General features: G+C 41.2%; 5 protein-coding genes and 3 pseudogenes across 5 annotated transcripts; 6 read left to right on the plus strand and 2 right to left on the minus strand.

Moving 5' to 3' along the window:
• Positions 1-26,209: 26,209 nt before the first annotated feature.
• LOC123754925 (cuticle protein AMP1A-like) lies at positions 26,210-28,504 on the plus strand. Its single transcript, XM_045737267.2, has 3 exons — positions 26,210-26,245; positions 27,826-28,049; positions 28,178-28,504. Exons 1-3 carry the CDS (start codon positions 26,237-26,239, stop codon positions 28,374-28,376), a joined length of 432 nt encoding a protein of 143 aa, XP_045593223.2. The 5' UTR covers positions 26,210-26,236; the 3' UTR covers positions 28,377-28,504.
• Positions 28,505-33,482: 4,978 nt separating this feature from the next.
• LOC123754926 (uncharacterized) lies at positions 33,483-42,474 on the plus strand (annotated as a pseudogene).
• Positions 42,475-46,382: 3,908 nt separating this feature from the next.
• LOC123754917 (cuticle protein AMP1A) lies at positions 46,383-47,740 on the plus strand. The gene is given in 5 exon segments (XM_045737260.2): positions 46,383-46,412; positions 46,535-46,666; positions 46,668-46,771; positions 47,431-47,449; positions 47,451-47,740. Coding segments are annotated over 5 exon segments (477 nt in total). The 5' UTR covers positions 46,383-46,403; the 3' UTR covers positions 47,664-47,740.
• Positions 47,741-53,960: 6,220 nt separating this feature from the next.
• LOC123754919 (cuticle protein AMP1A-like) lies at positions 53,961-55,507 on the plus strand (annotated as a pseudogene).
• Positions 55,508-58,275: 2,768 nt separating this feature from the next.
• On the minus strand, positions 58,276-59,782 carry LOC123754918 (cuticle protein AMP1A-like; annotated as a pseudogene).
• A 15,531-nt stretch (positions 59,783-75,313) lies between these two features.
• LOC123754920 (cuticle protein AMP1A) lies at positions 75,314-77,532 on the plus strand. The gene is made up of 3 exons (XM_045737263.2): positions 75,314-75,350; positions 76,585-76,823; positions 77,211-77,532. Exons 1-3 carry the CDS (start codon positions 75,342-75,344, stop codon positions 77,425-77,427), a joined length of 465 nt encoding a protein of 154 aa, XP_045593219.1. The 5' UTR covers positions 75,314-75,341; the 3' UTR covers positions 77,428-77,532.
• A 9,122-nt stretch (positions 77,533-86,654) lies between these two features.
• LOC123754916 (cuticle protein AMP1A-like) lies at positions 86,655-88,848 on the plus strand. Its single transcript, XM_045737259.2, has 3 exons — positions 86,655-86,716; positions 87,974-88,233; positions 88,336-88,848. Exons 1-3 carry the CDS (start codon positions 86,708-86,710, stop codon positions 88,571-88,573), a joined length of 507 nt encoding a protein of 168 aa, XP_045593215.1. The 5' UTR covers positions 86,655-86,707; the 3' UTR covers positions 88,574-88,848.
• Positions 88,849-92,527: 3,679 nt separating this feature from the next.
• On the minus strand, positions 92,528-94,008 carry LOC138369377 (cuticle protein AMP1A-like). Its single transcript, XM_069332619.1, has 3 exons — positions 93,974-94,008; positions 93,022-93,284; positions 92,528-92,874 (listed from the first exon to the last, which is right to left on the minus strand). The coding sequence occupies exons 1-3, from the start codon at positions 93,980-93,982 to the stop codon at positions 92,637-92,639; spliced, it is 510 nt and encodes a 169-aa protein (XP_069188720.1). The 5' UTR covers positions 93,983-94,008; the 3' UTR covers positions 92,528-92,636.
• Positions 94,009-102,500: the final 8,492 nt, after the last annotated feature.

Raw genomic sequence — 102,500 nt, forward strand, 5'->3', positions numbered from 1 at the left:
TATACATAGGGTAGATAGGGTAGATAAAGACAGGCTATTTAACACAAGGGGCACACGCACTAGGGGACACAGGTGGAAACTGAGTGCCCAAATGAGCCACAGAGATATTAGAAAGAACTTTTTTAGTGTCAGAGTGGTTGACAAATGGAATGCATTAGGAAGTGATGTGGTGGAGGCTGACTCCATACACAGTTTCAAGTGTAGATATGATAGAGCCCAATAGGCTCAGGAATCTGTACACCTGTTGATTGACGGTTGAGAGGCGGGACCAAAGAGCCAGAGCTCAACCACCCGCAAACACAACTAGGTGAGCACAACTAGGTGAGTACACACACACTACCCGGTCCAGTTTTTTTCCTGGAACCCCCTCACCCCACAAGCACCCGTACCGCCCATACCCTCCACGATATCACTCCCTACATCCACCGCACACCCACATCTACCACTCCCACACCCACTATCACCTCATCCATACTCCCATGACCACCCCTTCTCCAAACCACTACTACACTACCACATCCAGCCACCACCACCGTACCCCCACCAACGCTGCTACACACATTACCATCACAATGCCCCCACTCACACGAGGATAAATATAGCCCCATACATCTAGGACGACTGTAGCCTCATACATCCAGGACGACTAAAGCCCCATACATTCAGGATGACTATAGCTCTATACATACAGTATGGCTGCATCGCCATACATCCAGAACGACTGTAGCCTCCATACATCCAGAACGACTGTAGCCCCCATACATGCATGATAACTGTACCCCCTATGCATCCAGGATGACTGTAGCCCCCATACATGCATGATAACTGTACCCCCTATACATCCAGAACGACTGTAGCCCCCATACATGCATGATAACTGTACCCCCTATGCATCCAGGATGACTGTAGCCCCCATACATGCATGATAACTGTACCCCCTATGTATCCAGGATGACTGTAGCCCCATACATTCAGCATGTCGGAGGGCTTATACATTCGTGTAAAACAAATTCATCCGCTTGTCGCAAGCTTCCTCATTGATGGTGGCAGACAGACAGGGGCAACGCGCTCGCAGCCCACAAAGTTCCTACCTTTGTTCAAGTGCATTTTCCTACCTTTTTTGTTGTTGTTGGCAGCGTCTTGAGTTCTGTACTTTCACTTTTCTTTGGTTCGCGTCTGAGGAACATCATTTTTTACTCTCTGTCTCATTCTAGTGTATTCAAGACTTACTTCTGATACCACCAGCAGTGTCTTTAGTATTGCCCAAGACCATCTGTGTCCTCAGTACTGTCCAAGACTATATGTGTCTTCAGTACTGTTCAAGACCGTCTGTGTCCTCAATATTGTCCAAGACCATCTGTGATTTTAGTATTGTCCCAAACCGTCTGTGTCTTCAATATTGTCTAAGACCATCTGTGAATTCAATATTGTCCAATATTGTTCAATATTCTCTGCTTGCTGTACACTGCTTGTTGTACACTGCTTGCTGTACACTGCTTGCTGTACACTGTACTACTACAACACCACGGATGTTTTACACTGCTACAGTTGATATACAATCCTTCCGGAAATAAAATTTTCTTTAAATTGCAATTATTTTTTAATTTGCATATTATAATCATTGACTGAGTTAACTTTGACTGCAAAAGTAGCAGTAACAGAAGAAACCATACAACAAAAGTAGCAGCAACAGAAGAATCATACAACAAAAGTAGCAGCAACAGAAGAAACCATACAACAAAAGTAGCAGCAACAGAAGAATCATACAACAAAAGTAGCAGCAACAGAAGAAACCATACAACAAAAGTAGCAGCAACAGAAGAAACCATACAACAAACGTAGCAGCAACAGAAGAATCATACAACAAAAGTAGCAGCAACAGAAGAATCATACAACAAAAGTAGCAGCAACAGAAGAAACCATACAACAAAAGTAGCAGCAACAGAAGAAACCATACAACAAACGTAGCAGCAACAGAAGAATCATACAACAAAAGTAGCAGCAACAGAAGAAACCATACAACAAAAGTAGCAGCAACAGAAGAATCATACAACAAAAGTAGCAGCAACAGAAGAAACCATACAACAAAAGTAGCAGCAACAGAAGAATCATACAACAAAAGTAGCAGCAACAGAAGAAACCATACAACAAAAGTAGCAGCAACAGAAGAATCATACAACAAAAGTAGCAGCAACAGAAGAAACCATACAACAAAAGTAGCAGCAACAGAAGAAACCATACAACAAACGTAGCAGCAACAGAAGAATCATACAACAAAAGTAGCAGCAACAGAAGAATCATACAACAAAAGTAGCAGCAACAGAAGAAACCATACAACAAAAGTAGCAGCAACAGAAGAATCATACAACAAAAGTAGCAGCAACAGAAGAAACCATACAACAAAAGTAGCAGCAACAGAAGAAACTATACAACAAAAGTAGCAGCAACAGAAGAATCATACAACAAAAGTAGCAGCAACAGAAGAATCATACAACAAAAGTAGCAGCAACAGAAGAAACCATACAACAAAAGTAGCAGCAACAGAAGAAACCATACAACAAAAGTAGCAGCAACAGAAGAATCATACAATAAAAGTAGCAGCACAACAAAAGAAATTAGAAAAAAAGCACCACAACGGAAAAAACAAGAAAATCAGTAGCAAAATTAAATGAAAACTGCAACAAAAGTAGCAGCGACAGATGAAAACCTACAGCACAAGTAGCAGCACCGAAAGAAAAACTGGAACATAAGTAACGGCAAAGGAAGAAAAACTACAGCGTAAGACGCAGCAACACGACAAAAACCAGCAGTAAAAGTAGCAGCAAGGGAAGAAAATCAAGAACAACTTCGTCCCAAAACATCATTTAATTTTATTTAACGTATTTTAACGTATTATTGCGCTACTATTTCCAGGACGTCCAACATGAGTAATATTGAGCCATCGAGTCGTACACTGCTGCCCTGGACCCGTAGGACCTGCCTCAGACTCACAAGCAGTCATCCTGGGAATTTAAGGTTCGGTGTTAGTACAAACCGGAAATATTTCACAATCGTCTGTAATATACAGCCTCTAACCCGCTTACTTGAATTTTCTACTCTCTACTCTTTCTCTCTCTGTCTCTCTATTTTTTATTCTCTATCAGCCACCCTCCATTCGTCCTCTCAGTTGTATATTCACATGCAGGTCCTGTCTCTTCTAGGTGCCAGCTTAGCATGTGATGATCACACTTCCCCAGTGTGTGTTCCACACACCTCCTTCCTGCCTTCCTTCGTAAACCTCAGCAGGTTTGGAGGCCACCAGTCAGAAGCTCCCTTATCCTTCATCCGCCCAACCAAGCCCGCCTCTCCTTCCGCCTAACCACATCCGACTCTCCTTCCGCGGCCTTGTACTCACCTTGATGTGTTTTCAACGTCAAGCATTAGCTCCCTCGCCTCCACCGTTCCAGCCTCCGATCAGTTAATGCAATGACTTTAATTTTAGTTGTTATTGTTGCACTTCTTATGAGGTTGTTTATTGAGCTCGCTTTGACCATCAGTTCATGCAGTCCATTTCAGTTCCTCCCAACTCTTACTCTGAAGAGGTTTTATCTGAATACTCTCCGGGTAATGTGGGTATGCAGCTTCTGCTCGTGTCCCCTCGTCGGGACGTTCCGCATTTTAAACACTGCTTGTTTATCATCTCAAAATCTTGTACGTTGTTATCGTATCCTCACTGTTTATTTGTGTAGGGGTCTGAACGCTAAGAAAAATATGTAGCCATTTACGTCAACGCTCCGCTTCAAATACACATAATGTAACCAAACCTGACCCAACCCCTAAAATAATATATCTTCACCTGTTAAAATATGTTAAATTACCTAACCTAGCTTACCAAAAATAAGAGGGAAAATCTTCACATGTGATTTTACTGTTTAATCATCAAATAACGTTAAATGCTCATGCATTTAACTAACGTTATAATGCTCATGCATTTAACTGACGTTATAATGCTCATGCATTTAACTGACGTTATAATACTCAAGCATTTAACTGACATATACATTGTCGTGTTCGAGGAGGAAAGAAACTAATTTTCTCCCTCTATTCAGCACTTTCGCTGTTCCTCCGTCCAACAACCTTGGATATGAATGGTAAGGACACGCCTGGGTCTCCCTCCCTCCCCACGAACCCACGCTGGGCAGGGTGTGGTCGATACGCTGGGACTCCCATAGGAATAATATTGAGTCTTCCAGAGGAATAATATTTATGCGACTGCATAATCAAGGGTACATCACTCGGCTTTGCATCACGCGGGCGGAGGTTCTAGTCAACCCAGCAAGGGCATTTGGAGCTTTCAAGTATTTAAAATGAGGCCTGTGTACTATTCAGGTTTATCATTTATATATATATATATATATATATATATATATATATATATATATATATATATATATATATATATATATGTCGTACCTAGTAGCCAGAATTGCACTTCTCAGCCTACTATGCAAGGCTCGATTTGCCTAATAAGCCAAGTTTTCATGAATTAATTGTTTTTTCGACTACCTAACCTACCTAACCTAACCTAACCGTACCTTTTTCGGCTACCTAACCTAACCTAACCTATAAAGATAGGTTAGGTTAGGTTAGGTAGGGTTGGTTAGGTTCGGTCATATATCTACGTTAATTTTAACTACAATAAAAAAAAATTGACCTCATACATAATGAAATGGGTAGCTTTATCATTTCATAAGAAAAAATTAGAGAAAATATATTAATTCAGGAAAACTTGGCTTATTAGGCAAATCGGGCCTTGCATAGTAGGCTGAGAAGTGCAGTTCTGGCTACTAGGTACGACATATATATATATATATATATATATATATATATATATATATATATATATATATATATATATATATATATATATATATATATATATATATATATATATATATGACATATGATCTTCATATGCTGACCTTTTGAATCTTCAAATTCTGAAGATGTATTAATTAATACGAAAGTACTTAAGAAAATTCCTGACTCATTTTCCTTCGTGGTCAGACAATGTCACATTATTCTCATCACGAGTTCATTTCTTCGTGATTTACACACACACACACACACACACGTTTACACACACACACACACACACACATACACACACACACACACACACACACACACACACACGTATATACGTATATGATATGATCTTATATAGCGTCATATATGGGGAGGTTATCGTACTAGATTGAATATAATATTTTTATCCAAACTGGATAAAATGTTCACTGGATATCATTTTTTCTCTTGGCATTCAATGTATACTAATTGGCCTGACATTTCTAGGACGGAACATATTAAATACTCATAAAGGCATTGCTTTCTGCAAGACAAATTCACATTTCTTGCATGGTTAGATATTTAGAAAGGAATATCACCACGCACGATGTAATCACCTGATGAATCCCTGAGTAGATGTTAGTCAGTACCTGTAGTCGAGATACTTGCGTCCATCATGGTCCAGTGGGTAATACGTGTGCTTGAGGAGTATTCTGGGACGCAGGGTTCGAATCCACTGTATGGCCTCAATATTTATTAGACAATAATGATCTTGAGACATGAGGGCCTGGGTGCAGCTTTCTAATAGTCAATGTCTTCGGTTATAATGAAGACAATGTGACGTGAATGAAGGAATCACTCGAGACACGCCCAAGCGTCCTCTCGTCGTGTTGGCTTTGACCTTATTTTGTGCTTGGTGACCTTTTCATGACTGGATGACTTTATTACTTTCATGGTGACTCTATACCTTCCATGGGGGACTTGATTCCCTTCATGTTAACTTTATTTCTTTCACGACGAATTTATTTACTGGTATGATGAATGCTCTTTCCTCTGAAGTAATGTTTCATAGGATTTGTCATCAATTGCTTGATGACAAATCAGTACAATAAAATCAGTACAATTTTTAATGAGTATAATACAACTCTTATCAACCCACTTCACAACTCATCTACCTGGCAGTATAATGGGGTTCAAAACTTATCAACCTACTCCACAATGGGTTCAGTGTCTGAGCTCAAGTGTGCCTTTGTAACCTTTTCCACCACTTCCCATTGGATGGGTAGATGGTGCATAATAAATGAAAAATAAATCATTCACCATTCCATAACTCTGTCCTTGGCTACATAATGAGTTACAACATTTGTATAGTGCTACTGTAGAGACTTTGTATAGTGCCAGTGTTGTAGAGACTTTGTATAGTGCCAATGTTGTAGAAACTTTGTATAGTGCCAATGTTGTAGAAACTTTGTATAGTGCCAATGTTGTAGAGCCTTTTGTATAGTGCCACTGTAGAGACTTTGTATAGTACCACTGTAAAGGCATGGTATAGGGCCACTATAGAGACATGGTATAGTGCCACTGTAGAGATTTTGTATAGTGCCAATGTAAAGGCACGGTATAGAGCCACTATAGAGACAATGTATAGTGTCACTGTAGAAAAATGGAAGATTGATATCAGTGAGTGGATAAATCCGAGGGACGGACAGCTAGTGTGTGACTTTGCTGCTAACAAGATGAGGAAATTGTTCAGAGCAGAACAAGGGTATTAATCCCGTGTCATAGGACACCTTGTAGTAACCCAGGACCCGTCACCAACGGTTCGAGTCCACCGCACTGCTTCAAAGATTTTTGTCATCGTCAAGCTCTTATGATATATTTGTATATAAATGTCTGTTTACACTTATTGGGTGTTGAAGGTGACTTAATGATATTAAATGTATTTGTTATTTTAGAGTGTACTTGAATTTAATTTTTTTTTTGATCGTTATGATCAAATGCTTCCAGAATTCTTTTATTATTGACGTTATTTATTTAAATAATATTGAAATTGATATGGTCATTATTGTTGTTAGCATTATTAATATTATTACTAATTCTATTACTGGTCTATTATTATTATTTGTATTTGTACTGTTGTTTGCTATGGAAACATTACAGTAACATGTGAGCATCTGTGAAACAACCTTTCTTCCCACTCCTTCCCTTCCTTCCTTCCTTCCTCCTGCCTTAATTCCCTTCCTTCCTTCCTTCCTTTCTTCCTTCCTTCCTTCCTCCCTCTTTGTGGCTCCCTCCTTCCTCCTTCTTCCTTTACTCCCTTCCTTGATTCCTCTCTCTTCTTCCTTCTGCCTTCCCGTAATTCTTCCCTCTTCCTCCTTCCTACTCTCCTGCCTTCTTCGCCTCCCACTGCACGGGAGTGCATCATGTCGTGCTGCACGAGGCAGGAACTCAACACCATAAAGCTGTCTGATGGATCACTCCACATTAACGTTCGTAACTCCGGTTGACCACAAGAGGACGAGTGAGGTGTGGTAATTACCTGCTGAGATGACTGGAGCTGTACAGAATGCTTTATGACCTCAACTCCTCTACCTAGAATTCCTATCCCCCATCCCTCTCTTGACACTCCAATCCAGTCCTCCTTCATGGCACTCCTCTTCCATCCCCCCCCTCTTCCTTGCACTCCTATCCGTTCTGCTTCGCTGCACTCGTTTCTCGTCCCATGTAAGGATGCCGCGGAGTCACGTGGCGCGTAGCTGGATTCATTGAGGGAATTGAACACCAAGGTGATTCCCTTTTCCTGCCCCCCTCCGCCCCTCTTTCCTTACAACCCCCCCCCCCTCCACCCTCGCCTATGCCCTCCCTTCCGCCTATCACCTTTCCCCATCCGACCCTCTTCCCTGCCCCCTCCCTCCCGAAGCCTACCCTGGACCTGCTCACCCGTTTACCTTGTCCTTGCCTCACAGGTGCCGCTCCTGGGCCGGTGTCCTCATTCTTCGCCACCAGAGCACCGATAATGCCCTTAAAAATTAACCGTCGTTATGGAAAGTGTGAGTGGGTGATGGGGTCACCTTGAGCGTTGCGCTAACTTAAAGTCACTTGTTCTCACTGACCTCCATATAACGAACCAACATATGCCCCTCTCATTTTTTTTTTACCTAAAATCACAGTTAAAAAAAAAGTAATTTTGCTTGCTTTTCGAAGGCTGTATTTTTTGGGTATAAACCAAGAAATGCAGTACTGCAACTGCATATTAAAACTGATATTCGTGAAGAGCACTGAGCCGAGAATGCCATGCTGAAGAGTGTTGGGCGAGAACGCAGCCCTGCTTTACGCAGTTCGTCACTAGGATGGCTTTTGACGCATCTCCATCGTCCAGTACGCCATCATGTCATCATGGCACTGCAGGACAATTGTGTCGGACTTGCTGGGACATATGACTATCAAGCCCAATTAATAGGGATCGGGATATGGATTTGAAATTAGACTTAAACTTAAAAGAAATACATGGTACAGGGCACAACCAGACCTACTCATAGAAGGAAAGCAACACATAAATTATTTGGGAATTATGATGTCTGACGACCTGACATTTAGTGAACATAACCGAGCAAATATAGCGGCGGCCAGGAAAATTTTATAATGGATTATGAGAACGTTGATACCAAAGACCCCACAGCAATGCTAATACTATTTAAATCACTGGTGTTGTCCCGCCTTGAATATTGCTCGGTACTCACTTCCACTTTCAGAGCGGGAGATCTCTCTGAATTAGAGGGAATACAGAGAACATACACGGCCCGCACAGAAACGATAAAACATCTGAAATGGGAGGACTGTCTCAAAGCTTTCAAAATGTACTTTGGAAAGGAGACGACAGAGGTATCAAATAATATATACATGGAAGATACTTGAAGGCCAGGGCTCAAATTTGTACAACAGAATAACAACATACTGGAATGAAAGATACGGAAGGAAATGCAGAATAGAACCAATGAAGAGTAGAGGTGCCATAAGCACAATCAGAGAACACTGTCTGAACATCAGAGGTCCACAGCTGTTCAACACACTCCCAGCAAGCATTATAAATATTGCTGGAACATAGGTCTATGTATTCAAGAGACACTTAGATAAGTTTTTGCAAGAAGTGCCAGACCAACCAGGTTGTAGGGGATATGTGGGCCTGCGGGCTGCTCCAAGCAACAGTCTGTTGGATCCATTAAGTTATCATAAGTCGAGCCTGGCCTCGGGCCGGGCTCGGGGAGTAGAAAAACTCCGAGAACCCTCTCAAAGAATGTTCCAGGGACGTTGGAAAGGAATGGTGTCCAATCACTTGGACGGTCGGCGATTGAACGTCGACCTGCATGAATTGAGACCGTCGCTCTACTGTCGAGCCCAAGTGATTGGACAGCCCAACTTCTTCATTACCTTCCACAAGCCATCTCTGCTGGCCGTATCAAAGGCCTTGGTCAGACTGACGAAGGTCACAAAGAGGTCGCTATGTTGCTCTTGACATTTTTTCCATGGAAAGAAGAGGAAGATGAGGAAGGGAAAAGACAGAGAAAAAGAGGAGAAGGAAGGGGGTGGAACCAGGTGTGAAAGGGGTGGGGGGGGGAGGCCATGGCACAGTTTGGCACACCATCTATACAAAAACGTCAGGAAGGCGGACAGCCCGCCTGCTACCATGACGGACCCTGCATTTCTCAGTTCTAACTGTTCCCTTCACCTGTTCCTCTCCCTCGTTATATATATATATATATATATATATATATATATATATATATATATATATATATATATATATATATATATATATATACATATATATATATATATATACATATACATATATATATATATATATATATATATATATATATATATATATATATATATATATATATATATATATATATATATAAAATCAGATATGTAACTGTATAACCTTGCATAATAAAGTGTACACCATAAAAAGGGGGGGATGGTAGGAGAAGCGAACACTCTTACGTATTCAGAGTTAAATGGCAAGTTTTTCCCTGAATGCTCTGTGTTCCTAGTAGCCAGAACGTACTTCTCAGCCTATTATGCAAGGCCCGATTTGCCTAATAAGCCAAGTTTTCATGAATTAATGTTTTTTCGACTACCTAACCTACCTAACCTAACCTAACCTAGCTTTTTTGGCTACCTAACCCAACCTAACCTATAAAGATAGGTTAGGTTAGGTAGGGTTGGTTAGGTTCGGTCATATATCTACGTTAATTTTTACTCCAATAAAAAAAATTGACCTCATACATAATGAAATGGGTAGCTTTATCATTTCATGAGAAAAAAATTTGAGAAAATATATTAATTCAGGAAATCTTGGCTTATTAGGTAAATCGGGCCTTGCATAGTAGGCTGAGAAGTGCGTTCTGGCTACTAGGTACGACATATATATATATATATATATATATATATATATATATATATATATATATATATATATATATATATATATATATATATATATATATATATATATATATATATACAGAGCGAAAGTGTACGATGAAAATACAAGGACATAATATACTATTTTGGTGGGGAAATGAGCCTGGCTGTCCATGAAATACAAGACAGACAACGACTAAGCACCTTTTCAACTGCAAAGCACCTCCTCCTCCTCCTCCTGTCTATTGTTCTGCCTGGAGACGAGGGACATGTGCTCACCCCATCAAGCACACAACGTGACCACAACTGTGGTGCAACGTTGTGCTTACGTTGCTGCAACGGCGGGGTAACGTTATGTTTACGTTAGTGAAACGTTGCGGGTACCTTGTGTGCTTCCTGAGGAAAGCCTTGCTTTAATGATAGGCGGACTGAAGTGCTTCCAATACGGAGGTGAATCCATTATGGATCTCGTGTTTGGGTTTCTAATTGTCGGAGACAGGGAGCTTGTTAGGCTTATCGAGGTCCCGCTAGCCAATGGCTGACCTTCCAGGACACGCCCCACAATAGGTGACTAACTTCCTATTGTGAGGCGCAACCACACCTAGTTATGGTTGCTCTGGGGGTGTTGAGCTTCAGTTCTTTGGTCCTGCCTTTCAACCGTCATTCAATAACCTATTGGTCATGATAAAGTTAGGTAAATTCAGTATTGGGTATTAGGAAACATGTCCAAATGTATCGTTCTGCCCGCGAATCGAACAGCTAGACCTAGGATGCGATTGGATTTGGCTCTTCTCTCCATGGGAACCTTGCGTAAAACCCTCTCCCCTTCACGTGCTTGCAACGTCGTCTTGCAGCCGGTCACAGGATGCAACATTGCCCCAGTGAGCAATGTGTGTGTGTGTGTGTGTGTGTGTGTGTGTGTGTGTGTGTGTGTGTGTGTGTGTGTGTGTGTGTGTGTGTGTGTGTGTGTGTGTGTGTCCGACCATCTTCATAGAAAACGAGAGTAACCTATGCTTTTATCCTCGACTAAACTAAAAAAAAATAATCCTGAAGGATATTTCCAAGCCCGTCTTGGCTACCCATGGGAGCCTCTTTACCAAAAAGTATAAAAAAGTACTACCATGGTGGCGGTCATCCGGTCCGGGCCAGCTGTTGTTAAGAAAGTGCGTCAGGATACCGGCCGAGGCTAACTGGGCTTGTAGAGCAACCCATTTGTTGACCAGGCCCCCCTCTCACTACCCTGTTTGACTTGCCCCACCTCATCTACTGCACCACCCCCTCGCCCCACCTCGTCTACTGCACCACCATCCCCTCGCCCCACCTCATCTACTGCACCACCCCCTCGCCCCACCTCGTCTACTGCACCACCACCCCCTCGCCCCACCTCGTCTACTGCACCACCACCCCCTCGCCCCACCTCGTCTACTACACCACCTCCCCCTCGCCCCACCTCGTCTACTGCACCACTTCCCCTTCGCCCCACCTCGTCTACTGCACCACCTCCCCCTCGCCCCACCTCGTCTACTACACCACCATTTAGACACATCAGATGTCACCTGATGGAACATCTAGGTGGGAGGGACGCATCAATGTCCAGAGGAGGAGACATACCCCCACATCTAGTGGGAGGGGATGTACCCGAGCTTGTGCCCCGTCACGTGTCACCTGTTGTGTAGGGTGTACGCCCTGACTTCCTTATGATAACTGGAAGACCCTAAGCTTCCTCAGGGGTAAACTTAGGGTAAGACCCTAAACTTCCCCAGGGGTAAACTTAGGGTAAGACCCTAAACTTCCCCAGGGGTAAACTTAGGGTAAGACCCTAAGCTTCCCTCGGAGCTGCTAAGATTTTAACATCTCATTTAAGCTAATTATCGATTTTATTTTAACACTGACGATGGAGGCAATTTACAGAAATCTCTGATAAGACTAAAAAAGTGGTTTGGTTGATTATCAAGTAACAATACGAATATTCCCATCTATAAACTGGAACACTTAAAAATGCATTCTAATGCTATTAATTAGTAGGGGAACCATGAACCAGGATTGTTTTTAAGAAGTGAGTATTTAAGGATACAACCAGCAGGGAGGCGCGGGCGGGCCAGTACCATATCATGTGCTTGGACTTACACAATTGAACCGGACAGTCCGAGATGAGGCCGCACCCATGTCTAGGTGAAGAGACACACCCATATCCAGAGGTACGGATACGCCCATATCCAGGTGAGGGGACACTCTCCTAACCAGGAGAGGGGACACACCCATAACCAGGTGAGGGGACACACCCATAACCATGTGAGAGGACACACCCATAACCAGGTGAGGGGACACTCTCCTAACCAGGAGAGGGGACACACCCATAACCAGGTGAGGGGACACACCCATAACCATGTGAGAGGACACACCCATAGTCAGGTGAGGGGACACACCCATAACCAGGTGAGGGGACACACCCATAACCATGTGAGAGGACACACCCATAGTCAGGTGAGGGGACACACCCATAACCAGGTGAGGGGACACACCCATAACCAGGTGAGGGGACACACCCATAACCAGGAGAGGGGACACACCCATAACCAGGTGAGGTGACACACCCATAACCATGTGAGGGGACACACACATAGTCAGGTGAGGGGACACACCCTCTCACAGACATGGAAGAGAAACCCGCCCCACGAGCAGTCCGGAGCCTCATTGAGTATGCTGCTCGGTAAATACAGATGACCTCATGTGAAGGGGAGGAAGATGAAAGTGGAGGGTGAAGGTGACGCTGGGGGAGTGGAACATGAAGGTGACAAATGACAGGAGAACATGAAGGTGACAGAAGATAGGAGAACATGAAGGTGACAGGAGAACATGAAGGTGACAGAAGATAGGAGAACATGAAGGTGACAGGAGAACATGAAGGTGACAGAAGATAGGAGAACACGAAGGTGACAGGAGAACATGAAGGTGACAGAAGATAGGAGAACATGAAGGTGACAGAAGACAGGAGAACATGAAGGTGACAGAAGACAGGAGAACATGGAGGTGACAGAAGACAGGAGAACATGAAGGTGACAGAAGACAGGAGAACATGGAGGTGACTGAGGGGTGGAGAACATGAAGGTGACAGAAGACAGGAGAACATGGAGGTGACAGAAGACAGGAGAACATGGAGGTGACAGAGGGGTGGAGAACATGGAGGTGACAGAGGGGTGGAGAACATGGAGGTGACAGAGGGGTGGAGAACATGGAGGTGACTGAGGGGTGGAGAACATGGAGGTGACAAAGGGGAGGAGAACATGGAGGTGACAGAGGGGAGGAGAACATGGAGGTGACAGAGGGGAGGAGAACATGGAGGTGACAGAGGGGAGGAGAACATGGAGGTGACAGAGGGGAGGAGAACATGGAGGTGACAGAGGGGAGGAGAACATGGAGGTGACAGAGGGGAGGAGAACATGGAGGTGACAGAGGGGAGGAGAACATGGAGGTGACAGAGGGGAGGAGAACATGGAGGTGACAGAGGGGAGGAGAACATGGAGGTGACAGAGGGGAGGAGAACATGGAGGTGACAGAGGGGAGGAGAACATGGAGGTGACAGAGGGGAGGAGAACAGCAACAAGAGACGGAACAACGATGACAAAAATAAGAACAAAAAGAAGAAGAAAAAGAGGAACAACCACAATAACAAACACTACAACAACAATAATAATGACAACCCGGTACAAAATGAACAACAACAACAACAGCAACAACGACATCAACAAGTACAAGAAGAACAAGAACAAGAAAACAAGAACAACAACATGAACAAGAACAACAACCACAACAACCACAACAACAACGACGATAACAACAACAACCTGTCCTCAGGCTGTGGTCGTCCAGGCGGCGGGCAATCTGTCCTCAGGCTGTGGTCGTCCAGGCGGCGGGCAACCTGTCCTCAGGCTGTGGTCGTCCAGGCGGCGGGCAATCTGTCCTCAGGCTGTGGTCGTCTAGGCGGCGGGCAACCTGTCCTCAGGCTGTGGTCGTCCAGGCGGCGGGCAATCTGTCCTCAGGCTGTGGTCGTCCAGGCGGCGGGCAACCTGTCCTCAGGCTGTGGTCGTCCAGGCGGCGGGCAATCTGTCCTCAGGCTGTGGTCGTCCAGGCGGCGGGCAATCTGTCCTCAGGCTGTGGTCGTCTAGGCGGCGGGCAACCTGTCCTCAGGCTGTGGTCGTCCATGCGGCGGGCAACCTGTCCTCAGGCTATGGTCGTCCAGGCGGCGGGCAATCTGTCCTCAGGCTGTGGTCGTCCAGGCGGCGGGCAATCTGTCCTCAGGCTGTGGTCGTCTAGGCGGCGGGCAACCTGTCCTCAGGCTGTGGTCGTCCATGCGGCGGGCAACCTGTCCTCAGGCTATGGTCGTCCAGGCGGCGGGCAACCTGTCCTCAGGCTGTGGTCGTCCAGGCGGCGAGCAACCTGTCCTCAGGCTGTGGTCGTCCAGGCGGCGAGCAACCTGTCCTCAGGCTGTGGTCGTCCAGGCGGCGGGCAACCTGTCCTCAGGCTATGGTCGTAAATTAAGCGGCGGGCAACCCGTTTTTGTTACATTTGCTTCATTGTTCACGATCACCTCTCTAACATTCGCTCGGTTCATACGCTAACGTCCCACCAGAACTTTTCTCATATGTTCAGAATAATATCCTAAAGCAAGTCCCCAGTGGCGTCTGAACTAGTGATGAGGCAAGAAGTGTAATAAAGACCACTATATATTATCCCTCCCTTGACTCCGGTCCTCTCTCCCTCCCTCCGTGATCGCATGCAAAACGTGTCTTCACAAGTACAGTCCTTACTCAGCATCTTCCACGTGTACGATACCTAAGCCCCACACCTGCCGTCTACGGTAGATTTCTCGCACCGTAGCTGTGCCCCTAATGAATATATCCCCCACACCTGCCGTCACAACCATGTACCTTGCTCCACGTCACCTCCCAAACTCATAACTCACATCCCATTTTCCCTCACATGTACTAACCCAGCTTCCCTGCCTTTCCCTTCCTCTCGGCTTCCCTACCTTGCCCCTCCTCCCGGTCTCCCTGTTCTCCTCCCCTCCCTGCCACTCCTGGCCGGGAAAGTAGCAGTGAATGGCGTGTAATGAGAGTGATTCACCTGCTGACGCAGTGTTGCAGGCGGCTCACCTCAGTGATCCTGATCAGCCATTTAGGTCAACCAATATACGCACTTCGCTGCCCTCACTGCTACATATAGCCAATTTTACGGTGATGAATAAATGCATCACGTGCTAGTTGGAGATAATGCTGGGTGCATCTTCTGTTTACTAAAGATGTTGGGCTCCTGTCCTGGTAGCTAAAAGTGCTGGATATATTTCCTAGTATTAGGGATGTTTGATGTATCTCGATTACTTACGATGTGTGGGGCATCTCTTTTTAAATGCTGAGGAAGTTGATGTAAATACTGCGTGTATCTTTTCACAACCTAGATCGATATATATATCTTATAGTAGATGAAAATGCTGGGTGCATCTCTAATAGTTAGAGATGCAAGTAGTAGCTTTAGAAGAAAATAGGAATTTTGATCCTCAGCTTATGAACCCTTGTTTGGACTCGACCAGGTGGAAGCTACCGAAGGTCAGTGTGATGGAATAAGTGAGAATGATCAGCATATTTTGAAGCCCAAGCTTTCAAACACTCGAGTGTTCAGTAAGCCTCTTTTAATTACAGTAACCACTTTTATTACGTCTTTCATAACCACACTAAAATTATTAAGAATATCTTTGGAAGCTAAAGATTTATGGTACATAAAACTGCAAATCATGTCATTACTTTCTGCATTTATTTTTGTGTTTACAGCTATTTCTCCTGTTCATATTTGGAGCATCATCATTGCAATTCACTTGCAATCAGACCAGTCTAATTTATATTTTACAACTACAAACAATGATTCAGCACTCTGAATATATCTGACTCCTGTTGTGTTTGTTTCGTTAAACGCCTAGAAAGAGACGCCTCTCTTTCTAGGCGTTTAACGATGCATAAGCAACAGGGCTCCATTAGGGAACATATAATCTCTTCCCACAACCAAACCATCGCCAGAGAAATCCTAGTAAACAACACAGAAATCATCGATAGATACAGCGATAGCAGGCGGCTTGACGTTTGCGAGGCACTACACATCAAGAAGTCAACACCAGCAATCAACAGCCAATTAATGCACAACTATATTCTACCCACCTCAAGACTCCGCTCCAATATAGAAGCATCAAGAAATATGGACCAATAGGCTTTCTACAATCACTTCTATTCAATACCCATTGTTTCGTGTTCTGTCTTGTGTTGATGAAATTAATACCTTATTAAATACCACCTCACCCCATCCACCTCACTCAAATGTAGATATAAACAAAATCGGAGATGTGTAAGTTCTATTCAGTTGTGTATGTTTAAACTAAAGTCTTTGAAAATGTAATAAGTTTTACGAAACGCGCTCAAGTGTCGCGTCAGACTAGAAATAAAAATGAATTTTAGAGAATTGATTTTTGAATTACCACCAACAGTGAAAAGAAATGTACGAAAGATTGAGAAAATTCGTGTTAGAATTATTAATCTTACTTTTTCGGTCATATTTAATAATATATATATATATATATATATATATATATATATATATATATATATATATATATATATATATAATATATATATATATATATATATATATATATATATATATATATATATATATATATATTATAAAATAATATTAATATTAATAATAATAATAACTGTAAATTATATAACAAAATTAGAGAGGAAAAGTCCAGCAGTAAGGTTGCTAGGATTAACCCCATTATGGTTGGTCTATGGAGGCTGAGTGTGTTGAACATGATAATTTGCAGAATTTCAGCCTTATGTACTCTACATTCATTCCACTACAACATTATATAAAAACTTAATGTTAAACATTAAACAAGAACAGCTTAGCTGTATTTGTATTGGAGTGGTGTTATCCTCCACCATGCTGTAGCAGGACTAGAGTATTTCGGGACCTCAGTGTTGTAAGCTATTATCACAAACTATGAGCAATTAAATTACACATTACTGACTTGTAAATACAATTTAAGTAAGATTGTAGGAGCAGCAAGACATCGTTAGTGGCAAATAAAGCTTAATAAGTCTAATTAAGCCTTAAAGTCTAATTTATGTTTAACTGTATACAGCTTAGATTAGGTATATTGATTAATTTCGCTTATGCAAATATCCTGATATAATCACTCCACCTACTAAATTATCTAGTCACTTCAATAAACAGACTCGCCAAGGTTGGTGTTAACACCTCACGTCCTAACCACCTCTGTTACCACCTGAGTAGTAATTTTTTTATTTTTTAGCAATCACAGTTTTATTAATCGGATTCCACCTTTACAACCCGATATATAGTAACAACAGTTTGTGGAGTTAACAGAGACGGATACTGGTCTTGATGGTGTGGTTGACGGTGACGGTGGTGTGGTTGACGGTGACGGTGGTGTGGTTGACGGTGACGGTGGTGTGGTTGACGGTGACGGTGGTGTGGCTGACGGTGACGGTGGTGTGGCTGACGGTGACGGTGGTGTGGTTGACGGTGACGGTGGTGTGGTTGACGGTGGTGTGGCTGACGGTGACGGTGGTGTGGTTGAAGATGACGGTGGTGTGGTTGACGGTGACGGTGGTGTGGTTGACGGTGACGGTGGTGTGGCTGACGGTGACGGTGGTGTGGTTGACGGTGGTGTGGCTGACGGTGACGGTGGTGTGGTTGACGGTGGTGTGGCTGACGGTGACGGTAGTATGGCTGACGGTGACGGTGGTGTGGTTGACGGTGGTGTGGCTGACGGTGACGGTGGTGTGGTTGAAGATGACGGTGGTGTGGTTGACGGTGACGGTGGTGTGGTTGACGGTGACGGTGGTGTGGTTGACGGTGACGGTGGTGTGGCTGACGGTGACGGTGGTGTGGTTGACGGTGGTGTGGTTGACGGTGACGGTGGTGTGGCTCACGGTGACGGTGGTGTGGTTGACGGTGACGGTGGTGTGGTTGACGGTGGTGTGGCTGACGGTGACGGTGGTGTGGTTGACGGTGGTGTGGTTGACGGTGACGGTGGTGTGGTTGACGGTGACGGTGGTGTGGTTGACGGTGGTGTGGCTGACGGTGACGGTGGTGTGGTTGACGGTGACGGTGGTGTGGTTGACGGTGGTGTGGCTGACGGTGACGGTGGTGTGGTTGACGGTGGTGTGGCTGACGGTGACGGTGGTGTGGCTGACGGTGACGGTGGTGTGGTTGACGGTGACGGTGGTGTGGTTGACGGTGGTGTGGCTGACGGTGACGGTGGTGTGGTTGACGGTGACGGTGGTGTGGTTGACGGTGACGGTGGTGTGGTTGACGGTGACGGTGGTGTGGTTGACGGTGACGGTGGTGTGGTTGACGGTGACGGTGGTGTGGTTCTGATTCCTCTCTACACACATTGGTTTCACACTATTATTTCTCTAGTCCAATATTAAAGAACAGTCTTATGCCACTAATTCAATAACGTAGCATAAGTTGTTATCACTGTTATTGACCAGCAGATAGCTTCAGCCCCTAATGTTTAGTGAAGCACAACACGCGCGCCTCACCAGGCACTGTTTCCACGCACTCTAGCGGGTCAACTCGTCCTTAAACTAAGCTGGTTAAAGTAGCGGCCGTTCTCCCCTGACGCATTCATCAATTTTAACATACTGTATATTAAACATTGGTTTGTTCTCATATATAAATTAATATTATTGTACATAATAATTCTACGTATAGTTAGGCACAGGTTAGGTTAGGTGCTTAGGTTCTGTTGGCGATTATTTGTATTTGTAGTATGTGGGTGAAGCATTTATAGAGTTGTTTCGAACAGAGGACGTGAGCGAAACACTAGTTCCGGAAGTGTTCGGATGTCATCAGTTGTGAGTAGTGTGTAAACCGCTTTTCATTCATAAACAGGAGGTTTGGCGGGTGCATGGAATGGACTTTAGCCTTTGTTTATGAGGACGGGTTGAATGATTCCAAGCACCCGCCAAACTCCCCTATTAATGAAAGAAAAATGATTTACACACGAATCACAACTGATGACGTCCGAACACTTCCGGAACAAGTGCTTCACTGACGACTTTTCTTCGAACCACAATGCTGTAAATATTTCATCCACGTACTACAAATCCCCTGATTATTTTCCATATATATAACACTGATGCTGTTCCTGTAGTGTGGCATACGTACTGTGTCGTACTTGTAATGTGATATACCTACAGCAGTGTACATGTGGTGACATGTACTGTGCCGTACATGTAGTGTGACAATTGTACTGTGCCGAACATGTGGTGTGACATACGTATCACTTTATTATTATTGCTCAATAAGTCACCAAAACCACAACTCTAAAAATAAAGTAAGTGACGAGGTTTCGGTCCATCTTGGACCATTATTTTCAGACGTATGGGTTGGGCGTCTTAATTTCCAGTCCCGACATTGTGACACTGTCTACGTACTCAGTAAGAATTGTCACATTATAATAATCACTCATTTGTAAATGCCAGATTGCCAACAAATTATACAATGAAAGATGGGTAATTTTCAACAAATTATTCAAGTATAGTATTTTTAGTTTCGCATATTTGGAATTATTAAGTGAGCTGCTGCACTATAAATTCTATATAAATGCATATCAACTTTATGAAGAATAAAATATCAAGATATGGTAATAATCACATGGCAATATATATGGTTAGTAAGACATGTGATCTTATCTTGATGATCAAAATTAACTAAATGTTAGTAAATGCTACTAATGAATCGACAGCGGCTTAGCTGTATAGCAGGAATAGGTGTACGCGTAACAGCCAGTCAAGTCCACTTGCTTATAGTAACATGCCGCCCTGGAACACGCGTGGAGGGGAAGGCTATCTCTCCTCTTGTCACTATGGCACCAGCTGAAATCACAATTAATATGTAAGCGTTGCCTACACCAAGGTGAATATACAACTATTTCTGAAAGAAAGTGGAGACAAGAGCGAGAATACGACTAACTTTTATTATTTGTTGGTCTCGAGTCCAGTCGACGAGCCACCTACCCATTTGTTATTTAGTGCACTAAAAAAATCAAACATCGGTAGGGACTTAGCTAACTTACGCTCGCCGGACGAGTGTCTAGTAGTTGATAGAGTCACTCGCGAACCCAGGCATCTGCTGTAGTAAGGATGAAGTAAATATGATTTGGTTAATGAGTGAGCTCCTAGACACAGATTCTTATCAGCAATATGGCTGCTGTCGCTCTCTCCCTCCTTCCTTCTCGGGTACACGCATGCGCAATAGCTCCCAGTAGGGGTCCCGAGCATAAATTATATAATTTATTTAATGTTAAATAGGGAAGGAAGTGGTTATGACGAATATTTATGTCATAAATAAATGTGCTATGCAGCAATATATTTTCTCGTAGTGCAAGTCAATTAGTTCAGACCGCGCAAAATAAACGAGAATGATTTAAATGGAAAATAATTTGTATTATGATATTATTTATGGGAACAGCTATCTAGCTGGATAAATGATTTCCAGTAAACAGCAATATTCTAAATGAAGTAAACTTATAAATAACGATTATCCTTAATAAAGAAAAGTAAATAACTGGATTCTATTGGATCCACAGATATGTGGAAATTTATTCCTGTGGCGGGCTTGCTAAAACGACGCGCCATAGATACTAGGAAACTTCTGGCGAAATTGCGTCGCAATAGGATATGAATTGATATTAGTACACTACTGATTAGTAGTGTTAGTAAAATATAATTGTGAGTACAAAGATGATTTATCAGAGTGCTAAATTGAGAAATAAGTGTTGGCTATTTCCAACACCCTAGTATGGTCACTGATGTAGCCTGTGTGATGGGGGGCTCCCTTCCCCCCCCCCCCCATAGACGGTAGTGCGACGGTCTCGCTTCATGCAGGTCGGCGTTCAATTCCCGACCGTCCAAGTGGTTGGGCACCATTCCTTCCCCCCCCCCCCCCGTCTCAGCCTAAAATCCTTATCCTGACCCCATGCCAGTGCTATATAGTTGTAATGACTTGTCGCTTTCCCCCTGATAGTTTCCTTCCCTTCACCCCCCCCCCCCCCTCTCGTTTTACGGGCTCATTCGGTGGACCTGGAGTTTACCAGAAAGGCTGTCTACCCTGCAGTAGAGCTGGTGATGTGTGAGATGTTGCGTGCTGATGTGGCTGCGATATATAGAGTGGAGTTAGTGTCTTCTCATTGGGCTGTAGGGAATTTTGCTGACGCGGACGATTACAGGGTGTTTTTACGCCGTTACGAGGGGCGGTCATTTCAACTGACGGACGCTGCTGGTACGGTGGTTATATCCGACCGGAGAAGTGCCCTCATCTTCGTCACCGTTCATGATGCTCCACTTGAGTTCCCGGAGGAACTGCTGAGGAGATACTTCGGGCAATATGGTGCTGTCGAGAGTGTGAGGTTAAATTTGATTTCCTCCGGGAAACTCCGGGGGCGTCCGGACTAGTATTCGCACCCTGGGGATGCGACTGCTGTCGGACATCCCTTCCTCGGTGAGACTAATGGGCTGTTACATCCGCATCTACTATGCATGGCAGCCGCGCACATGTGTCCGCTGTGGGCTGTCGGGCCACCTGGTCGCTGGATGCTCGGCGGATGTCGTTGAGCATGTGAATCCTGTTTCGTGAGGATTTCCTGTCGCTAACTGACAATGAGGGTCTGTTGCATGGGGCTGAGCAAGAGCCAGGGGATGTCGAATCTCGACAGGTGTCGGTTAGCGATCCTGCTCCTGACATGGTTCGCACACAGGTTGCTGTGCAGTTGCCAAATGTGTGTTCGGCGGCTGTTGGTGTGGGGGTGGTCCTGTCGGGGGCCCTTGTCTCCGCCTCAGCCTTCTGTGGATATCTCGTCTGGTGCTTCTGTGGCCCTTGTTTCTGCGCCCCGTCCACCCTCTCCGCCCATGTTGTTGGAGGGTGTGCCTTCCGGGCCTCTTGCTGGGGTTGAGATGGTCCCCCCATGTCGTCACTGCTGCGGAGGTCCTGCGTTATGCCCAGATCCGGCCTACCAGTATCTCGCGTCTAGGCTTCAAGAATGGTGGACAGCTCGGATGATGCACGCCCGGAACCGAAGCGCTCGTGGGTCTCCTCCCTTATTTTGGCTTTGGCGGACAAAGCCTGGGTGGATGTGGGGTAGCTTCAGAGTTGTGAGTCGTCTCCTGGGGAGGGGACGTGGTGGCCTGTGGTGTTGGTGGTGTGGCTTTATCTATGGTGGTGGCGGAGGTACACGTGGCAGATGATGATGATGGTGTGGGGGGCTCCGAGTTGGATCCTGCCCCCTCCTCCCTGCGTTTCCTGCTGTGTGCTCCCCACTGTGGGGGATTGTACCTTTCCCTGATGTGGATGCTGCGGATCGGGACCTTGTGATGGTCTTGAGGAAGGATGTTTCCCTGGGGGCCTCGGCTTCTGTGCCCGGTGGCCAGAAACCCGATGTGCCTGTGTCCCCTGTGGTTCCCCCCACCGAGGTGTCCCAGGGAGAATATGTCTCGGCGGCGGGGGAGGTGCTGCTTGAGGGTCAGTGTTTTGAGCTCTCTACGGGGGGTACGAGTGCGGCCGGTCCCTTGGTGCACATCGACTATATGGGTGCCGAGTGCGAAGGTCTTTGTGTATGAGGTACCTGATTTGATGCCTCGGCCTCGGGTGCCGCTGGGGGGCCGTATTTCTCATGACCTCCTGCTTGCTTGGGAAGCGTTCTGCTTACGTTTTCCGGTGCGGGAGTTTCTGCATAAATATGCGTAGGCTCCTTGTGTTGTCCCCTGTTTGTGTCTCTGTCCATGTTTCTGTGCCTTGTTTATGTCTATGTGTCGGTATATGTATTTCTGTATATGTATTTGTACACTGTTTCTATATGAGTGTTTATTTGCCTGTTTTGTGGGTCGTTTGGCCGTGTTGTCCTTGTCTGTGTCTCTGTGCCTTGTTTCTGTATATGTCCATGTGTCGGTATATGTCTTTCTGTATGTGAATGTATTTGTACAATGTTTCTATATTAGCATTTGTTTATCTATTTTGTGGCCCGTTTGGCCTTGTTTGTTTGCCTTGCTGTTAGCCATTTTATGTACCATGTTGGTCTTTTCTTTGGTTTATGTGCTGTTTTTGTGCTTCTTCGTTGTATTTAGTTTTATTGTATTTCTGTAGCATGCTTTGCATGTAAATATATAACAAAATATATGCAAGTATAGTATTTTTAGTTTTGCATATTTGGGGTTATTAAGTGAGCCGCTGGATAACACCTCCCCCAGTAGTGGAAGAAGGAACGTTCCACCACGGTGCCCTGACTAGTCCCAAGAACTCAAGGTCAAATTTGTCCCAAACATTGTCCTTTCATTCAGAATTTACAGTAAACGTCGTTTCAATTAACTGGCCAAGCATTATGCGTTGATTCAGTGTTGTACAAGGCTCGAAGCTCAAGCCTGTAGTTTGACTTCGTCAGTCCAATCAAAAACGTTTTTTCTAAGTTTGACCGGACGCCCACCACGCCCTGTGACTGTACGACTCCAACCAAGTCATTTGACTTTTTGTTTAGTCCCGTGACCCTCGTTGGCGGGGGATGGTAGGCTCACTGGTACACTTGACATTTAGGCAACGCCTTGGTAGAACACCTGATCCACTTAACTATGTGTGAAGGTCGACATCACGTCACCGACAAACACACACAAAAACTAATATATGTAATGAGTCGTTTTACCAGCTATGCTCTCTCTCACTCTTTCAAATAGCCCACAATAGAGGTAATATAAAAAAATCGGATTTTGTCATGAATAAGTAACAGAAAGCAAATAATCTTAACATCGATGTAAAACCACTTTTATATTATAATTTTCTAGATGCCTGGATTACCTTTTTTCATCATTAATGTGTATAATGGTCTCAAATATTTATAGTTTACAAGTACGGATGCTGGTAAGTAAAGACAATGCTGATTTAGTACCTAGCCGAGCCGCTAAGCCAGTGTCTTATTATGATTGTAATGACTTACAATTATTAAAAGACTAAAGGTTTTGTACGATACCCGATTATCTCACTGATGTAACAAGCGCGGAAATATTCATAACACATCACATTTTGAGCATAGTAGAATCGTTAAATAATTCAGTTTTAAGGGGTTAATTAAGGGAACTGAAGGTGATGAGAGCAGACGAATCATGAGAGAGAAGGGCCCAATGCTCTGGCGTATATGGCTAGAGCCGCCATCTGGTGATAGACAGAAGAAGGCGTTCTAACCGTACACACTGATGGACCTGCGAAATTACAGCGGGAAAAGGCTCTGCTTCTCTAAAATACTAGTGACTCTAAATATACATGCAGAGGTTCCAACCATAACTCATCAATGACAGTTGAAGCCTGGAAAGAAAAGTTTGGATATTCTGATGTACTAGAAAATCCTACATAAGGTGTTCAAAAAATAAAACTCAGATGATTTCAATAACAGAACCCATTCACATCCATACGTTAAGCCAACTGCAGAACAGATACCACATCTAGTCATAAGCCAGCCAGAGGTTAACTGTTTAATGCGTGCAATTAATAAAAACGAATTTCTACCATTCACCCACAACGACATTGTTATAACGAGACAGCAGAGCAGCAGATGCCTATTCAAATTATAATAAAAATACAACTTCTTGGAACTGGTGCTAACAATCACACAGATTCTGAGAGAGATTGTGTCAAACGAATAATACTGGAAGACTTTGATATTACCTGGCATGAACTTAGAAAAAAACCTTATACGACTATGGTTGTGTGACAAGACGCAAGACAAGATTCATCGTGGATACTAAGAGAAGAGGGTTAAAGTCTTTACCTGGTCTCTTACTACAAATTATAACAAGACACTGAAATTATAAGACAACCAAAAAGTTGGAAGACAACCAATGTAACACTAATAAAAAAATGGGCACAAATAGATGATGAACTACGGACCAGTAAATCTTATTAATTATGAAGGCTAATGGAAAAGTTCGTAGGAAAGAAGCTAGTAGAACATCTGGAGAAAAAAAAGGCTTTGATACTGCAACACCAACATGGGTCCAGAGGCCGCAAATAATACCTCACAAAGTGATAATATTTTATAATCGTCGGAAAGAAACCAGGCAATGAAGAGAGTAGAAGGTTACATGCTTAATTTTGACTGTCAGAAGCCCTTAGTCACAGTACCCCATATGCGACTACTGATCAAGATTAAGCAAATGGCAGCAAGGGCAATATTTCCTCCTATGGAGAAAGGAGTACCGTAACAATCAGAAGACATGGACTCAAAGTAAAATGTGAGACCAAAGATTGTAGTTTTTTTTCAACAGAGTCCCTCAGGAGATAGTAATAGGGTCAGACTTGTTTCTGATTGATATGAATAATCTCACAGAGGCCGTAGACACGTTCCTCTCCATGTGTGCTGATGATGCAAAGAACGTGAGGACAGCGGTGGACGTCAGTAGGAAGATACAGGAGAGCTTGGGAACAATGAAAGAATGACAAAACATGGTTTGCCTTCCCTCCAGTGGGAGTTGTATTCAAAAGTGCTGTAATATCAATCATATAACAGTCTGGTAACCATATGATTACACTAAAATGTCGTATGGTTAAACACTGAAAAAATACCAATAATTACATGAGCACTTTTCATACATTAATCAGTAAAGCATAAATGAGATAACGATATATCTACAGAGAAAATGAGATACGAAAAGAAGTTGGGATACGAAAACCTTGTATGAAAGGTCAGAGGGGCTATAGACACTGACCAAAAGTTAAAGTTAAGGGCGTGTCTACAGCTAATTTCAGGTGACCCTGTGCCAGTCGCACTAGGTGCCATCAGGCAAAGACCTTTACATTGCCACTATAAAAGTCAGGGCGCCGCGATTTTGGGTACCAGTACCCACCAAGACCACTCACCATGAAGTTCGTAAGTGTAAAAGCGTGTTATAGTGCTTAGCCAGAGCGTCATACGCTTGGCAGGACGCAACGTTATATTCAGATTCAGATTCAGATTCAGATTCAGATGTTTATTCAGGTAAGGTATATACATACAAGTGATGTTACATTAATGGATTGATATATAGATAGAGCTAGTACATACAATGCCTAAAGCCACTATTACGCAATGCGTTTCGGGCAAGAAAAAACATTAATATCTAGAACTTAATACTAATTGAGCATAAAGAATAAAAGATGTTGAGAACAAATACAAATAAAGATAAAAAAAAAGGGGGAACATGACTGAAAAAGCAGCACAAATACAATAGGTTGACAAACAGTGTTGATTAAAAAAAAGAAAAAAAAAAGAAAATAACAGACATGGGTTGACAATAGAGGAGTGAGGTAGATTACAGGGAATTTATTAGGTAGTGTTTAGTTTTTATCTTAAACTGGTTGAGAGAGGTACAGTCTTTAACATGGTTGGGAAGGTCATTCCACATTCTGGGCCCCTTGATTTGCAGAGCATTTCTAGTTTGATTAAGACGTACTCTAGGAATATCAAAACTGTATTTATTTCTGGTGTGGTGCTCATGGGTTCTGTTACAACCTTCTATGAAGCTTTTAAGATCAGGATTGGCATTATAGTTTAGCGTTTTATATATGTATAATACACATGAGAGAATGTGCAGTGACTTAATATCTAACATATTAAGAGATTTGAGTAGGGGTACCGAGTGATGTCTGGGGCCAGAGTTGGATATTGTTCTAATAGCGGCTTTGTGTTGGGTAATTAGAGGACGTAAGTGATTTTGGGTAGTAGAACCCCAAGCACAAATACCATAGTTGAGATAAGGATAGATAAGGGAGTAATAGAGAGTCACCAGAGCAGGGCGTGGTACATAATATCTGATCTTAGAAAGAATGCCCACAGTTTTTGAAACTTTTTTTGATATATTTAGAATGTGTCCCTGGAAATTCAGCTTGTGGTCAATGAGAATGCCAAGGAATTTGCCATCTAATTTGTTACAAATTTGGGTATTGTTTATTTTGAGATTTATAAGACTAGAGGATTTATTGCCAAACAGAATATAGAAGGTTTTGTCAATGTTAAGGGTGAGTTTGTTGGCAGTTAGCCAAAGATGGACTTTATTTAGCTCAGTATTTACTGTGGCATTTAGAGCAAGAGGGTCAGGACTGGAGTAAATGAAGGTTGTGTCGTCAGCAAATAGAATTGGTTTGAGGTGTTGGGAGGCATTTGGAAGGTCATTAATGTAGATGAGAAAGAGGAGAGGGCCAAGTATGCTGCCCTGAGGAACACCAATGTTGATGGGTAGGGTGGGAGAAATTGTATTATTCACAGAAACATATTGGAGCCTGTCAGTAAGGTAGGACTCGAGGTATTGTAGGGAGTGTCCTCTGACTCCATAATGATGTAGTTTAAGAAGAAGGTTTTGGTGGTTTAAGTAATGTGTATTATTGCACAATATGTGTATTATTGGTGAAATATGGACGAGTGATTCCGTTGATGATATTTTTATAAAAACATTAACAATAATTTATCTTAAGGTGATCCTCGCCGCCTTGGTCGCCGTGACCGTCGCCGCACCCATGCCTGACAGCGCCAGCTCCGCTGAGAGTGTAGAGGTAGTGCCCATCCTGAGGGACGACCGTGTCCACGAAGAGGACGGACGGTACAGCTTTGATGTGGAGACTGGCAACGGTATCGTCTTGTCTCAGTCTGGTTCTCCCGACGGTCCCGAGGGCACCATCGTCAAGTCTGGAAGCTATTCGTGAGTGTCGGCTTTTTACTTACTTCATATGAGATAAATTTTGCTTCAAGATAAACAAAACAATGATGTTTAAGGAAATAATGGTGGTGGAAAAGACTTATTTGCATATTTAAATTGTCTTTCAACAGCTACACTGCTCCTGACGGCACTCCCGTCCATGTGACGTTTGTCGCCAACGAGAACGGCTACCAGCCCCAGTCTGACCTGCTGCCAGTGGCTCCAGCCTTCCCCCACCCAATCCCCCAGTTCGTGCTGGACCAGATCGCCTTCGCTGCTGAGGAAGACGCTGCTCGTGCCCGAGGAGAGCTCTCTGCTGAGTCCGATTAGATTCTTTCCTTCAGCTCCGGCGCTTCGTAAAAACTTCAAATCTTCAACAATTACTTGACTACTCCTGAAGTTGACATGTATTTATTCTATTTATTTTAGAATGAAATATACTCTTTGCAAATACTAAAGTTTTAAAAATTTGATTATCCTTTGGTGGTTGGAAAATTTGTCTAGTAAATAAGTATAATATTATTATTTCTCAATTACGAATAAGAATTTCTCCTATTAAACGCGTTTCTTCTTTGTATATAACTTTTGTATATAACTAATTTTTGTTGTTTTATATTGCGTAATTATGTATTTAAATGGGAGAACAATAAAATAACTGCCATTTCTCTGTTTCTGTGCAGAGTAAAAGTACTGTGTGTAGTTAAAATTCTCACGTAAGGAAACAGGTTCAGGATAGAGAGTGAAAGTTTGGCCTTGCGTGTAACATCAACCTTTACGCAACACCATTAAAGGACACAAAATAGGTAAACCAATGCAAAACGTTTGGGAAAATAGTTCAAGTAACAACCACTTGGTTATTCCATCGATGGTAACTCACTGACTGGTTTGTCCAAACAGATATTTTTTGTCAATATACTTGACGATGAGCTGGAAGTGCGAGAACACAAGAACAGTGACGACTGCCGAAGGACTCTTGGCCCATGCGAGTCACCCTCTGTTTACATCCATCCACAACCACTAGTATGAGTATCTTAATAAGCGAATTCTTCGCATAAAAGAATGCAGGTGTCTCATTCCCTATTATGTCGCCCATCAATCTGTTCCTTAAATGCATAGACCTATTTTCACTTAACTTTTACCAAGCTCTTTTCTAAGCTTATTCACCTTACATCTACTGTTTTGTGTTTTATTTACAAATTAAACATTTTAGCATCTGATATAAGTCTTATTAAATCCCTTCATTTTATCGCAATAAAAATATCGTCATTCTTCTCTGGATATGATCAAAATAATATCTAAACATTCTATCGAGTGGTTACAAAGTCTGTGCTGCATGACGTGAATGAAGCCGGCTAAAGCTGAAGAACAACATTAGTCGTAATTCATCTAACGCTTTTCTAAATGATTCCCAAATTTGCTTTTCACAGAACATTGTACACTGAGTTAATCGCTTATAATTCCTACTAATTACGACCTCACGATCCTTATCGCATTCAGATTTGTCAGTTTCCTCGTTGTTCATTTGAGGTTTGTCAACTTATAATTTCCAAGTTTTAGAACGTTACATTTTTTCATTATTAAACAGCATCTGTCAATCATTTGTAATAGCTACACTATAATAATATTTACAATTCACCAATGCACACTCGAGAATGACTTTCCTAACATATGTGGTATAAGAAAACTCAGTTCAGTTCCGGATAAGAATTTCAGTTTCGGAAACTAAATAATGCTGGGCTTGTATGGAAGCGTCCTTCCGCAAGGTCGAACTACTGACCCTCCCCAGAATGCAACTCCACAACAGTTGCCTACGTCGGTGGGTTGTTGCAAGTTGTTTCTGGTGGAGTTTTGACCAGAAAGATTGTGTCGATCCCTGTTTTAGACCCGTAATCTTAAAACGCTATTAGTCTTATACTTCGAGACGTCATATACCGGAGCCTCAAATTCCGGGACCTTAGACTTCAAAGATGTCGTGTACTGGGGTTTCTAATACCAGTAACTTAGACAGTAACTACACGGACACCAGGACATTAGACATTGATACATCAGACGTTGACCCTGCTATTGGTACTGGTAATGACTCGAAAGAGTCTCCACTTACGGGCTATTCATGCCCGTCCTACCTTTAAGGTGGCTTAATCTTTATCAATCAAATCAGACGTTGAGGCCTTAGTCGTCGACAAGCCATTACTCGTACTAAATACATCTTTATTTGGACGTTCGAGATACAAGAGATCAAAAGAGCATCAACTTCAATAAGTGTTATGGGTTAGTGTAAATTAAACTTTATGAGTGTGAACACAAAGCATTACAAAATTTTCATATAAGGAGAATGTGACATCGTTGAGATCTCAGACGTCAATACCCCACATTATACTTTTCTTCCTTCATTGTTTTCAGGAATCCTCATAGATGTCGTCTTATACTATTTAAAGTTATATATAAAGGAATTTAAGTTTACACAATATCTAAATTAAAAGTGTGATCCAGTAAACAGAATTGGAGAAAAGGACATACAAAAATACCAGCAAATATCTCAGCTTTACGTTCATTGAACCATGAGAAGGCTCCACTATCCTACAGACTGATTGTCCAAGCAGCTTTGGCATTAAGAAAACATGGGAGCCATTATAAACTCTAAATTTGCTTGTACTATATAATTTCACGCCACGTAAACTGAGTGAAATAAATAACACAATTGAAAAGATTTGCAAGGGGCCGAGTGCTGTAACTCATTTCCCCACCAAAAGAATTGGTATTTACAACTAGGTAAAACAATAAACACACACACACACACACACACACACACACACACACACACACACACACACACACACACACACACACACACACACACACACACACACACGCACACACACGCACACACATGCACACTCACACACATATAGATATCTCAATGTTTACTGATGATACTAAAGTTATGAGAAGGTTTAAGACAGAGAAGGACAGCAAGAGACTTCAAGAGGATTTAGACAGACTAAAATAATGGTCCAACAAATGGCTATTAGAGTTTAACTCGAGCAAGTGTAAAATGATGAAGATAGGTGTAGAGAGCAGGAGGCCAAACACAAGGTACCAGTTTGGGGATGAAATCCTTCAGGAACTATGAAGAGAGTGTTGATCTGGGGATTGACATCACGCCAGACCTGTCCCCTGAAGCCCAAATCAAAAGAATATCTTCAGCAGCATATACAAGGCTGGCAAACATAAGAACTGCTTTTAGAAACTTGCGTATGGATTCATTCAGAACCTTGTAAACCTCATATGTCAGACTAATATTGGAGTATGCGGCTCCAGCGTGGAGTCCATATGTTGTCAAACACAAAACGAAGTTAGTAAATGTTAAAAGGTATGCTACCAAGCATTCTGTCCCAGAGCTGAGGGGTATGAGCTAGGAGAAAAGATTACTGGAACTAAACCTTGAAAAAACTGGACACTTGAAAAAATAAGAGTTAGGGAACGCATAGACGAGATAAAGCACCTAAATTATTAGGGATCGTCTCAAAGTTCTCCAAATGTACTCACTAGAAAGGAGACGAGAGAGATACCAAATAATATACACATGGAAAATACTGGAGGGACAGGTCCCAAATCTGCACAGTAAAATAACAACGTACTGGAGTGAACGATATGGAAGAAAATGCAGAATAGAACCAGTGAAGAGTAGAGGTGTCATAGGCACAATCAGAGAACACTGTATAAACATCAGAGGTCCGCGGTTGTTCAACGTCCTACCAGCGAGCATCAGAAATGTTGCCGAAACAATCGTGGACATCTTCAAGAGAAAACTAGACTGTTTTCTTCAAGGAGTGTCAGACCAACCGGGCTGTGATGGGTATGTGGGCTTGCGGGCCGCTCCAAGCAACAGCCTGGTGGAGCAAACTCTCACAAGTCAAGCCTGGCCTTGGGCCGGGCTTGGGGAGTAGAAGAACTCCCAAAACCCCATCAAGCAGGTATCAAGCAGGTAGGGGAGACATGATCGCTACCTATAACATTCTCAGAGGAATTGACAGGGTAGATAAATATAAACTATTTAAACATAAGTGGTATGCGAACAAGGGGACACAGGTGGACAGTTAGTACCCAAATGAGCCACAGGGACGTTAGAAAGAACGTTTTCAGTATCAGGGTAGTTAGCAAATTGACGTGATGTGGAAGAGGCAGACTCAATACACAGTTTAAAATGTAGATTTCATTGAGCCCAATAGGCTTAGGAACCTGTACACCAGTTAATTGACAGTTGAAAGGCGGGACCAAAGATCGAGCTCAACTCACCAAGTTGTGCTTGCCGGGGGGGGGGGGGGAGCACAACTAGCTGAGTACACGCACACACACATATTGTACTATTATTTCACAGCGTTGTATAACAGAGAGTTCTGGGAAGACGAGACACTACGAACGTAACTCTTATCCTGTAACTACAATTAGGTAATTATACCTAGCTAATTACACAAGTACATATACTCACGTTGGAAAACGTGTCTTAAATAGCAACGTATGCCCAAGCGATCACGCAAAGTATGCACATGTATTAAAGACTTCTTATATGATCATACAAATACAATTTCCGTTATGTATGGCTTAAAATATACAAATCTTAATACCAAAGAAAAGTAACGTTTTACACCAATTAAGGAACGAGCTATAGAGCTAATAAACTTCCGCCTTGTCGGCTCACGTCGTCAAGCTTCAATGAACGTTGTGTTACTGAGGTGGGGACTTATTTGATGTTGGAGACAAGGCACGACAACTCCTGGAGGGTTATTGAGGGTTATATATATATATATATATATATATATATATATATATATATATATATATATATATATATATATATATATATATATACACAAACACACTTGAATGTGTCCCAAGCCAATATGCAACTGAAAACTCCTCTCCCCAGAAGGATTCAACCCCAGACAGCCAGGAGCATCATACCGGCATCATGTGAGGAACATTGGCTTTGGAAGTTTCTTGTTGTAATATATGTTTTGATCATCTGAGATCCTAATTATTAACATTTACAAATAATCTTGCCAAAAATGTTTACGCATAGATGACAGCAGGAGCCTCTCATTCATCATCATTGATAAGGTTGCTGTTCTTGGGTAGATTCGATTATGCATAAAGTCAATTGTTAACTAAAATGCAATTAATTATCCAAATAAATTGGAAGCTAAATCAGCAGGATTCTCTAAATCGTTTTTTGACTTCAATGAAGTAATAAAAACTTAAGGTGATTACCTTACTCACAGAAAATAAAAAAGAGAAAAAGCAAAGTGGGTAAACAAAAACTTTGCACGAAAGGTTAGCAGGACTACAGATACTGACTAGATTTTAAAGTCAAGGGCGTGTCTACTGCAGGTTCCAAGCGGCCCTGTGCCAGTCGCAGGTGCCACCAGGCGAAGACCTTTACATTGCCACTATAAAAGTCAGAGCGCCGCGATTTTGGGTACCAGTACCCACCAAGACCACTCACCATGAAGTTCGTAAGTGTAAAAGCGTGTTATAGTGCTTAGCCAGAGCGTCATACGCTTGGCAGGACGCAACGTTATATGCGTATTATTAGTGAAATATGGACGAGTGATTCCGTTGATGATATTTTTTATGAAAACATTAACAATAATTTATCTTAAGGTGATCCTCGCCGCCTTGGTCGCCGTGACCGTCGCCGCACCCAGGCCTGACAGCGCCAGCTCCGCTGAGAGTGTTGAAGTAGTGCCCATCCTGAGGGACGACCGTGTCCACGAAGAGGACGGACGGTACAGCTTTGATGTAGAGACTGGCAACGGTATCGTCTTGTCCCAGTCTGGTTCTCCCGACGGTCCCGAGGGCACCATCGTCAAGTCTGGAAGCTATTCGTGAGTGTCAACGTTTTACTTACTTCAAATGAGATAAACTTTGCTTCAAGATAAACAAAGTAGTGATGTTTAAGGAACTAATGATAGTGAAAGAGACTTATTTGTATATTTAAATTGTCTTTCAACAGCTACACTGCTCCTGATGGCACTCCCGTCCATGTGACGTTCGTCGCCAACGAGAACGGCTACCAGCCCCAGTCTGACCTGCTGCCAGTGGCTCCTGCCTTCCCCCACCCAATCCCCCAGTTCGTGCTGGACCAGATCGCCTTCGCTGCTGAGGAAGACGCTGCCCGTGCCCGAGGAGAGCTCTCTGCTGAGTCTGATTAGATTCTTTCCTTCAGGTCCGGCGCTCCATAAGAACTTCAGATTTTCAACAATTACTTGACTACTCCTGAAGTTGACATGTATTTATTCTATTTATTTTAGAATGAAATATACTCTTTACAAATACTGAAGTTTTTCAAATTTGATTATCCTCTGATGGTTACCCTACCTTGCGGTTACCTTGCGGTGGTTCCGGGGTTCAAGATTCCCGCGGCCCGGTCTCTGACCAAGTCTCCCATCGTTCTGTCTTAGTCTGGTAAATGGTAGGAACATTTGCTTAATAAATAAGTAAAATATCAATATTTCTCATATGCGTATAAAAATTTCGCCTATTAAATCCATTTTTTTGTATATATAAGAACTTATTTATAATTTTATATTGCATAAATGATTGTATTTAATAATTTATGGAATATATTATTGTTTTAATCAATTATGTATATAAATGTTTGAACAAAAAGTAACTCTCACTTCCCTAGTTTTATACGGAGTAATAACACTATGTATAGATAAAATTCCCTGTAAAGAAACAGGTTCAGGATAGAGAGTGAAAGTCTGGCCTTGTGTGTAACATGAACCTTTACGCAGCACCATTTAAAAACATGAGTAAGGTAAACAAATAAAGAAAAACTGGTTGTAAAATAGTTTATGTAAAAACAATTTTGTTATTCTATGGATGGTAACTCACTGACTGGTTTGTTTATGCAGACTTTTCTATGTAATAAATGATTGGCGATAATGATAACAATTTTCAATCATTATGCTATCATCCAAATGCATATTGTATTTAATGAAATGATTGTATTTATCAGGAGTATTAATGAAATTTAATGAAATGATTGTATTAACACATGAGTATTACAGCTTAATACAAGAAGTGCGAGAACACAAGAATATCTGAGAGTGCTTAAGCTCTTTTGGTTTATGCGAGTCACTTTTGATTTTTATCAACTACATCTACTCTTATATACGAGAAGTCTTTTACAGTCTTGCTCGTCTTGTGCCTCTCCTTTGACACGTATCCTTCCCCTTAGCGGGTGTGACCTACGGGGACTCCACTGCGGCCCTTCACCTCGTGTATTCGCAAAATCCGCGGGTACATCTTATTTACTTATCTCGGACATATTACTGAAGTAATACATTATTGTTTACTTTATACGAGATAAACATATTAATGTGTTTGTTTCGTATTTGCATTCCAAACATTCAAATTTGTCTTTTACTTACGAAATTGCCCGACAGACCACTGGATCATTGTCTAACACATTGCACAATTACAAACCCAATAAGATTTTAACTAAGATTCAATAGAGCAGAAGACGTTGTTAAACAAATAGGGCATAATCTTACTGATACGAACATACGAGTCTTAAATTCTCATACTCCTCCTAAGTTAAACAGAAACAAGAGACATGTAACACTAGTGGGCCAGCCAGAGGCTTGGGGGCCCGCGCAGAAATGTCCATGAATTTTTTTTTATGAAATTGAAGACAATTATAGAACATTCTTTCTTGACCCAAATAGTTACTAATATTGGAGGTCTATTGTCTACTTCAGTCCTATATAAACTGAATACAATCAAGACTTTATTAAATAGAGTTTTTAATTTCTGTTCGGATTATTAACTATATATTTGATACTGAAGATAAAATCTTGCACGAATTCTTTATTTCAAATGCCTTTCCAAGGAAAATATTTTATAGAATCCTGATGAGATTCTTAAATATTAAATTTCTACGTACTGACGTGGTTACCATAGTCCCTAAAGACACACATTACGTCAAATTCCCGTATTAGGGTACTGAAAGCTTTCAGTTCGTGTTTATTAACAACTACGCAATTGGAAACAATTTTAAATGTAGCATTAACCCTATGACCTTAGATCGCGTTTTGCCACCTGTCCTCAGTCCAGGCTGGTCCAAGCGGCGGCCGTCCCTGAAGACACAACTTTCACGTATTGTGTATTAAAAATAGGCTTGTTCTCATATATATATAAATTTATTTATTAAAGTTTTCTGTATATTTTGGCGTTAGTTAGGTTAGCTTACGTGTTTAGGTTCTGTTTGTGTCATTTGAATTTGAAGTATGTGGGTGAAGCTGTTATAGCATTGCGCTTCGAACAGAGGTCGTCTGAGAAGCACTATTCCTGGTTGATACCTGGTTGATGGGGTTCTGGGAGTTCTTCTACTCCCCAAGACCGGCCCGAGGCCAGTCTTGACTTGTGAGAGTTTGGTCCACCAGGCTGTTGCTTGGAGCGGCCCGCAGGCCCACATACCCACCACAGCCCGGTTGGTCCGGCACTCCTTGGAGGAATAAATCTAGTTTCCTCTTGAAAATGTCCACGGTTGTTCCGGCAATATTTCTTATGCTTGCTGGGAGGACGTTGAACAACCGCGGACCTCTGATGTTTATACAGTGTTCTCTGATTGTGCCTATGGCACCTCTGCTCTTCACTGGTTCTATTCTACATTTTCTTCCATATCGTTCACTCCAGTACGTTGTTATTTTACTGTGTAGATTTGGTACTTGGCCCTCCAGTATCTTCCAGGTGTATATTATTTGATATCTCTCTCGTCTTCTTTCTAGTGAGTACATTTGGAGGGCTTTGAGACGATCCCAATAATTTAGGTGCTTTATTGCGTCTATGCGTGCCGTATATGTTCTCTGTATTCCCTCTATTTCAGCAATCTCTCCTGCTCTGAAGGGGGAAGTGAGTACTGAGCAGTACTCAAGACGGGACAACACAAACGACTTGAAGAGTACAACCATTGTGATGGGATCCCTGGATTTGAAAGTTCTCGTAATCCATCCTATCATTTTTCTGGCTGTCGCAATATTTGCTTGGTTATGCTCCTTAAACGTTAGGTCGTCAGACATTATTATTCCCAAATCCTTTACATGCTGTTTTCCTACTATGGGTACATTTGATTGTGTTTTGTACTCTGTATTATGTTTAAGGTCCTCATTTTTACCGTACCTGAGTACCTGGAATTTATCACTGTTAAACATCATGTTATTTTCTGATGCCCAGTCGAAAACTTTATTAATATCATCTTGAAATTCAAGAAATGTTTGGAACGTCATCTGTTGTTTGTAGTGAGTAAATCATTTCTCACTCATACACGGGATTGGGCGGCCGGAATAACAAACATTTGGCCTTTGTTGATGAGGACGACCTTTGAAGAGAACAAGCTTGGTGTTGTCTATCTTTTTAAATGTTGGAAATGTAATGTTCGATAAGTGAGAACTACATCTTTCGAACCATTAAACCCACTTGTGAGCACGTGGGTTACCGCATTGGTCTGCCTCTTAGGCAATGTGCATCCTATGCTATTCGAGATCACTGCGAAGAACCGTAACACCTTTTCACTTACAACGAATTAGCTGTTTTGTGTTTTAGCTCGTAACATCTGAAACTCAACGTCTTGAAAAGTATCTCAATCGCTAGAATGAAACCTGACTTGGATGGTTTGGACAACTTACGCAGTACTTCTTTTCTTTGAAGTATCGTCTTAAGTTTTTTCTATATTTTGTATATATATTTTTCTATATCTTTTATATTTTTAAATTTTTTTTTATATCTATATATTTTTATATATTTTTCTTTCCTGTGTATATGTATTTGTCCTTTACTTTGAATATAGTTTATAATAGGTGTTAATTTTAGTTATTTTAATTCATTTAATGAGATACAATTTTGAACAACATTAATGTTTTCAGTTAATCTTGCGTTGTATTTTATCTTTTTTTTTTTAGAACAGCTGTGCTATGAATTAAACGTCTGGTATTTTAAATACAATGAAGAATCTTTTCATTTATTATACTTTATATATATTTCCTCATTCTTAGTACATTTCATTTGTTAAATGCTCTGACACACAAAAAATTATCTAATGCCTCTGTGGCTAATTTTTGCTTTATATTTTATCTTTTTAGCTTTATCTATTCAATCAGTTCCTCCGAGAACTTTCCATGTGGTAATCATGTCTCCTCTAACTCTTCTATCTTGCAGCTATGTGATGATTAATTCCTGAAATCTTTCCTCGTAACTCATACCTCTCGGTTCTAAGATTTGTCTTGGCGTGTGTCTGAACTTTATCTAACTTCGATTTGTGGTTAACTAGATATGGACTCCATCTTGAAGCCGCATACCCCAGTATTGGTCTGACATATGTGACATACAAGTTTTGATTGATTCCTTACACAAATATTTAAAGACAGATTTGATGTTGGTCAACCTAACATATGCCGCGTTTAATATCATTTTAATGTGGGTTTTTGTAGAAAGGCTCTGAGTGACATCGACCCCATAGATTTTTATTGTGTACTCACCCAGATGTGATTGCGGGATAGACCTAAGCTCATAGCTCCGCCTTCCGAATATTCTTAGATTAATGCATTGACTCATTTCTCACGCTTGAATCATATTTACATTTAAATCTTTGAATCGAATTAATTTCAACGACTCCTGCATTTAACCAATTCCATTTATCGACAGCTCTGACACTGAAAAACTTCTTGATGTGTCTATGACTCATTTGCGTCCCCCAGTTTCCATCTATTACCCCTCGATCTGCTGTTCCTTACGTTGAACTATGCTGTTTTGTTTACTTTGTCAACTACCCTTAGAATTTTATCTGTTGTTATCATGCCCCCCCTCCCCTATCTCCACTTTCCTCCAGTGAAGTAAGGCTCAGTTCTCTCAGTCTTTCCACAATTTCTCCTCAGCTACAGAATTTAGTCTCGTTGCATATCTTTTGACCTTTTCTAGTTTCTCGTTGTCCTTTTTCAGGTACGAGTTCCATGCTGGAGACGCCTGGAATTCAATTGTGGGTATCACCTTCGTTGTATATAGAGCCCAGAAATCTCCTTTGTCCCAGTTTCTGAAGGATACGTGGATATTGGCCAGTATGCCATATGCAGCGGATGTTAGTCTGCTAATGTGGGCTTCTAGCACCAGATTTGGGACAATGTCCACTTCCCTGGTCTTTTTCCTTTTCCGATTGAAGACTTTGTCTTCCCTTTATCCTGTACCACGGTCTTCAGGTCTTCGCATTCCTGTTCCAATCCTCATAATTTTGAATTTGGCTGGGTTAAATTCTAGCAGCCATTTTTCAGACCATTTCTCAAGTATTCAAATCCTTTTGCAGTGCATCACAGTCTAAGCCCTAACCAGACGCTTCTCATTAGTTTTGCATCATCTGGAAACATTGATATGAAGGAGCCAATTTCCTGTCAGGTCATTGACATGTATTAGAAACAGGATGGACCCTAGAACCGACATTTGCTGTACTCCATTTATAACCTCTCTCCACTCTGACATCTCTCCATCTCACTGTAACCCTTTGCTTTCTTTCTGAGAGATATGTGTGTGTGTGTGTGTGTGTGTGTGTGTGTGTGTGTGTGTGTGTGTGTGTGTGTGTGTGTGTGTGTGTGTGTGTGTGTGTGTGTGTGTGTGTGTGTGTGTGTGTGTGTGTGTGGAATTCCCTAAGTGCAATTACCTCAGTGTAGTTAAAGGATGAGAGCTACGCTCGTGGTGTCCCATCTTCCCAGCACTCTTTGTCAAATAACGCTTTAAAATGAAATCAGTGATTTCAGTAGATAGTTAGAAATCTTCTGGTGACTTCAATAGAGAGCAAGTAGTAATCGGCTGGTGACTTCAATAGAGAGTAGGTAGGAATCCATTGGCGATTTCAACAGAGAACAAGTAGTATGCCGCTGGTGACTTCAATAGTAAGTACCAATATATATATATATATATATATATATATATATATATATATGTATATATATATATATATATATATATATATATATATATGTATATTATACAACTCTACCATGAATGTAACATTTCATTCACCTTGGCACTAGGTGCATTGAACACCCATCTTCTAAAGTGGGAGGGGGATACTAGACCAACATTATTGTGGGTTAGCCTCTGTGTGTGTGTGTGTGTGTGTGTGTGTGTGTGTGTGTGTGTGTGTGTGTGTGTGTGTGTGTGTGTGTGTGTGTGTGTGTGTGTGTGTGTGTGTGTGTGTGTGTGTGTGTGTGTGTGTGTGTGTGTGTGTGTGTGTGTGTGTGTGTGTGTGTGTGTGTGTGTGTGTGTGTGTGTGTGTGTGTGTGTGTGTGTGTGTGTGTGTGTGTGTGTGTGTGTGTGTGTGTGTTTGTGTGTGTGTGTGTGTGTGTGTTTCTGAGTCTGATTTTTCGTTTCAATAACAGATTCGATTAACAACAGTTTATACAAAGGAAAGGAACATTACAGCTACCGAAGTACTGGAAGGCATAGCTCAATGTCCCAGCATTTTTTCTTTACAGTAAAAACCAGCTCTACTCCGGGCTCTATGTGAACTGTAGCCATGAAAGTGCTTTTGGGAGAAGGAAGGTCAAGGGACTGGGCCAGGTAGACAGCGCCCTATATAAGACCACAAACGAAGGTCTCTCATCAGTATCTCCCTACCGCTGCTACCATGAAGTTTGTAAGTAGTGGAGTTTTATACCTACTATGAAGTGATATCGTTAAAGAAATTCTAACAATTTGTCAACAATTTGCTTTTACAACATTATCGCTAGATTTTATTATCATCTCTCTTTAGGTGATCCTCTTCGCCGTGGCCACTGTGGCCTTTGCTGCCCCTCAGTATGGGTACAGCGCTCCTCCTAAAAGTTCCAGCGAGGAGGTGGAGGATGGTGCCCATCCTGAAGGACGAACGTGTCCACGAGGAGGACGGCAGCTACAACCTGGACGTGGAGACTGGCAACGGCATCGTCTTGTCCCAGTCTGGCTCCCCCGACGGCCCTGATGGCTCTGTGGTCAAGGCAGGAGAATACTCGTGAGTTCTGGCACTGTAATGGCAGGGTGATTTTTTTTCGTCTAAATATTCAACATTGATTCATTCATTGGAGTTAGTGGGAAGTAAGTGCCCTTTTAGCTATGCAACCGATATTATATAAATAATATTATCTGTAGGAAAAGTTAAAATGTCTGGCAATGAATTCAATGATGCAAGGTGCGGTAAAAGCTCTAATGATATTGTTTACTTAGATATTTATTTGATGAACTTACAAACTCACAGATAATTGTAGTAAAGTCGAGGCCGATAAATGATAACATCTAATAGTTTGCTCAATATTGTTGAATGGGTCAGAGAAATTGGCCTTCCTGCGAGACAGCGTGAGGAATGAAATGACTATTGGGAATCTGCTCCCTTCCCCAGTATATCTTGAGGTTATCTTGAGATGATTTCGGGGCTTTAGTGTCCCCGCGGCCCGGTCCTCGACCAGGCCTCCACCCCCAGGAAGCAGCCCGTGACAGCTGACTAACTCCCAGGTACCTATTTACTGCTAGGTAACAGGGGCATTCAGGGTGAAAGAAACTTTGCCCATTTGTTTCTGCCTCGTGCGGGAATCGAACCCGCGCCACAGAATTACGAGTCCTGCGCGCTATCCACCAGGCTACGAGGCCCCGGACTCGAAAGAAAATATATGAAACTCTTTTTCTACAACTGTTATAACACTAAATTCAAATCGACTTCTCTGCTGAGTGCAGAAGCTGTGTCTGACTCTGCGATCTTGGAAACCACTGTTGGACTGCAACTCCAATATTAATAATTTTAATGTTCCTGTGTTAAGCTTTAACATAAGCTTATTAAAATAATGTTCTACGTTACTTGAATCAAGTAGGTATTATATTGAATAGCTTGTAACGTTCAGTAACACATAAGAACTATTGTATATGATTGAATAAAAGGAATAAAGAGAAAAGATCGGAGGGTAGAAGATCATTTACTTATTAATGGACCCACGTCTCATGATCTTCATATGAATATTATTTAATTCGTAAATTAAAGTTAACAAAGTTGAAGATAACAGAGGGCACACTCATATTGTCGATCATTTTTTCCCCACAGCTACACTGCTCCTGACGGTACTTTTGTCCACGTTAAGTTCGTCGCCGACGAGAACGGCTACCAGCCCCAGTCTGACCTGCTGCCAGTGGCTCCTGCTTTCCCCCACCCAATCCCCCAGTTCGTGCTGGACCAGATCGCCTTCGCTGCTGCAGAAGACGCTGCCCGCTCCTCAGAGGAAGAGGCTGCAGCCTCCGTCCGCTCCCCGGCCCTCAGCTACGGCGCCCCTCAATAACTTGAGCATTGAGAACTGTGGTCCTATTTATTGGTTGTGTATGAAAGATGGAAATTAAAATATGCTAAATCCTTTTATATTTAGTTTTTTTCACGTGGATTATCACCAACGTAACACCTACGCTCGCCACTTTCGTGTTATAGAGAGGAATCATTTTTGAAGAAATAGAACAAGAATTTCATATGAATAAATTATATTTTCCTCCCTAAAAATTAGATACATGTCTTAGTCATATTTTATACACTACGTTGCACACAACAGCATTACAAAGAACTAACACCATCACACTCCACCAAACTACCACAGCAACACACATCGCTGCTTCATACAGTTAGGTGTAAAATGCTTTCTGTGAGTTATTTAAAACAATATGTTAAATTTATACAACAAACTGATTCCATCTAGCTTTAATCCCTTCCGCTGCTCATACTTTATTTGCACTCTTCCCTTGGCTGTCCCTCATCTTCTTCGTCTTGAAAAAGTGAGAATCGAGCAGTACTCAATGCAGGAAGAGACAAGAGATTTGAAGATAATGAGCATTGTGACGAGATCCCTGGATATGAAGATTCTCTTAATCCGTCCAAGAAATTTTCTAGTTGACTCTTTATTTGTTTGGTTATGCTCCCTAAACGTTAGGTTGTCAGACATCATTATTTCCATATCCTTTTACATGTTGCATTCCTATTATGGGTTTGTTCGATTGTCTTTTGTACCCTGTATTTTATTTAATCACTTAATTTTCCATAAATAAGTACCTGGAATTTATCTCTGTTAAACATCATGTTATTTTCCGCTGCCCAGTCGAAAAGTTATTAATATCAGATTGTGGTTTTTCAATATCTTCTAAACAAGTAATTCCCAGCTGATTTTTGTGTCTTCGGCAATAGATGACACGAAGCTGTAATTTGTAAGTTTGTCTATATCTGACATGAGAGTAAGAAAAAACTGTGGTGCAAGGACTGCGCCCTGAGGTAAAAAGTTTTTCATTGTGCTTGGACTTGATTTACATTCTGTTAACAGGGGATTGAATATCCATTGCTGCTCTTCATCTGTTATTCCTATTGATATCATTTTATGTGCTATCGCTGCTCCATAATCACACTTATCATATGCCTTTGCAAAGTCAGTGGATACAACAGTCTGCATTTCGTTGTTCTTCTTATGCATCAGTGATTTTGTCATAGTGGGCGATTAAATACTGAATGACATAATCTTCTCGTCTTAATCCATGATTATCTGAGTTTTGAATGTCAGTTTTCACTATAAAACTGAAGATCTGATCTGAACTTTCATGTTGTTTATTAGGGTGCTAAAAGTAATCTCATGCTGATCTTTTGAGATTTAACTACTTTCCTTTTCATCTTCTCTATTGAATCTTCACTTGTAAGTATCAGTAAAATACTGGTGGAAGTTTTTTTTTTTTTATCCAGATTTTGCATATGTGAATAAATATTCTGAATTTTTCTTTTCTCTTGTATTGCGTTCTGTTCCAACTTCATTTCCTTTGTCTAAAATAATTGCTTCAGCTTCTGCTCTATTTTTTTAAACTTCCTGTTTAAATAATTTTCTCTATGTTGAGATAGTCGTGTCTACTTAATGAAACATTTCCGATATTGTTTTCCTTCTTCTGGAGTGTTTACAGCGTTCTCATTCTAACCTGGTCCTCTTTCTCACCACTAACTCTTAATATTTCATGTTAAACCCGCTCCAGCGTCTCACATCTTAACAAATGAGAAGACGACACCTTCACGCAGTTGGTCTGACGCCTTTCTTCCCATTTAATTCGCCCTAAAATGAGATGACATTACAACAATCGCTCTCGTTTACCGACTTCGCACAACATCCGTTTAAATATATTATCCTCCTCCTATATAATTTCCCAAAATATGAGAAAGTATGAGAAAATATTAGAAAGAACTTTTTCAGTGCCAGAGTAGTTAACAGGTGAAATGCGTTAGGCATGTGTTGTGGTAGAGGCTGACTCCATACACAGTTTCAAATGTAGATATGATAGAGCCCAGTAGGCTCAGGAATCTGTACATCAGTTGATTGACTGTTGAGAAGCGGGACCAAAGAGCGAGAGTTCAACCCCCGCAAGCACAACTACGTGAGTACACATACAAATAGAAGAGGACTCGCGGCTGTGTAGGCAGCGCTAGGGGGGGTCGTAGTCGTAAGGACCCGGGTTCGAGTCCGGCCGAGGCAGAAACATATGGGCAGAGTTTCATTCACCTAGCAGTAAATAGGTTCCTGGGATTAGACAGCTGCTACAGGCTGCTTCCTGGGGCATGAGTGTTTGTTATAAATATTTGTAGTAGACATCATAAAGGAAAAATAAATTGGTTAAAGAGGCGGGGTCCAAGAGCTAATAGCTCGATTCTACAGGCACAAACAGTAAATACACACACACGCGCTTGTATGACTTTCACAAGTCAATGGTGGTCTCGTGGTAGAGTATGCGGCTTTGCAATGCCAAAGTCGTAGGTTCGCGCCCACCTCATTGCCCTAGTGGATTTTCTCAATAATAATAATAATAATAATAATAATAATAATAATAATAATAATAATAATAATAATAAATATTCAATGGGAATACATATTGATATAACGCTGTTTATTTCGTATTTATTTCAGAATTTTCCCAGCGATTTTATTTTCTGGTATGTCTGCTTCCTGACACTTGACATCTCTAGGTTTACAATATTGCATCAAAAGTGTGGGGCAAATGATTGAACTACAGCAACCTGGAGTATTGAATTCAGGTGTGCATCAGTAAGTTAAGAACCAAGCCGAGAGTTTTTAATGGTCATTACAAGTAAGTGCTGTTACATGTGTGCTTACAAACATTGAAATATTTTTTATGCTAAATATTTGATACTTAGATAGTTCCGTGCCAAATATTGATAAAATGTGTCAACATCAACGCACATGAAGTTTTGTCTCTTATAGAAACACATTCTAATTCAATAATTTCTAGCTCAAAAAATTTTGGTAGTTCATTAATACCGAGAGGTTCCGAAATTTGCAGAAATCACTCTAGGAATTTCAAGATAATAAATCTTTCGTGATATTTATTCTTTATCTTAGAAACCTTGCTCCAGTAATTTCATGTGTGAGGGGCAGCATAAACCTTAGGTGTGTCGTGCTGGGATTTCAACGTTAGAGAGTGTGAAAGATTACTCTACAAATTGCCATGAAAAAAAGAATCACAAAATCATGAATCCTAGTCATAAAATTATCTCAGATTTGTTGCATTCTTGCATCTTTGTATTCAGGTAATTTTAGGCGTTCTGTGATATCCACATGAAAGCTAGATTTCGAATTCATTCATTATCTCTCTGAACATGTACAGGCTTTCCTTTCTGTTTCATTAAAATTTGTATTTTCACAATTCATTACAGTACTTCGGTAGAGTTTCCTGACTTTTCCATCAACCGTCAGGGTGATGAGAGGTCCATGAGGGTTCTTATTCTCTTTCACAAAGCAGTTGAACTGTCTTTGGAACTTCGTGCTCTAATAAGGTCAGATGTATTTATGACATCTTCCACAATATTTTACATTTTTCGTTTTACTGCGCAACACTTCTTCATGATTAATACCGTGGAAATTGCGAAATTCATGGTTGGCGTTTACAGTTACGAGTCTTTCTATCTATTATTTGTTAAGGTCTATTGTTAGCCAAACACGCAAGTTTGGTTCAGTAAACGCCCAATTTAGCAAGCGTTCCACCGAACTTATCAATACTCATCATCTGATGTTGTTTCTTTTACCTACATCAATTCAACAAAATCATCGGTATCCTGCATACTTTCATCAATACCGCATATAAAAAATTTAAGTTTTCTGTATCATTTACATCTATACGTTCCGGACCCTGTGTGTGTGAGCTGTGGCCGTGAAAGTACGTCTGGGTGAAGGAAGGTCAAGGCACTGGGCCACGTAAACAGTGGCCTATATAAGACCAGAAGAGAGGGTCTCTCATCAGTATCTCCCTACACCTGCTACCATGAAGTTTGTAAGTAGTGGAGTTTTATACTTAATATGAAGTGCTATTGTTAAATAAGTTCTACAACATTTTCAATAGTTAACTCAATAGTTAGCACATTTTCACTAGAAATGGTTCACAATTTTCTTTAGGTGATCCTCTTCGCCGTGGCCACTGTGGCCTTTGCTGCCCCTCAGTACGGGTACAGCGCTCCTCCAAAAAGGTCCAGCGAGGAGGTGGAGATTGTGCCCATCCTGAAGGACGAACGTGTCCACGAGGAGGACTGGCAGCTACAACCTAGACGTGGAGACTGGCAACGGCATCGTCTTGTCCCAGTCTGGCTCCCCCGACGGCCCTGATGGCTCTGTGGTCAAGGCAGGAGAATACTCGTGAGTTCTGGCACTGTAATGGAAGGGTGATTTTTTTCGTCTAATTATTCAATATTGATTCATTCATTGGCGTTAGTGGGAAGTCAGTGCCCTTTTAGCTATGCAACCGATAAAAAAAAATATTATCTGTAGGAAAAGTTAAAATGTCTGGCCATGAATTCAATGATGCAAGGTGCGGTAAAAGCTCTAATGATATTGTTTACTTAGATATTTATTTGATGAACTTACAAACTCACAGACAATGGTAGTAAAGTCGAGGCCGATAAATGATAACATCTAATAGTTAGCTCAATATTGACCAGACCACACACAAGAAGGTGAAGGGACGACGACGTTTCGGTCCGTTTTGGACCATTCTCAAGTCGGACCATTCTCAATCGACTTGAGAATGGTCCAGGACGGATCGAAACGTCGTCGTCCCTTCACCTTCTAGTGTGTGGTCTGGTCAACACAACAACAACAACATAAGAACTGTTGCATATGATTGAATACAGGAACTGAAGAGGGTAAGAGGGATCGGAGGGTAGAAGATCATTTACTTATTAATGGACCCACATCTCATGATCTTCAGCTGAATATTTTTTAATTCGTAAATTACAGTTTAAAGAGTTGAAGATAACAGAGGGCACGCTCATATTGTCGATCATTTTTCCCCACAGCTACACTGCTCCTGACGGCTACTCTTGTCCACGTTAAGTTCGTCGCCGACGAGAACGGCTACCAGCCCCAGTCTGACCTGCTGCCAGTGGCTCCTGCTTTCCCCCACCCAATCCCCCAGTTCGTGCTGGACCAGATCGCCTTCGCTGCTGCAGAAGACGCTGCCCGCTCCTCAGAGGAAGAGGTTGCAGCTTCCGTCCGCTCCCCGGCCCTCAGCTACGGCGCCCCTCAATAACTTGTGCATTGAGAACTGTGATCATATTTATTGGTTGTGTACGAATGATGGAAATTAAAATATGCTAAATCCTTTTATATTTACTTTTTTCACGGGGATTATCACCAACGTAACACCTACGCTCGCCACTTTCGTGTTATAGAGAGGAATCAACCTTGAAGAAAACGAACAATAATTTCATATGAATAAATTATATATTCATCCCTTAAAATTAGATACATGTCTTAGTCATATTTTATACACTACGTTGCACTACAACAGCATTACAAAGAACTAACAAAATCATACTCCACCAAACTACCACAGCAAAACACACCACTGCTTCATACAATTAGGTGTAAAATGCTTTCTGTGAGTTATTTAAAACAATATGTTAAATTATGCAACAAACTGATTCCATCTAGCCTTAATCCCTGGCCTTCCGCTGCTCATACTCTATTTGCACTTCTTCCCTTGGCTGTCCCTCATCTTCTTCGTCTTCTTTCATTATCTCCTAATTTACTTAAATGTTCTCTCCAAGCCACTTTAATCATTCTTTAACCAAACTCAGTAAACTCTCCTTATTCTTCAGAGATACTGACTTCAGTCTTCTATATCATTCCAAATCTTTTTCATTCCATCCTCTATATTGTTTTGTACCGACAGTGTTCTGGGAGTTTTTCTACTCCCCAAGCCTGGCCTAGGGCCAAGCTAAATTTAAAAGAATTTGGTCCAACAGACTGTTGTTTCAACCGGCCCGCAGGACCACATATCCACTACAAATTGGTTCGGTCCAGCACTTCTTGCAGGAAACTGTCATTTTTTTTCTTGAAGTCCACTTTTGTCCCAGCAATACTTCTTATTTATGCTGGGAGGATACTGAACAGTCGTGGACCTCTGATATTCATAAAATGTTCTCTGATTGTGCTTATAACACCCTTACTCTTTCGTGGCAATATTCTGCATTTCTTGTCGTATCGTTCCGAAATAATGTCGTTATTTTACTGCGCAAATTTGGAATCTAGTTTTTCAGTATTTTCCATATATATGTTATGTAATACCTCTCTCGCCTCTTGTGCAGATAACACATTTTGAGAGCTTTGAGACGGCCCCAATAATTTACTTATTTTATATGTTTATATTATATGTGTAGAGGAGCTAAATCTGCGGATTTAAGTTCTTCTGGCATGTCTTCTTGTACCCAAGCCTTTTCTCCATAACACACCGAGCCCCTCGTGCTTTTGGCTCTTCATATTTCTATATAAATATAGAATGACACGAGTCTGGAGCCAGTGCTGAGTGTAGGAGTATGCTGTCCATTTTTCTTTTAAATCTTCCATTTTCGTGTTGATATGATATATATATATATATATATATATATATATATATATATATATATATATATATATATATATATATATATATATATATATATATATAAATATATATATATATATATATATATATATATATATATATATATATATATATATATATATATATATATATATATATATATATATGTGTGTGTACATACAAAAGAATGAGGGTGGTAGAAGATAATATTGGTGTTCAGTGAGAAACCACAAGGTCTCCTCTGAATACTTTTTATTTTCTTCTCCGAGGCTATGGGTCCCCACATTGGCACCAGAGGTGGTACCCTCACCAACTTAAAAAAAAAAAAAAAAAAAAAAAAAAAAAAAAAAAAAAAATATATATATATATATATATATATATATATATATATATATATATATATATATATATATATATATATATATATATATATATATATATATATATAGATATAGATATATATATATATATATATATATATAGTAAAGGGTTTGGGTATCATTAGTATAGAACTGTCCGGCTCTTACTCTTTTATGTTGTTTATTAGGGTGCTAAAAATATTCTCATATGGATCTTTTATGATATAACTACTTTTCTTGTCATCTTCTCTATTGAACCTTCACTTGTAAGTATAAGTGAAATACTGGTGGAGTTTTTTTTATCCCGATTTTGCATATGTGTAGAAATATTTTGGATTTTTCTTTTCTCTTGTATCGCGTTCTGTTCCAACTTCATTTCCTTAGCCTAGAAGGATTGCTTCAGCTTCTGCTCTATTTTTAAATCTTTCAGTTTAAATAATTTTCTCTTTGTTGGGATAGTCGTGTGTACTTAATTAAGTATTTCCGATATTGTTTTCCTTCTTCTGTAGTGTTGTCTGCGTTCTCATTCGAACCTGGTCCTTTTCTCACCACTAACTCTTAATCTTTCATGTTAAACCTACTCCAGCGTCTCACATCTTAACAAATGAGAAGACGATATCTTCACGCAGTTGGCCTGACGTCTCTCTTCCCATTTATTTCGTCCTAAAATGAGCTGACATTACAACAATCACTCTCGTTTACTGACTTAGCAGAATTTCCGCTGAAATATATTATCCTCCTATATAATTTCTTAAAATATCTGAGAGTGAATGTTAAATGAGAAAGCACAGGCAGTCGTCAATATGTAAAAGTGTCCAATATACAATCTTTTACCGTCATTAAAACCTATTTATCCAACTCATCGAAGCTGTAAATAATTAGTCCTGTGGAGCCTATATTTACAATGTTTCTGTATTCGGCAGATAGCCTTGTATTTTACATTTCTATACTGAACATAAAATATAGATGTATTTATTACAAAAATTAATACTCAATAGCTGAAAAAATAAAGTTTGGTGTTAATCGGTAATCTTAATAACGTTAATAAATAAATTGTTTAACGAAGTAAGGAAATATTCCTCATTAGCATTTCATAAACTATACACACACACACATACATGGGGCTTGTGGCTGAGCGGACAGAACGCTGGACGCGTGATTCTGTGGTCCCGGGTTCGATTCCGGGCTCCGGTGAGAAATAATGGGCAGAGTTTCTTGCACCGTAATGGCCTGTTACCTAGCAGTAAATAGGTACCTGGGAGTTAGTCAGCTGTCACGGGCTGCCTCCAGGGGTGTGTGTGTGGTGTGGGGAAAAAAGTAGTTAGTAACAGTTGATTGACAGTTGAGAGTCGGGCCGAAAGAGCAGAGCTCAACCCCCGCATGCACAACTTGGTGAATACAACTAGGTTCACACACACACACACACACACACACACACACACACACACACACATACCAGAGTAGTTAACAAATGGAATGCATTAGGCAGTGATGTGGTGGAGGCTGACTCCATACACAGTCTCAAGTGTAGATATGAGAGAGCCCAATAGGCTCAGGAACCTGTACACCAGTTGATTGACAGTTGAGAGACGGGACCAAAGAGCCAGAGCTCAACTTCTGCAAGCACAAATAGGTGAGTACAAATAGATGAATAGGTGAGTACACACACACACACACACATACAAACACACACAGGTGAGGTCTCAAATTGGTAAAGCGTCACCAGTGGAGTAGCGCAGGGTTCAGTGCTTTGGACCTATACTGTTTCAGATATATGTAAATGATCTCCCAGAATGTATAGAATCGTTCCTTTCATTGTCTGCTGATGATGCAAAAAATATGAGGAGGGTTAAAGAAGAGGATGCTAGTAGGAGGCTAAAAGATGACCTACACAGACTGAATGAATGGTCCAACAAATGGCTACTAAAGTTCAACCCGAGTAAATGTGAGGTAACGAAACTATCCTGTGGAAAAAGGAGGCCAGATACAGGATACAGAATAGATGATGAAGTACTTCATGAAATGGACATAGAGAAATATCTAGTAGTTGATATCACACCAAATCTGTCTCCTGTAGCCCACATAAAAAGAATTTGGCTTGCGGCATACGCGAGGTTGGCTAAAATCAGAACAGCCTTTAGGAACCTGTGGAAGGAATCATTCAGAACCTTGTATACCATATATGTAAGACCAATCCTGGAGTATGCGGCCCCAGCAATCAGCCCGTACCTTGTCAATCACAAGACGAAGCTGGAAAAAGTTCAGAGGTATTCCACTAGGCTAGTCCCAGAACTAAGAGGCATGAGTTACGAGGAAAAGCTGAGTGTAATGCACCTTCAGACACTGGAAGACAGAAGAGTAAGGGAAGACATCATCACTACCTACAAAATTCTCAGAGAAATTGACGGTAGATAAGGATAAACTGTTTAACACGGGTGATACTCGAACAAGGGGATACAGGTGAGACTGAGTACCGAAATGAGCCACAGGGACGTTAGAAAGAAATTTTTAAGTATCGGCGTAGTTAACAGGTGGACTGTATTACGCAATGATGTGGTAGAGGCTGACTCCATACACAGTTTCAAATGCAGATATGATAGAGCCCAGTAGGCTCAGGAATCTGAACATCAGTTAACTGACGGTTGAGAGGCGGGACCAAAGAGCCAGAGCTTAACCCTCGCAAGCACAACTAGATGAGTACACATACATACACAGGGGACTCGCGGATGAGTAGGCAACGGTAGGGGGGTCGTAGTCGTAAGGGCCCGGGTTCGAGTACCGGCCGAGGCCTAAACAATTAGGCAGAGTTTCTTTCACCCTGATGCTCTTGTTCATCTAGCAGTAAATAGGTTCCTGGGATTTAGACAGCTGCTACAAGCTGCTTCCTGGGGGAATGAGTGTTTGTTATAAATATTTGTAGTAGACATCATAAAGGAGAAATAGATTGGTTAAAAAGGCGGGTCCAAGAGGTAACAGCTCGATTCTACAGGCACAAATAGTAAATACACACACACGCGCTTGTATGACTTTCACAAGTCAATGGTGGTCTCGTGGTAGAGTATGCGGCTTTGCAATGCCAAAGTCGTAGGTTCGCGCCCACCTCATTGCCCTAGTGGATTTTCTCAATTATAATAATAATAATAATAATAATAATAATAATAATAATAATAATAATAATAATAATAATAATAAAATAATAAATATTCGATGGGAATACATATTGACGTATAACGCTGTTTATTTCGCATCTATTCCAGCATTTTCCCAGCGATTTTAGTTTCTGGTATGTCTGCTTCCTGACACTTGACATCTCTAGGTTTACAATATTGCATCAAAAGTGTGGGGCAAATGATTGAACTACAGCAACCTGGAGTATTGAATTCAGGTGTGCATCAGTAAGTTAAGAACCAAGCCGAGAGTTTTTAATGGTCATTACAAGTAAGTGCTGTTACATGTGTGCTTACAAACATTGAAATATTTTCTGTGCTAAATATTTGATACTTAGATAATTTCGTGCCACATATTGATAAAATGTGTCAACATCAACGCACTTAAACTTTCTCTCATATAGAAACACATTCTAATTCAATAATTTCTAGCTCAAAAAAATTTGGTAGTTCAATAACACCGATGGGTTCCAAAATTTGCAGAAATCACTCGAGGAATTTCATGATAATAAATCTTTCATGACATTTATTCCTTATCTTAGAAACCTTCGCTCCAGTAATTTCATGTGTGAGGGGCAGCATAAACCTTAGGTGCGTCGTGCTGGGATTTCAACGTTGGAGAGTGTGAAAGATTACTCTGCAAATTGTCATGAAAAAAAGAATCACAGAATCATGAATCCTAGTCAAAAAATTATCTCAGATTTGTTGCATTCTTGCAATCTTTGTATTCAGGTAATTTAGGCGTTCTGTGATATCCACATGAAAGCTAGATTTCGAATTCATTCATTATCTTTTTGAACATGCTTTCCTTTCTGTTCCATTAAAATTTGTATTTCCACAATTCATTACAGTCCTTCAGTAGAGCTTCCTGACTTTCCCATCAACCGTCAGGGTGATGAGAGGTCCATGAGGGTTCTTATTCTCTTTCACAAAGCTGTTAAACTGTCTATGGAACTTCGTGCTCTAATAAGGTCAGATGTATTTATGACATCTTCCACAATATTTTCCATTTTTCGTTTTACTGCACAACACTTCTTCATGAATTATACCGTGGAAATTGCGAAATTCATGGTTGGCGTTTATAGTTACGAATCTTTCTATCTATTATTTGCTGAGGTCCATTGTAGCCAAACACGCAAGTTTGGTTCAGTAAACGCCCAATTTAGCAAGCGTTCCGCCGAACATATCTATACTCATCATGTGATGTTTCTTTTACTTACATCAATTCAACAAAATCATCGGTATCCTGCATACTTTCATCAATACCGCATATAAAAAATTGTAAGTTATTCTATATCATTTACATGGATACGTTCCGGGCTCTTTGTGTGTTAGCTGTGGCCGTGAAAGTACTTCTGGGTGAAGGAAGGTCAAGGCACTGGGCCAGGTAAACAGTGGCCTATATAAGACCAGAAGGGAAGGTCTCTCATCAGTATCTCCCTACACCTGCTACCATGAAGTTTGTAAGTAGTGGAGTTTTATGCTTATTATGAAGTGCTATTGTTAAATAAGTTCTATAATATTTTCAATAGTTAACTCAATAGTTAACACATTTTCACTAGAAATGGTTCAAAATTTTCTTTAGGTGATCCTCTTCGCCGTGGCCACTGTGGCCTTTGCTGCCCCTCAGTACGGGTACAGCGCTCCTCCTAAAAGTTCCAGTGAGGAGGTGGAGGTGGTGCCCATTCTGAAGGACGAACGTGTCCACGAGGAGGACGGCAGCTACAACCTGGACGTGGAGACTGGCAACGGCATCGTCTTGTCCCAGTCTGGCTCCCCCGACGGCCCTGATGGCTCTGTGGTCAAGGCAGGAGAATACTCGTGAGTATTGAAATTGCCATTGAGGGGTAATTTTAGGTAAAATTATTCAACATAGATTCGTACATTGGCGTTAGTGGGAAGTTAATGATGAATTTGATATGTAACAGTTAAAAATTTAAAATTTTCGTTATGAAAATTGTTATGCCTGGCAAGGAAATAAGATGATGCAAGGTGCGATAAAAGTTCTATTGATATTGTTTACGAAGAGTTGTGTGAGGAATTTACAAATTCATTGGCAGTTGCAGCCAAGTCGGAACTGATAAATGGTAACGTGTAAAAGTTTGCTCAATTATTTTGGATTGATCACAGAAGGGTCCTTCCTGCCGGATCGCGTGATGAACAGACTGACTCTATGGAACCTCGCTCCCTTCCTTAATATACGAAGTTATTTGTATATAATTGTTATTTGACGGATTGTAAATAACAAAAAGTTGAAATCAACTTCTACTCTGAGAGCAGAAGCTGTGTCTAATTCTTTGGTTTTATCTTGATTTTGGCGGCCAATATAAGACTTTAGCTTCATCACTAAATATTCTTTATATTGCCGTAGCAGTCATCAACAAAAGCTTATTAAAACAAAGTTTAACGTAATTTGGATAAATTAAGTGTAATCTTGAATCTAAGATATGTAGAATTAATTAAGTATCCACTTTGAATTTACGTATATGATTGAATGAAATAAATACAAAACTAACTCTCCTTCGAGGGTGAAATTCCAACTATTATTTAATAAGACAAAATTTTCATATTTCCAAATGAAGATGTAAATAGATTTTGAAAATATCTAAATTAAACTTTAAAAATCTGCATTGATATATGTACACTTAAATTGCCGATCTCTTTGTCCACAGCTACACTGCTCCTGACGGCACTCTGGTCCATGTGAAGTTCGTCGCCGACGAGAACGGCTACCAGCCCCAGTCTGACCTGTTGCCAGTGGCTCCTGCCTTCCCCCACCCAATCCCCCAGTTCGTGCTGGACCAGATCGCCTTCGCTGCTGCAGAAGACGCTGCCCGCTCCTCAGAGGAAGAGGTTGCAGCCGTCCGTCCGCTCCCCGGCCCTCAGCTACGGCGCCCCTCAATAACTTGTGCATTGAGAACTGTGGTCCTATTTATTGGTTGTGTACGAATGATAGCAAATAAAGAAATGCTAAATCTTTTTATATTTAGTTTCTTTTCACTTGGATTACGATAATGACTATCGCCATATTTTCCACACTCATGGAGAAGTAAGGCACCCTACCAGTTACTCATGTCTGTTTCTCCAACTAATCCACCAGAACTTTTATGGGTTACCATGTCAAAGTCTTTACGACAGTCCAAGAAAAAGTGGTCTGCCCACCCTTTTCTTTCTTGCTTAATCTTTGTCACCTGGTCGAAGAATTCTATTAAACCTGTGAGGCAAGATAAGCCATCCCTGAACCCATATTGGTGGTGTTTGTCACGAAATACCTTCTCTCCAGATGCGCTACTAGGTTTTTTCTCGCGATCTCCTCCATCATCATGCATGGTATATAAGTTAAGGACACTGGCCTGTAGTTCAGTGTCTCTTACCGGTCGCCATATTTGTATATTGGGACTACATTAGCTGTCTTCCATATTACTGTAGGTCTCACGTCTCCAGTGACTTACTAGTATCACTGGAGAATGTACAAGCAAAGTGCATCTGCATACTCTTTCAGTACCCATGGTGAGATTTCGTCCTGCTCCAACCACCTTTCGTTCAGATCCAACAGTTGACTCTTAACCTCATCTCTGGTAATTTCAAATCCTCCCAAGGATGCCTTTTTTACTGCCACCTTTCCTAGTTCAGGGACTTCTCCTCTTTCTGTTGTAAAAACCTCCTGGAATCTCTTGTTGAGTTCTTAAGACACCTCTTTGTCATTCTCTAGGTAAATGTCCTCACCCGTTCTCAGTTTCAGACCCTGATCTTTCAGAGTTGTTTTCATTCTGATGTGACTTGTGAAACAGCTTTGGTTCGGTCTAGGCTTAGTTGACATGAAAATGACATTTACTCTGTCATTTTCATACTGTCTCTATGCTTCTCTTCTTCCACTGAGATCCTCATTCCTTGCTCTCTGGTATCTCTCTCTGCTCTCTGGTGTTCCGTTATTTCAGTAGTTCCTCCACGCCCTTTTGTTTAGTGCCTTTGCTTCCATTCATGTCCAATTAAACCACTGATTCCTCTTTTGCTTCTCATTTTACACTGCCTCCTGACAATTTCGGGTGACATAATGTACCATGTCTTGTACGGACGTAGGTTCTGTGTCCCATGGAATTTCTCTTAGGAATTTTCTCATCTCTTAATAATTCCTCTTTCGGTACACCAGCCCTTTGCTTTCTAGTAATTTTTTGTGGGAGATTACTTCTAACTATTCAGGTAACCAAATATGAGTACACTGTGATCGCTCATTCCCAAGGAGGCTTCCAACTTAACTTCCCTAATATCCGACTCGTTCAGGGTGAATATCAGATCAAGTCTAGCTGGTTCATCTTCTTCTCTCATTCTGGTGGGTCCTTTGACGCGTTGGCTTAGAAAGTTTTTGTTGCCACTTCCAGCAGCTTAGCTCTCTATGTATCTGGTCCTCCATGTGGGTCTCTGTTCTCCCAGTCTATCTTCATGTGGTTGAAGTCTCACATAATTAGCAGTCTGGATCCGTTCCTGCAAGCGATAGATGCTGCTCTCTCTATTATATTAATGGTAGTCATTTTGGTTCTATCCCATTACCTGTCTGGGTCTTCTGTCATTTGGTGTGGGTTACATATTAATTCTTGGTTCATTTGGGTACTTTGGATATGAAGATTATTTTTTGTCCTCCTGTTGCTATTGTGTCTGTTAAGTAGTCATTTGAACCCTTCACAACCATGGATAACCATCTCCTCAAAACTCCAGTATTTTCTTATCAGCTAGACTTGATGTTCATCGTGATTTTAGAATCAATGATGCTCAGTAAATTCTAATGTTCTCTAAATATGAATATAATACACATAACAAACTTAACACATAGGCTAACAATAGAGTTAAACTACGAAATCTTAAAAGATTGTCTAAATAATTGGGCTCTGTAATTGACAAAAGGGGAATTTGTGCAAAGTCAGCGAATGAAAATGATTGTTGTTATGTCAGCTCAGTTTATGAAGAATTAAATAGGAAGAGAGGCGTCAGGCCGACTGCTTGAAGGTTTAGCGTCTCTCTTGTCCGGATGAGGCTGCTGGAGTGGCTTTAACATGAAAGATCAAGAGTTCAAGCAGTAGGAATAGACATTTGAGAATCTTTTACGGTGTTTTGTTGATATAGTAACGAATGAAAAAGATTTGGTATAATATGGAGAACTAAATTCAGTATCTCGGAGGACTGAGGAGCGTTTACTGAGTTGCGTCACAGAACGGATGAATGATGGCAGAGTAGTTAAGAGTAGAGAGATCACTTAAGTAAATTATAAGGAGATTAGTGAAGGAAAATCAAGACATGGCGAGCGAGTGTGCGTGAGGAAGTGGGGAGTGAATATTAGGAAGAGCATAGGAAGTGGAAGGGAAACTGGCTAGTTGCTGAGAGTAAAAGTTAAACATATTGTTTTAAATATACAACTCACATGAGGTATTTTACAATTTATTTTATGAAGCGGTGGGGTGTTGCTTGTGGAAGTTTGGGGGAGTGTGGCGGTGTTAGTTTTGTGATTTATTTGTGTGAAATAATATGTGGGAAATATGTTGATCATATATAGCTTCTTTTTCGATTAGAAAACATTATTTATTTATGTTCAATTCGTTTTTATATTTCTTCACGATTGATGGCCTCCCAACCTCATGAATATAAACGGAATTGTTATGCTGATGATAATCTAAATGAAAAACAAAATAAATATTATAAATTCAGTATATTTAATTCAGTTCCATCATTCGTACACAAACCAATAAATATGATCCACAGTTCTCAATGCATAAGTTATTGAGGGGCGCCGTAGCTAAGGGCCGGGGAGCGGATAGGAGGCTGCAACATCTTCCTCTGAGGAACGGGCAGCGTCCTCTATAGCAGCCTTGGCGATCTGGTCCAGCACGAACTGGGGATTGGGTGGGGGAACTCAGGAGCCACTGGCAGCAGGTCAGACTGGGGCTGGTAGCCGTTCTCGTCGGCGACGAACTTCACATGGACGGGAGTGCCGTCAGGAGCAGTGTAGCTAATGGGAAGATTTAATCGGCCATTTAAGTGCACATCTGTCTTCTACAGATTTTGAAAGCTTAATTAACTAGGACTTTGCATAAATTATTTATCACTAATCTGGAGAACATGACATTTTGGTCCATTAAATAACAATTGATCATCTACTTTCCAAGCATAGTTATCTTTGATTTCCTTCGATTCAATCATACACATAAGTTCAAATATGTTAAGCTAATTAATTCAACGTTACGAAGATTCAACATGACAATTGACCCAATCTATGCAAACTTCAATGTAATAAACATGTGTTGACACCTGACATAGCAATATGAAATAATTTACAATTAAGCCTCAGCCTTACATTGGCCTCAAAATTCAGGGCTAAACAAATGTTAGACACAGTATCAGCTCTCAAGATAAAATTATATTTAAAATTTGTGATCTTACATGCCACCTTAGAACAATAACACACTAAGAACTAATGTATCCAGTGAAGAAGAGCGAGATCCCAAACAATCAATCAAGTTATCATCACACTATCATGGAGGAAGGGTCATATCCGTGATCCATCCAGCACAGTAGACAAAATATTTAATGTTATAATTTACATGCTTTGACTATCCACCATCTGTTAAAAATCTAATCGATTGTGAACTTATGATAACTGTTATCACACCTTGAACCAATCACATTCTAGCCAAAAATATCCCCTTTTCCTAATACTGATGGTTCAATATTACTGTAAAATTGCTATAAGATCACCGTCTAACTAACGCTACACTATAGATATATTTTGATTAACTACATAATCAAAATATATTCAGACTATATGGACTACTTTCAAATCAGAATTCTTTCATAATATCAGTACTCACGAGTATTCTCCAGCCTTGACCACAGAGCCATCAGGGCCGTCGGGAGAGCCAGACTGGGACAAGACGATGCCGTTGCCAGTCTCTACGTCCAGGTTGTAGCTGCCGTCCTCCTCGTGGACACGTTCGTCCTTCAGGATGGGCACAATCTCCACCTCCTCACTAGAACTTTTAGGAGGAGCACTGTACCCGTACTGAGGGGCAGCAAAGGCCGCAGTGGCCACGGCGAAGAGGATCACCTAAAGAGAGATGATAATTAAATCTAGAGAAAATGTTGTAACAGCGTCGACAAATCTTAATAATTTCTTTAACAATAGCACTTCATGATCAGCTTAAAGCTCCACTACTTACAAACTTCATGGTAGCAGCGGTAGGGAGATACTGATGAGAGAGCTTCCTTTCTGGTCTTATATAGGCCACTGTCTACCTGGCCCAGTGCCTTGACCTTCCTTCCCCGAAAAGCACTTTCATGGCCACAGCTCACACAGAGCCCGGAGCAGAGCTGGTTTTTACTGTAAAGAAAAATTGCAGGACATAGATTGAAGCCTTCCAGTGCCGCGGTAGTAACTGTACTGTTCCTTTCTTGGGAATAAACTGTTGTTAGTTCACTTTATTCCCGAAACACGAACTTAAAAAACACACATATTCTTAGGTAATGTAATTACTGGACATAATTTTTATTTTAACAATCACAGCTTAGCGTAATTTTATAATTAATAATAGGAAATAACATTCTTGAACATAATATGCGCTAGGGATATATATATGTATATATATATATATATATATATATATATATATATATATATATATATATATATATATATATATATATATAACTGAAAACTCCACACCCCAGAAGTGACTCGAACCCAGACAGCCAGGGACACTATGCAACTGGCGTATCTGGTACCTTAACCACTTGACCAACCGTGACCGGACAAAAAATTATGGTAGCCGAGGCTATTTCCCCATCGTCCCGACGGCATTTGGTGGTGAGCTTGGGCATAGTTATTTCATCAAATCACCTCATTTTGTGGGGCCACGTGAGCAACACAAATGCGAACAAGCTTGAATGGTCCCCAAGCATATATGGAACTGAAAACTAAGTTTTCAGTTGCAATTTGTTTCTGTGTATCTGTCCTTCTCTTCCTTATTTCTTTGGTCTTCCTGAAACCCATAAACCTTGTATTTCTCTTTGTCTCATCATTTCTTCAAGGGGCGCTGTAAGCTATCCTCTTGCCTCCTGGGTAGCTAAAATTATGACTCTTTATCTTGGTACTTTTTCTCCTGTCCACCTTCGTCGCTCTCAGGACTTCATAGAAAGACTGCACCTGCAGCCCTCCTGTGAGATGCCTGCTGAGTCTTGATGTCGACTCTATGTTTACTTATGTTCCCCTCGATGACGTTCTCTCTTTCCTTAGTCAGAAGGCGACTGAGGGCCTTCTTCCTCTCCCGCTTCCCACTGACGTTTTTCTCGAATCATCAGACTCTGTGTTGACTCTAACTCCTTCTTTTTCAACGGAAAATACTTATCTTAAACTTTCGGGTCGCTATTGGTTTCTCTCTCTACCCTGTTCTTGCCAATTTCTATATGGACTACTTCGAAACCGCTTCTTTTTCTTCCCACTATTGATACTCGTCCCTCTCTCTGGCTTCGCTATGTTGATGGTATTTTTGCTTTATGATCCTCTTGACCTTAGTCTTTTCCAGCCTTTCCTTTCCTCTATTAACAAGCTTGGCTCCTGCTTTCTATTTCAAAGTTGAATGGGAATCAAATTCCCTTCTTCCTTTTCTTAACGTGTATGTCCACAGCTTTGTGCCCAGGTTCTCTTTCTCTGTCTACCGCAGACCCATGCATTGTAGTATGTACATTCACTTCTTTTCCTACCATTCTCCTTCTGTTCTTTCCTTCTCTCCCTCATTTTCCTTCTGTGAAGAAAGGGCTTTCTTCCCAATCACAGAATATTCTCAAATGTTCTAATCTTTCTAACAAACGTGACCTGACACGTTTGTTTTTCTTTTTTCTTTCTACTCTTATTCTTACGTTCCCATTCTTAAACCCCATTATTACCCCCATCTTACACCCCCATTATTACCCCCATCTTATACCCCATTATTACACTTATCCCATCCGTACCTTTCATCTTGTTCTTAGCTTTGTCTAGGAATTTCATCCTTCCTGCTCCTCACCTCTCACTTGCGTTACGTAATGCCCGTGCCTCCCTCGCTCCCACTATCAAGTTACTGCCCCGCTCCTGTGCAAGTAAGTCGACAACGGTCTCACTATATCCCGTGCTACTTGGACTTTTGTTTCGAGCAGCTGAATATAAAACAACACCAACAACCTCGCTCCCCCTCCTCAAGTTACAGCCCCGCTCCTGTGCCAGGTAAGTCCACCACGGGCTCACCGTAACCCGTGCTACTTCTTCCAAGTAGCTGAATCTAAAACAACAACAACCTCTCTCCAATCACAATCGACTTCTTAGTGGTCCAGGACGGACCGAAACGTCGTCAACGTTTCGTCGTCTCCTCATCTTCTGGACCCGAATTCATAAAGCAGTTACGCAAGTACTTACGAACGTGAACATCTTTCCTCAAACTTTGACGGCTTTGGTTACATTTATTAAACAGTTTACAAGCATGAAACTCCTGGTGCTTGGAACTCATTAAATGTTTAATAATTGTAAACAAAGCCGCCAATGATTGAGAAAAGATGTTCAGGTTCGTAAGTGCTTGCGTAACTGTTTCGTGAATCTGGCCCCTGGTGTGTAGTTTAGTTATCATATCTTCAAACCTCGTTATTGTGACTCATCGTCTGTACAAAAGAGAATGTCTGCTTGTCGTTGAGTCGACTGTAGAGGCTGGAGTTGGCCTCACCCTTAGGGTTAGCCTCACCCAAATTTGAAGCGGGGAATGATCTGAAATACTGAACTAAGTTAAGGCCTAAGTTAAGTTAAGTTAAACTAGGCGTAAGTTAAATGCTGGGTTGGTCTAAGTCTGGGTGTGTCTCTGTTAATAACTTAAAGATATATGAGCTTGAAATCCTACCCCTACCCCACAATCGATTTTCATGAAATCCCAAGAAGTCTGAAATTAAATCGCTTTTGTGATATCCGTAGACTTTATCGAAAACACTATTAAAACAATTCAATTATGTTAGTGATGAAAAATAGTGAGCTGGACAGCTAATTAGTGTTGAAAATAGCTCGGAAATTTTTCATAAATATTGAGAGAGGGAGAGGGAGAGGGAGAGGGAGAAGAAGAGAGGGAGAAGGAGAGAGTGAGAAGGAGAGAGTGAGAGGGAGAGGGGAGAGAGAGAGAGAGAGAGAGAGAGAGAGAGAGAGAGAGAGAGAGAGAGAGAGAGAGAGAGAGAGAGAGAGAGAGAGAGAGAGAGAGAGAGAGAGAGAGAGAGAAAAGTGAGTTTATGCAAGAGGGGGTGACTAGTGTTACCTGAGTCTGTCTGAATGTCTCTCACTCTTGGTCTCTCTTTCTTTCTGCCACACATTCATCTGCATGTATTCCTCAATATTTGACTAATTTAACAAGATATATATTTAATATTTGATGAATAGAGGCATCAGGTGAATGAGAGCCTGTCACTTTTTTTAACATTGTCTGGGAACTGAGCTTGGGTTAATAACTTCACCTTAGTGCAAAGTCATTTTACATGCAAGTTTTAGGGAGAAATCGCTGGTGGCCTCGACTGCGTGTGCCATCGAAGGGCAGAAAATGACGTAAGCTAACAAGCAACCCATAGGGCAGGTTGTTGTGGTGATGGTCACTTTCCCGCTCTCACATTCAATTGTAGAAGATCTATGTTGATTTTCATTTATGTGGCCAATCACAGGATCACCTAAAACTCTGTCTACTTAATGATGCTATCTGTTGAAGCATTCTTTATAGAATCTTTTGTATTTATGACTTGCTGTTTCACTATTGAATATTACAGTAGTTTTATGACTGCCATGGTCAGCTCCAACACTTAGTGTTAAATTCCGCAGCTAGATGGAACGTCATGTCTAGTATGCAAAGAAATCAACATCATTGTATTTATTTGAGACCATTAAGAATTAGACCTAAGTTTTTTCGGCTTTATTTGCTGTAATTCTTGCAATCTTCTATAAACAATATTTATTGTCAACGACTATCCTTGCTTATTATTATTGTATAAAAAATATATTGTCAAATAAATAACTAATGCAATATTAGATGTCTATTTAAAATTACCCCTCAAAAAAGTCTTTTTAGAGGCAATTTGTTATTAATTTATGTATGAAGGTCAAGGATAAAAAATGTGAATATCGATTTACTATTTGTGGCTGCAGGATCGAATTAATAGCTCTAGGACCCCGCCTCTTTAACTATCATTTGTCTAACGTATTGATTCTCATAACTATTACATAGAGGGAGAGAGACACGAAGACATATATATAAGGAGAGTATCAGGAAGAAATTACGAGAACGATATTGCTGTCAGAGCAAAGAAGCAACCAAAATTGCTACATAGTCATATAAGAAGGAAAATTACTGTGAACGACTAAATGATGAGACTACAGAAAACAGGAGAGGTATATATACAGAATAAATCAATCGAAATGTGCGAGGTACTGAACGACAGTTTCCATGAAGTCTTCGCAACCAAGCCTCGGGGCCTCGTAGCCTGGAGGATAGCGCGCAGGACTCGTAATTCTGTGGCTCGGGTTCGATTCCCGCACGAGGCAAAAACAAATGGGCAAAGTTTCTTTCACCCTGAATGCCTCTGTTACCTAGCAGTAAATAGGTACCTGGGAGTTAGTCAGCTGTCACGGGCTGCTTCCTGGGGGTGGAGGCCTGGTCGAGGACCGGGCCGCGGGGACACTAAAGCCCCGAAATCATCTCAAGAAGATACAGATTTCTGAGCCTATTAGGCTCTAACATATCAACATTTGAAACTGTTTGGAATCAGCCTCCACCACATCACTTCCTAATGCATTCCATTCGTTAACTACTCTGACACTAGAAAAGTTCTTTCTAATATCTCTATGGCTCATCTGGGTACTCAGTTTCTACCTGTGTCCCCTTGTGCGGGTGTCCCCCGTGTTAAATAAACTGTCTTTATCTACCCTATCAATTCCTCTGATAATCTTGAATGTGGTAATCATGTCTCTCCTAACTCTTCTGTCTTCCAGCGACGTGAGGTTTAGTTCCCGTATGTGTGTGTGTGTGTGTTTGTTTGTGTGAGTGTGTGTGTGTGTGTGTGTGTGTGTGTGTGTGTGTGTGTGTGTGTGTGTGTGTGTGTGTGTGTGTGTGTGTGTGTGTGTGTGTGTGTGTGTGTGTGTGTTTGTGTTTGTGTGTGTGTGTGCACGTTTGTTTAAGAGTGTGTGTTTGTGTGTGTGTGTACACGCGCATGTAATGTAACTAAATATTACCTATTTAGTCTTGCAGTATCGTGCTGTTAACTCTTGGACTCCGCCATTTTAATCCTCGGTTCTCATGAATTGAGTCTCAACATACTTTCTCTTCTAATCCTGCCTAGTTACTGTTAGGTTAACAGTGGTATCAGGTATCAGGTAGGTTAATTAACAGTGGTATCAGGTATCAGGTTGGTTAATTAATAGTGGTATCAAGTATCAGGTAGGTTAATTAACAGTGGTATCAGGTATCAGGTAGGTTAATTAACAGTGGAATCAGGTAGGTTAACAGTGATATCAGGTATCAGGTAGGTTAACAGTGGTATCAGGTATAAGATATCAGGTAGGTTAACAATGATATCAGGTATCAGGTAGGTTAACAGTGGTATCAGGTATAAAGTATCAGGTATAATACTGTATCACACAATCGACTTGAGAATGGTCCAGGACGGACCGAAACGTCGTCGTCCCTTCAATTTCTAGTGTGTGGTCTGGTCAACATACTTCAGCCACGTTATTGTGACTCATCGCCTGCATATCAGGTAGGTTAACAGTGGTATCAGGTATCAGATAGGTTAACAGTGGTATCAGGTATAAAGTATCAGGTAGGTTAACAGTGGTATCAGGTATAAAGTATCAGGTAGGTTAACAGTGGTATCAGGTATCAGGTAGGTTAACAGTAGTATCAGGTATCAGGTAGGTTAACAGTGGTATCAGGTAGGTTAACAGTAGTATCAGGTATCAGGTAGGTTAACAGTGGTATCAGGTAAAAGAGTTCTGCCCACTTGTTTTTGTATCGTCTGGAAATTGAACCCGGTTCCATGTTATTTGCATAACTTAGTGTAAAACAATTTTACGTGCAGATATTTGGGTAGAAATGGGTGACGATCACCCGACTGCTAATGCCATCTAGGGACAGAAAATGGTACTATCAACTGGCTAAAAGCAACTCATAAGGCGGGTTGTAGTGCTAATGATCGTTTTCCCTCGCTCACATTCCATTGGTAGAAACTCTGTGTTGACTCATTTATGTGCCCAATCACAGTAAGAGATCAGCTGAAGCTCCGCCTACCTAATGATGCCATCTGGTGAAGAGTTACACACACAGAATCTTATTAATTTATGGCTGGCTGTTTCCCATCAGATGTCTCAAAAATATATAAATTTTAACAAACTCTTTTAGAGAATGATATGTATATGTATTATTAAAATATTATTACAATAGTTTTAGGAGTATATCTGTCATTGTCCGGCACCAGAAGTCTCTAGTGGGTGGGGCTTTGTGACAACCGTTCGGGATAGTTTGAAGCCCCGTCACTAGAGGGAACCACTTGTCAGGTATGCACAGAAATACATGTAACAACTTATTTACCCTGGAAATATTAACAATTAAACCTATGTTTTCGCCATTATTTGCCACAATAATTGCAATATTCTTTCTACATATATATATATTGATTACATTTCTCCTGTAGTTGGCATTTATTATGAAGAACTGTCATTAGTTGTTGTGTGTGTGTATTACTATTTGTCCCTGCAGAATCGAGATATTAGCTCTTGAACCCCGCCTTTCCAACCAGCCTATTTTTCCTCTATTATGTATACTACATATATTTCTCGCAAACAAATGCACACACACAAATCCCAGGAAGCAGCCCGTAGCAGCTGTATAACCCCGAGGTACCTATTTTTTGCTAGGTGAACAGGGTGAAAGAAACTGCCCATTTGTTTCTGCCTCGGTCGGAAATCGAACCCGGGCCCATAGGACTACCACCCCCGAGCGCTGCCCTCTCAGTCCTGAGAACTCTGAGTGTGTGTATTTATTATTTTTATCTGCAGAATCGAGCTACTAGCTCTTGGACCCCGCCTTTCTAACCAATTTATTTTTCCCTTATTATGTCTACTACGTACTACTACTACTCTGACGCACGAACACACACACACATCCCCAGGAAGCAGCCCGTAGTAGCTGTCTAACTACCAGGTACCTTTGCTAGGTGAATTAGACCACCAGGGTGAAAGAAACTGCTCATTTGTTTCCTGCCTCTGCCGGGGATCGAACCCGGGCCAATAGAATTATGACCCCAAAGCACTGTCCATTCAGCCGCGATGCTGTTCACGGCTGAAAGAAAAATATTGTATTTTACTTATTTACAAAACAGGTTTGTGTGTGTGTGTGTGTGTGTGTGTGTGTGTGTGTGTGTGTGTGTGTGTGTGTGTGTGTGTGTGTGTGTGTGTGTGTGTGTGTGTGTGTGTGTGTGTGTGTGTGTGTGTGTGTGTGTGTGTGTGTGTGTGTGTGTGTGTGTGTGTGTGTGTGTGTGTGTGTGTGTGTGTGTGTGTGTGTGTGTGTGTGAGAGTGAGTGAGTACATCTGTGCACGCATTTTTCAGTGTGACTAATTTTTCCTTAGAAATTTAATACAATTTCAGAAACAAGTTTTACAATCTAGAAAATAACAGCTCTGTCCAGTCCTGGAAAATAAGATTAAATTAAGAACGCTTCTGAACACTGTAACCTACTGTAATTCTCATTGTAACCCATGAGTTGCAACCACCCGCATACTGCTGTAGTCATGTTTATGGGTGTGTCTTTCTATATATTTTCTCTATTTTTTTTCTTATGAAATGATAAAGCTACCCATTTCATTATGTATGAGGTAAAAAAAATTTTATTGGAGTTAAAATTAACGTAGATATATGACAGAACCTAGCCAACCCTACCTAACCTAACCTAACCTATCTTTATAGGTTAGGTTAGGTTAGGTAGCCGGAAAAGTTAGGTTAGGTTAGGTAGTCAAAAAGCAATTAATTCATGAAAACTTGGTTTATTAGGCAAATCGGGCCTTGCATAGTAGGCTGAGAAGTGCGTTCTGGCTACTAGGTACGACATATATATATATATATATGTATATATATATATATATATATATATATATATATATATATATATATATATATATATATATATATATATATATATATATATGTGCAAACAAGCCTGAATGGTCCCCAGGACTATATGCGAATGAAAACTCACACCCCAGAAGTGACTCGAACCCATACTCCCAGAAGCAACGCAACTGGTAACTACAGGGCGCCTTAATCCGCTTGACCATCACGGCCGTCAAAAGGAAAAATAGCCTCGGCTATCACTTCCTTTTGACGGCCGTGATGGTCAAGCGGATTAAGGCGCCCTGTAGTTACCAGTTGCGTTGCTTCTGGGAGTATGGGTTCGAGTCACTTTTGGGGTGTGAGTTTTCATTCATATATATATATGTGTATGTATGTATGTATATATATATATATATATATATATATATATATATATATATATATATATATATATATATATATATATATATATATATATATATATATATATATATATTTAAAGTCGAGGCACTGGTTATGCACACACTTAACATACACAAGTACACAAACACATTCAGATATATATAAGATATATATAAGATTTGAGACACACACACACACACACACACACACACACACACACACATGCACAGAACACAGCCGGTGAGATCCTTCGAGCCAAGTGGGTCAAGGATAGACAAAGACGTTACCATTGTTCCGTTCTTCCTTGTTCAACGCACTCCTGCCTTCACCTGTTAAGTTGTGCCAAGTCATACATCTCCACACCTGCTGCTTCCATGACGGAAATTTACAGAGAGGTCGCAGTAAGGCATCAGGTCAAGTTCTCTCCAGGCTGACGCTCCAGGGTACGTTGGCTCTCAAGGATACGTTAGGTCTTAAGAGGGGGGCTCAAGGGTACGTTGGGGCTCAAGGGTACGTTGGGGCTCAAAGGAACCCAGCTTCTAGAGGGTACATATTAGCTCTCAAGCGTACCATGCCTTTCGATGTAATCTTGCCTCTTCATGGTACCTTGCCTCTCTGAGGTACTCTCGAGGATAACTTGCACCTCAAAGTAACCGTGCTTCTCCAGGGTAGGTTTGTTCTATTGGGCATCGTGCCTTAAATCTTGAAGTAACATGCTTATCGTGTCACCTGTTGACTCGTCTTCACACTTGTAGGAAATTATTGTTTTATTTTAATACTTAAACGACGACTTAAAGAAATTAACTCTCCATATAAAGCTTCAGAGAAATTAAGAGAAATTCTTGAATATTGTTGACCCTATAGATTGCAATATGATAAGATTATGCCCTTGGTATTTAAAATCTCTATTGCCTATACAACCTAGATGAAAATTGTTTAGTCAGTAGAGAATGTCAGTGGAAACTGTGGGAGTCACCATAAAAAAAAAACAATTGGCCTGACAAGTATTAATGGCGAAATCAGCATTCAGCTCCGCGCGTGAAACCATATAAGAATGAATGATATCTGTCTCATCTTGTTAGCAACTTTGACCACATGAGACTCAATTCTCAGGCAACACCACCAGCCATAAAGATTCACAAAAATTGTGTATGTGTGTTCTGCCTTTATAGGAGAAAGGAAAATATAGTTTCCTCTCACGAACTAAATTTAAAATTAACAAACATATCAATAATAATAATAATTGTTATTATTATTATTATTGTTATTGTGATAATAATAAGCAAAGTTGAAACAATATTATAATAAATAGTAACAATATTATAATAAATAGTAACGTAGAAAAAATTATACAATAACTAGTAACGTAGACAAATAATACAATAAATAGTCTTAAATAATAATTGTAAATCAATTATAATTGATCATGGAGGCGATATTATTTAAATTCATCAACTAATATATTAGGCATAAAGATTTTTAAATTGTATCTTTTATTATACAGGTGAAAGGAGTTGCTGGTAAATGCACTAGGAAATTTCACGTCTGTAAAGGACTAGACAACCTAAATAACACTTTCTAACTCACAAATTAGAGCCATCATAGAGAACTCGCCAGTAAGGTGGCTGCTCTACTTATATTGTACAGCGTTCACATGGTACATACCACCTCCGTAGTTTCACAATTTCCTCAATAATGAACCACAAAAATATAAGATGTCACAAATGACTACCAGACAATACTTTCCCTTTGCACGAACAAAACAATTTCGATGCTCGTATTATTCTAAATAAACACAACTATGGAACTCATTTTGGCCAATGAGCCAAAATATAGCCAAAAAAACTTTTACTTTCCAAAATACTCGTCACTTTAACACTTAATAACACAATTGATGCCTTATACAAATATTGTTTATAAAGGAAGGTAATGAAAACTGTTTATTCCTACTGATTGCAGTTTTAACTTGCAACAAAAAAAATTAGTTTCGTATATATAAAAACAATTGGGAAGGAACTACAATAATTATGGGCGTGATATGAGGAGACTCGATCAGCAGTCGTCAAGGAAATTAATTAGTGTATATCACAAGATGAAATGTGACCGCGAAAAATAGTCAATTAGTAGGCGGTATGCGGAATGTTGGGGTTTTCTGCACTGGTTGTGAAGAAAGGACTGAAAACACGAGTTTGTTGAGGCAACTCATTTTGAGGTATTCCTCAGCACTGGATTGATATACGTTTACGTACATACGCAGGCACACGCACGAAAATAAAAAAAAAACTAATGCACACTAACACACACACACTCACACACACACACACACACACACACACACACACACACACACACAACACACACACACACACACACACACACACACACACACACACACACACACACACACACACACACACACATAAACACACACACACACACACACACACACACACACACACACACACACACACACACACACACACACACACACACACACACACACACACACACACACACACACACACACACACACACTGCGAAGGGAGCAGGAGGCTGAACACAAGGTACCATCTAGGAGGTGAAATCCTGCAAGAGTCAAATAGAGAGAAAGATCTGGGGGTTGATATCACACCAAACCAGTCCCCAGAGGCCCACATCAAAAGGATATAATCAGCGGCATATACTAGACTGGCCAACATAAGAACTGCCTCTAGAAACTTGAGTAAGGAATCGTTCAGGACCCTGTATACCACTTATGTCAGACCAATCCTGGAATATGCAGCTCCAGCCTGGAGTCCATACCTAGTTAAACACAAGACAAAGTTAGAGAAGATTCAGCGGTATGCTACCAGGCTCGTCCCGGAACTGAGAGGTATGAGCTACGAGGAAAGGCTAAAGGAGCTGAACCTCACGTCCCAGGAAAACAGAAGAGTAAGGGGAGACATGATAAGCACCTACAAAATTCTCAGGGGAATTGACAGGGTGGACAAAGACGAACTCTTCAGCACGGGTGGAACACGAACAATTGGACACAGGTGGAAACTTAGTACCCAGATGAGCCACAGAGACGTTAGAAAGATTTTTTCTCAGTGTCAGAGTAGTTAATAAATGGAATGAACTAGGCAGTGATGTGGTGGAGGCTGACTCCATACATCGTTTCAAATGTAGATATGATAGAGCCCAGTAGGCTCAGGAATCTGTACACCAGTTGATTGACAGTTGAGAGGCGGGACCAAAGAGACAAAGCTCAGCCCCCGCAAGCACAATTAGGTGAGTACAATTATGTGAGTACACACACACACACACACACACACACACACACACACACACACACACACACACACACACACACACACACACACACACACACACACACACACACAAATTTATGTAATGGACCGTTTCATGAAATTTATGTTTTGAACCTTATCATTTAATTTTAATAAATCGCCATCACTGTCACCTTCAAATCGACACCAACAACAAAATCATTAATGTAGGAACTGACTCCGACAGCCAGATCATTATCGGAGATCAGAGGACACAAATGTACATAAAATTGCCCCATGATCAATCAGGCTCTGTCACTCTGAGCTCAACCTGAAAATTTCATCTTTTCCAAGTCTACTTCTCTCCCGCTTGCTCGATTAGCAGCTATACTTGTGTGGTACCTTGTCGAAGGCTTACTACCAATCAAGACACATGCAGTCAACCCATGCTACTCCCACCAGCTCGAACCATTTCATTGGTATCATAACACTCTACGACGTGTGCCAGGCAGGAGAACCATTCAATAAAACCATACTGGCGCTTGTTTACAAACCCAATGTTCTCCAGGCGCTCTACGAGTCTTGAGATTACCTGTACAATGCCTCAAGATTGGCCTGATAGTTAATAAAACTAAATTTATATTTTTAAAAGGAATAAAAGATGATCAAGAAATTGAATTGAGACAAGTCCAATATTTTTATAAAGATGCCAAACCTTCACACTCTGGAATGGGATTTGCTCTATACCTGCACCACCAGCACTTGTTCCGTCAGTACCTGTACCGTCAACATCTGTACCGGCAGCATTTATACCGCAAGCACCTGTACCGTTAGCATCTGTACCAGTGAACACCTGAACCGTCAGCACTCTTCTGCAAACACTCAAAGCAACAACATTGAAGCCCTAAGCCCGGATTCATCAAGCATTTACACAACCACTTACGAAACTTGTACATCTTTTTAGTAATCATAGCTGCTTTGTTTGCACTTATCAAAACGTTTACAACCTTCGAAACTTCACAACTCAAGGTTATTGTTCTTATACACGCTCTCGTAGTGCTTCGGTGCTCATAAACTGTTTAATATATATATCAACTAACCCGCCACGGTTGTTCAAAGATGTATAGGTTTCATATGTGGTTACGGAAATGCTTGATGAATCCTGGCATGGTTGTTGCACCCTCTAGCGGTGTTTTAACTTCCCTTGGCAATAGCTGCCAACATATATTTTCATATCTTGAATTAAGGAACAGTAGAGAGAGCAAAAGGAAAGGCACTCAAAACTGAACTTCCTGGCAGTTTTGAGAACACTTGTGTTAACTATTTCATAGTTACTGAAATATATGCAGTGTATCTCTTTACTTCACAGCTGTTAACAGGTTCTGATTAAAATTCTTTAATTCATTTAAATGACATTCTAAATACAGAACAGGAATTTGTTTTTCTATCAAAGAGATAAAAAAAATATGAAAAAAGCTAAGCCAGTATGACTACGTATTGCAAAGTAGGGATACTAGAACAGGATAGGCGCTGAGATAGGACAACCGAACACTCCTTGTGGTCATTAGTAATCTCAAATAATACCACCACTAACACTGCTTTCAACTGAATATGTTCAAAGTTTATATTTTGGATAAACTGATCCTGCAAAAAGTCAGACAAATATTTCATTTTTATTTTTGTTTTCAGTAAATGCAGAGTTCCACTTTTGGACGAGCACAGGTAGCAGTAATGCACTCCGTTGACCAGCCTTAATAATAAGTCAAATACTGACTTACTGTCGATTTGAATAAGTCAGCATCTGAGTTGTACAGCGAACAACCAAGTAATAGCATAAATCTTTAACATTGTATAATAATTAACAGGCTTTTCTTAAATATAATTTAATATAAATATATATTGTGGGTTTATGTATAATTATGTCTAGGTAGGATTAGGCAAGATGTTTAGTTAACTTGTTTTAAGAGTGTTTACAAAAAAGGCTGAAAGTGAACGAAGCACGTTTCGAATCCTTGCTTCGAACATGAACGAGTACGCTATAAGCCAAGTATTGACATTAATAAATCAATATTTGATTTTACGTTGTTAACCAGACGGTCCTTTGTGTTAATGATGGGCTGTAGCGATAAACTCAAGGAGAACGAGCTGATTTAGCATAGATTGAACCTAACGAGAGTTGGTTCAGGTAGCAGCGAATGAACCCAAGTCGGACCCAAACAGACGTTGGACTCCACCAGGAGAGACCATTGTACGCTTATCGAGATTTATATCAGTCTTCAATCCGGACACGCAAGCTCTTCTACACCTTACTTAGTATGGAACGAATTATTTTCTCAATAGGCCCAGAGGCTTGAGATGTACCTATACATATATTTATCGATATACTCATTATGGAGGAATGAATATATTATATAATTATATCAATCAAACAGCATTTCGATACAGGTAGGGAGTAGGGGGGAGGGAGGGGAGTTGATGTTACTTGTGGGAGGTGAGTCCTGGTATCCAGAAGCTGGGGTCCTGGTGACTAGGAGGTGGGGGTCCTGGTGACTAGGAGGTGGGGGTCCTGGTGACTAGGAGGTGGGGGTCCTGGTGACTAGGAGGTGGGGGTCCTGGTGACCAGGAGGTGGGGGTCCTGGTGACTAGGAGGTGGGGGTCCTGGTGACCAGGAGGTGGGGGTCCTGGTGACTAGGAGGTGGGGGTCCTGGTGACCAGGAGGTGGGGTCCTGGTCGCCTCCCTGACCCAGCTTGCGACTTCGTCAAGTGCTCTTATGTCTGCCGATAGAGATTTATCGCTGTGCTCTGTGATTGGGATCTCGGTGTAGGTGACCTGTGTGTATGCCACAGTGGCCGAAGCTTCGTAAGGGAGTGTGAGAGCTTACACACACACACACACACACACACACACACACAGAAAATACGACTCATTTCATGACCGACTTGCAGAGAAAAATCTTAATCGAATTCCAGGCGCTGGTATTTCCGACTGACCGTTACCGGGTCTACAGAAGCACCAGTAATCAAGAATCTAATAAAAATAATGATAATAATATTTATGTAATTATAATAATTGCTATATTAATTATAATAATAATGATAACAACAACAATAATAATAATAATAATAATAATAATAATAATAATAATAATAATAATAATAATAATAATAATAATAATAATTATCGTAAAAGTAAAAATAAAAAGGAGCGAATAGATATGACATTGTTCTTGTTGTTATCTGTTATTGTGGCTACTGTAGTTGCTTCTTGCAACTGTTGCTTGTTGTTGCTTCTGCTCCTGCCAACAGCTGTTGTTGCCATATCTTTTTAATGTATTTTATGATGCATCCAAATTTCTCGGTCTTACAGTACGTCTTTGCTTACGAAAAAATATTCCTATTCCAAACATCGCAGATATTGCTGACGTGTATTAGTCAACTTTAAACCCTCACCAAAATTTCTACTTTTTGTTCCCTCTTGCTTACCAAATAGATATTTAAAAATATTTAGTTAGCAGTGTTGGCCAAACACAGGTTGTCCCATAAGGCTACTGGGGACGCTGTGCTTGGAGATATATCTCGTTAATAAATGTCACACCTCGAGTTACTGGTTCTGGTGAAAGTTCCTATTCTCGTTAATTCGATTAATCCAATAACAAATCGAAGAACGCATTCATACCCCTTGTGTGTCAGAGTTTATACGGCGCGCCGGAAGATTAGTTTGCCAAGTGTGTACATTGTTAATATAAATAATTCAGCCAACTCAGGAGATAAGCCTTGTGAGGTTGGATGGATCAAGTGTCCCTGCGACCACAAGGACGTGTCGAGGTAATTTAGTGGACGGTCAGGTGGACAAGTGAGGATGTAGGGCAGGGGTGAAGGGCTTGACGTATCTGCCAAGGGCATTCCTCTCCCGTGTGAGGTGTGACTAGGCACCGCTCCAGGCTCCTCCCTATAAAAGATCTGCTGCCTCAGTCTCTGGCACCAGTCGTCGGCCCCAACGCCAACCATCATGAAGCTTGTGAGTTTTTTTTTTCTCTGGAAGTGCTGAAAGTTATGGAAGATTCAACTGTCGTTTGACACTCCTGAACACTGTCGTGTTGTTGGCCACTGTTCACCATTATAATGTGGCTGTGTACTCTTGGACGTTGAAGTGTGACTGGACAATTATGGATGTTGTTGTGTGATTGGCTATTTTTGGCTGTTGTTGTGTGGTTGGCCAGTATTGGGCGCTGTCGTGTGGCTAATCACTCATGGCTGTTGTATTGCGGTTGGCCACTCATTGCTGCAATACTCTTGCAGGCTGGCCATTGCCTTCATGAAGTGTGGTTTATATCATGATGTTGATCGTTCACCTCGATGTTGAACGAATTAATGTTTACACTCACTTTGTAATGCAACTGTTCGTCCTAGCATGGCTAGCAAGACTGTCCACGTGCACTGTCAGTATGCACTGCAGTTAACTCTCAGTTGTCAACAGTCGCTGCAGATCGCTAACATCTTGCACCTCATTCTCCAACTGGTTGTCTACTCTCACTTTAAACTGCATTTGATATTCTACCTAATATTAGAATATGGATTATTCCCAAATGTTCCCATATTGCAGAGATTTGTTCACGGGCTTTGCAAAGTTCAATGATTTTCACCTAATGTGTGAATTGTTTATTAATTGTCCAGTAATACTGCAGAAGGGATGAACGCTGACAGCCTCGTCAAGGAATATATCACAGACAATAGTCCTCTGGTTTTGTTCCCATGGTTAATAGCACTGTACAATAGTTTAATTTATGAGATCATATTCCAGCGGATTTGGTCTTGTTTACCGTTGTGAGGTATGAGTAATGGCCCTCCCGAGAGCCGCTGTTGGGGAGGCTGAGCGTGCCTGTCCTCGGTCCTCACACTGCCTGGCTCGGTTCACTGTGAGGGAGAAAGGTTGTAGTGTTGCTACACGCTACTGAATTCATGTTTTAAATCCTAATTCATGTTTTAAATCTTAATTCATGTCAGTTTAGTTGAATATAAATAAGAGCTGCTTCACACGGCTCATTAGCCCTGCCATTATTTCTATTCTTATGGTTTCTTGTCGTGGTCCCCACTTAGCCAATTTTCTGACCCCTTTCAAGTATACAACACACAACAACTACCTAACGCCTTGGTACATATTTCTTCTAGGTGAACAGTTGCATCAGGTGAAATTAAATGCTGCCCAAGCGTTTCTGTCCTACATATGTACTGACGTTATTCATCCTCACCAGATAATCCTCGCCGCAGTGGCCGTTATGGCTATCGCTGCTCCCGACAAACTTCCCCAGACCTACAGTGCCCCTGGCAGGGACGATAGCAAGGAGGTGGTGCCCATTCTGAAGGACGAGCGTGTTCATGAGGACGATGGAAGGTACAACGTGGAAGTGGAAACTGGCAATGGAATCGTTATTTCACAGTCCGGATCCCCCGAAGGAGAGAGCGGAGCCATTAGCGCCGCTGGAGAATTCTCGTAAGTGTGCATGCTCTTAATGTAAGCTACGGAATTGTGGAGTGTATTCTTCATTAATGTTGGTAGTAATACCTTTTATTCCAAATTCGTTAGCCAAACTATCCAGAGCATCACACCTTGATCATATACAAAACTGTTTTATATCGTTCACTGTCCAATAAATTTGCCATCTTATCCGTACATAAATTTTTATGTAATTTTTATGTAAATTATTTATGTATAAATTTGGGATACATATGAAAAACTTAAGTCATTTTCCTGCTCATCCCAACTCAGCTTTCCATCGATGAAGTACATATGATAATAGTTATTTTTTTTAAAGCGTTTGCTGACGATTACTCACCACAGGAACTCTGTTGGGATTAAAGGATATAATTATTTTCCCAGATACACATCTCCTGAGGGTACCCCAGTGAAGCTCAAATTTGTAGCAAATGCAAATGGTTTCCAGCCCGAGTCTGACCTGCTGCCAGTGGCTCCTGAGTTCCCCCACCCAATCCCACAGTTCGTGCTGGACCAGATCGCCTTCGCCGCTGAGGAAGACGCTGCCGCCGCCCGCGCCGCGGCCTCGGAACCCTCCCGCACATACTCCAGACCTCAGTAGTTGACGCTTCACCTTGCTAGACCATCCCACTGATCACCTAATGTATTTATTATATTTATGAACATAGATTGTTTTCCACGTACTTGAATAAATTCGGTCTGCACGAAACAATTTCTATCTTTTCTACTTGATAATGTTAGCTAAATAAAAATCCAATATTAATATATTTAACATATGCACGGAGTAGATACAAATATACTTTACCCTGGGATTGGTAGGATTAATAAGGTTAATTGAGAAAGAGGTCAATGCAGCTTGTAGTGTTTATGTATATTATGTATATTATGTATATATATATATATATATATATATATATATATATATATATATATATATATATATATATATATATATATATATATATATATATATATATATATATATATATATATATATATATTTATATATATAATGCAATGTGTATGTATATGTATAATAATATCTAAAACATCCATACACTCGTCTTCACGCGGACAGTTTAAAGCTGAAAATATATGTCTACAAAATGTGTACTAAACCCGCATATTTAAGTTGACAGAGAGACAAGTTTATGTTCTGTGTTGGAGGTGTGACACCCAGAGAGAGAGAATGAGGCAGTGGGTGAGAGTCACGGTGAGTCTGCTCCGGCCATGAGGCTCTTGATACGTGTGCTGGGGGAGAGTGGGTGGAGCCGGATGGATCAGTGTGTATTTGGTATCGTCACAAGTTCCCTCTTATTGTTCATATGTTGTAAATATTACGAAAGTTGTCGTAGGCAGGTAAGGTGAGTCGTGTTTGTCCCCACGGCTACCTCTCTAGTTGCTGCCACAGCTGTGTTTCATGCGAGTTTATATGAAATTGATGTCGTGTGATTGATGGGACGCTCTGGTGTTATCGCGAGCAATGCATCCATCGCTGCAAGAAACATGAGTCTACCAGGCTAATCAAATACATGGCGAGGTCTGGCTGAACATGATTCAACACACGTGTCATTGATTATCCACTTAAGCATCCGAGCGAGGTGTTTAGAGATGACGAGGTAAATAATGGACACTTGTTCTCTCTCCGGACACCCTGGACACCTACTCTCCCCACCTGCTCTCTCCAGGACACTTGGTCACCCTGGACACCTACTCTCCCCAGGACATGTATTCCCCATTGTCAGTATTATAACTATTTTAAATTAGTGTTGATTATACAGTGATATATAATCGCCACTTGACCTGAGATAGAGAGCAAATTTAATCGGATTTTTATGCAAGGAAGACCTTGGATCTAAACGTTCAAAAGAACAGCGAGGCTTCTGTATGTTAGATCTTATTGCATAATAAGCTGTTTCTCCATTAGGCCATTATGAAGTAGAAACTCCCAAGCCAAACTTCGCATTGCAGATATTATCTTATTTTTGTCGACTGCTCTCAAGAACGTAGTTCATCTGTTGAGAGACAGTCAGTAAGTGGAAGAAAAAATCGCTCCTTTGCTGAACCTGTTTGATATATTTTAATCGCATTCCGTGTACCAATCCCCTGTTGACACGCTACATATCGAACGGCGATTCAGGCTTTTTTTTCGCCACATCAAGTTCTAGAACAATCTGATGCACCGATCAAGAACAATCTGATGCACAAACTAAAACAATTTGATGCACCGATCAAGTGCAATCGGATGCACAACTGTAACGCCATCCTATTCAATCTGATGCATAAATCAAGAGCAATCTGAGTCTCAGATCTTGTGCAGTCTGATGCACAAATCTATAGCAATCTGATGCGCTGGACTCACAATCCTTCCAGAAACAAGACGTCTGGTTCCATGTTTGAGTCAAACACGGAACGGTTGGCAGAGTCAATCAAAGACAAAATCCTAAAATACCCAAAGGCATCATAATTTCCCCAGGACAAATAAACAGTCAGAGATCTTTTTCTGAAGCAAAAAATAATTAATAATCGATGAAAAAATAAATATGCAATTAAAAATACAACCCCAAGGCCTTTAAAGATTTTTTTCCTACGATAGACATGTCCATTCATTCATACAATGCTAGCCTGCAAAATATACATTTCCTCCTTCCTCCATGGACAGAGATGTGCTAAACAACGTACAGTTGGGAGAGTTACTGAACACTCGACCACAGAAAGGGACTGAATGGCTTTCATGCATTGGCATCTGTCCAACACAGATGAGGTTAGAGATGTGCTCTATTACATATTATGGGTTGCTGAACACTCACTTACAGACTGTGATTTAAGTGCTTTTAAATGGCTAACCAAATTTGTAACAAGCACATACTTTTTTCGTCAATCCTACAATGGCAAACCAAAAGAGCTGTTGCATAAATCCATACTGAGTTATTAAGCACTTAGCCACACAAGGTGATTAAGCTATAATTACATCACATACATTATATAATTGTTCCATTGCAAGACGAGCCTCTTGCATATGTAACCTTAGGAATACAAACTCAATGAGAGTTGTGAGGTTGTTTGTGTCGGGGTAATCTCTTTTATATTGGGTCTTAATTAGCTCTAAAATCAACTCTCATCCCTTCAAAGACGCCTTTCCGTTCTCTGGTCTTTAATATCTGTCACTGCTGAAAATCCCTGTTAGCAACATTATGTGTTTGACTCTCCCTGAATCTTCCCACCACACTTGCTTTCCTATCTCGCGCCGCCCCATGCAGGTCTTCGTTCAATCTACGGCCGTCCAAGTGATTGGGCACCATTCCGCTCCCCTGTCCCATCCCAAATCCTTTTCCTGATCCCTTCCAAGTGCTATATAGTCCTAACGGCTTAGCGCTTTCCCCTGCTAAATCCCTCTTACTGCGCAAGTGTGGCACGGCGCATCCTTTGGGAACCACTGAATTAAAGTCTTCAAATCCAGGAACTTGTCCGAGCCTACTCATAAAATTCCACCGACTCCTGTTATACTGATACTTTACTTATGAATGAACATGATCATCATAAAGCTCACATTAATGATAGCAATGTACACAAGTCAATTGCTTAACCTCAAAGTCCTTGTTATACACGTCAAAGAAAGCTTTACGTACTCCCAGTTTTAAAGGTCCAGCATACCCATTGAATCCTTGTTACCATGTCAACCGAATGATGGGAGTTGCGTTCTGGGTGGCGTGGCGAATGGTTGTTCATCGCCCGTCTGTCCAGTTGTTGATTGCCCAGGGTAGTGGGCGCACCGCAGGTGGTGCGCTGACGTGGCCTGAGTGGGCCTGGAGTTTACCGGCAAGGCTGATTATCCGGCAGTGGAGCTGGTGTTGTGTGACATGCTACGAGTTTATGTGGCTGCGATCTATGAGGTGGAGTTGGTGTCTTCCCATCGTGCTATCATGAAGTTTGCTGCAGAAGAGGATTACCGGGCGTTTTTGTGCCGTTACGAGGGGCGGTCGTTTCCGCTGCCGGACGCTGCTGGTTCGGTTGTTGTCTCCAACCGAAGTGGTGCCCTTACCTTCATTAGTGTACATGGTGCGCCCCTCGAGTTCCCGGAGGAGCTGCTGCAGAGGAATTTCGGGAGGTATGGCACTGTCGTGAGTGTCAGATTGCATATGCTTTCCTTTGGGAAACTTAAGAGTGTTCGGGCCAATATTCGCACTCTGGGGATGCAGCTGCGGTCGGACATACCGTCCTCTGTGCGGCTCATGGGGTATTACGTCCGTGTGTACTACGCACGTCAGCCACGCACCTGTTTCCACTGTGGTTTGTTGGACCACATGGCTGCTGGGTGCTCCTCGAATGTCGTCGCTCCGTTGAACCTTTTTCATGAGGAAGATTTCCCGCCGCTAGTTGTGGAGGCCTCGGTGGGTGTGACTGTGGACGACCTTGTAACTGCTGTGTTGCATGTGGTGTCGGACGGTGTGCCTGCTGTTGGTGGGGCTTCTACTCCAGGGGGTTGTGTCGCCCTCGGTTGGGGGGTACTGTTCCGGATGGCGTTCCTGGTGCTGCTATGGGTCTCCAGGGTGCTCCCTCTCCGTCTCCACCGTCTTCTGCTTCTCCATCTCCTGCGCCTGACCCTCTGCCTTCTCCTGTGGCTCCCGTGTTTACGTCCCCGCCGCTTGTCCCGGTCGTGCTGGGTGGTGGAGTGGGTGTGGGGTCTCTTGCTGTGTGGGGGCCGGTCCCCCGTGTCGTTGAAGCTTCTGCCGTCTTGCGTCGTGCACAGGTGCACCCCCGCCCTGTGTTCTCTAAGCTTCAGGTTCCGCCTCGGCCTCTGATGACGTGCAACCAGATCAACCGTCTCTACTTTTGCCTGGGCCGACGTGGATGACTTTGACGACTGCGGGTCTACAGATATAGGTGGAGTGGTTCCTGGGGTGGAGGTGCCTGCTTCAACGGAAGTGGCGGAGGTTCATGTGCCTGCTGCTGCTGCCGGTGGAGATATTTCTGATTTAACCTCTGTTTTTTTCTCCTGCAGGGGGTTCTCCGCAGTGGGGTGGTCCCTCCTCCTGTGGAGGATGGTATGGATGCTGGTGCAAGCTGTAACCTTGTGGTAGTCTTGAAGAAGGATGTCCGCCGTGGGGTGTCTGTGGGTTATGGCCCTAATGGGACGCAACTGGGTTCTTTTCTGATGGTATTAGTTTTGGGTATCTGGCCCCAAGTTAGTAGAGGCTTTCAAGGGGTGAGCTCCGCAATGCAAGTATAATAAACAGGGGAGGTACATTTAATACACAAGTATATCAAATTTTATATATATATTCCTTTCCCACCACCATATATAAATAAAAGTCACAAACGGGAACTATTACTACACAATATATATATCTTCGTCTCCCTCCGAAGACGCTGAACACTTAATGACGCTCACTCTGTGTAGTCTTGCCTGGTTTCCTCTTCCATAACCCAGAACCCACGATGAACCTACCCTGGCCACAGGCCAGCCAAATCACAATCCCACTGGGTGCCCCGTCGTGAAGGCCCACAACAACAGTCCAGCCTGTAGCTGGCAGGTACCAATCAGCCTCGCTGTTAGGCCACTTCACGACGAATACTAGGGTTGCGAGCCCTAGGCAGGAGCCTCATGTAACCCGCTGGCCACTCTCCTCGGTTGGCACCCCAGTGGGTTGTCTCTCCAACCAGCCAGCCCCGGGTATGGCGAATCCCATCACTGCCTCTCCTCAGGCAGATAATTGCACACTCAGCAGAGTTCGTCCAGGGGTGGCTCACAGCTTCTACAAAGCAGACTGGTGAAGAGACCTTGGCTGCCTTGGGTAGACTGACTGCTCGTAAATCACAGCAGTCTTAGGTTGACTCTGAAAGCAGACACGTCATCAGTACTGGGACACTATATGGGACCACTAGGAAACATCACTTACTGGCTGACATAGATGTACACCCTGTCACTCAATAGATGGCACTGCTTTTCTAAGCGTCACCTCACCAGAGGTCAGCACCAGCTACCTCACGAGCCGATTAGGACAAGAATCTAGCCTGTCTAGCTGGTATATCCTCGGCACAACTAGATGGCGTCGTCCGTTTGGAGGGGGTTTCGGGAGCGGATTGACAGATGGCGTTGACGTCACTGCTCCGTGTTCCGACGGTGGACTTGGGTTCGTAACACTGTGCCCGTACCCGGCCCTGTGCATGTTGTTCCAGTGGGAGCCCCTTTGGTATTGCCCCCTGACACGTCGACTGCCGTGGTGCTGCCCGTTGAGTTCCCGCAGGCTGTCATGCCGGCCTCCGTACTGCCGTCCCGTTCCAGGGGTGCGGTTGCCCCTTTGACGGGTGCCGTGCCTAGTGCTGGTCTGCGGCCTGTTGATGATCTCACTGATGTTTTTACTACTGTTTCGACTGATGACCGGCTGCCCGTCTTGTGGGAACGGGTGGCATTGCTTCCCGTTCTGCCTGATATTATTTGGATCCCCCGAGTATGTGCCTTTGTGTCCGAGGTTCCGGAAATTATGGTGCCTCCTTATCAGCGGTTTTGTCGTGATGAGTATCCTGAGCAGTGGCTGCGCTGGGAGGCGTACTGTCTCCGGTTTCCGAGAAAACAGTTTCTGGACAAATAAGTGTAGAGGTGTTTGCTGTGGGCTCGTTTGGCCTGTTGGGGTGTCTTTCTTCACTTTTGGGTTTCTGTCCATGTCGTATTCTCATGTTATGTGATACGTGTTTCTGTCTTTGTGTCTTCTTCCGGCATATAGTTATGTACGTTTGTATTAGTCTTCTCGTGTTTATTTTCCTGTACTGATGAGCATGTTCTGCATGTAAATATAAATTAAAAAAATGTCAACCGAATCTCATTTCTTGTTCGCAGGTTGCCTATTCCAGGCTCTTAATGTTCACCAAGTTCATTTAGTTAATACTGGCATTTACGTTCTAAGTGTTACTGTGTTGCAATACTCCTCTTGGTATCCATGATCCAAAATCCACCACTGTAAGGTAAGATTAGGGTAACAGTGATCATTTAAATATCAGCATGTGGCAACTCCCGTTTATCACGAATTTGCTGAGTCTCATTCAGTTTGGTTGTTCGTGGCGTCCACACACTAGAGGGCACTGAACGTCACTGTGAGGCACCACTTATCTGCGCTTCCACGAAGCATCTAATAACATAATGTTGCACCTCTTCTTGTCTACCACAAATTACCTTAAATGTTACTTGTCCATGGAGGGAACAATCACTCTCCTCTTCATATCACTGCCTACAGGCCTTGCGGTCCATTACATGGCTACTACTAAATTTACAAAAATCTAAATTTACAATGTTAATTAGTAACTGAGAACTTCCTAAAACTATCTAAAGTTGCCTTTTACAATCTGGAATGTTATTGTGGTGTGAGTATGATTTACTGATGGGAGAAGAATATAATGGACGACTACACGTCCACCAGCAGTCCACAAAGCCAAAGATCTTCAACCAGCAAAGCCTCAGCAGCATCTGGTAGTCAACGCTGACCTTGCCGAGCACATGTACATTCATTTTACAGTTAGGTTAGGTTAGGTAAATGTATTCCTCAAAATATCAAGTTTAATGTGTGGAAGTAAGAGGCATACTGCATGATATTTAAAATATGGCAGAGGTTTGCCATTCACTAAACCAACATAATCCTCTATGACTGAGCATTGAGTCAGCCCCCATTGCTCTGGAACTTAATATAAGCATTTGCTGCTTTCGAAGATAAAGTAAGCCCGGGTGCTCTGGAAGATAATAACAGCCTCAAAGTCCACTACGGACTCACCATAGTAGGTGCTGCTTGGAAGTTTTGTTCTGAGTAACTGAATCTAAAACAACAACAACGACAAAACCAGCTCCAGATGCTCTAGGAGCAAATTTCAGTCCCTGTCGCTCTGATAGCTAATTTTATTTCCCGTTGCGTTTAAATAATGTCGGATTTGATTGGATTATTGGGTTAGGTTAAGTTAGGTTATGTTAGTATAGTTTAGTTAGGTTCAGTAGGTTTAATACAAAAACAAATCCGTTGGCTACCTGTTTTTTGAATTGTAAATTATTCTGAAATTTGGTGGAAGGAAAAATAAACTTTGGGTGAAGATTATTTTCAGGTGATCTCCGAGAATTGCTGGTTGTTGGTTGATTATATTGCTACGGTGTACTTGCAAGTGCGTTCTAGGTAACCATGCTGAGAATGCAGTCAAGAGAATTTTCCTGTCGGCCGACCATTGTATTTGATATTTAAAGTTTTGACACCTTCCAAAGGTCATGTTATTTCATAAATCTATAGCTTTTACCTCGTAGAGGGATTTGTTGGTACCTCTTAGAAGGATTCATTGGTACCTCGTAGAGGGAGTCATTGGTACATTTTAGAAGAATTCATTAGTACCTCGTAGAGTGATTCATAAGTTACAGTGGTACCTCTTAGAAGATAATAACTTGGTTATTTATATTTACACGACAATGTTGAAAAATTTGTTGTTGACAAACTGAGGCTCATTTATTTAAATACACAGATGTAGTTCCTCTTAATTCGATGTAGTTAGATGCTCATCCCACACAGCTCTAGGTAGTTAGGGTATGATCACACAAATCTCGAAGGATTAGGTTCTGATCACACAGCTCGACGAGGTTAGAGTCTGATCACATGCATATCAAGGTAGTTACGTTCAGACCAAACACAGCTCTAGGTAGTTATACTCAGACCAAACACAGCTCGAGGTAGTTACGGTCAGACCAAACACAGCTCTAGGTAGTTATACTCAGACCAAACACAGCTCGAGGTAGTTACGGTCAGACCAAACACAGCTCTAGGTAGTTATACTCAGACCAAACACAGCTCTAGGTAGTTACGCTCAGATCAAATACAGCTCTAGGTAGTTATACTCAGACCAAACACAGCTCTAGGTAGTTACGTTCAGACCAAACACAGCTCGAGGTAGTTATACTCAGACCAAATACAGCTCTAGGTAGTTATACTCAGACCAAACACAGCTCTAGGTAGTTATACTCAGACCAAATGCAGCTCTAGGTAGTTATACTCAGACCAAATGCAGCTCTAGGTAGTTGCGTTCTAATCATTCACAGATCGAGACTTATTGTTTAATCACAGAGAGCTCGAGGCCGTTAGGATCAGATTACACTCACTTCAAGGGAATTAGCTCGCATCGTTTTGGAAAATTTCTGTCGACTGTCAGACACATGGTTAGGTCTCCAGGGCTACGGTTGATACCCGTGTTGTAATCTATACACTGAACTTCTAGGCTTTCTAGATAAATAATAAATATCGTTTTCTTTAATGTTTTGATATAAATAAACAGTGAAGAGTACAAGGCGATAGTCTGTCATAAACTTACGGACCCAAGCAAAGGCCTGAACACCGCCAGTGACTGTCCAGGATGATACAAGCTTAAGAAATGCTTTCTGCACTCTGGACATTGATCAGGCCCTTTAAGACGGGGGAAAATCATTTTGCAAGTGTTTATATTATTAATCAAAAAGGTAATGAAAATAAATATTATTATAGTTTATCATAATTGTAATTATTGTCATTTATATTGTAGTTGTTATTACTATTAACGAAATATTAAAATAAAAAACAATAATCGTCAGTAACCAAGAAAATCATTATAGGGTGTAAATAGCGAGAGGATGATTGAGGGACTGAGTGCACTCAACTCATGAAGACGAGTATGTAGAGATACAATTACATGAGGGCGAGATACATTTACATGAGGGCGAGGTTCAGTTACACGAAAGCTTTCGGGCGAGAATGACTTGATCCTCGGTGAGTGTACCAAGGGCATTTCATTCCCGAGGTCAGGACCAAGGAACGCCTGGCGGTCCACCACTATATAAACTCCCGTTACAATGACCACGGCATCACTTGGCTGCTACCACCATCACCATGAAGTTCGTAAGTGATCCCAACTTCCATTCACAGGTGTTCCTGGATTTTACCTGGATGAGGTTCTGGGAGTTCTGTGTTCTATCACTCCATGGTCACATTTTCTATTGTCCATTAAAAGTAAACGGAATTACATTAAATTTAGTAAAATGTTCGTAATGTGTCTCAATGGGAGCCGGTCGGCCGAGCGGACAGCACGCTGGACTTGTGATCCTGTGGTCCTGGGTTCGATTCCAGGCGCCGGCGAGAAACAATGAGCAGAGTTTCTTTCACCCAATGCTCCTGTTACCTAGCAGTAAAATAGGTACCTGGGTGTTAGTCAGCTGTCACGGGCTACTTCCTGGGGGTGGAGGCCTGGTCGAGGACCGGGCCGCTGGGACACTAAAAGCCCCGAAATCATCTCAAGATAACCTCAAGAAGATGGGAAGATGGGAAGTTATCTTCGACTCGAAAAATATTATAAATAGAAAAATCTTGCATTTTGTGTTTGTTTATATTCATTAACTATGCGAATTATTATATCAGGTAATCTTTCATAGTGCTTAACATTGTTCTATAAATTATCAGATAATTGCCTTGCTTACCGTTCAATATTATTGCAAAATTATTTTAACTTTGTTATCAAACAAGCTAAATTTTGCTAATTAATAATCGTTATTGAGTGAGTTATATTAAATATATCAAGTAGGTATATTATACATCAAAAAGTATCTTGTACTGTTACAATTAAGAGAATTTGAAGTTAAATATTAACTTCAATGAGAATACCAACTGCGATGATTCAAATCAGTGATTAGGATACTCTCAACCGCGCACGTTACCCCTGAACTACAACATGGAATTTGTTATACACAACCAAGGATTTCACTGCATCCACAGTAAGTCTGGAGGCTTCTACTGACGCCTCCAGACTTCAGTACAAGTTTTACATGTCACCCCAATCATAGTGCCGGTAAAATAGTTCATTATACAGTTCATCAACTAGAGTGTACGGTTGATGAACTACTTTGCCTATACCAGAGTGCATGGGGGGCTATATATAAAACTTGGAGTGGCTTCAGTACAAGCCTCCAGACTTCCTGTGGATTCAGTAGAACCCCAGGTTGTATAACCTGTACCGTATCGTGGTGCAGGGGTGAGGTATGACGCTGGGAGTACCCAGATCGCTGGTCCGAGTTACCTCATTGCTCCAATTAAATTTTTCATTGATAAATATATTACATTAGAGTGATTTCTTTGTGTAAATTAACTTCATTATTATATCAGGTAATCTTTGCTGCCGTGGCCGCCATGGCTGTCGCCGCCCCACAGTACAGCCTCCCAGACACCTATGGCGCCCCCGCCGCCTCCAGCAGGTCTGTCTCCGTTGACAGTGTTGAGGTGGTGGCCATCCTGAGAGACGATCGTGTCCAAGAGGACAATGGAAGATACAGTGTTGACGTGGAGACTGGCAACGGAATTGTCTTGTCCCAGTCCGGCTCTCCCGACGGCCCAGATGGCGCTGTAGTGACGGCCGGACAATACTCGTGAGTTACTTTTGTGGCACATGTTGTAATTAGTGAAGTGCTCTCAATATTTCATCTATACAGCAAGTAATAAGTGTTAAATTATTGATATTCTCTTCTCAGCTACACTGCTCCTGACGGCACTCCCGTCGTTGTGAAGTTCGTCGCCGACGAGAACGGCTACCAGCCCCAGTCTGACCTGCTGCCAGTGGCTCCTGAGTTCCCCCACCCAATCCCTCAGTTCGTGCTGGAACAGATCGCCTTCGCTGCTGAAGAGGACGCCGCCGCCGCCAGAGCCGAGGGTGCTAGTGTGAGGGCTTCTGCCTCCGCCCCCTCCACGAGCTACGGCGCCCCTCAGTAACAGCTGAGCACCACCAACGTCCCGCCTTTGAAGATACATATATTTATTGTATTCATGAGTAATGCGTATATGAAGTAATTAGATATAATTAAATAATTTTCATAACGAAAAAGCTAGTTTTATTCAGCTGTGTTCAAGTATCACATCTATAAAATATGTTTTAGACAGGCTGGTATAAAACTGATAGTTCTTTCACTTCAAATATACTATAGGATAAGAATACTCCAGACTTACAAGCCGTTACTGTCTAAAATTACCACGGAAAGAGCCTCAATCATGTACTTCTAGTACCAAATCAGCACTAATAAACTCTGTAGTTTGATCATATCCTCAGTCACGTTCTTGTGACTTATGGTCTGCATAAACTCTGAACGTATCTGGAAATAGCCTCAAAATCTGAAACACGCTAGAATATCCCTTTGATTACCTTGGGAATGCATCTGATTTTGACTGTCAGGCAGCCACACAACAGTTATAATTAGTATAGAACAAAATTATATTAATATAATACAGAGAAATCGAGGAAAATAAAAAATTTCTCAAAGCAAAAGGCGAAAACAGGGAAGAAAAGATGTTTTCAACATTTATGAAATCGATCTCTGTCCTGTGTGGCAATTAACAATAGAAAATGGCATTTACGCATTCATAAATTAAAATATGTATATATGATGTAGTAAAATGTAACTTCATGAAACATGTAGGAACTGATTGTTACAGATGTTAACGCTATTTCCAGATACGGCCAGAGGTTAAACTTTTGACTTGGTACTAGGAGTATATGCTTGAGTACATGCTAGTTTAAACAGTAACTGCTTTGAAGCATTAGTGGATCACAACAGTATGTCGCGAAGGGCCCACAGGAGTTTGGGGAAGTTCGAAATGAGGCGACAACTAAATTTAACAATACAAAAAAAAAAAAGTCGAGATAAGTTTGGAAAGACCTCCACCTGGCAACACTGAGCGTCAATCTTCAGGCAGTTATTGTTCGGACTTATAGTCGCAACAAGTCCTCAGGTCAGACACGAGCTGCTGAAGTCCCTCAAGACGCATTGAACAATTTTAACGCATTGCGCATTAAAAATACGTTTGTTCTCATTTAAATATTAATATTATATATTAAAGTTCTATACTTTGGCGTAGGTTTGGTTAGGTTAGGTGTTTAGGTACTCTTGGTGATTTATTGTATTTGTAATAAGTAAAATAATCATTTACATCGTTGCAATTCGATCAAAAGTCTTTAGCGAAGCACTATTTGTAAAATAATTGAAAGTCATCAGATGTGAGTTATGTGTAAACCACACACAGAGATCACACTAACGTGATGCATCAAATGAACAAATCCACAAGGGCCGTGACGAGGATTCGAACCTGCGTCCGGGAGCATCCCAGACACTGCCTTAATCGACTGAGCTACGACGGGGTTAAAAGGGTTGAAACCGAAGTTCTACTGAACTAACTGGATCCCGTAGCCTCTCCGAGGCAGGTTCGAATCCTCGTCACGGCCCTTGTGGATTTGTTTATGTGTAAACCATTTTTCATCCATAAAAAGGGGGGTTTGGCGGCAGGATTAACGAGCATTTGACCTTTATTGATGAGGACGCGCTGTATAGTCCACAGAACCATGTTCGAGGCTATGACTTGAAACGTGCTTAGTTCACCTTCAGAGTGTGGTGTAGTGTAAACACTCCCTAAACCAACGTAACCATAACACCTTAAATCTAACCTAGACCTAATTATACATAAACCCACAATATATAATACTATTAATTTACATTTCAGAAAAAAGTTTTGATTTTATAGAAGATTCATCCTGTCATTTACATGTCTGCTGAATAAATAAAACACAGCACTTAATAAAAACTCATTATTTGACTTATTGCTTGGGGCTAGAGAATGGTTTGGGGATTCCGTGTATTCTCCTACTTGTTCTTGCGGGGGTTGAGCTTTGCTCTTTCGGCCAGCCTCTCAACTGTCAATCAATCAACTGTTATTAGCTACTAACTAATTTTTTTCACACACCCAGCAAGCAGCCCGTAACAGCTGTCTAGCGCACAGATACCTATTTACTGCTAGGTAACAGGGGCGGCAGGGTGAAAGAAACTCTGTCCATTTGTCTCTGCCGATGCCGGGAGTCGAACCCGGGCCACAGTATTACGAATCCCGCGCACTGTCCACTCGGCTACCAGACCCCTAACTCCGTGTGAGTTTGCTCGAATGCTTTTTTTTCTATTGCGTTTTATTTAGTCTATTATTTTAGCTACTGAACTTTTAAACACAATCGTAATTCTCGTTCTTATCAATGGTAAGGTCTCTTCTTAAAAATAAGAAAGTCCTTTGACGGTTTTAGCACCACATTCGGTGTGTCGTGAGTTGCTAAAGGTTGTTCAATGTACCGTGAGTTAGAAAAAGTTGTTTGGTATACTGTGAATTGGAAAATATTAAATTTGTCTGTATTATTGTTGAACAATAGCTTAATTTTAGACGAAAACAGACAAACAAACAGTTAAGATATACAAAATTTCAAAATTACTTAAGTCGTGATGTAATTGTCACACTTAAACAGAGTGAGATCAATCTACTCTCCACAATGCCTACTGATTGGCAGAATAAGCTGTCTGTGCCTTAAGGCAGCGAGGAGCGGTCTCCAGCAATACTTTAACTGTCACTCTGAAGCAGAGAGATTATTCTTCCCAACATTTGGGGCTAGTTTTCTTCTTTTTATAAGCCAGTGTTTTTGCTGCATATTGGTGTTTCTTATGTGTTAACAACTGTGTCGGTACACACAAAGTAATCACACTAATGTGATGTATCAATGAGAAAATAGGTTACACTCAGAAATCACAATAGCGTGATGCATCCAATGAACAAATCCTCAAGGGCTGTGACGAGGGGTTCGAACCTACGTCCGAGAGGATCTCAGACGCTGCCTTAATCAACTGAGCTACGACATGGTAAAATAATTGCAACCGGGAAATCATCCTGACCTACCAAAGGATCCTGCAGTCTCTCCGAGACACAAACCAGGGTTTTACACAATTCCCCCTATGCACCCGAGCTCCACCAATATACTGTTCTACCTCTTCGCCTTTACATGCACCTTTGGGTGCTTGGGGGAATTGTGTAAAACCCTGGTTTGTGTCTCATAGAGACTACAGGATCCGTTGTAGTCCTGTAAATCCGCTCCTACGGATTTTCTAACTGTATCATTGTTAAATGATCACGTCCTATTATTACAATGTGTATATTTACATAGTTTGTAAATATATTATGGCAATATTAATGAATATATTATTGCCAGTATTAATTTATATATTATTGCCAGTATTAATGCATATATTATTTCATTTTACCCGACCTATATATATGCCTACTGACTAAATTTAACAATATATAATCACTTACTATTACTGGCTCTAAATACTCTAATTACATATATTATTATTAATAATAGTATTTTATAACAATTATTTAAGCAAATGACCGCAATTATATCTTTGTCGTTAAACCAGAAGAGAATAATAATTATATGGGGAGCTGGGCAATGTAAATAGCTCTCCACTTGAAACTGCTATTTAACTAGCAGCCTATTTCAAATTGGCTGAACAAAACTTGTTAATTTACCTTGGAAAAAACAATTTAAATTGTTATATACAACTCTACCAAGTTATGCATACTGTTGAAAAGAACATCTGTCCTAACCTGATAAGATTCATTTTTTTCATAGAAAAAAAACAAGGAAGTTAAATGCACATGAAAACTAAATGTTAATTTCTAGCTAAACCATTCTCAGTCTGCTATTTTATCTTTATGTTTTTAAATCACAATATTATGGCAAAATACACAATTGTATTACTTTAATATCACTTACAAAGTTTATCTAAGAATTACAAGCATATTACGTCAAACCAAGCATTGTGCAGTCAGTGATGTAAGTAGGATAACAAACAATCCAAATAATGCATGGAACTATAGTTTATTCATTACATAATTATACGCACTACTCATGTATACAATAAATAAATGTGAGTATCTTCAAAGGCGGGAGGTTGGTGGTGCTCAGCAGTTACTGAGGGGCGCCGTAGGTCCTGGAGGGAGCGGAGGCAGAGGCCCTCACACTAGCACCCTCGGCTCTGGCGGCGGCGGCGTCCTCTTCAGCAGCCTTAGCGATCTGGTCCAGCACGAACTTTGGGATTGGGTGGGGGAACTCAGGAGCCACTGGCAGCAGGTCAGACTGGGGCTGGTAGCCGTTCTCGTCGGCGACGAACTTCACATTGACGGGACTGCCGTCAGGAGCGGTGTAGCTGAGAATAGAACATCAGTAACTTAACGTTCATTATTTTGTGTATATGCCACTCGTAATACTGAAAGGAATTTACAAATTACAAGGAACGTACGAACGAATGAACCTTACATATTACAAGAAATTTTGTACGGCAACAAAAACTTACGAGTATTGTCCGGCCTTAATTACAGCGCCATCTGAGCCATCTGGAGAGCCGTTCAGGGACAGGACAATTCCGTTGCCAGTCTCCACGTCAACACTGTATCTTCCGTCTGGTTCTTGGACACGATCGTCTCTCAGGATGGGCACCACCTCGACACTGTCGATGGAGACAGACCTGCTGGAGGCGGCGGGGGCGCCGTAGGAGGTCTGTGGGAGCTGGTACTGTGGGGCGGCGACAGCCACGGCGGCAACGGCAGCAATGATCACCTGATGTAATAATCAAATTAATATTCCCTCTGTATTTACCTTTAACTTCTCCCATAGTTATTTATGCTCTTTGTTTTTTTTTTCCAAAAACTTGCTAATGCTAGCTAGCCAAAAAATTGGCTACCTTAGTGTTCCAATATATATTTTTACATTTATATTCTCATTTAAATTTCCAATCGCGAGTCGAGAACGAACCCAGCTACACTAATATTATATAATATATTCAGTACCATTTTTGAGAGATAATACGTTGTAATTTTATTTTTATGTCAATTGCTTATAATTGTTTTATTATAATTTCTAACAGTTACAACCGTCAGCAATGAATTAATATTATTAAAATTTCATTTATCAGCAGTAGATGTATTTGTAATTACATCAATAATTGTATCGTATTCTACTTTACTTGTAATGATCATGGCAATGAATACAGTATACTCATTTCAAGTTTGAAGTATTAAGGATTGTTTACTGTTCGAAACTTTCAATAGACCTGGAGAAATTTACAAAATTATAAGTTTATTCCTAGAGCGAATAAGAGTCCCTGGGACGATAATGTGTAGTTTGCTTCCTGGCACTAGTTTGAGATCTTCAGGCAAGTCTCAGAGGAGAGTCAATTCCAAACAGTAAGTGAAGTCTACGTTATAAGCAGCAGCAACTTCTGTGAATGGGAAGTTGGGATCACTTACGAACTTCATGGTGATGGTGGCAGCGGCCAAGTGATGCCGTGGTCATGGTACCGGGAGCTTATATAGGGGTGGACCGCCAGGCGTTCCTTGGTCCTGACCTCGGGAAGGGCAGGTCGCCCTTCACCGATGACCCAGCTTTTCTAGCCTCTTTCACTGGTCATTACTTTCTCTCTCTCACTCTATCTCTGTCTCGTTCTCGCTGCTGCTCTCTCTCTCTTTCTGTCTCACTCTCTCATTCTAAATATAAATGTTAAACTAGACGTAACACAATCGTTACAATCGTAACGATTATAATCGTAATCGTAACTTGACGTTACACAAACGTTACACAATCGACTTGAGAATGGTCCAGGACGGACCGAAACGTCGTCGTCCCTTCACTTTCTAGCGTGTGGTTTGGTCAACAATATAAACGTTAATCGTGTATATAACCTGTAATTATTGGGACTGCCTAGAAGGTAATGTCTCTGTCACCTTCCTTCCCATGCTTGTCACTAATTAGGACAACTAAATAATATATTACACAATAAGGTACGTGGTATTTGTTTTCTCTTCTCAATAATATATTTTGGCTGACCCCATAACAATCAGGAGCATTGCGTTCTGATGTGTTTCACGTGTGGTGCTGGTGGCCAGGACGCAGATGACTGAGACGCACTGAGTGCTTCTTGACACAACGGGTGCAGTTTGGCATGACGCAGCACGTTGTCTCTGATACCCTTTCCACCGCAGTTGTACATCAAGTTTTCTTTCTGTAGGCGAACAGCATCTCGGTGGAGGTCTTACTGTTGGCTGTATGACAGTGGAGGTCTTATAGTTGGCTGTATGACAGTGGCAGTCTTACTGTTGGCTGTATGACAGTGGCGGTCTTACTGTTGGCTGTATGACAGTGGTGGTCTTACTGTTGGCTGTATGACAGTGGTGGTATGATATTGGCAGTTCTACAGTTAATTCTTCCTCTTATTCCACTTTCTCTTCTTCCTCTTCTTCCTTTTCACCTTCTTCCTCTTCTTCCTTTTCTTCTTCCTCGTCTTCTTCTTTTAATAACAACCACGTACCAAATTACTGCTGCGTGAACAGGGGTAAACCATTAAATTAAGAATTTTCGCCTAATCACTCCACCCTAGCGACTCGAATTCGGACCAAATCGCACGCAAAGCGCGTGTTATCACTACGGCTATGTATCGTCTGGAAATCGTTTGATCACGAGGGTCAAAATGTGAGTCTTGTTGAAATAGCTAGCCGTAGCCTGAGTGATCCAGTACTAGCCAATTATTACGAGCGATCACACTCCAACCGCGTAAGATCACAAGACAGTCTGTGTAAGAGATCCCAACACAGTCACTGTAAGAGATCACAACACAGTCATTGTAAGAGATCACAACACAGTCACTGTAAGAGATAACAACACAGTCACTGTAAGAGATAACAACACAGTCATTGTAAGAGATAACAACACAGTCATTGTAAGAGATCACAACACAGTCACTGTAAAAGATCACAACGCAGTCATTGTTAGCGAACATTCCATAATCATTGTATGCGATCACTCTACAAGCACTGGGAGTAATATGAGCGATCATTAGTTCGAGCGATCATTCCTCAGTCACTGAATGCAATTATTGCACAAAAAATACAATTATTGCAAGTATTTTTTTCACAATCATTGTGAACGATGATTCCACAATCATTGTGAGCAAACGCTACACAATCATTGTGAGCAAACAATACACAATCATTGTGAGCAATCAATACACAATCATTGTGAGCAATCAATGCACAATCACTGTGAGCAATCAATACACAATCATTGTGAGCAATCAATACACAATCATTGTGAGCAAACAATACACAATCATTGTGAGCAATCAATACACAATCATTGTGAACAAACAATACACAATCACAGTCAGCAATTATTTCACAATAATTATTTTTTTATAATATATTGTATGGTATACTTGTCAAGATAGGATATACACAGGGAGGTGTATCCTGCTTCTCGGTATATATATATATGCACTTGAGAATACACTTAAGTCCTTCTATCCCTCCTATCCTAAATATTTTCCCTTATACCTTCCAACTGTAATAGTCGTAATGGCTTAGCGCTTTCTCCTGAAATTTACCTTTAGCCCTAGACCATGTCCAGGACTAGAGTGTACTTGCTGGTTGGTCAGTAAGCAAATGTGGTGGCCTTAATAACCGTCTTGCGGTTGACAAGATTTAAGCCCAATTGCGTGTAAGGAATTCTTGTCTTTTAACTACTGGCTCACTATAGCCCGTGCTACTTGGAACTTTTTGTTCCAGGTAGTTTATCTTAAACAACAACAACAACATCTTGTCTTTAATTTAACATTTTGTACCTGTCGATAAATTATATATATATATATATATATATATATATATATATATATATATATATATATATATATATATATATATTTATATAATTATATATATATAAGATAATTAAAATTTAGTTGTGGCTACTTTTGATGTTATGACTTGCAACTGCCACTACTAATAATACTACTATTATTATCACATTGTCAGTTGAATAAGCATCATTATTTCAACTGTTGATTGGGTTAATTCAACTAATTACCACCAGTTTAATTATCATAATTAGTTCAACTGCTGGTCAAAATTCTCTAAGATTTACTATCTTGCTTTATTTTCTTGGCATCCAATATTATTAACCAAAGCTTATTGCATCTCGTTCATATATCTTGTTGCTTATAAGGCAAGATTCTGTTGATAAATTATGTTATTTTCAATTATATTGTTAAAAACATTAATATTCAAAAATGTTTAGCAGGCTTTATAAAAAGCTTTCATATTTTTTTAAATATTTCTCTGTTATACTTTTGGTAATAGTAAAACAGTAAATAAACGTATACATAAACAACGGTACTTCGTTTTTCCATAAAGAAATTCATTATTATTTTTAGTAATACATTAATTTTACTCCCGTAATTAACCAGCCAGCACAGGCTTCTGTGCTGGCTCGGGTTCGACTCTCCTGATGGGAAAGTGTTCTAAAGATGTAAAAACTTCACTTGCTTGTATATATATATATATATATATATATATATATATATATATATATATATATATATATATATATATATATATATATATATATATATATATATATATATATATATATATTTATATATATATATATATATATATATATATATATATATATATATATATATATATATATATATATATATATATAATTATATATATATATATATAATGTGTGTGTGTATATATGTTCCAATTCTGACATTTTCTGTTCTTTGCAGAAAAATGGAAATGCTCTGCTATCTGAACGCGTCCATGACAGCGGAGATAGACGGTAGTGAGGTGAACAATGGCTGGCCTTGTGTGTGCCTCACGAGAAGTTTGCCTACCCTATTGCAGGTCTTGACCTCGCCTTCTCTCTCTCTCTCTCTCTCTCTCTCTCTCTCTCTCTCTCTCTCTCTCTCTCTCTCTCTCTCTCTCTCTCTCTCTCTCTCTCTCTCTCTCTCTCTCTCTCTCTCTCTCTCTCTCTCTCTCTCTCTCTCTCTCTCGTTCTCTCTCTCTCTCTCTCTCTCTCTCTCTCTCTCTCTCTCTCTCTCTCTCTCTCTCTCTCTCTCTCTCTCTCTCTCTCTCTCTCTCTCTCTCTCTCTCTCTCTCTCTCTCTCTCGTTCTCTCTCTCTCTCTCTCTCTCTCTCTCTCTCTCTCTCTCTCTCTCTCTCTCTCTCTCTCTCTCTCTCTCTCTCTCTCTCTCTCTCTCTCTCTCTCTCTTCTCTCTCTCTCTCTCTCTCTCCTTCTGTCTCTCTCTCTCTCTCTCTCTCTCTCTCTCTCTCTCTCTCTCTCTCTCTCTCCCTCTCTCTCTCTCTCTCAATAGTCCTAAATACGAGAGTAACATTCTTATAAATGTTATTAATGGAATTTTGGTAGTTTCCTTGGCTAGTCTTACTTGCAAGCAAAACATTTATATGCAGCCAAACAATGAGAGTTGTGATGGTTATTTTTTTGTGCCGAAGCACCATTTCGATTGGCAAATGTGTTTTCGCTCAGTCGGCCATCTTGAGGACATGATAGAGTGATGCAAGCGATGAAAGACATTATACACATATACATGTCTCTATGAGAATAAAGTGCAATGGGACAATTAGCAATAAAATATGACAAAACTACTGAAGAAGGTTCCAGCTTTGGATCGATACACTTATATTTCCTTGTTTACTCATCATCATTTCGCCTTCATGTACCCATTTATATAATCGTGCTTAAGGCGGGGCCTGAATCTTATATTTAGGGAACATGAAATTGACTCTCAAGAAGGTATCCTCCAGGGTGACCCCCCTTGCTCCTCTCCTTTTCTGGTTAGTTAGTAAAGAGGTCACCGAAAACCTGTCCAGCGTGTTTAACATCTAGTTCTTGAATGAATGTGCTCTAGCTGGTTCCAAGGAATCTCTCATGAAGGACATCAGAATAATTCAGAAGCATTGAGCAAATCTTGGCCTCACACTAAACATTTTTAAGAGTGAAATAACCTCTTCCAACCAGCGCATTATAGATCAAATAAACCATATTTTGCCTAAAATACATATAATCAAACCCGAAGAGAGTGCACACTCCTAGGAGCTTCACTTGGGTCGAATTCCAGTGACGATGTCCTTAGTAAGATGAGCGCTGTCCTGAAGGGGATGGATGAGAGGACTGGAGACACTGATACTCACGATGCACTTTACCTCATCACCAGTTGTCTGTCCCTCCCCATGTTAACCTACTTTCTGAGTTGTTCGCAATGTTACAATAGCCTAAATTTTTTAGAATTTCGTTTTTATAATATGCACCCCATACCCATTCCGTGGGCGATGGTGGAAAGGGTTACAGAGCACACAACCGGGTCAGGAACTGAATCCCATAGTTCATTTAGCTAAACAAGTGACAATCTTTTGAAGCTAGTTACACAACTGTTAATGATATATATACATGTACATATATATATGCAATCATTTACACAAGTACATATACATATCGATAATCTTTTTGTATCATAAGTGATTCAACAAGAGGCTCACAACAGCCACTATACAAGACACTTTACATCTATCGTGAGTCACAGTTACTAGTCTTGCTCCACACCCACCCAACTGGGTGGCAGATTTACAGCCATGTGCATGCATTACCTACAGTATACACATTTTGGATACTTCGCTGAGATTTCTGACAGTATATCATTATGAATGAAGTACTTACACATTTCTTGGACTCCATTGAATGTGTTATCTCTGAATTAAGCGATTTTTTCACATTCCATTATATAATGACGCAAGTATGCGAATATTTCTGCTGACAGAGTTTACATATAGTCAAATCTACATCAGCAGATGTTACAAACTCCCAGAGGTACTTGTAGCCGAGCCTAAGCCTAGCAGTGATAACATCTAGAAGTCTGCTAATTTTATTGGATGACCCATAGACGTGCGGTGCTTCCTGCATTATAGAATGATGATAGGTGGAGTAACTGGTGTGAATTTCACTTTGCCTAATATCTACGAGATTTTGTTGATGTTCCCGCAATATTACTGCCCTCAGGCTGCTCAAAGGCAGTCCAGGATAGTAATCAATTCTCTCTTTATGAGCAAAAGCTTTGGCTAACTCATCAGTTCTATCATGCATTCGGAGACCAATATGGGAAGGAATCCACAGAAGACAAACTGTGACACCATCATTGATGATTTCATCATATCTGTGTCTAACTTCAGACACAAGCATGTCACAGTTATGCCTTGGGGGAGCTGAGGGCAGTCAAGGATGACAAGGAGTCACTTACAATTAGCGTGTCAACTTTGGATTCATATACGCGCTCGAGTGCAAGGATTATGGCAACCAATTCTGTTTAAAGCGTGGAGGCCCAGTTATTTATACGCGCTCCACACTCAAAGGAGAAGGAACCATCTTTCGCTGTCACAACAACTGCACTTCCAGCTGCCCAATAGGGCTGGTGCAAAGGAGCCATAAGTGTAAATAATTTGGGAAAGGAAGCGTCCAATGTCTAATGCATCAATTTGGCTTAAGGCATTGTTCTTTTGAGTTGTTCTTTAATCAGCTTCTTGGTTGGGAAAGGGGCGGGGGGCAGTAATTTGGAAAAGTATGATCTCCAATGGGGCAGGAAAGTGTCGTTGTTGTCTCTCTTGGTAGAGGTGATGAATATTAAACATTCTGAGTACAGTTGCGATTTTGGTAATCCATTTGGAGAGATACTGACCGTCAAGAAAGAAGGCTTGGAGGGCTTCAGTGAGGGGGTTAGGGTGCGTTAGTCTAAGCATCTTGATACCAATTAAAACATTAATTTCAGTGATACAATCACTTACGCATGAAATATTAATTTCCTTCCTCATGTTTAATAATTTAGTTGTATGGAGGCATCTAAGGATAATCCTCATGGCTTCGTTTTGCATCTTTTCCAGCCCTCCAAGCATTTTCTCCTGCACTAGAGCAAGCATGGGTGCAGCATAATCAATCAGAGATCTAATATATGAGAGATACAGCCTTATGCCAATTCTCAATTATTTGCGCCATAGCTTGGATGTAGTCTGCCACAGCCTTGAGAACACTGAGCCTCTCTCTCTTTACAGTCCCCGTGGTGAAGTGGTAAGACACTCGTCTAGCGTTTCGCGAGCGCTTTGGCCTGGGTTCGTATTTTGGCCGGGGGATTTACTTGGCGCCAATCCTTAACTGTAGCCTCTGTTTACCCAACAGTAAAATGGGTACCTGGTTGTTAAAGATTTAGCGGGTCGTATTCCGGGGAAAATTTGCATTAAGGACTTGCCCGAAACGCTATGCGTGCTAGTGGCTGTACAAGAATGTAAGAACTCGTGTATATATAAATAAAAGCTAAATAAATAAAAAAAACATTGACGACCCAGTCTGCCTACAACATTACGGAACAATGGAACCTCAAGACCAAGGTATTTGTATCTGGTTACATAGTCGAGCAGAGAGCCATCATGCAGCTGCATCTTGCGAACAGCCCCACCCCGTCAGGGTGGGCGTCAGGTTAGGATCTTTGTTTTCTCTACTGAGATAACTGACATGTGTGCAATACAGAGTTCAGAAAATTTTTGGTGTTGGTATACCCATTGGTATGGATCAGTATATCATCTGCATAGCTAATGATGTGTTCGCTGGACCTCTTAGTTACTGAGTTCAGGAGTGTATTGATTAACACATTGAACAAAGTAGGACTGAGGACAGTGGAGTGCCAAGTTCAAAATCTCTCGTTACTCTCCTATGCCTTGGAACCGTACATAGATGACTTCCTGTTGGATAGATAGCCTCTTATCCACCATAGTAGCTATTCCCCAGCATTCATTTTAGCATTTTCGCTCAGAATGACATGTCGGTTAGCAATGTCAAAGACTGACTTAGTATCTAGGAAAGTGGTATATGACCTATCAGTATGCAGGGTGAGGAAGGCGGTAATATAGTGATGTACACTCTTTCCATGCGTGAAGACATATATCTTGGGAGACAACAAGTTACTAATTCTCTAAAGGAGATAGTTTAGAATCTTCTTCTCAAGACACTTACAGAGACAACTAGTGAGGGAGATTGGGCGAAAAGCATTCTGCTGGTTTGGTCTAGGAATGGGAGTAATAAGGCTGTTGGTCCATAACTTTGGAAGCTCCCCAGTTACATAGCTCATATTATACAAGTCAAACAAAGGATTCCACTGGTACTAACAGAAGCACACGCAATATGCAATAAATAACTCCATCCTCCCCGGGAGATGTAGCTCTGCCATTCTGTAGAGCAGTGTCTAGTTCGTATTCAGTAAAAAGCATGTTACAGTCATCCTCTTGATGAAGCATGAAGTCAAGGAGCCTTGCTCTATCAGCAAATCTATTATTTAATTCATTCTGTGTGGGTAGAGGAAGACTGTCAAGGCTGAAAGTTGTGGCCCAAGCATCAACAAGCACATCATTTGCTCTGTGCAGAGGATTAAGGTGTGAGATTTTTGCAGCATTTTTCCTTTTGATCTTGTTGATATCCTTCCATGCCCAGCTTAGTGGGGTGCAAGAATTGAGACCACTGACAAAAGTTTGCCAGTCTGTCTGCCTCAGCTCTACCATACGTTCCCTGGCCTCAACCAGAGCCGTTTTAAAGAGCTTAAGCATTTCAGTAATGCGAGACCTTATATAAGCTAGTCCAATTCTTCTGGAAGTGCGTTTTAGTGCATGTAATTTGAAATCATTATAATAGGCATAATTGCTATGACCAATGTAATTTGGATTATGCTGCCTGGACGATGGATCAAGTGAATCAATGAACTTTTCGATAATACCTGAGAGTTTATTGTTAACATCTTCAACTGAAGAAGGCTCAAAGGCATTGTATCATTCTGAAACATGAGCAACAAAATTGTCTAGTTGATCGATGGGCACAGCCAGCCTCTTCCGCTTGAACATTCCGCCGGGAAGGATAGTTTCCAATGCTTACAGTGGCTAATATGGGC

This window comes from Procambarus clarkii, chromosome 28 (genome assembly GCF_040958095.1).
Source record: "Procambarus clarkii isolate CNS0578487 chromosome 28, FALCON_Pclarkii_2.0, whole genome shotgun sequence".
In the NCBI taxonomy this organism is placed as follows: domain Eukaryota; kingdom Metazoa; phylum Arthropoda; class Malacostraca; order Decapoda; family Cambaridae; genus Procambarus; species Procambarus clarkii.

What these genes read in the sequence shown, in the direction of transcription:
- LOC123754925 (XM_045737267.2), top strand. An exon ending in GTCAAGTCTGGAAGCTATTC is followed by an intron (nt 28,050 to 28,177) that starts GTGAGTGTCGGC and finishes GTCTTTCAACAG; the next exon opens with CTACACTGCTCCTGACGGCA.
- LOC123754920 (XM_045737263.2), top strand. An exon ending in AGCGCCGCTGGAGAATTCTC is followed by an intron (nt 76,824 to 77,210) that starts GTAAGTGTGCAT and finishes TTATTTTCCCAG; the next exon opens with ATACACATCTCCTGAGGGTA.
- LOC123754916 (XM_045737259.2), top strand. An exon ending in GTGACGGCCGGACAATACTC is followed by an intron (nt 88,234 to 88,335) that starts GTGAGTTACTTT and finishes TTCTCTTCTCAG; the next exon opens with CTACACTGCTCCTGACGGCA.
- LOC138369377 (XM_069332619.1), bottom strand. An exon ending in ATTAAGGCCGGACAATACTC is followed by an intron (nt 92,875 to 93,021) that starts GTAAGTTTTTGT and finishes TTCTATTCTCAG; the next exon opens with CTACACCGCTCCTGACGGCA.